This window comes from Ochotona curzoniae, unplaced genomic scaffold, assembly GCF_017591425.1.
Source record: "Ochotona curzoniae isolate NIBS_2020 unplaced genomic scaffold, NIBS_Ocur_1.0 scaffold_4937, whole genome shotgun sequence".
Lineage (NCBI taxonomy): Eukaryota > Metazoa > Chordata > Mammalia > Lagomorpha > Ochotonidae > Ochotona > Ochotona curzoniae.
This window is the reverse complement of record NW_024467126.1, coordinates 4,890,584-5,028,165: the sequence shown is the minus strand read 5'-3', so window position 1 is coordinate 5,028,165 and position 137,582 is coordinate 4,890,584. Positions and strand designations below refer to the sequence as shown.

The 137,582-nt window shown below is 60.7% G+C and overlaps 3 protein-coding genes across 10 annotated transcripts; 2 read left to right on the top strand and 1 right to left on the bottom strand.

Moving 5' to 3' along the window:
* The first annotated feature begins 55,170 nt into the window (after positions 1-55,170).
* On the top strand, positions 55,171-60,058 carry DUSP8 (dual specificity phosphatase 8). Of its 2 annotated transcripts, none has more exons than XM_040971103.1 (6): positions 55,171-55,528; positions 56,737-56,875; positions 57,971-58,137; positions 58,492-58,651; positions 58,732-58,855; positions 59,848-60,058. In XM_040971103.1, the coding sequence occupies exons 1-6, from the start codon at positions 55,298-55,300 to the stop codon at positions 60,056-60,058; spliced, it is 1,032 nt and encodes a 343-aa protein (XP_040827037.1). In that variant the 5' UTR covers positions 55,171-55,297. The 2 variants fall into 2 exon arrangements, with proteins under 2 accessions (XP_040827037.1, XP_040827035.1); XM_040971101.1 differs by having other exon boundaries at positions 58,990-60,058.
* Positions 60,059-69,619: 9,561 nt separating this feature from the next.
* Positions 69,620-96,685, top strand: MOB2 (MOB kinase activator 2). Of its 2 annotated transcripts, none has more exons than XM_040971109.1 (5): positions 69,620-69,692; positions 91,361-91,521; positions 91,662-91,755; positions 95,544-95,668; positions 95,840-96,685. In XM_040971109.1, the coding sequence occupies exons 1-5, from the start codon at positions 69,676-69,678 to the stop codon at positions 96,121-96,123; spliced, it is 681 nt and encodes a 226-aa protein (XP_040827043.1). In that variant the 5' UTR covers positions 69,620-69,675; the 3' UTR covers positions 96,124-96,685. The 2 variants fall into 2 exon arrangements, with proteins under 2 accessions (XP_040827043.1, XP_040827042.1); XM_040971108.1 differs by lacking the exon at positions 69,620-69,692 and adding an exon at positions 87,450-87,574.
* A 3,583-nt stretch (positions 96,686-100,268) lies between these two features.
* On the bottom strand, positions 100,269-136,296 carry BRSK2 (BR serine/threonine kinase 2). Of its 6 annotated transcripts, none has more exons than XM_040971099.1 (20): positions 135,892-136,296; positions 117,570-117,664; positions 117,233-117,318; positions 115,684-115,824; positions 115,304-115,420; positions 115,177-115,210; positions 115,020-115,088; positions 113,479-113,625; positions 112,857-112,888; positions 112,474-112,638; positions 112,258-112,355; positions 112,033-112,183; positions 108,549-108,609; positions 107,765-107,972; positions 107,591-107,639; positions 106,145-106,268; positions 105,598-105,778; positions 104,773-104,862; positions 101,212-101,259; positions 100,269-100,295 (listed from the first exon to the last, which is right to left on the bottom strand). In XM_040971099.1, the coding sequence occupies exons 1-20, from the start codon at positions 135,983-135,985 to the stop codon at positions 100,276-100,278; spliced, it is 2,010 nt and encodes a 669-aa protein (XP_040827033.1). In that variant the 5' UTR covers positions 135,986-136,296; the 3' UTR covers positions 100,269-100,275. The 6 variants fall into 6 exon arrangements, with proteins under 6 accessions (XP_040827033.1, XP_040827032.1, XP_040827034.1 ...); XM_040971098.1 differs by lacking the exon at positions 101,212-101,259 and adding an exon at positions 110,768-110,833 and having other exon boundaries at positions 100,276-100,295; positions 135,892-135,985; XM_040971095.1 differs by lacking the exon at positions 100,269-100,295 and adding an exon at positions 100,436-100,584.
* Positions 136,297-137,582: the final 1,286 nt, after the last annotated feature.

Below are 137,582 nucleotides of genomic sequence, written 5' to 3'. Positions count from 1 at the left end.
ATTCCCAGATGTCGGCAGATGCTGCAGCAGCCTAGCACAGCCTGACCCATCCTTAGCGCTCATGTGAACTGCTGGGTGTTGCGGTCCCACCTGGCCCAGCCTGCTGCCCTTCCTGGCTGTTGCTCACGCCCATGTGCTGTAGACAGATTTCATGTTTTGCTGGGTGCTGCAGCCCAGTCTGACATAGTCCACTTGTACACCAACATTCAAGGGTGGGTACTGTGGCTGAACCCAGGCTGGTAGGCTCCCAGTATCATCGTTTTTGTGTGCAGGTGGATGGTGGGTGGGGCTATCTAGCACAGCCCAGGTGTCCCATGTGGGACCCAGATAGGCCCACGATTCTAAACCAACCTGTCTCAGCTCCCTCACCTATCTGCAAGTACAGTGACCTGATCCATGGGAGCCCCAAGAAGCCATTCCTTCCCCTCAAACATGTCCCCGGTCACTCACACTCCAAGATGTCCCCCAGCCCAAGGAACGGTCAAGGAATCAGGTCCATGCCTACGGTTCCCAGCCACCTCTAAATGTCTCACCTAAAAACCTGAGCAAGTGTGCTGGCCGACTGCGGCATTACCCATGCTGAGGTCGCGCGCCAGCTGCGAGTCCTTTGTCTCCCGGCACTGTGACGCCTGCCTAGGTACAGGAAAATCTAGGAAGCTGCCCACAGACAGGAAGTGCTCATTGATTTGGGCTGCTTTTACGGTGGAAACCTGAATTGGTGTGTTAGAGTTGGCGTTTTCTGTTTGAGCTTTGTGCCCAGTGCCTGCCTGGGCATCAGAGGTCCCAAGGTCAAGGTGATCACGGACTTAGCTATTTGGCTTGTTATGCCAAGAATTGTCAAGATGGGAAATTATGCTAAACTTTAACTAGGCTCATGTAGAAATGCTATTGCTATAACTGTCCTAGAGATGAGAGAAACGATTGAGAACTTGATGATTCAGTGAGCTATCATCTGTCATAATGTTTATCCTGCTGAAAGAAAATCCTGGCCTGGTCCTTGGACTCGCCCTCAAGCAATGGGCCAGGCATGCAGAGTGGAACCACTTTTGGCCAATGAGCGAAGGGCACGACCCGTCCCGACTGCTTAAAAAGCAGCCAGCAGAATCTTAACTCGGGCAGTCAGTGCACCCATTGGGCACCAGGATTTACCCACTGACTGCCCGCCAATGAGCTCTGGGGACTTGGGGTGATAAATTATTGCCTAGGGACATCCATGGATAAACACACCATATGTGTAAGTGAGGAATGAATCCTGAGGGACTCCTAACAACAGGGCCACTGTACTGGCTGGCAAGTGAGGGGACTGAGCCCACACGGGAGCCCCGAGATGGGCTTGTTAGCACAGAACATCACTGACCACCACATGCCATACCACATGAAAGCTATGGCTGGGGGCCTGTCGAACAGACCTAGATCCCAGTTCCTGACTGTTGGAACAGGGGACAGGTCACATTAGGCAGGGCCATGTCACTAACCAGGTCCGGGGGTAGATTCTGTGGAAGTCCCACTGGTTAGCTCAAGAGTTGGGGCGGTGAGTGGCTGAACTAGGTGTGCGCATGGAACCGGCCAACACTCACGGGTACTGGGGCTGAGAACAGGCTGGGCAGGTCCAGGCTGCAGCACCTGCATGGACATCCTAAAACAAGGTGTAGTGCGGGCCGACCCGCAACATCCACCAGCTCATACAAAGGCCAAGATGGAGGGGCAGGCTATGCTGGGCAAGGGCCTAGCACCTGCTGGAGCCTGTGAGATCTGATCTGGTAGCGGGCTGAGTGGGGGAAGCTGAGAAACTCCACTACGGGGCCATAGCTCCCACTGGTGAGCATGTGTTCCAGACGTAGGGGTCAGGCAAGCTGGGCAAGGTAGCCCCACCCATTGGCAAGTGTGTAGGTTGGTTTTGGAAGGGGGCAGAGTCGAGCAGATCCCAGCCCACTGGCGAGTGCAGAAACCAGGTTGGAGTGCAGGTCATGCTGGGCTAGCGTATCACACCTACTGGTTCACATGAGCCGGGGATGGGAGCAGACTGACTGAGCAGGGCCAGGTTGCAGCACCTGCCAGCGAGAGCTGAGACTGGGGGCTGGCTAGGTCAGGTCAGGCTACAGCATCCAAAGGCAAAGGCTAAGACAGATGAGGGGCTATGCCAGGCTGGTACAGAGGAGCCACTGGTATGTGTGAGATCTGTAGATGGGAACAGGCCTGGCTGGGGAGCAGAGGTGACGCCCTGGCCGGGCTGTGATCCCCACTGGAGAGTGCAAGGGCCAGGGTGAAGGCTGCAGTCTGGTCTGGATATAGCTGCAGAATCCCTTGGCGTATGTGTGGGCTTGGTCTGCGATGCTCCAGACTGGGCTAGAATTCAGCACCCACTGGTACTTGTGAGAACCAGGGTCGGTATAGGATGGGCTAGGCCAGGTCTCTGCCCCCGCTGAGCCATGCGGAGCTGTGTTTGAGTGTGGACCAGGTTTGGCCTGGCGCCCAACAATAAGAGCCGGAATGGTGAGGAATGGCCACTGTTCTGTGGGACAGGAGGTGGACTGAGTAGGACTGGCCCATGGACCCACCAGTGTTTGTAAGATCTGGCACTGGGAGAGATCCAGATGGAGGAGCCTGGGGAACTCCTCTGTGGGAACACACTGCAGGTGAGCACAAGGACCAAGATGGGAAGCAGCCCAGACCAGGCCAAAATACGGTACCTACCGGCATACCTTTGGGGCAGGTCGGGGCAGGCCAGGCTGGGTCAGTCCATATTGCCCACTGGTGAATCTGAGTGCCAGGATGGAGTGTGGGTTGGGCCGGTTCAGGGCACAATACCAGCCAGTCCACATTAGGGCCGGGACTGGGGGCTGGCAGGGCTGGGCTACGTTGTAGCCCCCCACCGGCGTGAATTGGAATTGGGAGTCCACTGGACTGGGCCAGGATACAGCACCCACTGGCAAATGCCAAGGTGAGGCAGGCTGTGCCAGATTGGGCCGCAGCACCTAACCAGCACATGTGAAACATGGGGGCAGGACCAGACCCAGTGGGGGGGGGGACCGAATTGGATGTGGGACAGACTGGACCAGTCTGCTGTACATACTGGCAAGCACAGGAACCAGGGCATGAGGTGGGCCTGGTGAGCGTTTTTGCGAGTCTTACTGACTAGGCCGCAGATCCATTGGGTTGTGTTAAGTTTGAGTACGTGGAGGACAGGATCAGGCTGGGCTCCAACATCCTGGGTTTGCATAAAGCACGGGGCTGGAGACAGAAATTACTCAGCAATTGCAACTACCAGTGTCTGCGTAGGCTGATTTGGATGACGGACTGTGCCAGACCCTGCATTGGCAAACACACACAAGAATCAGGTCTGAAATGGCCTCAGAGGAGGTTTCATTGGCAGTTCCCTACCAACTGAACCACTGGACTTAGAACCCTAACCATGGGGAGAATCGCAGGTTCCATGGACTGAACGTGGAGTGCGTGTGTCAGAGCTGGGGCTCCTCAGTGGCTGAGACGGAGCAGAGGACTGCATCTCCGGGTGCACATGGAGGATGCGGCAGTACACTGGAGCCCGCAGAGGACACCTGGTACCATGGCAGAGGACGGAGGACAGAACAAATTGGTCAACTGCCCCAGCCAATCGTTGGCAGCGAAGAGCTGGGCATATAGAGAATCTTCAGTGGACCATGTCACCAGTGGCTTCCGGAGGGATTTCGTCATGTTTGGAGTGGCAGGATGGCCAGCAACACAGCACTGTTGAACTGTCACAACCTAGTCAGAACTTCATGGGGTTGCGAATTTTTGTTTTCCTTTCTGTTGTGGATTTTGTATCGTGGCTACTCAATTAAGAGAATGAGTGGTAACTGTGTAATTGAGGCTCTCATGTCCGATGTGAGAATGGAGTACAGTGTGCATCTCTACTTCCAGATTAAAGATGGATTAGTAATGAGACTATCAGCTTAATCTTGACAAAAGGATGACAGACTCTGCCATAGTCACGTTAATGCCGAACGGGTGACTGCTTGTGAGGAGCTATGCTATAATAATAATATAGGGGAATTCAGTGGCAGGGGAAGGAGAATTGGGAAGAGGGCAAAAGATATAATAGGGCCTATGAAACTGAATCATTTAAAAACGAAATAATTTTAAAAGAAGTAAAAATAAATGAAAAAAAAAAAAACCCCTTTCTTCCTTAATAAACTGAGTGGAGCAGTGGACTCAGGCCCAGTTGTAGAAGGAGAAGATGGCAGCTCATTTGGGGCTGTAGCAGAGCAGAACTATCTGGAAAACTACCTCAAACAAATGATGACAACAAAACATCTCGGTGCATGGAGCCAAAGGACACGGGGAGGGTGACATCACCCTCGGATCAGTGGATCTGACAGCATTTCAGAACAATCCAAGCCACGTGGACAGGACCCTCGGAACATGTACACATGGAGAGAGACGGGGTTATGTGAGGTGGCGGCTCTCATACCTGGGGACGGGGACGTGTGGAAAGTCTGAGTGCGTTCCCCCTTTGTCTCTGCCTTTCCCCAGGAACAACAAGAAAAAATCGCAAATTTGGAAGCAATGGGTACATCCAACGTCGCCTACACCTCGATCCTTCCCACGCTGATCCACCATATAACCAGTAGAAAAGCTGACATAACCACAAGAGGAGAAAATGAAAAGAAATGAGAAAGCGAAGGCCCTGATGGCCCAGGGGCAATCCTCCAGGTAAAACCCTTCGAGAGCTATCTTTTCCCTTTTCTTTTCTCAAACAGATCTAGGCATGTTGACGTGAAAGGCAGATTTACAAAGAGCAGGAAATGCAGAAAGATGGCCCAAGGGCTGGCTTACTCCCAAGTGGTCTCAAGGGCCTGAACTGGAACCAGGACCTTCCTCCTGCTCTCCCACACCGGCTCAGAGACTCAAGGCTTTAGGGGAACCTCCCTCCTCTGCTTTCCCAGGCCACAAGCAGGCAGATGGACCAGCTGCGGGTGCCTGGACTCCAGCATCCACAGCTTTGCAGGAACTGAAAATGTTTCTCCTGATTATTGAAACGGCTACTGCTTCTATCCAAGAAAAGATGGCGGGTGCTGAATCCACATGTTTTCAAAACTCTGGAAAACCATTTCCTGCGATTTCTGTGGTTCCCAGATTTGGGATATTTTGCGCATGGATCAAAGTGTATTGCAATGTCACGTCTGAATGCCCTAAAGGGCACAGCAGCTTCTCTGAGGGTGTTTGGGTTCTCTTGAGCAATGTGACTGCTCACATGAGTTCAACTAGAACCTGCCTTTGTCATAGCAGGCTGGAGTCGGGAATATTGGCATAGTGTAACTCATGCCCACAAGGCCTGGCTTCAGGGCTCGTGGGCATGCAACAAGTGAATGAAGATGGCCCGCACCCCAGGACCACGTGAGCAGCCTGCAGCTGTGCCTGAGCAAGGAAGTGCCTTCGGGAGGGCAGCTGGGACTGTCCCAGATGGGACGTCAGAGTCCCACCCACGTTGGGAAGACCAGGTCGTGGTGGTGTGGGAAGTCACTGGCTGAGTGCTCGGGGCCTAACCTGTCCCACCCACACCACAACCTTAGAAGGAAGCACACACATACATCTATGTTTTTCTGTATTATTTATTTCTTAGATAGTGTAAGGAAGAGGGGAGAAGAGACCAAACAAAGAGAGAGAGAGAGAGAGAGAGAGAGAGAGAGAGAGAGATGATCTCGCATGTGCTGGTCCCACTCGAGATGCCTGCAATGTCCAGGGCTATGCTACAACAAAGCCAGGAGACAGGCACTTTGTGTGGGATGCCCACATGGTGACATGTGAAGGTGCCGATGTACCTGGGACATCCTCTGCTGCTTTTGCAGGCCATTCTCAGGGAGCTGGGTGGGGGGTGGAGCAGCAGGAACTAGAAGGGAGGCCCACACGGGATGCGAGGAGCACTGCCAGTGGCATCCTCACCGCCTACACCACAGCGTTGGAGAGGATGTCTGCATGTTTGATTCCAGTGCATGGCCACAGGACACCCCTTAGGTGAGGGTGGCTGTGCTGGCCTGAGCAAAGGTCATTGACACAGTGGGCTCTGAGTAGGTGGTGGGCATGAGACTGCAAGTGTGGGTGGAAAGCTCAGAGCTTGCACTGGCAGCAGATGGGCTCACAGCAGCTGCACGAGGAACAACACGGCTTGCAACAGCTGCACTGTGAACAGCAGGGCTTGCAGCAAGATGACTGGCAGCAACAGGGCTTGCAGCAAGATGACTGGCAGCAACAAGGCTTGCAACAAGACGACTGGCAGCAGCAGGGCTTGCAGCAGCTTGACTGGCAGCAACAGGGCTTGCAGCAGCTCGACTGGCAGCAACAGGGCTTGCAGCAGCTCGACTGGCAGCAACAGGGCTTGCAGCAGCTTGACTGGCAGCACCCACTGGAGCCACATCCACCCTTACATGACCCACAGGAGCCGCAGGAGCCACACCCACCCTTGCACGACCCACAGGAGCTACAGGAGCCACATCCACCCTTGCACGAACCACAGGAGCCGCAGGAGCCACATCCACCCTTACACGACCCACAGGAGCCACATCCACCCTTACACGACCCACAGGACCCACAGGAGCCACATCCACCCTTGCACGACCCACAGGAGCCACATCCTCCCTTGCTGCCCCCACAGGAGCTGGAGCAGGAACAAGCAGGCACACAGCAGCACACAGGCTTGCAGCAGCACACGGGCACACAGCAGCTGGAGCCACAGCCCCCACAGCTGGAGCCACAGCTTCCAGAGCAGCCACAACAGCCCATGGTTCTCAAGGTGGAGGTGGAGCTGGAGGTTGGAGAAGCAGGTGAGGAGGGAAGTGTTGGTGTGGAGCCTCTTAGGCCAGGCCCTTTATATACCTGCCCGGGTCAGTGGTGCACTGACCACGTGGCCCCTTCCTTCCTGGCCATTTCCTTCAGGTCATGTTTTTATTAGCTGTGCTCTGTCCACTGACACTTACTACGTTGCTATATGTGACCTCTTCCTTGTCCACACTGGACTGCGGGCTGTGTCCCTAGGAGTTCCTGGTGTCCCTGGCAGTCGCCTGCTTCCTGTGCTGCACACACTGGAGCTGGGAGCAGGAGCACATGTCTGCTTTCTCTCGGCGTTCCTGTCATTGGGACTTTGTGTTCCGGGTGTGTTTTGTTGCCCTTTGTGTTTTGGTTTCCCTTGTCATGTGACTCATGGCTCTGACGGTGATCACACTCCACTCTGCACCCTGGAGCAGGACTGTTATTAGCAAAAGGCTTGTGGTCGACCTGCTTCAACAGGGCGATGAGCTGGCTGGGCCTCAGCTGTGAACCTGTGGGCGAGGGTGGCAGAGGGCACCTTGGCACACACAGAGGCCTGCTCGTGCTGCACGATTGCAGAAGAGCCAGATTGCTCCAGAGGTGAGGAAGCAAGTGTCTGAGCCCACCCAGCCACGGCGCCAGACACAGTGGCAGAGACATTAGCTCGGGGCTCCTGTGGCAGCTGAATGTCTTCTGCACCTGGAGTCTCTGGGGGGCCAGAAGATGGATGGGCTGCGATCAGGAAAGCTGCAAGACACCCACAAGGGCTGGGTGGCTGGGTGGCTGGGTTTGTGCTGTCTCTCCTGGAAACTGTCCTTTCCTCAGGTGACCTTCCTGGATGGGTCACCTGTGGGCACCGAATGTCCTCTGCAGGACAACCATGTGAGAGGGAGGCTGGATGCACTGGGGACGGGAAGAGGGGTGCCACAGGTGTTGGTGACCTGAGCAGGGCTGGATGGAAGGTGGGAAGGAGAAATGAGGGTCATTGCCTGTTGGTTCTGGGCCAGTGGCTGTGTCCAGGGTGTGGGGTTTCAAGAGCTGAGAGGACAGTGTGAGTACTGGTGGGCAGCAGGGCTGTGCAGATCAGACGCAGGTGGTGTAGGAGGACGGACTGAGGAGACCTCAGAGTGCTGGTGGGCCAAAGAATCTACTGCTTGCTGTGTTGAAAACAAAAGGACCAAACAAACAACCAACTCTTGAATTTTGCACATAACCTGATATTCCCCAGAAAGAGGTTTCCTTGAAAATCATCCTTTGTTTCTAATTTGACCTTACACCAACACTTCAAGGTCCACCCTACATCTCGAATGCCCCTGGTGGCGTGACAAACGCAAGCCGCTGTGGGTATTAGTGAAGGATATGGTGAACACCTGTCGTAGGAATCATGGCCAAGTTCCTTGTTCTTCACCCTAGTCACAGGTGTCCTTGTCTGCGGACATGAAGGATGAAGAGCATAAACATCTTGTTATAAAGCATCTTAACTACCATGAGAAGCACATGCGGCAACTGAAGCAGTTGAAGGACTATGTCACACTGGAAATAGCAGTACTGAATCGATTTCATAATAAAGGATTAGAAACAAGGGACTAAATGGTGCAAATTCAAAGATCAGTGGAGAGAGGGTCAAGATGGCGGAGTAGGGTAAGGACTTGTTTAAAAACCTGGGGTAATATTAGCCTGTGTGTACCAGAGAGGGCACATTCCAGGAAATGAGAGAGGACAGAACAACAGCAGAGGGGCACCTGGAGACTGAGACACACAGGAAAGCAGCGGGCACAAGGTTGTCGTGTTGCAGTCACTGATACCCCAGCAGTGTTCAGTGAGTGAGGATCCACCTTGCACAGGCAGCTGGAACTACACCAACCATCACGTGGGAAGATACTTTCACTGGGAGTTCAGATGGTGAACCCAGACAAAGAACGGCCCATCCTGCTGGTCTGTGCCATTTGACCAGGAGCAGAGAGAGAGCAGCAGATCCCAGATGAGCAGTGTGGGAACAGAGTAGATTTCACAACTCAGTCCACTCTTTAGAGCCATACCGGGTGCCACTTTGTTGAAGGAGGCCAGGGCAAGGGACAGTGCTGCACATGCACTGAGCTGGGAGAGAACTCATTTCTGGCTCAGCAAACTGCAACCATGTGGCATCCTACAGGTTGCATCCAAGATAGAACCGGATAGCCCTCAGATCTGAAGGCCAACAGGTCAAGAGCTCTAGTAGTGGCACATCAGGTGCCATTTCGTGTAGTGTGGCAAAGAACGTAAGACTGCAAGGGACAACAGTGAGCTGTGCAGGTGCTGAGCTCGGTCGGGAGAACTCACTCAGCTCAGTGCATTGTGCTGGTCCCACGGGAAAATACTACCGACTATGGCATCATACTGGTCAAAACAGGTCAGTGCGGCTCTCAGCCCTAACAGCCAACAGGTTCTGGCAAGATTCCCACCAACGACAACCTAACTGTATAGGACACCTGGTGTCGCCCTCATCCTGGGGCCTGGTCCTACTGGAAGGGGGAGAAAGGTACAGACAATGGTGCAGCCTCAGCATGGTATCATAGGAGGTGGGGAGTGGTGAGGCAGGAGCTGGGGCTCCTGAGACCATGCTGGAAATCTAACATAAGAACCCAGACCTGAAACTCGCTGGAGAGACTGGCACAAGTGACTGCAAACAAAGAGCTGTGTGCCAATTGCAGTAATTACAAACGAGCCGTAGTGCCATGGGTGACAGAGCTTAGAAACCTGCCCCAAGCAGAAGACTCTGCTAACCAGAGCTACCATGACCAAGAGCAAAAGAAGAGACAGCGGCACAATGAATATTACTGAAGACTCCCCTGCAAAGGAGCACAGCCTTTGTCAACCTCAGACTTCACTGAGGAAGTCATCGAGAAGATGGAGGATACAGAATTCAAAACCCTTGCTATAAAGCTCATATCAATAACGACAAGCACGTAAAGCAGGCATTCAAGGAATGTAAGGAATATGTCACACTGGGAATGAATCCAATGAAAGCTGATACATTACAAATGAAGAATACAGTGGAGCAAACCAAAAGTCCAGTGGAGAGTCTCCAAAACAGAACGAAGAATGAAGAAGGCAGATTTCCCCCTGTCACCTGGGGGAAACAAACAGAAAGCTGGAAGCAGAGCTGGATCTGGCTAAAAAAAGAGTGTTCAAGAATGGAAAGAGACTATTCAAAGGGCAAATAGAAGAGTTATGGGAGTCCCAGAAGGTGCAGAAAGAGAAGTTGGATTCTAGCTGCATTCAATGTAATCATAAGGGAAATTTTCTCTATCTAGAGAAAGACAGGGGAAACAACATCCAGGAGGGGCACAGAACTCCCAAGAGGCTTGACCAAAAGAGATCTTCACCACGACACATGATCACCAAGCTCTCTTCAATCGAGCATAAGCAAAAGATCCTTCAGTGTGCATGTGAAAACAGTCAACTGACATGTGAAGAAATGTCAATTAAACTCACAGGAGACCTCTGACAGGAAACTGTGCAGGCCAGAAGAGAAAGGAGAGTCATATTCCAGATTCTAAATGCAAACAATTGTCAGCGCTGGATAACATACCCAGCAAAACTTTCTTTTGCCTTTGAAAATGACATAAAATTCTTGCACAGTCCAGAAAAGTTAAAAGAATATGCCTCTTCCAAACCTGCCCTACAAATGGTACTTCACAATGTTCTCTTGACAGAGAACAGGAATAGTGCCCACCAAAACCATAGGCAAATGCAAACAACTTGCCAGCAAAATGAAAACAGAAGACTAAATCAAAGAGCAACCTATTGCGAAAATGACAGGGCCCAATGAACACCCATTCATATTAACCCTGAATGTCAATGGCTTAAACTCATCAATCAAACATCACAGATTAGTAGAGTGGATGAAAAAACCAAACCCATCTATTTGTTGCCTACGGGAGACACATTTCACCAATAAAGATCAGAGGAAATTGTATCCCAGGGATTTTGATTTGTGTGTGTTAGTTTCACCTCTTCAGAACACTTTCTTCTCATTCAATTCTTCAATGACTCCTAGATCATCCAGTAGCATCACTTTCTTCAAGAAGATGCTTGATTTCCCTCTATATTTCTCCAGTGACACATTAGTCATTCAGTAGCATGCTATTTAAGTTCATGGTGTTGTTATTTTCTTTTGATTCTTCCTGTTGTTGGTTTTGTTTTGTGGCTTTTCATTGAAGGGGATGTATAGTAACTGTGTCATGGAGACTATCCTATCCAGATGTGAGGATACAATGCAGTATGCATCTCTACTTCCAGACCAAGATGGACTCCCAACGAAACAGTTTACTATACCTTGGGAATAGGATGCTGAACTCTGCCACTGTCCATGCCCGCAATGATGGACGTACGAGTGTGCATGAAGAACTATACTATAATAAGGATAAAGGGGAACTCAGTGAGAAGAGAGGGCATTGCAGAGGGGATAAGGGCAATCCCAGGGAGTTGGGAACTCTATCATAAAATGATTAACAATAAAACGAGGTGAAACGAAGAAAGAGAGAGAGAAAGAAGGAAAGAAGAAGGAAAGAAAGAAAGAGAGAAAGAAAGAGAGAAAGAAAGAAAGAAAGAAAGAAAGAAAGAAAGAAAGAAAGAAAGAAAGAAAGAAAGAAAAGAAAGAAGGAAGGAAAGAAGGAAGAAGGAAAAGTTAAGCGGAATGCTTCAGCAACAGAAAAAATGAGGCAAAAGACAGAATTCCAATATTGGAAGACATGTCCTTCCAGAATGGGGAACATCAAACAGCTGGAAAAGAAACTGAGTCAAGCTAGGAAAAACATTCCAAAATTAAGGGACGCTATCAAAGGTGGCTTACAAGAGTAACACGATGTGCACATGGCACAGCAAGAGAAGCTGAGCAGAAAAATGAAACAGTTAAGGACAACTCCCCCAAATTGGAGATAGAATTGGGAAGCAAAATACAGGAGGACCACACAACTGCCCATTGGGTTGAACAAAACCCATCTTTGTCACATGTCATCACCAGGCTCTCTTCAGCTGAACACAAGGAAAAGATCCTTAAATATGCACGTGAAAACATCCCTTCACATACAGAGGAACTGCAAGCAGACTCACTGCTGACCTCTCAGAGGAAACTCAACAGGCCAGAGGAGAAGGCAGTGACATATTCCACATTCTAAAAGGAACTTAGCCACAAAGCTTTCCTTGGTCTTTGGGAAGGAGAGAACATTCTCCCAAGAAAAGGAAAGCTCAAAGAATTTGTCTCTTCCAGCCCTCCCTACAAATGATATACAAAGATGTTCTATTCGCAGATGAAAGGAATAGCACCAACCCAAACCAAAGGTAAATGTGGAGAACGTCCCCACAAAACAACAAAACAAGACTCAACCAAACAACGAACAACCCGTTGCTAAAAGGACAGGACCAGATTACCACCTACCGATATTCACCCTGATGTAAACATGTAAATGGCTCAAACTCACCAATCCGATGCAGACTGATCCACACACTGGATCCAAAACCAAGACCCATCCATCTGTTGCCCACAGGAGACGTAGTGCTCCAATATGTGGAAACTGAAAGTGGAAGGATGAAAAATGGCATTCCAGGGTAAGGAAAGGAGAAACAAGCTTGAGTAGAGAGCCTTGTATCAGAGAGCACAGGCTTTGACAGGAAAATGAGTGACAGGAAGGATCCACATAAGGGTCAAAGGATGCGTTGAGCAAGAAGACATCCCCTCGCTAGTTTCTTAGGGTGTGTTCTTTTGATCTCTAATTTTACGTGGATTTTCTCTCTTGCTTTCCTGTGTTAGTCTACCTAGAAGTTTGTTTGCTCACTTGTTACCAATGCCTCTTTCGTGTTGCCACTTGTAGCTTTTAGTGTCAATGCCATTTATTTTTATTTATTTATTTTTTTATTAATTGCATTGCATTATGTGACACTGTGTTATAGGCACTGGGACTTATCAAGTATTTATCAAGCATAAAGTCCAGCATCTTATTATCCTAGTGAGTTCAAAGATTTCTTGGTGAGACCATCTCTGGTCTGAAGGCAAAGCCGGCAAAGTATCATCCCAATCAATTCAAAGCCCCAAACATAACATCAGCAACAATTTACAACATTATGGCATTAATTGACATGGTATTGATTAGCCAATATGTTAGTAGGTAAATGCAGGTTCCTAACTACATCCTGTGACTTCTTCATAGACATTTCAATTTTGGTTTATATTCCACCGGGTTCTATACACCTCAAAATGGCTATAGATTACTATTCAGCTGTCTCATGTCTATTTTCATTTCAGTATTTAGCTGTTTATCGTGTTGAGGCATGATTTTGCTGAACTTGGTTGCTTTTCAGATGGTCTGAACGGGCTTATAACTCTAGCAAGACAAGTGTCATCAGTTTAGGTACAGAACATTTTTTTTTTTTTGTAAGAGGGGTGTGCAGAGAAATCCCCAACACCCCAGTGAGGCGTAACTAATCTTTGTGTGCCACCTAGTGAGGTATGAGTGAATCCACGCTGACCATTTCCTGTCTGATTCTAAGCTTTCCTTGTTGTTGTCTGTCTATTCTAGGTTTTCTGTTTGTTTGTATGTTTGTTCGTTTGTTTTGAGGGGTTTCTGGAGTGATCCCAATGGTCATCGCAAGAGAGGGTGGGGACCCAGAGGCGGAGCTAGGCAAGGACCAGAGAAAGCTCGCCTCCCTAGTCCCGAAAGAAGTTTATTATTCTTCTGTTTCTGCGGACCTCTCAGGGCTCCTGGTTGTCGTTCCGATGGTGCTGGTTCCTGCATGGCAGACTTTGGACTTCTTCCATCCCTTGTGGAAGCTCCAGATGGGGGTGGGTGACCTCAGAGTTCTCGGCCTCCGAAGGCACTCCTATTCCCCGTGGTCTCCTTGGCAGTTGGGATGTAGTCCTTGGTGTCTGTCCTGATAGTCCTTGGTGAGGATCTGGGGGTCTTCAGGGTTGGGATACGAGCCTCCTCCTGTCCACCTGCTCCATACACACGACCTCCTGTTAAGAGGCTGTCAGGATAGCTCCCAATTCTCCCTTATGCCTGTGTGGCTTTACTGTTGTCTAGTGCTGACTCGAGTGTGTTGTCTATGAGTTACCAGATTTGATCCTGATAGGCTATATCTCACTTCTTCCTCACACTTTTTAGGGAGATGGAAGATTTCTCTGCATTCCCTCCCCATTACGGAATAACATAGGGCATTAAGAGTGTTTTAGGTTTTACAGTTCTTTGATATAGATCATCAGCAGTCTGACTCACATTAATTGTTGATTTAGAGATTACAACAGGTGATCTTACTGCATTGGATACAGGCTGTCAGAGACTGCAATAATATTACAATATACGGGTACTATTTTCCAGATTGACATCTTTTCATCTCAGATTAAGGCAAACATGTGATATTTAACCTATTGGGGTTGGTTCATTTCTCTTAGCATAATGGATCCCAGTGGGGCCCATTTGTCCACAAAAAACTGCATTTCATTTTATTTAAGAGCTGAGTAGTATTCCATGGAGTAGATGAACCATAACTTTCTTATCCATTCTGCTGTTGATGGGCATTTCTGTTGCTTCCAAGTCTTTGCAATTATTGATTGTGCTGCTATAAACATAGGGGTGCATGTTGGTTTCTCATGAAACATGTGTTTTGGATACATTCCTAGGAGTGCTAATGCTGGGTCGTATGGTATGCTGATTTTCAGTTGTTTGAGTATCCTCCATACTGATTTCCACAGAGGCTGTACAAGCTTGCGGTCCCGCCGGCAGTGGAGTAGGGTTCCCTTTTCCCCACATCCTCGCCAGCAAGTGTTGGTGGTGGTTTTTTGTATGAGTGCCATCCTTGCTGGTACTAGGTGGTACCTCATTGTTGTCTTCATTTGGATTTCCCTTATTGAGCATATTTTCATATGTTTGTTTGCCATTTGGGTTTGTTCTTTTGTGAAACGTCTGCCCATTTCCTGTGCCCACTTCTTGAGTAGTTTGTTTGTTTTGGTGTGGTTCCCAGATTTGGGATATTTTTGTGCACGGATCAAAGTGTATTGCAATGTCACGTCTGAATGCCCTAAAGGGCACAGCAGCTTCTCTGAGGGTGTTTGGGTTCTCTTGAGCAATGTGACTGCTCACATGAGTTCAACTAATACCTGCCTTTGTCATAGCAGGCTGGAGTCGGGAATATTGGCATAGTGTAACTCATGCCCACAAGGCCTGGCTTCAGGGCTCGTGGGCATGCAATAAGTGAATGAAGATGGCCCGCACCCCAGGACCACGTGAGCAGCCTGCAGCTGTGCCTGAGCAAGGAAGTGCCTTTGGGAGGGCAGCTGGGACTGTCCCAGATGGGACGTCAGAGTCCCACCCACATTGGGAAGACCAGGTCGTGGTGGTGTGGGAAGTCATTGGCTGAGTGCTCGGGGCCTAACCTGTCCCACCCACACCACAACCTTAGAAGGAAGCACACACATACATCTATGCTTTTCTGTATTATTTATTTATTTCTTAGATAGTGTAAGGAAGAGGGGAGAAGAGACCAAACAAAGAGAGAGAGAGAGAGAGAGAGAGAGAGAGAGAGATGATCTCGCATGTGCTGGTCCCACTCGAGATGCCTGCAATGTCCAGGGCTATGCTACAACAAAGCCAGGAGACAGGCACTTTGTGTGGGATGCCCACGTGGTGACATGTGAAGGTGCCGATGTACTTGGGACATCCTCTGCTGCTTTTGCAGGCCATTCTCAGGGAGCTGGGCGGGGAGTGGAGCAGTGGGGACTAGAAGGGAGGCCCACACGGGATGCGAGGAGCACTGCCAGTGGCATCCTCACCGCCTACACCACAGCGTTGGAGAGGATGTCTGCATGTTTGATTCCAGTGCATGGCCACAGGACACCCCTTAGGTGAGGGTGGCTGTGCTGGCCTGAGCAAAGGTCATTGACACAGTGGGCTCTGAGTAGGTGGTGGGCATGAGACTGCAAGTGTGGGTGGAAAGCTCAGAGCTTGCACTGGCAGCAGATGGGCTCACAGCAGCTGCATGAGGAACAACACGGCTTGCAACAGCTGCACTGTGAGCAGCAACAGGGCTTGCAGCAAGATGACTGGCAGCAACAGGGCTTGCAGCAGCTCGACTGGCAGCAACAGGGCTTGCAGCAGCTCGACTGGCAGCAACAGGGCTTGCAGCAGCTCGACTGGCAGCAACAGGGCTTGCAGCAGCTCGACTGGCAGCACCCACAGGAGCCACATCCACCCTTACAGGACCCACAGGAGCCACATCCACCCTTACATGACCCACAGGAGCCACAGGAGCCACATCCACCCTTACATGACCCACAGGAGCTACAGGAGCCACATCCACCCTTACAGGACCCACTGGAGCCACATCCACCCTTGCAAGACCCACAGGAGCCACAGGAGCCACATCCACCCTTACACGACCCACAGGAGCTACATCCACCCTTACAGGACCCACAGGAGCCACATCCACCCTTACACGACCCACAGGACCCACAGGAGCCACATCCACCCTTGCACGACCCACAGGAGCCACAGGAGCCACATCCTCCCTTGCTGCCCCCACAGGAGCTGGAGCAGGAACAAGCAGGCACACAGCAGCACACAGGCTTGCAGCAGCACACGGGCACACAGCAGCTGGAGCCACAGCCCCCACAGCTGGAGCCACAGCCCCCACAGCTGGAGCCACAGCTTCCAGAGCAGCCACAACAGCCCATGGTTCTCAAGGTGGAGGTGGAGCTGGAGGTTGGAGAAGCAGGTGAGGAGGGAAGTGTTGGTGTGGAGCCTCTTAGGCCAGGCCCTTTATATACCTGCCCGGGTCAGTGGTGCACTGACCACGTGGCCCCTTCCTTCCTGGCCATTTCCTTCAGGTCATGTTTTTATTAGCTGTGCTCTGTCCACTGACACTTACTACGTTGCTATATGTGACCTCTTCCTTGTCCACACTGGACTGCGGGCTGTGTCCCTAGGAGTTCCTGGTGTCCCCGGCAGTCGCCTGCTTCCTGTGCTGCACACACTGGAGCTGGGAGCAGGAGCACATGTCTGCTTTCTCTCGGCGTTCCTGTCATTGGGACTTTGTGTTCCGGGTGTGTTTTGTTGCCCTTTGTATTTTGGTTTCCCTTGTCATGTGACTCATGGCTCTGAGAACAATATCCCTGTGGCTCTAATGTTCCTCTTTGCTGCTTCGGTAGCATTCTATGCCGTTCTCACTGGGCTCTCCCTCACAGCCTTCCTCCTATGTCAGCCATCATCCCTCAGGAATGTATCAGCTTTCATTGGATTCATTCCCAGTGTGACATATTCCTTACATTCCTTGAATGCCTGCTTTACGTGCTTGTCGTTATTGATATGAGCTTTATAGCAAGGGTTTTGAATTCTGTATCCTCCATCTTCTCGATGACTTCCTCAGTGAAGTCTGAGGTTGGCAAAGGCTGTGCTCCTTTGCAGGGGAGTCTTCAGTAATATTCATTGTGCCGCTGTCTCTTCTTTTGCTCTTGGTCATGGTAGTTCTGGTTAGCAGAGTCTTCTGCTTGGGGCAGGTTTCTAAGCTCTGTCACCCATGGCACTACGGCTCGTTTTTAGTTAGTTCAGTTGGTACACAGCTCTTTGTTTGCAGTCACTTGTGCCAGTCCCTCCAGCGAGTTTCAGGTCTGGGTTCTTATGTTAGTTTTCCAGCATGGTCTCAGGAGCCCCAGCTCCTGCCTCACCACTCCCCACCTCCTATGATACCATGCTGAGGCTGCACCATTGTCTGTACCTTTCTCCCCCTTCCAGTAGGACCAGGCCCCAGGATGAGGGCGACACCAGGTGTCCTATACAGTTAGGTTGTCGTTGGTGGGAATCTTGCCAGAACCTGTTGGCTGTTAGGGCTGAGAGCCGCGCTGACCTGTTTTGACCAGTATGATGCCATAGTCGGTAGTATTTTCCTGTGGGACCAGCACAATGCACTGAGCTGAGTGAGTTCTCCCGACCAAGCTCAGCACCTGCACAGCTCACTGTTGTCCCTTGCAGTCTTACGTTCTTTGCCACACTACACGAAATGGCACCTGATGTGCCACTACTAGAGCTCTTGACCTGTTGGCCTTCAGGTCTGAGGGCTATCCGGTTCTATCTTGGATGCAACCTGTAGGATGCCACATGGTTGCAGTTTGCTGAGCCAGAAATGAGTTCTCTCCCAGCTCAGTGCATGTGCAGCACTGTCCCTTGCCCTGGCCTCCTTCAACAAAGTGGCACCCGATATGGCTCTAAAGAGTGGACTGAGTTGTGAAATCTACTCTGTTCCCACACTGCTCCTCTGGGATCTGCTCTCTCTCTGCTCCTGGTCAAGTGGCACAGACCAGCAGGATGGGCCGTTCTTTGTCTGGGCTCACCAGCCGAACTCCCAGTGAAAGGCCCTTCCCACGTGGTGGTTGGTGTAGTTCCAGCTGCCCGTGCAAGGTGGATCCTCACTCACTGAACACTGCTGGGGTATCAGTGACTGCAACACGACAACCTTGTGCCCGCTGCTTTCCTGTGTGTCTCAGTCTCCAGGTGCCCCTCTGCTGTTGTTCTGTCCTCTCTCATTTCCTGGAATGTGCCCTCTCTGGTACACACAGGCTAATATTACCCCAGGTTTTTAAACAAGTCCTTACCCTACTCCGCCATCTTGACTCTCTCTCCACTGATCTTTGAATTTGCACCATTTAGTTCCTTGTTTCTAATCCTTTATTATGAAATCGATTCAGTACTGCTATTTCCAGCGTGACATAGTCCTTCAACTGCTTCAGTTGCCGCATGTGCTTCTCATTGTTGTTAAGATGCTTTATAACAAGATGTTTATGTTCTTCATCCTTCATGTCCGCAGACAAGGACACCTGTGACTAGGGTGAAGAACAAGGAACTTGGCCATGATTCCTACGACAGGTGTTCACCATATCCTTCACTAATACCCACAGCAGCTTGCGTTTGTCACGCCACCAGGGGCATTCAAGATGTAGGGTGGACCTTGAAGTGTTGGTGTAAGGTCAAATTAGAAACAAAGGATGATTTTCAAGGAAACCTCTTTCTGGGGAATATCAGGTTATGTGCAAAATTCAAGAGTTGGTTGTTTGTTTGGTCTTTTTGTTTTCAACACAGCAAGCAGTAGATTCTTTGGCCCACCAGCACTCTGAGGTCTCCTCAGTCCGTCCTCCTACACCACCTGCATCTGATCTCCACAGCCCTGCTGCCCACCAGTACTCACACTGTCCTCTCAGCTCTTGAAACCCCACACCCTGGACACAGCCACTGGCCCAGAATCCACAGGCAATGACCCTCATTTCTCCTTCCCACCTTCCATCCAGCCCTGCTCAGGTCACCAACACCTGTGGCACCCCTCTTCCCGTCCCCAGTTCATCCAGCCTCCCTCTCACATGGTTGTCCTGCAGAGGACATTCGGTGCCCACAGGTGACCCATCCAGGAAGGTCACCTGAGGAGAGGACAGTTTCCAGGAGAGACAGCACAAACCCAGCCACCCAGCCACCCAGCCCTTGTGGGTGTCTTGCAGCTTTCCTGATCGCAGCCCATCCATCTTCTGGCCCCCCAGAGACTCCAGGTGCAGAAGACATTCAGCTGCCACAGGAGCCCCGAGCTAATGTCTCTGCCACTGTGTCTGGCGACGTGGCTGGGTGGGCTCAAACACTTGCTTCCTCACCTCTGGAGCAATCTGGCTCTTCTGCAATCGTGCAGCACGAGCAGGCCTCTGTGTGTGCCAAGGTGCCCTCTGCCACCCTCGCCCACAGGTTCACAGCTGAGGCCCAGCCAGCTCATCGCCCTGTTGAAGCAGGTCGACCACAAGCCTTTTGCTAATAACAGTCCTGCTCCAGGGTGCAGAGTGGAGTGTGATCACCGTCAGAGCCATGAGTCACATGACAAGGGAAACCAAAACACAAAGGGCAACAAAACACACCTGGAACACAAAGTCCCCATGACAGGAACTCCGAGAGAAAGCAGACATGTGCTCCTGCTCCCAGCTCCAGTGTGTGCAGCACAGGAAGCAGGCGACTGCCAGGGACACCAGGAACTCCTAGGGACACAGCCCGCAGTCCAGTGTGGACAAGGAAGAGGTCACATATAGCAACGTAGTAAGTGTCAGTGGACAGAGCACAGCTAATAAAAACATGACCTGAAGGAAATGGCCAGGAAGGAAGGGGCCACGTGGTCAGTGCACCACTGACCCGGGCAGGTATATAAAGGGCCTGGCCTAAGAGGCTCCACACCAACACTTCCCTCCTCACCTGCTTCTCCAACCTCCAGCTCCACCTCCACCTTGAGAACCATGGGCTGTTGTGGCTGCTCTGGAAGCTGTGGCTCCAGCTGTGGGGGCTGTGGCTCCAGCTGTGGGGGCTGTGGCTCCAGCTGCTGTGTGCCCGTGTGCTGCTGCAAGCCTGTGTGCTGCTGTGTGCCTGCTTGTTCCTGCTCTAGCTCCTGTGGGGGCAGCAAGGGAGGATGTGGCTCCTGTGGGTCGTACAAGGGTGGCTGTGGCTCCTGTGGCTCCTGTGGGTCGTGTAAGGGTGGATGTGGCTCCTGTGGCTCCTGTGGGTCGTGTAAGGGTGGATGTGGCTCCTGCGGCTCCTGTGGGTCTTGCAAGGGTGGATGTGGCTCCTGTGGCTCCTGTAAGGGTGGCTGTGGCTCCTGCGGCTCCTGTGGGTCGTGTAAGGGTGGATGTGGCTCCTGTGGGTCCTGTAAGGGTGGATGTGGCTCCTGTGGCTCCTGTGGGTCATGTAAGGGTGGATGTGGCTCCTGTGGGTGCTGCCAGTCGAGCTGCTGCAAGCCCTGTTGCTGCCAGTCGAGCTGCTGCAAGCCCTGCTGCTGCCAGTCGAGCTGCTGCAAGCCCTGTTGCTGCCAGTCGAGCTGCTGCAAGCCCTGTTGCTGCCAGTCGAGCTGCTGCAAGCCCTGTTGCTGCCAGTCGTCTTGTTGCAAGCCCTGTTGCTGCCAGTCATCTTGCTGCAAGCCCTGCTGCTCACAGTGCAGCTGTTGCAAGCCGTGCTGTTCCTCGTGCAGCTGCTGTGAGCCCATCTGCTGCCAGTGCAAGCTCTGAGCTTTCCACCCACACTTGCAGTCTCATGCCCACCACATACTCAGAGCCCACTGTGTCAATGACCTTTGCTCAGGCCAGCACAGCCACCCTCACCTAAGGGGTGTCCTGTGGCCATGCACTGGAATCAAACATGCAGACATCCTCTCCAACGTTGTGGTGTAGGCGGTGAGGATGCCACTGGCAGTGCTCCTCGCATCCCGTATGGGCCTCCCTTCTAGTTCCTGCTGCTCCACTCCCCACCCAGCTCCCTGAGAATGGCCTGCAAAAGCAGCAGAGGATGTCCCAGGTATTGGGCACCTTCACATGTCACCACGTGGGCATCCCACACAAAGTGCCTGTCTCCTGGCTTTGTTGTAGCATAGCCCTGGACATTGCAGGCATCTCGAGTGGGACCAGCACATGCGAGATCATCTCTCTCTCTCTCTCTCTCTCTCTCTCTTTGTTTGGTCTCTTCTCCCCTCTTCCTTACACTATCTAATAAATAAATAATACAGAAAAACATAGATGTATGTGTGTGCTTCCTTCTAAGGTTGTGGTGTGGGTGGGACAGGTTAGGCCCCGAGCACTCAGCCAATGACTTCCCACATCACCACGACCTGGTCTTCCCCACATGGGTGGGACTCTGACGTCCCATCTGGGACAGTCCCAGCTGCCCTCCCAAAGGCACTTCCTTGCTCAGGCACAGCTGCAGGCTGCTCACGTGGTCCTGGGGTGCGGGCCATCTTCATTCACTTATTGCATGCCCACGAGCCCTGAAGCCAGGCCTTGTGGGCATGAGTTACACTATGCCAATATTCCCGACTCCAGCCTGCTATGACAAAGGCAGGTTCTAATTGAATTCATGTGAGCAGTCACATTGCTCAAGAGAACCCAAACACCCTCAGAGAAGCTGCTGTGCCCTTTAGGGCATTCAGACGTGACAGTGCGATACACTTTGATCCGTGCACAAAATCCCAAATCTGGGAACCACACCAAAACAAACAAACTACTCAAGAAGTGGGCACAGGAAATGGGCAGACGTTTCACAAAAGAACAAACCCAAATGGCAAACAAACATATGAAAATATGCTCAATAAGGGAAATCCAAATGAAGACAACAATGAGGTACCACCTAGCACCAGCAAGGATGGCACTCATACAAAAAACCACCAACAACACTTGCTGGTGAGGATGTGGGGTAAAGGGAACCCTACTCCACTGCCGGTGGGACTGCAAACTTGTACAGCCTCTATGGAAATCAGTATGGAGGATACTCAAACAACTGAAAATCAGCATACCATACGACCCAGCATTAGCACTCCTAGGAATGTATCCAAAACACATGTTTCACGAGAAACCAACATGCACCCCTATGTTTATAGCAGCACAATAAATAATTGCAAAGACTTGGAAGCAACAGAAATGCCCATGAGCAGAAGACTGGATAAGAAAGCTATGGTTCATCTACTCCATGGAATACTACTCAGCTCTTAAGTAAAATGAAATGCAGTTTTTTGTGGCCAAATGGGCCCCACTGGGATCCATTATGCTAAGAGAAATGAACCAACCCCAATAGGTTAAATATCACGTGTTTGCCTTAATCTGAGATGAAAAGATGTCAATCTGGAAAATAGTACCCGTATATTGTAATATTATTGCAGTCTCTGACAGCCTGTATCCAATGCAATAAGATCACCTGTTGTAATCTCTAAATCAACAATTAATGTGAGTCAGCCTGCTGATGATCTACATCAAAGAACTGTAAAACCTGAAACACTCTTAATGCCCTATGTTATTCCATAATGGGGAGGGAATGCAGAGAAATCTTCCATCTCCCTAAAAAGTGTGAGGAAGAAGTGAGATATAGCCTATCAGGATCAAATCTGGTGACTCATAGAAACGCACTCGAGTCAGCACTAGGCAACAGTAAAGCTACACAGGCATAAGCGGGAATTGGGAGCTATCCTGACAGCCTCTTAACAGGAGGTCGTGCGTATGGAGCAGGGGGGAGACCCCACAGTGGAGCAGGTGGACAGGAGGAGGCTCATATCCCAACCCTGAAGACCCCCAGATCCTCACCAAGGACTATCAGGACAGACACCAAGGACTACATCCCAACTGCCAAGGAGACCACGGGGAATAGGAGTGCCTTCGGAGGCCGAGAACTCTGAGGTCACCCACCCCCATCTGGAGCTTCCACAAGGGATGGAAGAAGTCCAAAGTCTGCCGTGCAGGAACCAGCACCATCGGAACGACAACCAGGAGCCCTGAGAGGTCCGCAGAAACAGAAGAATAATAAACTTCTTTCGGGACTAGGGAGGCGAGCTTTCTCTGGTCCTTGCCTAGCTCCGCCTCTGGGTCCCCACCCTCTCTTGCGATGACCATTGGGATCACTCCAGAAACCCCTCAAAACAAACGAACAAACATACAAACAAACAGAAAACCTAGAACAGACAGACAACAACAAGGAAAGCTTAGAATCAGACAGGAAATGGTCAGCGTGGATTCATTCATACCTCACTAGGTGGCACACAAAGATTAGTTACGCCTCACTGGGGTATTGGGGATTTCTCTGCACACCCCTCCTACAAAAAAAAATGTTCTGTACCTAAACTGATGACACATGTCTTGCTAGAGTTATAAGCCATCTGAAAAGCAACCAAGTTCAGCAAAATCATGCCTTAACACGATAAACAGCTAAATACTGAAATGAAAATAGACATGAGACAGCTGAATAGTAATCTATAGCCATTTTGAGGTGTATAGAACCCGGTGGAATATAAACCAAAATTGAAATGTCTATGAAGAAGTCACAGGATGTAGTTAAGAACCTGCATTTACCTACTAACATATTGGTTAATCAATACCATGTCAATTAATGCCATAATGTTGTAAATTGTTGCTGATGTTATGTTTGGGGCTTTGAATTGATTGGGATGATACTTTGCCGGCTTTACCTTCAGACCAGAGATGGTCTCACCAAGAAATCGTAGGATAATAAGATGCTGGACTTTATGCTTGATAAATACTTGATAAGTCCCAGTGCCTATAACACAGTGTCACATAATGCAATGCAATTAATAAAAAATACTGTTGTTGGAGCACTACGTCTCCTGTGGGCAACAGATGGATGGGTCTTGGTTTTGGATCCAGTGTGTGGATCAGTCTGCATCGGATTGGTGAGTTTGAGCCATTTACATGTTTACATCAGGGTGAATATCGGTAGGTGGTAATCTGGTCCTGTCCTTTTAGCAACGGGTTGTTCGTTGTTTGGTTGAGTCTTGTTTTGTTGTTTTGTGGGGACGTTCTCCACATTTACCTTTGGTTTGGGTTGGTGCTATTCCTTTCATCTGCGAATAGAACATCTTTGTATATCATTTGTAGGGAGGGCTGGAAGAGACAAATTCTTTGAGCTTTCCTTTTCTTGGGAGAATGTTCTCTCCTTCCCAAAGACCAAGGAAAGCTTTGTGGCTAAGTTCCTTTTAGAATGTGGAATATGTCACTGCCTTCTCCTCTGGCCTGTTGAGTTTCCTCTGAGAGGTCAGCAGTGAGTCTGCTTGCAGTTCCTCTGTATGTGAAGGGATGTTTTCACGTGCATATTTAAGGATCTTTTCCTTGTGTTCAGCTGAAGAGAGCCTGGTGATGACATGTGACAAAGATGGGTTTTGTTCAACCCAATGGGCAGTTGTGTGGTCCTCCTGTATTTTGCTTCCCAATTCTATCTCCAATTTGGGGGAGTTGTCCTTAACTGTTTCATTTTTCTGCTCAGCTTCTCTTGCTGTGCCATGTGCACATCGTGTTACTCTTGTAAGCCACCTTTGATAGCGTCCCTTAATTTTGGAATGTTTTTCCTAGCTTGACTCAGTTTCTTTTCCAGCTGTTTGATGTTCCCCATTCTGGAAGGACATGTCTTCCAATGTTGGAATTCTGTCTTTCGCCTCATTTTTTCTGTTGCTGAAGCATTCCACTTAACTTTTCCTTCTTCCTTCCTTCTTCCTTTCTTCTTCCTTCCTTCCTTCCTTCCATCCTTCCTTCCTTCCTTTCTTTGTTTCTTTGTTTCTTTCTTTGTTTCTTTCTTTCTCTCTCTCTCTCTTTCTTTGTTTCACTTCGTTCTATTATTAATCATTTTATGATAGAGTTCCCAACTCCCTGGGATTGCCCTTATCCCCTCTGCAATGCCCTCTCTTCTCACTGAGTTCCCCTATATCCTTATTATAGTATAGTTCTTCATACACAATCATATGTCCATCATTGCGGGCATGGACAATGGCAGATTTCAGCATCCTATTCCCAAGGTATATTAAACTGTTCCGTTGGGAGTCCATCTTGGTCTGGAAGTAGAGACGCATACTGCATTGTATCCTCACATCTGGATAGGATCGTCTCCATGACACAGTTACTATACATTCCCTTAAATGAAAAGCCACAAAACAAAACCAACAACAGGAAGAATCAAAAGAAAATAACAACACCATGAACTTAAATAGCTTGCTACTGAATGACTAATGTGTCACTGAAGAAATATAGAAGGAAATCAAGCATCTTCAAGAAAGTGATGCTACTGGATGATCTAGGAGTCATTGAAGAATTGAATGAGAAGAAAGTGTTCTGAAGAGGTGAAACTAACACACACAAATCAAAATCCCTGGGATACAATTTCCTCTGATCTTTATTGGTGAAATGTGTCTCCCGTAGGCAACAAATAGATGGGTTTGGTTTTTTCATCCACTCTACTAATCTGTGATGTTTGATTGATGAGTTTAAGCCATTGACATTCAGGGTTAATATGAATGGGTGTTCATTGGGCCCTGTCATTTTCGCAATAGGTTGCTCTTTGATTTAGTCTTCTGTTTTCATTTTGCTGGCAAGTTGTTTGCATTTGCCTATGGTTTTGGTGGGCACTATTCCTGTTCTCTGTCAAGAGAACATTGTGAAGTACCATTTGTAGGGCAGGTTTGGAAGAGGCATATTCTTTTAACTTTTCTGGACTGTGCAAGAATTTTATGTCATTTTCAAAGGCAAAAGAAAGTTTTGCTGGGTATGTTATCCAGCGCTGACAATTGTTTGCATTTAGAATCTGGAATATGACTCTCCTTTCTCTTCTGGCCTGCACAGTTTCCTGTCAGAGGTCTCCTGTGAGTTTAATTGACATTTCTTCACATGTCAGTTGACTGTTTTCACATGCACACTGAAGGATCTTTTGCTTATGCTCGATTGAAGAGAGCTTGGTGATCATGTGTCGTGGTGAAGATCTCTTTTGGTCAAGCCTCGTGGGAGTTCTGTGCCCCTCCCGGATGTTGTTTCCCCTGTCTTTCTCCAGATAGAGAAATTTTCCCTTATGATTACATTGAATGCAGCTAGAATCCAACTTCTCCTTCTGCACCTTCTGGGACTCCCATAACTCTTCTAAATTTGCCCTTTGAATAGTCTCTTTCCGTTCTTGAACACTCTTTTTTTAGCCGGATCCAGCTCTGCTTCCAGCTTTCTGTTTCCCCCTGGTGACAGGGGGAAATCTGCCTTCTACATTCTTCGTTCTATTTTGGAGACTCTCCACTGGACTTTTGGTTTGCTCCACTGTATTCTTCATTTGTAATGTATCAGCTTTCATTGGATTCATTCCCAGTGTGACATATTCCTTACATTCCTTGAATGCCTGCTTTACGTGCTTGTCGTTATTGATATGAGCTTTATAGCAAGGGTTTTGAATTCTGTATCCTCCATCTTCTCGATGACTTCCTCAGTGAAGTCTGAGGTTGGCAAAGGCTGTGCTCCTTTGCAGGGGAGTCTTCAGTAATATTCATTGTGCCGCTGTCTCTTCTTTTGCTCTTGGTCATGGTAGTTCTGGTTAGCAGAGTCTTCTGCTTGGGGCAGGTTTCTAAGCTCTGTCACCCATGGCACTACGGCTCGTTTTTAGTTAGTTCAGTTGGTACACAGCTCTTTGTTTGCAGTCACTTGTGCCAGTCCCTCCAGCGAGTTTCAGGTCTGGGTTCTTATGTTAGTTTTCCAGCATGGTCTCAGGAGCCCCAGCTCCTGCCTCACCACTCCCCACCTCCTATGATACCATGCTGAGGCTGCACCATTGTCTGTACCTTTCTCCCCCTTCCAGTAGGACCAGGCCCCAGGATGAGGGCGACACCAGGTGTCCTATACAGTTAGGTTGTCGTTGGTGGGAATCTTGCCAGAACCTGTTGGCTGTTAGGGCTGAGAGCCGCGCTGACCTGTTTTGACCAGTATGATGCCATAGTCGGTAGTATTTTCCTGTGGGACCAGCACAATGCACTGAGCTGAGTGAGTTCTCCCGACCAAGCTCAGCACCTGCACAGCTCACTGTTGTCCCTTGCAGTCTTACGTTCTTTGCCACACTACACGAAATGGCACCTGATGTGCCACTACTAGAGCTCTTGACCTGTTGGCCTTCAGGTCTGAGTGCTATCCGGTTCTATCTTGGATGCAACCTGTAGGATGCCACATGGTTGCAGTTTGCTGAGCCAGAAATGAGTTCTCTCCCAGCTCAGTGCATGTGCAGCACTGTCCCTTGCCCTGGCCTCCTTCAACAAAGTGGCACCCGGTATGGCTCTAAAGAGTGGACTGAGTTGTGAAATCTACTCTGTTCCCACACTGCTCCTCTGGGATCTGCTCTCTCTCTGCTCCTGGTCAAGTGGCACAGACCAGCAGGATGGGCCGTTCTTTGTCTGGGCTCACCAGCCGAACTCCCAGTGAAAGGCCCTTCCCACGTGGTGGTTGGTGTAGTTCCAGCTGCCCGTGCAAGGTGGATCCTCACTCACTGAACACTGCTGGGGTATCAGTGACTGCAACACGACAACCTTGTGCCCGCTGCTTTCCTGTGTGTCTCAGTCTCCAGGTGCCCCTCTGCTGTTGTTCTGTCCTCTCTCATTTCCTGGAATGTGCCCTCTCTGGTACACACAGGCTAATATTACCCCAGGTTTTTAAACAAGTCCTTACCCTACTCCGCCATCTTGACTCTCTCTCCACTGATCTTTGAATTTGCACCATTTAGTTCCTTGTTTCTAATCCTTTATTATGAAATCGATTCAGTACTGCTATTTCCAGCGTGACATAGTCCTTCAACTGCTTCAGTTGCCGCATGTGCTTCTCATTGTTGTTAAGATGCTTTATAACAAGATGTTTATGTTCTTCATCCTTCATGTCCGCAGACAAGGACACCTGTGACTAGGGTGAAGAACAAGGAACTTGGCCATGATTCCTACGACAGGTGTTCACCATATCCTTCACTAATACCCACAGCAGCTTGCGTTTGTCACGCCACCAGGGGCATTCAAGATGTAGGGTGGACCTTGAAGTGTTGGTGTAAGGTCAAATTAGAAACAAAGGATGATTTTCAAGGAAACCTCTTTCTGGGGAATATCAGGTTATGTGCAAAATTCAAGAGTTGGTTGTTTGTTTGGTCTTTTTGTTTTCAACACAGCAAGCAGTAGATTCTTTGGCCCACCAGCACTCTGAGGTCTCCTCAGTCCGTCCTCCTACACCACCTGTGTCTGATCTGCACAGCCCTGCTGTGTCGCGCCCACGTTTCTTATCGTCCCGCAATAAGAGGCAGACGCGAGTGAAGTCTTCTGCGGTAATCTTTATTGCACGCACCAAGATGAGGAGGGAAAGGCTCCGACCCCGGCAGGCTGTCTGCTCTTATGTGCTGACTGGCCCCACCTCCGCTGATGATAGGTCGGCGTCATGATTACGCAGGGTCCTGGGCGACTGGATTCGTCAGTCCCAGTGTTCATGCGCCGGCCACGCCTCAGCTCACTGCACATGCGCTAGGCGCCTGCGCAGTACCGTGAAAGCTACGTCACCAGGAACCAAGGTGTGGCTTTTCCGGCCGGCGCCATTTTGGGTACGGCATGTGGCCAGTACATACAGATGCGGCTGGCAACATCTCCCCCTCTCTTATACAATAGAAAAAATAAGCTGGTATGGGCCTGTCTTAGGTTGTAGACTCAAGGCGCACGATCCGTCATAGGGAGGCTGCGTAGCTTGACGTAGTCCCTGTCTTAGACCGATAATTGTCTGGGTCTATCTTACCCGTCATGGGCTACAACCACGGCGGTTGTAAAGAGCAATGTCTCGACAAGCAGTTATATGAGCGACTACCCTCTCGCGTGCAATGGACAAGTCCTGCGAGGTGCAAGGGCTAGTCAGGTGCATCATGCTAGAACTCAGTGCAATGCCATAATGGCCTGAGGTGCAGGAGCCATGATGTCCATGCTCTTAACTAAGCCTGTTGAAGCATGCTCAACCATACCATGGGGGAGTCACCATTCTGCATGGCTAGTAGGGCTTGATGTATTGCCACACGATCTCGCTGAGCGCGGCGTCTCAGACGACACAGGCAAAAAAGGCATAAGGCACAGCCTGCACACAAGAGCAGAATCAGCACAACCACTCCCGCCCATTCCTTAATATGGGAAGTGATGTTCCAAATCCAAGTGGCCAGGGTTTCAGCAACAACAGGATCCACCCGTGTAGAGTTAATCTGGACAATGGCAATTCTCAAGTCAGACTGTAGAATATCAAATTCTCTCGTCCAATTTCCTAAAAGGTAAGAAGAAAGATGGCAGGAAAGATTAGCAGCCGTTGCCTCGTGCAAGCGTTCCAGCGGTTGCAGAAACGTCAGAAGGCGGTGATGGACAGGAACGAGTCAATCGAGCTGGAACCCAAACCAGAACTGGGGCGTCCTGTGGAAACACACAAATGGCTCCTCGAGCCTGCCTAATAACTGGGTCTGGGCCCTTCCATTTGGACTCCAGAACATCCTTGCACTTGACCAAAGATTGCTCTTGCGCCGTGTTAAGGGAATGACGATCTGCAGCACTGAGGCCTTGCTCATCCAGCTGTAAAAAATTGGTGGTGAAAAGAGCCAGGGCTAGAGTGGCCCGAGGGCTCTGACTGGCGAGGCCAAGCGATTCCCAGGTGGTTTTTTGTTTTTGCAACAATTCCTTAATAGAGCGATGAGCACGTTCGATTATTCCCTGACCTTGTGGATTATAAGGGATGCCAGTCACTAATTTGACGCCCATCTTCATGCAAAAATCACGAAATTTGGCTGAAGTATAGGCGGGGCCATTATCAGTCTTAATACACTCAGGTTTACCCCATGCGGCCCATGCTTCTAAGCAATGTTGGATTACATTGATGGCCTTCTCCCCGGTTAGAACTGATGCAAAGAGCACACCAGAAAAGGAGTCCACGGATACATGAACAAATTGGTTCTTCCCAAAGGATGGGATGTGTGTCACATCCATCTGCCACAATTGATTGGGTCTCAATCCCCTAGGATTGACCCCCTCATGTGAAGCAGGTCTAAATTCGCAGCAGGCAGGACAATCAAGAACTATCTGGCGCGCTTCCTTTCTAGTGATCCCAAATCGGAGTCTGAGGGTCTGGGCTGAAACATGAAATTGTGAATGAAACTGGCGGGCTTTCTCCCCTGAGGATCCTGTTGAATTTGTTTAAAGAGATCCGCCACTGGGCCGGACCCTGAAATAGAGCCAGCGGCCTCCAAAACATTCACTGCATTACCAGATGTCCCAAATGTAGCTGTTCCTGAACTAATTGTTGAGCAGCTTGGCATTTTTCAAGAGAAAGCGGCCATTGGGGAACCCAAACCGGCTCCGCTGTTTTCCAAGGTATGGGCAGCTGCATGCCAATGGCCACTACTAAAAACCCAGACCTTTACGGCCTGGATTTCCCCGGGGTTAAAGAACCTCTACTTGGGTCTGGACAGTCTTATCTGCACTAATTAAAGCTGGTAAAAATATGAGTTGGGCTATAGGATCACCTGGAGCAACAGCAAAAGCACCTCGTGTGACTGAGCACAGCACTGAAAAGGAGCTAGCTTCCGGATGTAAAATTCCAGGTGTTACAATAAAACCTTGAGAGCTCAAGGCTGCTCGGCCTATCACAAGCCCGACCGCACCAGGTGGTACCGTGTCTGTTAAGATGACCGGTACCGGCGTAATGCCGTCCTCTGGTTTTAAGAGGACTCCGGTGGCGGCACAGAGGTCCAGGCTTGCAGGGTGTCGCTCCTGGCGGGGTTCCCTTGTGCATGACGGAAGAGTGCCCGGTCGGTCGAGGGGACCTGGGCCTTAGGTCCCCATCTCCCGTTTTTTGACTCCTGGCTTAAGGGGTGTTTTGGCTCCTGACTCGAGAGAGGGCGTCCTTTTATATCCTTCACTGACTTGCATTCATTGGCCCAATGTCTACCTTTGCAGCACCGTGGGCACATCCCAGGAGGCTTATTGCTAGGCCCTGCACGGCATTCCCTTTTCATATGTCCTGGTTTACCACACTGAAAGCACACGGGTGATGCTCTCTCCCTATGATTAGAACTCAAAATGGCGGCTGCTAGTCCATGAGCTGTTAAAGGGCCTCCTGTATTTCTACAAACCTTTAGCCAATCTGAAATTCCCTTGGACTTACGATCCTTGAGTAGGGCTCTACATTCTGCATTACACTGCTCCCAAACTATCTGCTCTTCCATTTTAGTGTTCTGATCTCCCTCTCCAAAGGTCCTTTCCACGGCCTGCATTACGCGTGCCACAAAATCAGCAAAGGGCTCATCCGGCTCCTGCTTAACCTGTGTAATGCCCAGTTTCTCTTGCCCTTTAAGTGAAAGGGCCTTCCAAGCCTTTATAGCTGCAGTAGAAATTTGAGTATATACTGGCCATGGATATCTATTTTGATCATCAGAGTATTGGCCTTGTCCGGAAAGCATATTATAAGACCACGTCAAAGCTTCACTGCCGCGCTGTTGATTTGCGCGGGCGGTCTCAGCCAAAAGCTCCTGCCATAGGCCCTTCCAATTTAGATATGATCCCATATTAGGGAGAACAGCCTTCACCACAAATTGCCAATCAGAGGGAGTCATATTCATTCCCCCCATACGTTCTAACAGGGACAATGTATAATTGGCATGAAGACCATATTGCTTTACAGACATGGCCAATTCTCGCACTAATAATGCATCTACCTGTCTGTAAACTCTTTCCCTTTCTTCTTCTAAGACGGGGAACATATTTTGAAGTTCCCGGCATGTGGCTGGATCAATGAAGGAAGAGCCGGCACCATAACTCATGGGCGGGGCAGATGGCATCACAGGAGGAGGAGCCATTAGTGTAATGGCTCCAGAGCCCTGAGGCCATGGGCCGCGCGTGGCCGGCGCAGTAGCACCGCCATTCTCTTTCTTCTCCTTTTCTAATCCTCGTCTGTTTCCTGCAGGTTGTTTGCGTTCTAAGCGCCTATCCCACTTGTACCCTTCCTCAGCGTCGGACGTCTCCGAACTTGATGAGGAAGATCCCGCTTTCAGTTTCACCTTTATTTTTTGCTTCATACCGGTTCTCCTCTCCCGCTCTGTTTCTGAGAGACTATCCTGGGCAGACTGAAGGGCTTTGTCACTCTCTCTGACCGCTCCCTTAAGGAGGGCATAAACCATCTGCAAAAATTTCACCAGAGAGACCTGTGCGCCCATGTCTATAACCAGAAGCGGCGGCTCATATACCTCCGATTTATGCTCCCAGTCACCCGAAAGTTCTCCCTCTCAGAGCTCCTTACCTGTCTTTTGGCCGCAGTTCTGACTTCGTCCCGTTCGAAACGGGAAGCCCCCTCCAGGTCCCGGGTTCCCGGCACCAGTTGTCGCGCCCACGTTTCTTATCGTCCCGCAATAAGAGGCAGACGCGAGTGAAGTCTTCTGCGGTAATCTTTATTGCGCACCAAGATGAGGAGGGAAAGGGCTCCGACCCCGGCAGGCTGTCTGCTCTTATGTGCTGACTGGCCCCGCCTCCGCCGATGATAGGTCGGCGTCATAATTATGCAGGGTCCTGGGTTACTGGATTGGTCAGTCCCAGTGTTCATGCGCCAGCCACGCCTCAGCTCACTGCGCATGCGCTAGGCGCCTGCGCAGTACCGTGAAATCTACATCACCAGGAACCAAGGTGTGGCTTTTCCGGCCGGCGCCATTTTGGGTACGGCATGTGGCCAGTACATACAGATGCGGCTGGCAACACTGCTGCCCACCAGTACTCACACTGTCCTCTCAGCTCTTGAAACCCCACACCCTGGACACAGCCACTGGCCCAGAATCCACAGGCAATGACCCTCATTTCTCCTTCCCACCTTCCATCCAGCCCTGCTCAGGTCACCAACACCTGTGGCACCCCTCTTCCCGTCCCCAGTGCATCCAGCCTCCCTCTCACATGGTTGTCCTGCAGAGGACATTCGGTGCCCACAGGTGACCCATCCAGGAAGGTCACCTGAGGAAAGGACAGTTTCCAGGAGAGACAGCACAAACCCAGCCACCCAGCCACCCAGCCCTTGTGGGTGTCTTGCAGCTTTCCTGATCGCAGCCCATCCATCTTCTGGCCCCCCAGAGACTCCAGGTGCAGAAGACATTCAGCTGCCACAGGAGCCCCGAGCTAATGTCTCTGCCACTGTGTCTGGCGCCGTGGCTGGGTGGGCTCAGACACTTGCTTCCTCACCTCTGGAGCAATCTGGCTCTTCTGCAATCGTGCAGCACGAGCAGGCCTCTGTGTGTGCCAAGGTGCCCTCTGCCACCCTCGCCCACAGGTTCACAGCTGAGGCCCAGCCAGCTCATCGCCCTGTTGAAGCAGGTCGACCACAAGCCTTTTGCTAATAACAGTCCTGCTCCAGGGTGCAGAGTGGAGTGTGATCACCGTCAGAGCCATGAGTCACATGACAAGGGAAACCAAAACACAAAGGGCAACAAAACACACCCGGAACACAAAGTCCCCATGACAGGAACTCCGAGAGAAAGCAGACATGTGCTCCTGCTCCCAGCTCCAGTGTGTGCAGCACAGGAAGCAGGCGACTGCCGGGGACACCAGGAACTCCTAGGGACACAGCCCGCAGTCCAGTGTGGACAAGGAAGAGGTCACATATAGCAACGTAGTAAGTGTCAGTGGACAGAGCACAGCTAATAAAAACATGACCTGAAGGAAATGGCCAGGAAGGAAGGGGCCACGTGGTCAGTGCACCACTGACCCGGGCAGGTATATAAAGGGCCTGGCCTAAGAGGCTCCACACCAACACTTCCCTCCTCACCTGCTTCTCCAACCTCCAGCTCCACCTCCACCTTGAGAACCATGGGCTGTTGTGGCTGCTCTGGAAGCTGTGGCTCCAGCTGTGGGGGCTGTGGCTCCAGCTGTGGGGGCTGTGGCTCCAGCTGCTGTGTGCCCGTGTGCTGCTGCAAGCCTGTGTGCTGCTGTGTGCCTGCTTGTTCCTGCTCCAGCTCCTGTGGGGGCAGCAAGGGAGGATGTGGCTCCTGTGGGTCGTGCAAGGGTGGCTGTGGCTCCTGTGGCTCCTGTGGGTCGTGCAAGGGTGGATGTGGCTCCTGTGGCTCCTGTGGGTCGTGTAAGGGTGGATGTGGCTCCTGCGGCTCCTGTGGGTCGTGTAAGGGTGGATGTGGCTCCTGTGGCTCCTGTAAGGGTGGCTGTGGCTCCTGTGGCTCCTGTGGGTCGTGTAAGGGTGGATGTGGCTCCTGTGGCTCCTGTGGATCATGTAAGGGAGGATGTGGCTCCTGTGGGTCATGTAAGGGTGGATGTGGCTCCTGTGGGTGCTGCCAGTCGAGCTCCTGCAAGCCCTGTTGCTGCCAGTCGAGCTGCTGCAAGCCCTGCTGCTGCCAGTCGAGCTGCTGCAAGCCCTGTTGCTGCCAGTCGAGCTGCTGCAAGCCCTGCTGCTGCCAGTCGAGCTGCTGCAAGCCCTGTTGCTGCCAGTCGTCTTGTTGCAAGCCCTGTTGCTGCCAGTCATCTTGCTGCAAGCCCTGTTGCTCACAGTGCAGCTGCTGCAAGCCGTGCTGTTCCTCGTGCAGCTGCTGTGAGCCCATCTGCTGCCAGTGCAAGCTCTGAGCTTTCCACCCACACTTGCAGTCTCATGCCCACCACCTACTCAGAGCCCACTGTGTCAATGACCTTTGCTCAGGCCAGCACAGCCACCCTCACCTAAGGGGTGTCCTGTGGCCATGCACTGGAATCAAACATGCAGGCATCCTCTCCAACGCTGTGGTGTAGGCGGTGAGGATGCCACTGGCAGTGCTCCTCGCATCCCGTATGGGCCTCCCTTCTAGTTCCTGCTGCTCCACTCCCCACCCAGCTCCCTGAGAATGGCCTGCAAAAGCAGCAGAGGATGTCCCAGGTATTGGGCACCTTCACATGTCACCACGTGGGCATCCCACACAAAGTGCCTGTCTCCTGGCTTTGTTGTAGCATAGCCCTGGACATTGCAGGCATCTCGAGTGGGACCAGCACATGCGAGATCATCTCTCTCTCTCTCTCTCTCTCTCTCTCTCTCTCTTTGTTTGGTCTCTTCTCCCCTCTTCCTTACACTATCTAATAAATAAATAATACAGAAAAGCATAGATGTCTGTGTGTGCTTCCTTCTAAGGTTGTGGTGTGGGTGGGACAGGTTAGGCCCCGAGCACTCAGCCAATGACTTCCCACACCACCACGACCTGGTCTTCCCAACGTGGGTGGGACTCTGACGTCCCATCTGGGACAGTCCCAGCTGCCCTCCCAAAGGCACTTCCTTGTTCATGCTGTCCTGGCAACAGCCACGTGGGCTCATGTTGTTTGTGGGAACTTTCGATGCGGCTCAGGGAGGCGCACTGCCTGCAATGTCATAGAGTACCAGCACATTGGAGGCTTTTTCAAGGAATTGCTGTTGGGCGCCACGGCCCAGTCTGGCAAGACTTCACCTTGACTCTGCCAGCAGGTGCTGCAGCCTGGCCCAGCCCAGTCTATCCCCAGTGCCAGCCCATGCTGATGTATGCTGCTGCCCAATCCAGCCCAGTCCAACCAGCCCCAGTCTTCATAAGTCTCACAAGATTTGCTTAATTTACATATTGAAGTAATCTTTTAAAACTCTAAATTGAGACATTTTTAAATAAAAGAATATATTCAATTTTAATCTTACTTTCAGGTAGTCCTGAATTACTTTACATAAATACACACAATTTATGGAAGCATATTTGTAAACGCACAGAAATATAGAATATTTTTTCCAAATACATAATTTAAGAGGCTGAGCTGACATTTAGAAACACTTATCTTATTTAACCCAAGATCTTCAACTTTGCAAAATCCATCCTAGGAAGCGCAGAACGGTACAACTGACAGATGTTCAGAGGCACGCAGAGTCTGCTCGACCAACTTAGGAAACAAGTCTGGCACTTTACCACCCGTTGCTGTCTTTTTTTTTTTTTCTCCCTCAAGATAGTAATTTAAACGACCTAGCTCCTCCACCCACCTCCTACCTGGCTAAGGGCTAGAGTCCCCGAGAGAAGAAAAAAAAAAAAGTTTAAACTGCAGTTTCTGAATACTGCAGCCACAGGAGGAGGGAGCAACTTGCCTTGAGCTGCAAGGAGAAAGATGAGCAGGCAGCTCTCGGCCTGTGCGGCTGGAATGTTTGGACCCTTGTAGAGGGGAAGTGGTCACTGGCTTAACTTGGGGTCAGCGTCCCTGTGGGCGACAGCAGGGGACGATGAGGGGCCAGTGGGGCAGGCTGTCACACACTGTGCGTGCAGGAGGTTTCAAGACAAGCGCCCAAGAGTCCCCAAGCTTTCCTGACCACGGAGGGACCCTCGGAAAGAAGCGATGGCAAGCCAGCCCGCAAGGCTGGCGATTCTAATTCACAAACGCTGAGAGTTCCGGGACTCCACAGCCTGCGATAACTTTCTCCACAAGGTGGAGACTGACTCCGGCTCCCATTAAACTGAATGAGGGCTGAAAACAGGACCCTGCCTGCCACCACAATGACAAAAGACAACCAGACTTTTCCTAACCACACCCGCGCCCGCTGTCCCAAGGCCATGACGCTCAGGAGGAGGGGGGACTGTCCTGGTGCCTCCCAGGCCCCCACACCCAGCGACTGACCGGCCTTGCAGCCCGTTGATGGGTAAAGCAGTGTGCAGGGGCTCTCTGCTCGGTGGCTCTGGAAAGCGCTGCTGCGGCCAGTCCGGGCAGCGCCAGCAATGCCTGCAACGGTGAGGCCTCCAGATGGGCAGAGAAGCTCTGTGCACTGCTACGATCCCAAAGTCCTTTGTGGCTGGCTGCCGGAGTCCAGCCCCAGCCGAGTTCGGAGCTCGGGAAGGGTGCGTGGAGTCGGCGATAAAGAAAGACACAGACACTTGGTGCGTTCTCACACCAGCTCAGGAAAAAGCTGTTCTTTTTATTTACTCAAAACCCTCCTCAGGCTTCTGCACACGCAACTATTCTATTTTTTTTTTTCTTTTCAAAATTAAGGGGGCATGTACAGATATTTGGTCACTCCGTCTGCACTTCAAGGCTAGGCAGGTGCCCCTAAAGATAATTCTGCAAAATACTGTATTCATATTCTTCAAAGCAAGCCATTACTTATTTTTCAACAGCAGCCATGGAGCGACAGCCAGGACTCCAAGGCCAAGGCACATGCGATTACCTGCTAATCAGTAGTACTTTCCTACCACATTTCTATTTCTACAATTCACCCATCATTTAATGGGAAAATAGGTTACAAGGGAAAAACCTAAAATTTAAAACAGAAACTTCAAATGTTAAATCTCCCTATAACTATAGACCCCTACAACCCCATAAACAATAAGACAATAATCAAAAGCATTTTTTGTTAATAAAAGCATCCTTAATTCCTCTAGCTAAAAATTATAAAAGCAGCTAAAACAATTACATTTTCTATGCTCCAAAAAAATTGCAAAGACAGGCTAGCCTTTGAGATAACAATAACTATATTTATCGCCATAGCAGTTTCAGCTCTCACTCCCATCACTTGCATTCATATTTAGGATATTTATCAAGCCCCTTCCCAGAAGGTGTGCTGTATGTCTGGGCCAGATTCTAAGACAATGGTTAAGTACCCAATAACATGTCCGAAAATGGCACAGGCTTAATTGTGTTCCTGTGTGTAAATTGTCAAAGCCCCACCCACCAAGACATTATCAGTGACATTAACTCTCAAGCTCACATTGGTTGCAAAAACCATCTCACAGGGGCAACAATGCCTCAATGGATTACAGAATTCTTAGTGGGGTGCTTGAGTGTCCATGCGAACAGGGGGTGAGACTGCGTCAAGGTGGTCAGAGAGAAATCCGCCGGGCCCTGCCAAACAGCTGGAAGCTCCCCCAGGCCCTGCCAAGCAGCTGGAAGCTCCCCGGGCCCTGCCAAGCAGCTGGAAGCTCCCCGGGCCCTGCCAAGCAGCTGGAAGCTCCCCGGGCCCTGCCAAGCAGCTGGAAGCTCCCCGGGCCCTGCCAAGCAGGGGAGCTGTTCTCTTCACACCTTCATGCCATCCACACCTGCACGGACCCCAGCAGCTGGCAATGCAGAGGGGGTTCGTGCCCCCCAATGACCTCTCAACCCCCAACTACAGAACCACAAGCTGGGAGGGCTTCGGGTCGGCAGTCCTAATGCGGGACCACCTTGAGGATAAAGCAGTTACTAACTCGCAAGCCTTTTCGGCCGAGTCAGGTGACAGCCTAGCCAAGGGTTCAGGCGTCTTGCCACGCGGGACGTGGTTTTCTCGGCCAGGTTGCAGGCTCACAGGTCGGGGGAGCCCAGCTCCACACACAGCCCCTCGGTCGGGCCTGCGACTTCACCATGTCCTGCCGGCTGCGTGGGTAGGGGTCTCCTCCACGGAGGGACGCTGTTACGGGTGGGTGACTGCCTCACGTGCCAGCTATACTGTTCATCTGCTGAGGACCCTGCGTGTGGCTGTGAACTTACACACCAGCACGAGACGGGCGCTTCCGGGACCGGCTGCACAGGTGGAGGTCACAGGGTCGCCTAGCGGTGGGAACGGCCAGCCTGTGTGAGCATGCTCCGAGCACCGTCCCACGCTGCCCTGCGCTGCCCTGTGAACACGGTGAGATGTGTATCACAGTTCAGTTTACCGACCTGGAGCACAAAGCAGAGCTGAAGCAAGGGCACTGTGCCAGTCCAGGCATGACGAGCCTGGCACCAGCGTCCCACCCACACAAGAAGATGGTTGCGGTCTCAGGCAGCTAGTTCAGGGTCATAAGCATTGTGGTCCTAACTGCCCGCCTGCGATGTGTCACCTGGACATGAGAGGGAGTGGCATTGCCTGCTTGTGTCACCCCTCCCCACACCCCTACGACGGCCCATGATAGGGAGGGGCTCTCTCCTGGTCATGTGCTTCTGTGGCTCTGGGCCCCCCAGGACCCGTTTGCTCTCTGGCTTTCCAGACTCACTCCTAGGACAGGCAGCCTGAACATGGCCCTGTGTGCCTGAATCCCTCACCCTCTGTTCACTGCGTCGGTGGGTCAGTGAAGATACAAACACTAAGACACTTCCTATTTCTAATTTGTGTACTTTCTTTATTAATTACATTACATGACACAGTTTCATAGGCTCTGGGATTCCCCCAACCCCTCCCCGTGCCCTCCCCCCATCGTGGATTCCTCCACCTTGCTGCAGTATCACAGTTCAAATCCAGTCAAGATTCTTTCACTGCAAGCATATACCAAGCAGAGTCCAGCATCTTATTGTCCAGATAAATTCAACGGTTTCTTGGGGAGACCATCTCTGGTCTAAAGGTAGAGCTGGCAGAATATCATCCTGATCAATTAAAGGCCCCAACACAACATCAACAACAATTTACAACATTATGGAATTAATTGACATGGTATTGAGTAACCATTATGTTAAAAAAAATGCAAGTTCTTAACCACATCCTGTGAGTACTTCATTGACATTTCAATTTTAGTTTATGTACTACCAGCTTCTATCCACCTTAAAGTGGCTATCGGGTACTATTCAGCTGTCTCCTGTCTGTTTTCATTTTAGTATTTAGCAGTTTATAGTGTTGAAGCATAATTCTGCTGAACTTGGCAGATTTTAGGATAGTCTAAACTGGCTCGTAACTCTAGCAAGGCATATGTCAACAGTGGAGGTGCAGACCAGTTTTAGGAGGGGTGTGCAGAGAAATCTTCAATACCCCAGTGAAGAGTAACTAATCTTTGTGTCCTACCTAGCAAGGTATATGTGAATCCACGCTGTTTGCTGTCTGGTTCTAAGCTTTCTTTGTTGTTCTCTGTCTATCTATTCTAGTTTTTTGTTTGTTTGTTTGTTTTTGTTTGTTTGTGGGAATTCCGGGGCGACCCTGATGGTCATTGCAAGAGGGGGTGTAGATCCAAAGTTGGAACCAAGCGAGGACCAGAGAAAGCTCCTCTCCTAGTCCCGAAGGAAGTTTGCTCTTCCTCCGTTTCTGCGGACCGCTCAGGGCTCCTGGCTGTTGCTCCGACGCCCCTGGATCCTGTGAGGAAGGGTTTGGGCTTGTTCCATCCCATGTGGCGTTCCAGGAGAGGTGAGGCCTGGCAGTAATGGAATATGAGCAGGGAAGCCAGGGAAAGATGAATGTTTGCAGCTGGATGTCTAGGCTGTTTGCTGCATGTCTCACAGGATAAATTCTGTAGCCTGGGACGCTGGGACAGGCTTCAGGCTCATGGACAGGTTCCACCGTGATGGGTTTCGATCCAGGCTGGCTCGCCCGTGGGCCTGTCATGTGTTGATTTCGACTGGGCCCTGCCATCGCCAAGCTTGGTCAATGCAGACTCCTCAATGCATCCTGGACTTGTCTGGCGTGATCGCTCTCGAAGTCCGCAATGAGCTGACCAGCAGGCACGCTGGGACCCGACGGTCTCCTGGGCCTATTGCTGAACAGACGGGGGCACACGCAGAAGCCTCGAGCTGTGGCTGACAGTGTGGGGCACAGCACGGCGTGGGTGAGCTGGGAATGAGACAGGGGACCGAGCTGTGGGGTGAGACTCCTACCCTCCACGAGTCCTACGGCCAGAGGACAAGCCAGGTTCTCACGGTGGGTTCAGAGTGTCGCTCCCGACACCAGAGGGATACCAGCGAAATCCATGACCACCGCATCGCGCCCAGCGTCGTCCCCACACACACAGAACGACAAGGCGACTGAGGGGCAGACTGTGGACCAGACACAGACATGAGAGGCACGTAGGACACGTCACGCCGCGGATAATCACAAGCACGCTGTGCCCAGGTACCGAGGCCAAGCGCAGACAACCAGGCCAGATGCAGGGATGCCAAGCAGGAGGAGCGAAGAAGGCCTGTGGCCGGCTCCTAGGAGGGCCGGGCACGGCTGAGACAGAACCCGAGCCCAAGGGGAAGGATGGAACAGACAATCCCGGAAGCGTGGGCTGACAGCAGGTAGGCCTGGCAGGTGCGGCTCACCCACGCAGGTTCCTGGGGCGTTTGGGATGGAGGACATGGCTGAAGCACTTTAATTCTCTGCAGGCGGCTGACAGAACTCGTGCCACGGGGCCCTTGATCTTTACGCTTCAAGACGCGCAGAGAAGTCAGGGGCGGCAAGCTCTCACGGTGTCTCTCTCTCAGTGTTGCTGTCGGTTTCGCACCAACATCAACGCGCTGACTCCACTGTGGTGCATGTGACCCTGTCCTGTGAGCGAGAACTCTAAGAGAGTGCTGTGTTCCTTCGCAGCTCCGCCTGCTAAGGCTCTCTTTTTAAAATGTTTTCTTCTTGGGCCCGGCGCGGTGGCGCAGTGGTTAAAGGTCCTCACCTTGCACGCCCGGGATCCCACGTGGGTGCCGGTTCTACCCCTGCAGCCCTGCTTCCCTTCCAGCTCCCTGCCTGTGGCCCGGGAAAGCAGTTGAGGACGGCCCAAAGCTTTGGGACCCTGCACCCGCATGGGAGACCCGCAAGAGGCTCCTGGCTTCGGATCGGCATAGCATCAGCCGTTGCGCTCACTTGGGGAGTGAATCATCGGACGGAAGATCTTCCTCTCTGTCTCTCCTCTCTGTATATCCGCCTTTCCAATAAAATAATAATAATAATAAATCTTTAAAATGTTTTCCTTATGGTTCTTTACATCGGCAGGACCGGGTGGGCAGGAAGGTGAGCGAGGCACACGCTTTGGTTGTTCTATTTTTTTTCTTCTGTGTCCACAGGAGGGGGAGGGTAGCGGCTGCCCCTTGCTGTAAAACTACATCAGCACCCAGGCATGCGAGGGGGGCGGGGGTGTTTGAGGATGCCTTGGAGACCCCAACGTGCAGGAGAAAGTTCTGAGGTATTGCTGGAGAAGTTTTAAAAGCTCTGAGATATTGTCACCTAGTTGAAACAAATCTTTGCAAGGTCTGTTGGCTGACGAAGTCCACCTTCGAGCAGCCCCTCCACTTGCTGCAAAGCTTGGGCAGAACTGTCCAACCCATTGTGCTTTCCATCCCCTGCCTACTCGACGTCCCCTGCTGGCCGAGAGGAGCTGGCTGTCATGTCCCCCGGGTGCATCTGTGCTGGCCACAGCACGGGCACTAGCGCTCCAGGAGGCCCAGTCTCAACACGTGCACTCTAAGACTGGACCACATATTCCATGATTTTCCCTGTGGGGAGCTCCCTAAGAAACCTCGCCTGGAATGACCTCAAACTTGACTCTTGCGTGTCTCCTTTGGTCCGTCAACTGCACCAGCCAACCCACATACTGGTGGATGCAGCTGCCTGGTCAGTTCCCCCCAGTCCCATTTCTCATGTGAACCAAGAGGTGTTGTGGAGGAGACGCACACCAGAGGGCGCTACAGCCTAGGTGGGACAACCCAGGCAGGCCGTCCAGCCCGTTTTTTGCACACGCTAGCACATGCTGTGGCCTAGCTCAGCCAAACCAGCCCCCAGACCCAGCCCCCACACAGGCCATGGGTGCTACAGGCCTGGCCAGCCTGACCTGCCCCAGTCCCAGCTATTAAACTCACCAGTGGAAGCAGTGGCATAGGGAAGTCCCTGACGTTCCGTTACTAGGCCTGCTCCCAGCTCCAGTTCAGGTGCGTGCTGGAGGGTGCTACAGATCCAGCAGACACACCGATGGGTACAGCAGCCTGGCCCAGCCTGGTGCACCCCCAGCTCCATTCATGCATTCCAGTGGGAGCTGCAGCCTAGCAGGCTCCCCTGAGGTCCCCCGCCAGGCTTGCTCCCAGCTCTAGATCTCACCTACAACGGTGGGTGCTGCACCCACAGTACAGCACAGCCCCCGCCCTATTTTGGCTCTCATGCATGCCAATGGGTGCTAAAGCCTCACCCAGCCCACCTTGCCTCAGGACCTGGCCCACACACACGTGCCAACAAGCCCTGGGACCTTACCTAGCCTGGCCCGCCTCCAGCCAGACTCTTGCTTCCCAGTGGCAGCTGTGTCCCAGCAGCAGAATTCCCAAAGTCCTGCTCCCAGCATGTGCCATGGCCCTGCCTGGCAAGACCCGCCCCCAGTGCCAGGAGGCGCTACAGCCCAGCCTTCTCCCAGGTCCTGTCAGGGTTGGTGCAGCCTGGCTTGGCGCCTCACCCAGCGGGGTGCCGCGGATGGGAACCCACAAATCTACAGAACTGCCCCCAAATCCAGGTCTAGCTTGTTCCGGTGTGTGCCGCAGTCTCACCCCGACACTTGCTAGCCATGTCCTCCAACCCCAGCTTCACACGGGCCGGCTACCTAGCCCAGCCCCAGGAATCCATGTGGGCGAGTGCCTTGTCCTAACCCAGTCACGCCCTCCGATTTCCTTCCTCTAAACCCATCTCAGCTCCTCACCTACCTGCATGTGGCAGACCCCAGAAGGCGCTCCTCGCCCGTCAAACCTGCTCTCTGCGGCCCCTGCTCCAATCTGTACCTAGATGCGCTTCCCCGTCCCCAGTCCTGTGCAGCGCCTGCCACGCAGCGGTGCGTGGCGTGTTCCCCACCCCCAGCGCACGGTGGTCCGGCATGTCTTTTAAAAAAATTAGAATAGGCAACTCTGCTGAACCAATGCTATCCTTAACACAGACTTGGCATCAACCAGGCCCTGAGTGCCCACCAGCCATTAGCTGTATTTCTCCCAGCAGTGTAACACTCGCCGAGCTATGGGACAAGCCAGGGAGTTGCCTGGGGGGACTGGTAAGACTTCCAAGTTGCCATGCTGTGGTTCCTGGTCATATGGGTGAAGCCCCCCCCACACACACACACACATAAACCCACCAAGGCCCAGGATGTACAGCACTCCTGGGGGAGAGCCCTGTGCCAGGCCCCCAGCACCACCGAGGAGCCTCCCGCTAAGATGAACAGCCAATGCACCTTGCCTCGGGGTCCCTCTGGTGCACCGTCTGCGCGAGGCACTCGGCACCTGCAGGGTCAGGATGCAGGACAGCTGATGCCCGGGGGTGCTGGGACCCTGCTGCTCTCTGCCCTACACAAGGAAAACACCGCCCACCCAGTCGGAGGAAAGAAGAGCCGCAGGGGCAAGGAAGTCGCTGGATGAGGGTCGCTGGGCCCTGGGTAAGGGCCCAGACGGCAGCCAGAAGTGGCCTGCGCCCAGCCCCACCCCGGACCTGCGATGTACAAAGAGCCTTGGGCTAGGCAGCTGCACACCTCCACCTCCAGCACCGGGGCTGCTCTGGGTGCAGTTCCAGCTGTGGGGGCTGCTCTGGGGCTGTGGCTCCTGCGGCTCCTGCGGCTCCTGTGCTGTCAGCACACGCTCCATTTTGAGGCTTGCAGCATCCTTACCAGGTCAGAGCCAGCCCTGGCCAGGCAGCATGGTCTGAGGCTGGCCTCTCTGCCTTTTCCCAGCACTCTGCGAGCCAGACCCTGCTCACTCAGCCCTCCCTATCACCGAGGTGAATGCTTCTGCCTTATCTCCTGCCAACAGACACCCAGGATTATGTTGTTTGGCCGTCCCTCTCAGCCCCTCTCCAGAGCAAGGGTCCTGTATGGCCGTGCCTTGTCAGCGTCCACCCCAGCCTGCCTAGGCCCTTATCCACTGTGGAGCAGGAATGTGGGCGACCACTGCCAGAGACAGCAAATCCCCTCCTGCCCCCCAACACACACACACTGTGCCCCAGAACAGGCCCTGCTGTGCCCCCACCCATTCACCCCTTCACTCACCCATTTTTGCTCACAAGGAGCCCACACTCACATCCTTTGCACACACAGGAAGACACTCATCCAGCGCCCCCTGGTGGCTTTAATCTCTCCTTTGTGTGCGTCCATCCTTCCACCTGGCCCAGACCAAGGGTGCACAGTCCCCACACTCTCTGATAGGGCATCTGATAGGGATGGGGACAGAGGACTTGCCATCATGGGGCCGGGGCCATCCCTGGAGACACCCTGGTATTGCTGACCACAGCATCTTAGTCTGCTGGCCGGGGGGCTGGGCATCTAGGACCAAAGCTGGCAACTTCAGGGTCTGCTAAGAAGCCAGAGAGCCCCTGGGCAGCTGCTGTCCTTGGGGTCACTGCCAAGGTCCTGTTTCCTAATGAACCCCTAAGCACCAGAGACCAGGGTGCAGCTCCAAGCCCTCTCGTTCTGGTGTCCTCAGACTCCAGGGCGGGGGCACAGCAGGGCCTGTTCCGAGGCACGGTGTGGGTGTGTTGGGGGACAGGGGAGGGGATCTGCTGTCTCTGGCCACTGGTCATCCACATTCCCGCTCCACAGGCTCTGCGGGCAGCTCAGCGCCCCTTCCCCACAGTGCTGGGTGGCAGGTGCCCGGGTCCCCCATGCCATCATCCCCCATGACCCTGGGCCACCACTTTGCCCAAGTTGGCAGCTGCATGGCCTGGGGCGGCCCCTCCTCCCCACAGCAGCCAGCAGGAAGGGGGCCATTGCCAGACTCGCCTGCATCTTCAGCGACGGGGCCTGGAAGGGACCACAGGCTGTAGGAGGGAAATTCAGGCTCCGGGACACCTGGGAGGGTTGCAAAATTAGGAACCCTCTTGTTCAGACATACACTCTCCTCCTCCGCCCATCCACCTACCAAGCCACGCCCCTCACGTCCTCTGCCCTGGCCACTCACCACGCCCCTCTCATTAAACTGCCATCCGCCTGTCCTGCCACACCAGCAGATGGAAGGAGTGCGCCTGGGTGTGTGTGTGAGGGACAAAGAGAGACCCTTCACCCTGCCACCCATGTGGGAGACCCAGATGAAATCCTCGGCTCCTGGCTGCTTCTTCCTTTTTAAGATTTATTTATTTGAAAGCCAGAGCTACAGAGAGAGGGAGAGATGGAGGGAAAGAGACCTTCCATCCTCCGATTCACCCTGCACATGGCTGCAAGGGCTCGCACCGGGCTGGGCGGAAGCCAGGAGCTTCTTCCAGCTCTCTCACATGGGAGCAGGGGCCCAGGGACTTGGACCATCCTCTGCTGCTCTCCCAGGAGCATCCGCAGGAATCTGGATTGGAAGTGGAGCAGCCTGGACTCGAACTGAGATGTGGGTGTTGCAAGCTGCACCAAAATGTCACCTGCAATAAATACTTTCAAAAACAGAGGAAGAGAGGCTAAGGCCACTCGATGGCCCAAGACTGACCTGCGTCGAACGGTACAGGAAACAAGAAAACCACCATGAGAACAAGTCTGGCTCCGTGCTGCGGCAAAGGCAGCCTTCCCAGGAGGACGGTGCCTCCCAAAAAAACCCCGGGCCACAGCTCACGCTGACACTGAGCTGACGCTGGCACTCCCCTCACTTGGAAAGCAACTGGGCAGCCTCAGGAGACAGAGACCCTCCACATGGCAAGAGCTGCCTGGGGAGCAGGGAGGGAGGACGGGACCACGCCTCCCTGGGGTCACCGTGGAAAAAACGCTGTGGCTGCTGGTTGCCACAGCCCAGCAAACAGTGAACCCTGCCCCAGCGCGGGCCCCAGAGACTTCTGAAAGACGGCCTCTAAGGCTGCCCCACTCGTCCTTCCCGCAAACCAGTCACATCCCCGAAGCTCTGATGCCCACGCACACCCCAGATCCAGCAACCAGCACCACTGACTTCCACCAGGCTTGCCCACTTAACAGGCCTCCTGGACTCGCTGCAGGGATGGGGGAGGCGGCGGGACCAGCACTCCACCTAGGACAGGTGCACTGGAGGCCAACGCAGTGGGTCTCACAAGGACCTCCACACAGCACACAGGACAGGTAAGACGCCAGAGGGGCCACCAGAGGAGGCTTCCAGGTCTCGAACGTGGGTCTCGCCCGGCAGGCAGAGGGGGAGCACCCAGGCTGACGGCCATGTGTCTGCACCACGCAGACGTGGATCTCCCAGGGTGAGATCCCTTCTCCAACAGTGAGCAGAAGCAGTCCTCTGGGGCCGCAGCGAAGAGGCTGTCCCCAGCACAGGGAACCCTGCCACCCACGGGGCCCATACAGTCACCAGAATCTCAGCCAGCATAAAGGGTTAAGCCACTGCCTGTGCTGCTGGTTCAAGTCCCAGCTGCTCCACTTCCAATCCAGCTCCCTGCTAACACACCTGGGAAAGCAGCAGAGGATGGTCCAGGTGTGTGGGACCCAGAGGAAGCTCCTGGCCTCAGAATGCCCCCGCTGCGGCCATTGACGCCATCCGGGGACTGAACCAGCCGATGCAGAATCTAATTCTCAGTGACTCTTTCAAATAAAAATAAATAAATCTTTAAAAACAACCAAACGGGAGTGTGGGGTATTACGGTACTGATAGGCAAGGCTCCACCTGTGCTCCCAGCATCCCACCTGGTCACCAGTTTCTGCTGCTGCACTCCCAGTCCCTGGAGCCGGGGGAGCAGCCAAGGACGGCCCAAGGCCCAAGGATGGAGGGTCTCTCTGACTTTCAAAGAAGAACAAATAAATTCTTAAAGGTTTTGTTTGTTCGTATTGGAACGTCAGACTTACAGACAGCAGAGGCAAAAAGATCTTCCATCCGCAGGGCCTCTCCGTAAGTGGCCCCAAGGCCAGAGCTGAGGCAATCTGAAGCCAGGAGGCAGGAGCCTTTTCAGGGTCTCCCACGTGGGTGCAGGGTCCCAAGGATTTGGGCCGTCCTCGACTGCCTTCCCAGACCACAGGCAGGGAGCTGGAAGGGAAGTGGAGCAGCCCAGATGGGATCCCAACACATGCAAGGTGAGAACTTTAGCCTCTAGGCTGCCTTGCTGGATCCAAAACAAATAAAATTTTTAAATTTTAAGTAAGAGTAAAATAAAGCAAGGCCCGCTGGAGGCAGGCGCTGGATATCCTCATTTCATGCCAGTGGTCTGGGTTTGCTTCCCAGCGAGCCCCAGCTTCCCGCTGGGAGGGTTCAAATGCCTGGGCCTCTGCTGCTCACCTGGAGCATCGGGACGGAGCCCCCGCTGCTTCGGGGCAACACGGAGGGAAGCGCAGCAGGCCAGGTGGGGCCGTGCGCCCCTCGGACGGGCGCCTGCTGGAAGCCCTGACAGCTGGGTGCAGACCGGCCAAGGCCAGCAGGGCCGAGAGCCGCGGCCGGCAGCAGAGGGCGCGCGCAGGCCGCCGGCCCGGCTCCTCCGACCCACCAGTGTCCGGCTGGAGGACCCGGGACCCCGCGCTGCGGGCTTGGGTCGGCCGGGTCCAGGGGACGCTCTGACCCTCTGCCCCGGCCCGCGGCAGCCCAGGCAGGAGTGGCGGCGCTCACGTGTGCTCGCCTGTGGACAGCGCCTGGACAGCTGCAAACCCTGTCCTGGCACTGAGTCCCCACCCGCCATCGCACCTGCCTGGGGCAGACGCTGACGCCGTCGCAGCGCGCAGCTGACCCCAAACAGGGCCCGAGCCCCCCACAGCACCCACCAGGCCAGCCACCCAGGCCACTCCGAAGGAGGGAGCGAAGGAGAGGAAAGGCAGAACCGGCTGTGACCACCCAGGGCTGTCTGATCGGTGGCAGAAGTCACGGTTTCAGTGCCTTTTGGAAAAGGACCTCCAGGTTTCTAGAAGAATCCTGGTGGGAAAGCACCCCAGCCCCAGGAACAGCCCAGAGAAGCCAAAGTTCACCCCCAATCACCACCCCGCCCCAGTTCCCAGGGATACCTTCCACCTGCTGGGCCAAGGGCTGACCACAGCAGGGCCAGGCAAAGGCTGGGGGCAGGGAGGAACTCCTCGAACTCTGCCACCCTTCCCCCACCCTGAACTCAACCCGGATGCCTGGGATAGGAGGGGGTCCCCAGATCAGACTTTTCCCGATGACAGCTCCTTCCAGCCCACCCAGCAGGCTACATCCCCCACACCCACCTGCGGCCACTGCCCCCTCCTTCAGGCCCAGCCTGGATGAAGCAGGAAGAGACACACCCGAACCCAGCCGTAGGCCTAGCAGCCCTTTCTGGGGCAGCTTTGGGCCCCAGAATCGCTCCCTGGGTTGGCTAGCGGAGTCAGGAGCACCTACTGTGTGCACGGCTCTGTTCGGGCCCTGGCCAGCTCCAGCCTGTGACCCCCCCCACACCTTCTTCTCCCAGCCCAGACAGGGAATATGATGGGCCGGCACACCCTGGAGCCCTCTCAGCCAAAGGGCCACCCCTCCTCTGGGTGGGAACTCCAGAACTTTGCAACGGCAAGTGGGGAGATGCGGCAGTCAGGACCCAGGAAGGAAGGCTCCCAAGGGCTCCCGGGCTCCCTGGGGCATCCCTCAGGGGTGTGGCCCAGCCTAGGGTCTGGCCCAGTGAGTGCACAGTCAATATTTAACCAATCAATGGGGGAGTGACCCTGGCCACATTGGACGCACCTGGCATTTCTCCAAGCAGAGGGAGCCAGACTCCCTACAGCCTGCAGCACACACACATCCCCAACCTCTGGGTCACCTCCCACAGTGGCCTGAGGCCACCCCAGGCTGCAGCCCCTGTATCTCCGTGCCCGGACGCCAGGGGTCCTCAGCCACGTTTTTGTTCCCGCTGGACCTGCCTCCCACCGCGTCGGGCTCCCGTGCGCCCTCGACAGCTTACACACTCGCGCATGTCAGGGTGGGCGCACGGGGCGCTGGAAAGTCACCAGTGGGTCTGTGAGACCAGCGTGGCGCTAGCGGACGCTCCTCGCCCCAGCACTCAGGGGGTGCACCCGGAGACAACCCTCTCTGCGCTCCCAGGTCCTCCTGGGGGGGACAGGAGATCCGGGCTCGCCTTTCGGGGGACGCGGGAGAGAAGCAAGGGAAGCCTCGCCAGCGGGCGGCCGCGCACGAACAAAGGCGAGGTCCCCAGAGGGAAGCCGGCGTCGGCGCCGCCACCGACGCGCGCGGAGAGGACCCCCGCGCACCGACGCGCGTGGAGAGGACCCCCGCGCGCGGACTCGGACGGCAGGACGGTGGCGGGCCTGCTCACGGAGAGGTGGAAGGGCGACCCCCGACCGACGCGGGGCCCTGTGGCCAGGAAGACTTCCTGGAGGTGGGGTCCCGGCGCGCGGTCTGGCAGTCGCGTGGCGCCTTTAAGAGCCCGTGCGGGGCCTGACGCGGGGCGCAGGGCAGCCAGCCCCGGCACCCTCACCCCCCAACCCCCCACACCCGGCCGCGCCTCTGATCCTCCCCAAAGCCGGGCTCCGGTTGACGTCACCTGCCTCCGAGCCCCGCACGCTGATTGGCTACAGGTGACGTCAGGGGCTTTTTTCGCTCGGCATGACTTCATCCCCGCCGGCTGCCCCGCCCTCCGCCCCGGGCCTGTCACTCGCGGCCGCGCCGGCTCCGCGGCCCCCGCCCCGCCGGACGCCGGACGCCGGACGCCGGACGCCGGGCCCGAGCCGAGCCCGAGCCGGAGCAGCCCGGCCGCGCCCGCCGAGCGCGGGGCTGGGATGCGCGCCGCGAGCGCGCGTGCCCGCCCGCAGTGCGCGCACCCCGGTCCGAGCGAGCGCTCCCCGCGGCGGTGGCGGCGGCGGCGGCGGCGGCGACGCGGCCCGCGCGCTCCCCCGGCCCTTGCCCCGGCTGCGCGGGCCCCCGCCGGGCCCATGGGCGGCGCGGCCGAGCGAGCGCCCTGAACGCGGCGCGGGTCCCCGGTGCGCCCCGAGGCGGGCGGGAGCGAGGTGAGCCGGGCGCCGGCCCTGATGGGGGCCGAGGGAGACGTTGGGGAGGGGAGGGGAGGGGATGCGGGGGCCAGAGAGCCCGGGAGGGACCCCGCGCTGGGTGGTGGTGGGGCGCTGGGGGCTGCGCCCGGAGGGCGCCCGGGAGGAGGCGGCCCGGCTTCCCGCTTGCGGAGCTGCGGTGGACCCAGAAACCCTTCCCACGCCCGCCGCAGCGTGCCGCGGACCCGGGCCCGGTCATCTCTCCGCCTGGGGCCAGCAGTCCTCCTCCCGGTGTCTGAGGGGTGGGGGGTGGGGGCCTAAACCCAAGTCCAAGAAGCCATTTGCGTTCCGGTGCAGACTGGTCTGCGCTGCGCGATCCCCAAGGGCAGCCCCGTTGGGACCCGGAGCGGAGCAGGTCAGGAAAATGCTAGGTCTTGGCCCTGCGTTGCGGGGGTACCCAGGAAAAGGCTCCTTGCAACCGAGGGTTGGGGGGACTGCAGATCCAGGCCACCCCCCCCCCATGCGCGCGCTCCTCCACTTCTGCGGAATAAAGACCCGCGTCTGCAGCATGCTGGGGGAGGGGCTGGCACTGCCAGGCTGCCCGTGGCCGCCTCCTGGCCCAGGTCGGGGGTACCCAGAGATCCAGCATGCAAGGATCAAGAGGTACAGCCCCCCCAGCCACCCGCAGTTCCCCGCTTGCAGCCCCCTGCGTTGCAGTGGTGCCATGGCTTCCGCAGGAGCCTCTGGTGCTGCAGTGGAGGGGGAGGGAGGGTTGCGGGCTCTGTGCAGTGGAGGAGGGGCAGCAGGATGGCTGTGCGGCTGGGTGCGGTGCAGCAGGCCCCGGGGGTCCCAAGGGCCCGGGTCTGTGTCTTCTGTCAAGGCTGCAGGACGCTGCTGGGCCTGGCACCTGCAGGAGGACAGAGTCCTTGGTGCTGTCCCCCTGGCTGATAACCCCCACCCCCACTGACAGATCACGTGCCCCGGGCTAGTTCTTCCTGTAGTCTGGCCTAAGTACCTGCCTCCACCCTGCTCTCAACCCCTAGGGAGTGCTCTGGGCAACAGGTCCGTGCCCCACCCTCTGCTTGGTGCCTCTGGGAGCCATCCATACAGGCTGGAGAGACAAGTGGCTGGGCTGTGTACCAGGGCAGTACTGGCTGGACCACTCGGGCTGGCAGTGCCCCGTGGAGGCCCTGGACTGACTCAGATGCACAGTGTAGGAGCCAGGGCCCAAGCAGCCCTCCGCTCCTTTGCACAGGTCAGGTTGTTGGGAAGGAAGCAGGTGCCAGGAGGTTCCCAGCCTCTGCTTGCCAAGTCCTCTCACCCCAGGATGCTCAGGGACCTGCCATCCCCTACCGACCTCCATGGGTCAGGGGGCCGCCCACGGTGCTCACACCTGGGAACAGTGGGGCATCCGGTGAGAGTGGGCATCATTGGCACTGCCAGGCAGTGGTTTCTGCCCCAGGCGACAGAGTCCCATGAGCCCACCTAGGTAGGAGCTGTAGCCTGAGACACAGCTGTGAGTGCCAGCCACGGCCCTGCAGCCCCTGACGGTAGTCAGTAAAGGGTGTGAGGTCCCTGTTGCTGGGCCAAGCCGAAGGCAGCTGGAGAGACTGGCCATGGCTCAGGTGCAGGTTGTGGCTGCTCGTGTGTGCTCGGGGACAGGCGTGTGGAAGCTGAGTGGTCACACGTGTGCCTGGGGACAGGCGTGTAGGAGCCAGGTAGTCATGTGTGTGCTCAGGGACAGGCATGTAGGAGCCAGGTGGTCACGTGTGTGCCTGGGGACAGGCACATAGGAGCCAGGTGGTCATGTGTGTGCTCAGGAACAGGCATGTAGGAGCCAGGTGGTCATGTGTGTGCCTGGGGACAGGCATGTAGGAGCCAGGTGGTCATACATGTGCTCAGAGGCAGGCATGTAGGAGCCAGGTGGTCACGCGTGTGCTCAGGGACAGGCATGTAGGAGCCAGGTGGTCACGTGTGTGCCTGGGGACAGGCATGTAGGAGCCAGGTGGTCACGTGTGTGCTCAGGAACAGGCACATAGGAGCCAGGTAGCCATGTGTGTGCTCAGGGGCAGGCATGTAGGAGCCAGGTGGTCATGCGTGTGCTCAGGGGCAGGCGTGTAGGAGCCAGGTGGTCATGCGTGTGCTCAGGGGCAGGTGTGTAGGAGCCAGGTGGTCACGTGTGTGCTCAGGAACAGGCGTGTAGGAGCCAGGTGGTCATGTGTGTGCTCAGGGACAGGCATGTGGAAGCCAAGTGGTCATACATGTGCTCAGGGACATGCATGTGTGTGCTCAGGGACAGGCACATAGGAGCCAGGTGGTCATACATGTGCTCAGGGACAGGCGTGTAGGAGCCAGTTGGTCACACATGTGCTCAGGGACAGGCGCGTAGGAGCCAGTTGGTCATGTGTGTGCTCAGGGACAGGCATGTAGGAGCCAGGTGGTCATGCGTGTGCTCAGGAGCACACATGTGGTAGGGGCTCTGCCCCTGGGGACAGGTGGACACGTATGTTGCGCATGTGTGTGGCCAGACTCTGCATTGCAGTGGCATGTGTGTCTACATGTAAAGGGCTGTTTTCATACACAGGAGCCAGGCCATGCAGGTGGGCCTGTCCCGAGCCAGCCTAGGAGGAGAGGGTCCACAGGACGGCCTTGAGTACCCATCCCACCCGCCTTGGTCCCCAAGAATGAGGTCTGGCCAAATCGAGGCCAGAGCGGAACACCTGCTTTTGGACATGAAGCCCCTGGCCCAATAGAAGCCACCACTCGCACCACTGTCCCGGCCTGCTGTGCACCCCTGAGGGGCTGGGGGCTGTCTGAGGGCCTCCCCTCCCCCACACCAACCTCCTATGGAGGGACCAGCCCCAGGCGGTACAGAAACTGCAGCAAGAAAATTGTGGGTGCACCTGGGATCAGCGCCAGGTGGGGTCCAGTGCAGGGCAGCTGGGGCTCATCAAGGGGGCTGCCAACCTGTCCACTCGCGGAGGGGGGAGCCTACCAAGGTTGGCGGCTGCAGCCCCGGGAGCCGACAAGGTTGCCTGGTGCCTCTGCTGTTGCCATGGCGACCGTGGAGGTGCTGCCTTGGCTAATGAGTCCCCCTTGGCTGCAAACAACAATGCTTGGGTGGTGGACGGGGCCCAGTTCTGGCGCCAGGGTTCCTGGGACAGCAGGACCAGGTACCTGCAGCCCCTGCCCACAGCTCTGTGACTGCTGGCCTGACCCTGACGCTGCCTCATCTCAGGCCCCCCTCCTCCTGGCCTGAGCCTGCCTCACTGCCTCTGACCTCCATGCCTTTCTGTGGAGTCAGCATCCTCTGCTTCTCTGGATGGTGGGCAGCCAGCCACCTGAGGGATCCCCCACCTACCCATTTCACAGATGAACACACTTTGCGTTCTCCTGGGTCTCTCTGAGCTGAGCTCTACGTCTCATTGTCCAGGGCAGAGGCTCAGCCAGGGTGGAAGTGGCTGCTTCCCTCAACCCATGGGACAAGGAGCCATGGCCTGTCACCACCTTCAAAAACTAAAGCAGGGACTCCCGCCTCCCCCGACACCCACCATCATGACCAAGGACCCACCTTCTCAGGGCAGCGATGACCTGGGCAGGCAGGGGTCGCCTCCTCCGTGGACTGGGAGCCCCTCGGCAGGGCAGGCCGTTATGCTGCCAGATGTAGTGGGTGTGGCTTAGCAGCTGCAGCCCCCAGCAGAGCAAGGACACTGCAGGCCTGGAGAGCAGACCCACCCGCCTTTTCGCAGCATCAGCTTCAGCAGCCCTGTCTTGTCTCGGTAGCCCTGTGGAAGCAGTGAGAGGTATACCAGGCTGCAGGGGGTGATGGCAGGGACTGGGCACAGGTAGGGCTGGGAGCTGCCTGCCCCCAGCAAGGGAGTACAGAACCCCCCCGTGGCTGCCTCTGTTGTCCTTAGCACCTGCCGACATGGGAACCTTGTGTGGAATATATTCCTGCTCTGAGCCCCACATTCCTCATCTTTATGTCAAACTGTGTGCCTCCTGGGTGGACCTGGATAGTTCTGGCAAATGGCAGGCAGCTCAAGCTTTACAGGGGTGGGAGCGTAGCATCCAGGCTTCCCAAGCTATCCAGCTGTTCCCGTGCACCCCTCAGCTGAGGGCTCTGCAGGCAGATGGAGGCTGCAGCAGCCCACGGGTCCCAGGCACGCTGACCTGAGTGCTCTAGCTGCCCTGGCTCCTCTGCAGCGCAGGCACCAGCACGCAGCAAGTGGCAAGAGCCAAGGGGCCAGCCCCCAGGACCCTGGCCAGCCCTTCTACCTGCCTCACCCTGAGCCCACTGTGGGTGGGACTGTGAGCATCAGCTTAGAGAGCAGCAACCCCCCCACACACACACTGGGTTCAGCAGTGCCGGGGGAGGGAAGAGCAGGTCAGAGGGCACGGGGCACACGCTCTGCTTTGTTGGGGGTCCGTTGTTGGGATGTGGGTCAGGGGACCCCAGGGCCCAGGGGAAGCACCCCTTGGTCTGACCCGAGACCCACCCTGCACCACGGTGTCCTGCTGTCCGAGATGACCTGGTCTCCCGCAGGCCTTCCCACCCCCCACGTTGAGAGGAAGGTGCCCTGGGCTCCCGGTGCGGCTGGCCGGGGCTGCCCTTGGGCAGGCTGGAGCTGCTGACAGCTCACCCTCTCCCCTGCAGGCCTGCCGTCATGTGCTAGGGCACTTGGGACGCGCGATCACACCCTCCCCACTCCGGGGGTCGCCCTGTGCACTGCCCCACCATGGCCGGGGACCGACTCCCCAGGAAGGTGATGGACGCCAAGAAGCTGGCCAGCCTTCTGCGGGGCGGGCCCAGGGGGCCCCTGGTCATCGACAGCCGCTCCTTCGTGGAGTACAACAGCTGGCACGTGCTGAGCTCCGTCAACATCTGCTGCTCCAAGCTGGTGAAGCGGCGGCTGCAGCAGGGCAAGGTGACCATCGCCGAGCTCATCCAGCCAGCCGCGCGCAGCCAGGTACCCGGGCGCCGACCCTTCCTCGCACCCACCGGGAGCTGGCTGCCTCTGCCCGCGCTCGCCCAGGACCCCTCCACAGTCCACAGCCCTAGGGCCATGCCTTCTACCACCACCAGGTGCCCCCACCATGGGGTCCCCCCTGCTACGTGTTCCCTGGTTCCCTGAGCCTGCTGACCCCAGCTCCCACCCAGAGCCCTGCACGCCCTGCACTGGCCTCCAGTGTCTCCAGGGCCCAGACAGGCTCAAGAACAGAGGGAGGGGGGAGCAAGCTGGTACAGTCTAGGTGTGGGGGATGTACAGGACAGCTTGGGGGAGCATTTGGTGTTCCCAGGCCCCTAGCTCCAGTAGCCTCCGAGGGCACGCTTGCCAGCTCCATCTTTCCCAGGCCCATCCACTTGAGGATGTGGGGAACTGGACCAGTGAGCTGTGCAGTTGGCCCCTCTCTCTGACACCCCCCACCCCTCCAGGCCTTGTGATTGGGGTTGGGGGCTTTGGGGAGGGGTCACAGTCGTCACCGTGTAAGCTCAAGACCCAGGTGGGATGGAGCTTTTGGCCGTGCCTTGCCCCCACCTTCCCCCCTCCCCCACTCCACTCTGCAGCCACAGCAGGCTCCCTGTGGCTCCCGTGGCGGGGGGAGGGGGAATCCAGTGACGCATCACCCCCAGCGAGGGCTCCAGGCCAGAGTGGGAGGTGATTGGCTGCCGGTGACATCATGCAGCCCGGAGGTTGGCGGCTCAGCTGGCTTAAGGGCTGAGTGTGCCCAGGGGGTGTTGGGGGTGCCCACTGCCATCTGAGCAAAAGCCGCTTAACATCTGGGCCCCAAGGCCCTGCCCAGCCCCCCTGCCTGTGTCTGCTCAGTGACAGCCTGGCCTCAGTGAACACCCGTCCATGCCTTCCGTGTGTGTGTGTGTGTGTGTGTGTGTGCACACGTGTGTGCACACGTGCGCGCGCACAAGCCCTCTCACTCCCCCGCCCCACGGCTGCTGCTGTGGCCCTGAACACTGACACCTGTCCAGGTGTCCCCTGGCAGGTAGACAGTGTAGGGATGTGGGCAGGACACCTTATCGGCCCACCTCCCCGCCCCCCCCCCCAGGCAGAAGCGTGGCAGTGGCCCCTCCCTCCATCCCCTTGCCTTCCTTCACACAGCAGCAAGTATGTGGGGTCCCAGTGACAGGCGTACCAGTGTCAGCCTGACCTCTGCCCTCCAGGTGGAGGCCACGGAGCCGCAGGACGTCGTGGTGTATGACCAGAGCACGCGGGACGCCAGCGTGCTGGCCGCCGACAGCTTCCTCTCCATCCTGCTCAGCAAGTTGGACGGCTGCTTTGACAGCGTGGCCATCCTCACAGGTGAGCCCGGGGAGCCAACCCCCCGCTTGGGTGTGCATGCCACTTCCTTCACGCCTCCTGGGGGAACTTTTACCCAGAGGCCATGCAAGTGCATACCCCCCCCCCGTCCACCTCAATGGGGGGGCTTGGGGCATCCTCCCTTTCTGGCCATGAATGGCAACCACAGGATCCTGTGGGAGTTGGAGAAGGGGGCCCTAGAGTGGCACCCCCAGCCCGCAACCCTGCAGAGGCTTTAGTGTCTGCAGGCGGCTTCCTGGCTATGGGGGATAGGGGTTCCAATGGGATTCCCCCAAGCCCCTCACTTTGCCTGGAACATGGACAGATCCACAGACACCCATGGTAGGCCACCTCAGCGGGCACCCTACTCAGCCCCTGGCGACCTGGCACCTGGGCCATCGTTACTGACCCATTCACAATTTCTGGTTCACACTGGGCAGACCCTCCCCCAACCTGGAGCTGTAGCAGCAGGGCACGCTGGCTGTGTGCTGCCATGGGCGCCCGCTCCAGCCCCACGTGCACCTGCTACCTCCTGCTGGACAGAGTACAGCCCTGACCTTACCACAGATGGCCCTTGCCCACTGAGCCAGTCCGCAGGGTGATGTCACATCCCTGGCAGAAGCCCTTGCCTCCTCCCAGCCCTGGCACCCGAGCCCCGGCCTAGGGCTGTACGCCAGCTGAAGGCAGGGAGGCGTGGTTCCTCTAGCCTGGCTGGGGGCCTTGGCCCCGCCGCCTGTCCCCACAGGAGACCCCCACAGCCTCAGGGTCAGGCAGGCACTGTCCTTACCCACCTCCAGCCGTGTTTATGGGCATCAAGGCAGCGTCCTCGCGGGGCCAGCCCCTAATTAGCGTGGGGAGGAATGTGGGCGTCGGTGCGGACTGTAAATGCTGCAGGAGGCGCCGCCCGGCCGGCCAGAGCCGCCTCCAGCACAGAGGCCACAGGGACTACACTAGTCTGCTCACGCGCTTGCTCGGGCCGGGCTCCAGCTGGGTCCCCCCGGGGCGTGGGTGAGCCCTGAGCTGATGGGCAACTGCCTGGGGTTCCCGCCTGGTGCCCCTGCTGGCCCTGGCCTCAGGTCCCCCTCCTCTCCTCCGCAGGGGGTTTTGCCACCTTCTCCTCCTGCTTCCCCAGCCTCTGTGAGGGCAAGCCTGCCGCCCTGCTCCCCATGAGCCTCTCACAGCCCTGCCTGCCCGTGCCCAGTGTGGGCCTCACCCGTATCCTGCCTCACCTCTACTTGGGCTCTCAGAAGGATGTCCTGAATAAGGTATGGCGAGAGAGGGCTTTGCTAGGGGTGCGGGAGGGCCAGGGGCTGGCCAGGCGCAGGGAGAAGCAGGAAGCTGCCCGCCCGCCCAGGGCCCTGCACCCAACGAGGCTTGCCAGGCTTCTGATGTCACTGGGCCCCTGGCCAGCTCTGAAAGGCTCCCGTGTTGAGGGAAGCGGGCAAAGCCGCTGCCCAGCCGCCCAGGCCAGCCGCAAAATGCCAAGGAGCCTGCAGTGGGCGGGGCTTGGCCAGGTCCAGGGGCGCAGAGTGGGCAGCAGGGAGAGGCTCCTTCCTCAGCCTTCAGACCATGGGGACCTGCTGAACCCCAAGCATTCTTCCCGCTCCTCCTGACAACAGGATCTGATGACCCAGAACGGAATAAGCTACGTCCTCAATGCCAGCAACTCCTGCCCCAAGCCCGACTTCATCTGTGAGAGCCGCTTCCTTCGCATCCCCATCAACGACAACTACTGTGAGAGGCTGCTGCCCTGGCTGGACACGTCCATTGAGTTCATTGGTGAGGTCACGGGCTGCAGGAGGTCGCGAGGGGGGAAGCCCACCTGGGGACGCAGGTCTCACCCACCTACCCGCCCCCAGATAAAGCCAAGCTGTCCAGCTGCCAAGTCATCGTGCACTGTCTAGCTGGCATCTCCCGCTCTGCCACCATCGCCATCGCCTACATCATGAAGACAATGGGCATGTCCTCGGACGACGCCTACAGGTAGGCACTGGGCAGGGGAAGCGGACCCTCCCTGAGCCTCTCCACCTGGCGCCACCATGGGAGACCCGGGGTGGCCCCAGGACAGAGCCCCACACACCCACCCACGGAGCTACCCGCCCGCTCTCCCACCGCAGGTTCGTCAAGGACCGGCGTCCCTCCATCTCGCCCAACTTCAACTTCCTGGGCCAGCTGCTGGAGTACGAGAGAAGCCTGAAGCTGCTGGCCGCGCTGCAGGGGGACGCGGCTTCCTGCCCGGGGACTCCGGAGCCCCTCCCTGGCCCAGCCCCGCTGCCCGGACTGCCCCCACCTACCTCAGAGAGCGCGGCCACCGGCGCTGCCGGGAGCGTGGTGGCTGCCGGCGGCAGCGCGGCCACAGAGGGCAGCGGTGCCAGCGGCGGCTGTTGCGGGGAGCCACCCGCCCCCGCCGCCGCCCCGGCTACCAGCGCGCTGCAGCGGGGCCTGCGGGGCCTCCACCTGTCCTCCGACCGCCTCCAGGACACCAACCGCCTCAAGCGCTCCTTCTCGCTGGACATCAAGTCTGCCTACGCACCCAGCCGGCTGCCCGACGGACCCGGGCCTCCGGACCCGGGCGAGGCACCCAAACTCTGCAAGCTGGACAGCCCTTCTGGGGGCGCGCTGGGCCTGCCCTCACCCGGTGCCGACAGCCCGGATGCGGTGGCGCCCGAGACGCGCCCGCGGCCCCGCCGGCGGCCCCGCGCCCCCGCTGGCTCCCCGGCGCGCTCCCCGGCGCACGGCCTTGGCCTGAACTTTGGCGACTCGGCGCGGCAGACTCCGCGGCACGGCCTCTCCGCCCTGTCGGTGCCTGGGCTGCCTGGGCCCAGCCAGCCCGCTGGCCCTGGGGCCTGGGTGCCGCCGCTGGACTCTCCCGGCACACCGTCGCCCGATGCGCCCTGGTGCTTCAGCCCCGAGGGCGCGCAGGGAGCGGGCGGCCCGCGCCTGGCGCCCTTTGGCAGCAGCGGCGGTGGCGACCTGCGACGGCGGGAGACGGCGCGGGCTGAGCCCCGGGATGCGCGGACCGGCTGGCCCGACGAGCCGGCGCCCGACTCGCAGTTCAAACGGCGCAGCTGCCAGATGGAGTCCGAGGACACCAGAGCCGAGGGCCGCACGCGGGGCGAGGAGCTCGTGGCGCTGGGCAAGCAGGCCAGCTTCTCGGGCAGCGTGGAGGTCATCCGGGTGTCCTGACCGCCGCGGGCCAGGGGAGAAGCTGTCACTGCGGGTTTTTATCCAGAAGCGGATGTTTCCATTTTTATTTATTTAAGCTGTTCTCTCTCTCTGTCATCCGTGACTTGGCCACGGCGCTGGCGGGCCTCGGCGCTCTTTTTACTGTCCGGGATTTAAACTGAAACTCAAGTTTCTAAGCAATAGGAGGAGCAGGCCACCTGCAGTGGCGAGCTGAGGTGCCCTCTCCCCGCGCCCCCTCTCCCCGCGCCCCTCTCTCCCCATCCCACCCCGGGAGACACTTGCTGCCCAGGAAGAGGCTGCCCAGCTTTCGTGCACTTTTTTACATAAGAAAAAAAAGGGGGGGGAGGAAAACAAAAAAAACTTCTTTGCCACAAACTGAGCCGCAGACCCTACCCCCCTCCTCCTTCCTCCACGCCTCCTTTTCCTGGGGTGCTGCTGTCCGCCTCTGCTCCCAAGAAGTAGGTGGGGCTGGCGGTCCCCGCTAATGCCAGCACAAAGTGCCAGGGAGGGCAGGGCCTGGCTGGCTCTCCGAGGCCGTCCTCAGCAGCAGAGAGAGGTGAGCCCAGGAGTCAGGGCTGAGTGCTGGATAAGGAAGACCCTGGCTGGGTTGGGGGTGGAGCTGCCCCCTTCCCAACATGGGCCAGTTGCACTGGCTGACTGCCAGAGGTCTCTCCCACTCCACCATCCAGGGCCACCTGCTGTTGGGGAAGCGCTGCCCAGGGGGCAGGAGCACCAGGGCCAGCCAGTGCTGACCCTGCTGGTCAGAGGGGCAGCTGCACCAGGAATGCACAGGTCTTGCTCGGTCACTCCTCCAGGCTGGGCCCAGGCCTGACTTTAATCCAGTGGGTTCACCTGCAGCTGCTGGGAGGGGCTCCCCAAGCAGGTGCCTTGCACCTTGCACCCGCCAAGACTTCTGCTATGGAAAGATGCAGTGCTTGGCTCTGGGACAGCAGAGGGAGACCCCTGGGGGGTGTCCCTCCACTGGCCTCTGCTCCTGGTGGCTTCAAGGTGACTTGGCAGTCCTTCCAGCCGCCCTCCTCACGCCCTCTTGGGCCACTGGGCCCAGGCTCCGGGGGCAGTGGCCACCTCGGGAGGGCTGCCCTCCCACCGCCACTGCCCCGGCTGTGTCCTCTCTGTTCTCTTCTTTGGACCCCTTGCCTCATGTCCCTGTCCGCCCACAGTGCTGCTGTGCCCCTCCATGTCCCTAGCCCCCGACCCCCAGGCGATAAGCTAACATTGTTGTATCTGCAATCTCTTAGAGGTTTTTGAGTATTTATTACTATGGGTTAATTATTATGATTATGTCTGTCGTGTTGGGTTTCCCAGGTGACCCTGGGTGTGGAGGAACGCACTGGCTCCCCCCTCCTCACCCTGCCCCCACCCCATGCTGTCCAGGCCACTGGTTGGGCCCTGGAACCTGGAGGGAGCTTCCTGAGCCCTCACCCCTCCCCTCCCGCACCCTCCCCGGGGCATGGCTCTGTGCTGGGTATAGGGAACCCAGCTGGCTCAGCTCTCACTGCCGAGGGCCTGGGCGCCATCTCAGCCACTGCCTCCTCCCCACGGCCACTTCGGGGTCAGGAGGGGGCGCTGCCCAGTCTTCTCAAAGCTCCCTGTGCCCCCACCTGGCTCAGCTGCTGCCAGGCACGGGGACTGCCCCACAATGGACCAGGCCCCTCCTATTACTTGCTGGAACGTCCAGCGGAGGAACGGTGGCAGGTTCCTCCCTACAAGGCTCCCAGTCTCTGTGGACTGGGCTGCCAGCCCCCCAACTCCTATGATCCCCTCCCCCATGAACCCCACCTTCCCATCCCCTTTTGTATTTGGGAATACTGTGTTGTAATAAATCCTGCGACCGAGGTTTTCCTGGCGCCTCCTCTGCCTCTTTCCTTTGCGCTGGAGTAGGGGGAGATTAGGAGGGGGCTTCCGAGTCCAGGAGGAGGGCCCCTGTGCCTCTGCTACACCCCCAACACCTAAAGCGCTGGCTTTGCTGCCATTGGCTCATGAATCATAACTCAAAACTTGACAAATACACCCTACATCCTCTTGCCACCTCCAACGCTCCCTAGAGGCCCACCCAGCCCACTCAACCTTAACCTTCCCCCCCACCAAAGTGGGTCACTCCTGAGTGAGGTGGCCCCAGGCATGCGGCAGCCTAAACTGCCGGGGCCAGTGGGGCATCCAGACGCAGAACCTGCCAGGTTACCAGCCACACATGGGCACCAGTGCCAGCCAGGATGCCAGCCAGGGCGGGGGGTCATCACTGCGGCCCTGGTTAACGCTGCCTGTCCAAAGCATCCTCCTCCTGTGACATCATGGGAGGAAGAGGAGTAAGGAGGGGAAGGGCCTGGTGGGCGGGCAGTCTTGGCTCAGGCTGTTAGCATCCCTGCGTCTTGAAGAGGCAGAGCTAGCAGCATTCTCTGACTCCAACAATGCTATTTTTAGCTCAAGAACATCTATTTATAACTCTGGCAGCCCCTAGCAGTCAATAAAAGCTGAGGCCGCTTCCATAATACCAAGGTGCCCGACCCTCCCCCCACACACCCCAGCAGTGAACGTGAGCACCCAATACTGCAGGAGGTGGGGCCATAGCCCCTCCTCAGCTGGCATGCCTGGAACCAGACCAGGAGCTGCACAAAGCAGTTGGCCAAGCAAGACCGAGACCCTGGCAGTGTGTCCTGCCCCCAGCGGCTCTTGGCAACTGCATCTGCTGGACAGCGCCCTCTGCAGGCTGTGCCCTCCTTCCACCTGTGTCTAGCCCTCCAACCAAAAGTGCTGAGCTGAGAGGATGGGAGCTCTGCGCTTGCCTTGCCCCTCCCACCGGGCTGCAGGCCAGCTCCTGGTCCTCCTACATGGAAGACCAGTGTCCAGGGAGTGTCCACAACTGTCTGGGAGCTGGACCTGGCCCCCCGATCTCCCAGACAGGCCCCACTGCTTGTGTCTGCACCAACTCCAAGCTTGAAAGGGGCCGCGACAAAGGCAGCCAGGGCAAGATGACAGGGCTAACCCCTCCCTACCCAGACAAGGCAGGGACAACCCCACTCCGACTTGTGCCCCAGGGCCAGGTGCACCTGCAGGCTGCAACACCCACCCAGTACACCTGGAGCTGCAGCCTTCCAGGAAGGGGGAAAGGCCCTGGCTGTGACGCAACGGGGTGAGAAACATCTCAACAGATAAGGAGATCCTGGAATAGGAAATGGGCAGACAGAGGCTCCCCCAGAGAGCCAGGGTCAGTCCGAGGGGCCCCACAGATGCAGGGGGGCTGGGACCTCTCCCTGTGTCTCCAGGACAGGCCAGACATGGGGTTCCTGTGTTGCTCCTTGATCTGTCCCCTCCTCAGTAGGGCCCCTGCCACCCCCCAGCACACACACATGCCCACAGGGAGATGTGGGCATGGGCACCGGACCTGCCCCGGGCCTGGCTAGACAAGGCTCTTTCTGGGGAGCCGCCAGCAGGAACCCTGACAGCTAAATGGAGCTCAGGGGACCCTCACTGCAGGCCATGCTGAAACTCCACCGGCTTCCTGGATCGCCCCCACGTGGCGCTCCCACCCTCTCTGTTATACCTGGTGGTGGTCATGCCTTGACTGGGCTCCAGGCAGGGCCAGATCGAGGAAGGCCAGCAGGGCGGGCCGACGCCGCTGGGTGTGGTGAGTCAGTCCCAACAGGAAGCTCTGGGCGGGGCAGGATGTAGGGCAGTAGGGCGGGTCGGGGGAGGGCACTGGGGCCCTCAGGGCTCCAGCAGGTGCAGCTTGGGCTCGGACCCCTCCCAGGGGAAGGAGCACCCGTGCTCCCGCCAAAGCGGAGTGGACAAGGACCGGACGGACACCACTCCAGGGGCTGGGCAGCGTTGTCCACCCGACGCAGCATCTGCCCCAGGGCCTGGATGGCTGGTGCGGGAGGAGCCGGCATCCACCCCCACTCCCACCCCTAGGCAACCGCCCTGTCCCTGGGAGCCCAGATGGTGTCCACCCCTGCGCGCGCAGCCGGGCTTCCTGGGGGCCGAGGGCTGGACGCAGCTCGCACTGACTTCACGGCCAGTCCTCCCTCTTTGGCTCCCGCCCGTCTGGCCCCTCTCAAAACCCTCCCCAACGACCAGGTTCGAGGCTCAGCGAGAGCCGAGGAGCAGGCCACCGTGCACCTGCTGTACACGGGAGCTCGCGGGTAGGGCGGCTCCGGTTGTGGGTCCAATGGGTCGGCACCAGTCCTGCGAGGTCGGGAGAGGGGCAGGCACTCCTGCCCAGTACCCGCCTCTTCAGGACGTCCTGGGCACCCCCACCCCGGGTCCTTTGCTCGCCGGACACTCCCAGTCCGCGCTACGGCTCATCTGCGCCACCTGCCGCCCGCCCCCGAGAACGCTGGAGGCAGTTCGAGGGCTGGGGGTCGTGGGCTGCCCGGTTCCAGCTGCCCACTCCTGGGGGTTCGCGTCCTCCAGTCCTGCCGTGGCTCGCTTCCAGCTCCGTGCGCCTGCACCTGCTCCTGCACCTTCTGGGGCCGCCCCATCCTAGAGCCGTCAGCCATATCCATGGGGTGCTTACCCTTGCCCCAGCTGGGGCTGCTGCCAGATTCTGTCCTTGAGCTCGAGGCACCCAGGCACCCACTCCTTCACCTCTCCCTTCACGAAGTGCTCTGTTTAGCAGAGGCAGAGGGGTGGAAGGAGTGCCTGTCTCTGGCTCCCTCCCCTGAAGGCCTCAACAACCCGGGCTGGCCCAGGGCCCAAGGCAGGAGCTGGGTCCTCAGTCCAGGTCCCCAACATGTGTGGCAGCTTGAGCCTGCCTCTGAGTGCTTGCTGGGACCAGGCCCCTCGCTGCCTCTCAGCCTCTCACCTGACTGCCTTTCACCCGCCTGTTCCCAGAGGCACCTCCAGCTACAGGGGGCAGTCCAGGACCTCCCGCGCTTTCCTCCCACTGCCCTCTGTGTGTGGAGACCACGGCTCTGAGCGCCTGCATTGCGCTGAACCAGTCTGAACCAGGGCGGAAGGAGGTGGCCTTGGGGACGCAGCAGCATCATGCTCACAGATCTGTGGGCTGGAGTTCAGGGCTGTAGGTCACCTAGCAGGGGTCCCATGAGAGCCCTGGGGGTCATTTGCTCTACCTAGGAAGGGGCTAGGTCCCTCTAAGGCCTGCCGGTCCTGGCCAGGTCAGGCTGCAGCCCCTTCTCACCCAGGCCGCCCGTGCCTCTCCCAACACTGGCTGCTTGCCATGGCACGAAGCACCCAGCAGGGCAGCCGCTGCAACGGTCCTGCCTCCTGGTTTCCTGGGAGGCAAGGGGAGTGGCCAGCATAGCTCCCCGCGCCTCACACCCTGGCCAACAGGGCAGTGCCCAACCCCCTGGCCCACAGGTTTCAGTGTTAGCATCTGGGGAGGGGACACGAGCAGTCCCGATGGCCACTTCCTGCTGACAGGGAATCCGAAGCGTGTGTCCAGCCAGGGCTCTGCTGGTCCCTCCCAGCAGAGTGGGTGCGGGGGGAGAATGCACGTCGCTGGCTGCCCCTCTGGTGCTAGGGGACACTCATGAGATAGAGCCTTCTCCCCACAGTCCCCAGGGGCCACCGGAGCAATGTGTCCTGTCTGTCCAGGTCCTGCAGGGCTTCGCCCCAGCTTCACCTGCCACTCATAAGGTGTGCCAAGGTGTCCTGGGCAGATGAGTAGCCATGGAGGGCCCCGGGGAGGGCTGCCCTCTGCAGGCCTGTTGTGGGCATTTGGGATGTAAGCCAACAGACAGGAGTTGGGGGGCCAACGGCTGTGTCTTTGTCTTTCTACCACTCAGATTTCCAACCCCAACTCCGTGGTCCACTTTGCAGCTCACACTGTGGGTGCCAACTGGAGCCCAGGCCACAGCCGGCAGTCGGCAGCTGGACCCACCAGGAAACAAGACAGAATCGTCCGTGTGCTTGTTGGGCTGATCTGGTGACCTTGGGCCAGGGACAAGAGGCAGGAGACCACCTTGACCTCACTGCCGGTTGCCAGCCATCCATGCCAGCCCTACCCTAAGCCTGAGCCTTCCCAGGCTCCTTGAACTTGGTAGGAATTTCCCTCCAGGAAGTTGTTTCCTGCCCTGGTGGGGGTGAAGGGAATAGGAGGGGCCAGCGATGGGGTGGACTTGGGCCTGCCCCCTCCTGTGTGCTGGGAAATTTCAATGGGCGGGGGCCTGTAAATGTGACCTTCCCTGGGGATGGGGTCTTTGTGGTGTCCCCAAATTGGGGTGAAGCCGTGCTGGATCGGGTGGGCCCCAGCTGTTGACACAGGGAGCAGGGTAGAGTGCTTGGCACAGGAAGGCGGAAGTCTAGCCTGCAAGCTCTGTGTGCCCCTGCCCAGGACCCTCCAGCCCTCACAGAGACTCACCCAGGGGGACAGACACAGGACCTTAGCAGGGGACAACACCTGGGGTGCCCAGAGTCCCTCCCAAGTGCAGCTTAAAGGGCTACCCTAGGAGACCCAGCTAATAATAGGGATTGGCACATCCAGGAGAGCTGGGCACCCTGCTAACTGCTAAACTGGCAGCCAAGTCACCCATGGGACCCCTGCTTGGACAGGAAGGACTATTCTCCAGCTGGGGGGGGCAGTGCTGCCTTGATCCTGGGGTCTGAGCCCCTGCAGTGGGGGCACATATCCACACTCTCCACCTGCCAGCTGAGCAACTGGGGAGTCTCCACGTGGATGGCGAGAGGACAGAGGAGTGAGACGGGCCAGGGGCTACTGGGAACAAAGGGGGTATCCCTTCCCTCACCTGAGCACCTGCCTCCAGATCCTGCTACTCATGCCATCCAGCTCCCTGCTGATGACCCTGAGGAAGCAGCAGAGGATGGCTCAAGGACCTGGCCCCTCGAGTCCACGTGGGAAACCTGGAAGAAGCTCCCAGCCCCTACCATTGTGGCCACTGGACAATCAACCTGTGGATGCGACACCTCTCTCTCACAACTCTGCCTTTCAAATGAATAAAAAGAACCAAGTTCCTGGGGGATGGGGAAGGAGACGCTGACCACCAGCTGCCCCTGGGGTGTGACTTCCCCAGCCCTCCATAGTCCCTGTGGGGACTGAGGCTGTGGCCAGTCCTGGTGGCCAGCGCTGGTGACCATTGCCACCCAGGCCTCATTAGGCACCATCCTGAGCACAGGCAGCGGCTCACAGGTTGAGGGGGCCATTGTCCCCAGCTCCCACGTGTAGGAGAGTGGCTGCCAGCAGCCAGGGCAGAAAGTTAGGGGTGAGGACTGTGTCCGGACAGGCAGAGAGCTCCTGGTAGGAGCCTGCAATGGACACGGTCAGTGTCCTTTCTTTCCCTGGAATGACTCTCGGGCTGCATGGAGCCCAGGTGCCCCCAACCTCCAAGCACAGTAGCAGGAGGGAGTCTGGCTCCTGCCCAGGGGCCACCCCCTGAGCAGCTGGCAGGAATCTGTGGTCCGACCCCAGGTGTCAACAGAGCCGGGTGTGGAAGCCCCTGCCCCGCACTGGCCAGCGGATGCATCCTCACCCTGTCCCCCAACCCCAACCCTGCAGGACCTGGAGGCTGCTTCCCCAAGGGCAACAGACCCCCTCTAGCCTCTTATTGACTGTATTCTCCGGTAAACAAGAAGTACCTCCTTTAGGGCTTTGTTCATCTCTCGGGAAGGCGGTGACCAAGAGGGGCAGTGAGGATTTCCATCTGCAGCAGCCGAGTCTGGGCCTGTAGCTAGGGGCTCCACCCAGGTCTCCCACACAGGAGGCACCCACGGGTGCTGTGTCATGTGGCCGGGCGGGACTTGGCCATAAGAGATGTCACACCCTCTCCTCGACTCCCTGCACCATCTGTCCTTTGTCCTCATGGCTGAGACACATGAAGGGCTACATGGGGGACCCACTCTCCAGGCAGACAGCAGTCACCCTCCCAGACCCAAGGGACACCGGGGTAGAGCGGGGGACAGGCAGCAGCTCATCAGACACAAAGTGCTGGTGACAAGCAGTGGCTGTCCTTGGCGAGGGAAGTAACCGCTTGCAGCTGCTCTGGTCCCCGTGCGGTCCTAACGGATCCGCTGGCCAGCTCACCCACCACCACCCACACTCCCACCTGGCTCAAGAGTTGCGGCCCATGAAGCTGGAGGGACAAGTGCCCAGGGTGACATTGTGGGGGGCCTCCCGGCAACCTGGCAAGGTGGAGGTGAACTGCTACCCCCTAATTGGGTAGGTGGCTGTCTAACGTCTGGCAGCAGGCAAGAACCACAATTTCAATGGCTTCTGATTACAACAGGTAGAGTTCCAGCCACTCCAGTTCCCACCCAGCTCCCTGGTAATCGGTGGGGAAAGCAGCCGAGGACGGCCCAAGTGTTGGGGCTCCTGCACTCTGTGGGAGACCAGCCCAGCCTTGGCCACTGTGGCCATTGGGGGGGTGAGCCAACAGGTGAAGATTCTCCTCTCTGCAGCTCTTGCTCTTTCCAATAAAAAAGCAGGCTTACAAAGGCAGTGGTAACTTATCAGTTTTCCACTTGTAGGGGAATAAAATGGCTAAAAGAGATGGTCTGGCCATGGGCCAGCAGGGTCCAGGGACAGCCCATTGCAGCAGCGCGCAGTCCAGGCTGCTGTCATCACTCACAGATGGGTGCGGCCACCCTCGCAGGGACCATAGCAGGCTTCACGGACAAGAGGGTCACCTTCTGGGATGGGGGGACGGTGGCTTCCCCATGACCGAGGACAAGGCCACGCCGGCTGGGTCGGCTTCCCCACCGCAGCCATCTGCACGTGGAAATGCAACAAGTCATCCTCTCCAGGATGCACTACGAGCCAGGGCGTGGGGGTCAGTCCCGGCTCAGGCACCAGGAGGGGACGCGGGGGTCAGTCCCAGCTCAGGCACCAGGAGGGACGCGGGGGTCAGTCCTGGCTCAGGCACCAGGAGGGGCGCGGGGGTCAGTCCCAAGTCAGGCACCAGGAGGGGCGCGCGGGTCAGTCCTGGCTCAGGCACCAGGAGGGACGCGGGGGTCAGTCCTGGCTCAAGGGGGTGCGGGGGGTCAGTACCAGGTCAGGCACCAGGAGGGGCGCGGGGGTCAGTCCTGGCTCGGAGGGGGGTGTGGGGGTCAGTCCCAAGTCAGGCACCAGGAGGGGCGCGCGGGTCAGTCCTGGCTCAAGGGGGTGCGGGGGTCAGTCCTGGCTCAAGGGGGGCGCGAGGGTCAGTCCTGGCTCGGAGGGGGGTGTGGGGGTCAGTCCCAAGTCAGGCACCAGGAGGGACGCGGGGGTCAGTCCTGGCTCAAGGGGGTGCGGGGGTCAGTACCAGGTCAGGCACCAGGAGGGGCGCGGGGGTCAGTCCTGGCTCGGAGGGGAGGTACGGGGTCAGTCCAGGCTCAGGAGAGGCGCGATGCTGCTGGGAGCCCGCAGGTCGTGCACACGCCTGCACCCCGCGACCCCCGCGACCCCCGCGACCCCCGCGACCCCCGCGACCCCCGCGACCCCCGCAACCCCCGCAACCCCCGCGACCCCGTCCAGCTCAGGGCGGCCACTCCGGGCCGGGCGAGGCCGCGGAGCCTGCCGGGACCGAGGAGCGCGGCGTCACTTCCGGCGGCGCGTGGGAGCGGGCGGGCGGCGCGTGTTTACTTCCGGCCGCCGCCGGGCTGAGGCCGAGGGAGTCGGGAGCGGCGGCGGCGCGGTCCGCGCAGCCATGGACTGGCTCATGGGGTGAGCGGGGCGGCCGGGCGCGGAGAGGGGCGGCCGGGCGCGGAGGAGGGGCCGGCGGCGGCCCCGTGGGCGCCTGCGTGCCCGCGTCTGCCGCCCGGGGTGGGAAGCGTGGGGCGGACAGCTGCCCGGGAGGGTCTGGTGCAGGCGCAGGACCCTGCGGGGGCGTGCAGGCTCTGTCCGGCTGCTGCAGGGGACGGCGGTGCCCACGCCGGACCCCGGGCTGCTGCCTGGGTCACCTTACTGGACCGGCCTGTTCACGGTGAGCTGTCAGCTGCCCATCGTGTAACCTGTAGGGCGGAGCCGCGTGCAGGTGGCCAGCATGAAGGGTGGGTGAGCGTCCGCCTGTAGCCCTGGGTGGCTGAGTGTCTGCCTGTAGCCCTATGTGGCTGAGTGTCCGCCTGTAGCCCTGTGTGGCTGAGTGTCTGCCTGTAGCCCTATGTGGCTGAGTGTCCGCCTGTAGCCCTGTGTGGCTGAGTGTCTGCCTGTAGCCCTGTGTGGCTGAGTGTCCGCCTGTAGCCCTGTGTGGCTGAGTGTCCGCCTGTAGCCCTGTGTGGCTGAGTGTCCGCCTGTAGCCCTGGGTGGGTGAGCGGCCGCCTGTAGCCCTGGGTGGCTGAGTGTCTGCCTGTAGCCCTGGGTGGCTGAGGGTCCGCCTGTAGCCCTGGGTGGCTGAGTGTCCCTCTGTATCCTTGGGTGGGTGAGTGTTTGCCTGTATCCTTGGGTGGGTGAGCATCTCCTGAGCCTTGGGTGTGTAAGTGTCTGTCTGCAGCCTTGGGTGGGTGATGGTGCCCACCTGTAGCCTGGGGTACAGGGCGGAAGGGCATCCGTGGTTCCTGGAAGGACCGGGTGCTGTCCTGGCGAGATCCTGGCTGGTCAGATGCAGCGGATCTCTGAGGGCGCCACCAGCGTGTGCCTGCCTCTTTCCTGCTTGTGTCTGAAAAGGAAGCCGGCCAGCAGGCGGTCAGCTTGAGCCGACCGGGGCCTGTGCTCTGTTGTGGGCTCGGCACAAACCACAGGACAGCTCAAGGGGCGCTAGCTCTGGGGCAGAGGAAGCCTGGGGCCACCGTGGGTTGTGAGCTGTGCACTGGCACTTTCTGTGTGGACCCCAGGCAGCTTTTGCCTGATAGCCTGTCTGGGATGTGGAGCCCACCGGTCTGGGTGCCCCGTCTCCTTGCCCTTGACCTGCTTCGAGCCACGTGGCCCCCCAGATCCACTGTCCCCCCAGTTGGTCCCTGGTGGCAGAAGTGGGAATGAATGAGGGGAGTGGCAGGCCCGGGGCTTGGTGTGTGTGCTAGCAGTGTCTGGAAGGCTGGGGCGGGGGCCAGGTGTCGCTGCTGAGGGCCCTCGGTGGCTGTTACTGCAGGTCATAAGCGGCTCCACCGTTGTGTTGTTTGTGTTTAGATTTACTCACTTTTCCTTGAAAGACTTAGATGAAGGGAGACGGATCGTCCTTCTGACGTGTGCAGTGGCTTGAGCTGAGCTGATCCAAAACTGGGAGTCTGGGTCTTCCCTGAGTCTCCCACGTGGGTGCAGGGACCCAAGGACTTGGGTGCCACCCTTCTGCCCCCGCTGCTTAGCAGGGAGCTGGAGGGGAAGCAGGGCAGCCAGTCGGGACGCCAGCTGCACGGAGGGAGGACCAGCTGTGCCCCACTGTGGCGACCCAGAGGTGTCTGTCCTAAGGGCTGCATCCCTGTGATGCAAGGACTGCACACCTGCAGGTGGAAAGCCCCGTGGTGGTGGGGCTGGCCTGGCTTGGGAGGCGGGAGGAGCTGTGCACGTTGGGACTTGGTGGCCCTGCTGCTGAGGGTGTGGTTCTGGGCTGTGCCCTCCTCGTCGCCTGTGTGGGTTTGCAAGGAGTGAAATGAACTTACTTTCTGCCTTTGTCTTACCAAGAATAGTCTGTAACTTGACAAAGGCTGTGACCACTTCTTGCACAGGCCACCTCTGTCCATTCCAGACTGCAGATCACACGGACACATGGAGGGTAGCCTTGTGCCCGGTGCTGAAGGGGCCGTGGCAGGCTGAGGTCCCAGGCCGCTCGTGGCAGCCAAGAACTCCGCAGGGAAGCTCCCTGCCTCCGAGTCCAGCCTTGGGCTCAGGATGGGGCCTGCAGGCCAGGCTGCGGGCCCAGGCCCGCTCTCCCTGCCGCATCTCCGGCAGCTGGCCCGGCGCGCTGGGGGCTGAGTGCTGAAAGCAGCCTGTGGCTGGAGGCCGACTGAGTCGCTCAGCTCAGCAGGGCCAGCTGGCTCAGGGCTTCCCCAGTCTGCACCGGTGTCTGAGCTGGTCTGAGGAGGGCCTCAGTGGGAGGCCCAGACAAGGCCTCCCTGCGGTTCCCCGGCTCTGGGTGTGTGGTTGAGTGATTCTTAGTGAAATCTCAGGGCTGGGCAGCAGCCACGGCAGCTCAAGTGCTGCAGCCTGCTGCCATCCACTCCGCCTGGCGCTGGGCGAGCGAGGACCACAGTTTGCAGGAAGGCTGCCCACTGCTTGCACCCTCACCTGGACTGTCTGGTTGCCAGGTGAGAGTGCACTGCAGGGGCTGTGCGTGACTCTGGCCTGTCCACTGGCTGATGTGCGTCTGGCTGGTATCCACGTTTGGCATCCTGGTGGTGTTGCTGTACACCTGCCTGTTTCCAGTGGTGAGCCACAGGGGGCAGGCTTCCTCTCCCACCTTCCTTGTCAACTCTCACTGCCCTGAGCCCACCCGGGGCCAAGGGTGAAGGGCTTCCCAAGGTGGGCATGGTGCAGGGCAGTGGACCAGCCATCAGCAGGAGCTGCAGTGTCGTGGGGAAGGGCGTGGGCTGTGGCCCGGGAGCTGAGCTCCTGGGGACACTCAAGAGGGGCCAGTTTGCAGGGAGCTCCATCTGCTGACCCTCCAGGGCCTGGAATAGTGTCACATTGAGATTCCCTGCCCTCTGGACAGCGGTCATGGCTGTGGGCCGCTGACAACCCTGGCACCATGTCCTCGAAGCCAGCAGGAAATGGGCAGGTGAGCGCCCACTGGAGGTGCCTGGAGTGGCCCTGCTGGGTAGGGGCTTGTCCTGTGTTTCTTGGGGAGGTGCCTTGGAGACGCCCCCTCAGCAGCCGTAGCGGGGGGGGGGCGTGGGGGTGGCAGCTCCTTGTTAGGGCGGGAGCGTCCCTGTCCTTGCTGCCACCTGGCTTCCTCCTGGGTCCTGGGAATGCCAGGCACCTGCTGGTGGGCTCCAGACGGATGGGGTGCCTGCCTGCTCACCCGGGGGAGGGGAGGTCCCAGCTCCCCTGATCCCAGCGGTGTCTGCCCCACCCTGGCAGGGGCCAGCCTGTGAGCGGCACGATGGCAGTGCGTTGGGGACCCCGTCAGCCTGGCAGCAGGGACGTCAGCTCCGTCAGCCCCTCCCTTGCTGCCTTGTTTTGACTTGAGGCCAGGGGTGGGGGCAGGTGATGCTGGGGTCTGTGAGAGGGGCCCTCAGCCGCGCCAGTGCAGGAGGGGGTGCTGTTCTCAGCCCCCTGGGCGGGGGGGGGGCCTCCTATTCTTTGCCTGGTGCCTTTTTTTTGTCTCTGCACAGGATATCTCCTGGCTGGGGCACACCCACTGGTGCTCCACGCAGCACCTCAGGCCAATGCCGGGAACCCGGAAGTAGAAACAATCGAGATAAAAATACCCACCCCACCCCCCCAGCAGGGCGGATGGGGCTGTTTGGAAGGAAAGGGACAAGGTGCTTGGCAGGGCGCCCAGGCCCCGGGCCCTCAGTGGGCTGACCACCTGTGGACCCGCCGTGGCCAGGGCGCCCAGGCCCCAGGCCCTCAGTGGGCTGACCGCCTGTGGACCCGCCGTGGCCGGCAGCGCCATTGCCTGGGCTGTGAGGTTGCTTCTGTTTCTCCCGGTCGCTGCAGGTGTCACTGGAGGATGGTGACACCCTGAAGGGCCTCAGAAAGGCTGGCCTCTGTGGGAGGGTTGGGGGCTTGCCCAGGGGTCGCTTCTCTCCCGGGAGTGGGGACGCTGGGGACTGGAAAGCTGCAGAGCGGCCCAGCTCGGCCCTGTGCTGCCCTTCTCGGGTCAGGAACCTCCTCTTTTAGCCGTTGCTTGGTGGCATGTCTCCATTCGGTCTTGGTGTCTGGGCTGCCTGAGCCAGTTCCTGCAGAGTCTGTTGCGGCAGAGCTCGGCATGGCGTCTGTGTCTCTGTTGGGGCTCCCAGCCCTGGTGTTTGGGAGGGCTGGGGGGCCGGAGCCTGAGCAGGCCTGGGAGGGAGCCAGGAGGTAAGGCGAGTTTTGGCGTGGGTTGTGGTTTTCTGCCACAGGGACAGCGTGTGTGTGTTGGCCTAGCCTGTTGCAAGCACTGGACTCAGGAGGGAGGACTCAGGTGAGGAGGGAGGACTCAAGAGGAAGGAGGACTCAGGTGAGGAGGGAGGACTCAAGAGGAAGGAGGACTCAGGTGAGGAGGGAGGACTCAAGAGGAAGGAGGACTCAGGTGAGGAGGGAGGACACAGATGAGGAGGGAGGACTCAGGTGAGGAGGGAGGACTCAGGTGAGGAGGGAGGACTCAAGAGGAAGGAGGACTCAGGTGAGGAGGGAGGACTCAAGAGGAAGGAGGACTCAGGTGAGGAGGGAGGACTCGAGAGGAAGGAGGACTCAAGAGAGGAAGGAGGACTCAGGTGCAGAGCTTCTGGCAGGCCTGGAGCCAGAGCTCACAGTCCCACTGGGGGCTCTGGTGTTCTCCTTCTGTCCTCTGGCCATCCTGTCCCTCCCTCCTGCAGGTGCCTCACTTGGCGTCTGGGTCCTCCGTCCGGAGCCGCGCAGGTTGGACTGGCACTGTTGGCCAGTGTGCAGACCCTGCAGGTTGTCTCACATGGCTCCCCCGTGCTCCCCTCGGGCGCACTGTCCTCAGAGCAAGCCTGTGAGCGCTCGCAGGGGCCTGGTGGCAGCCTGACGGGCAGCGGGGCTCCGTGCTGAGCAGCGCAGTGCTGTGGCTTCTGTAGACTTCTCTGCCCGCTGTGCCACAAGTCCCTCAGCACACGTACCATGAGGGCAGGGCAGCCTGCTCCCAGTGCTTGGACTGTGTCAGCCCTGTGGCTGAGCCGGCTCCTCCAGCCAGGACAGCAGACAGCCCAGCCCCTGCTGCGGGTGCTCCCGCAGCCCTGGGTCTTCCCACGCACTGCTGCACCTTCCACCTTCTGGCACGCAGAATGGCACACGGCCTGGGGCAACATCTGCTTGTGGGTGTGGCAGAGGATCTGTCTGGAGCCCCCATGGCCATGGTACCTTCTGTTGGCATGCTCTTGCAGCTCCGCCTGGGGTGGGTTCAGGCTGGCTGTGCTCCTGGCTGGCCCCTTGGCATCCAGAGTGCTGGGAGCCTGCCCTCAGCCCCTGCTGCTCTGTGGTCTGCAGGAAGCTCCCAGTGCCCACCCCCTGGGTTCTGTAGGGAGAGCCACCTGCCCTACACCACTGGGCTGAGCCCAGAGGCCCGGGTCTCCCACTGCAGGGAAGCGGCAGCTTCGAGGCTCCTCCGTGGCATTCTGGTCAGAGGTGCGCAGGGCTAAAGGCCCGTTTCCTTGTGGGGAAGGCCACACATGGGTGTGGGGCGGCAGGGCCTGGGTGAGGCTGTCTCGCCCCTTGGAGTGCCCTACCCTGCCTGCTTTCTCACACACACTGGGCTTCCATGTCAGCACGTGTGCTGTGCTGGCTCCTGAGGGCCCAGTGTCGCCAGCAGGGTGTCTGCCACCTTCTGGCACGGTCCCATGGACCAGCTCTGCCGTGTCCTCCCTATGCAGTCCCAGCATGCCCCGAGGCGTCTGCACATGGGGCTGGCTACCTGGCCTGCAGACACGAGCTGGCCGATGCTGGTGCCCACACTGCCAGTGGCAGGAGAGTGCAGAGTGTCGTCTTTGGCACTCAGCAGCCAGAGGCTGGCGTTTGGCTGCGATATCGACACTGTTCCAAAGTGTTTACACAGTTGGTGTGTGCTCAGCTGATGTGTCCCTGCCTGCACTGGAGGCGGTGGTGCAGGGACATTGTGCTGCAGCAAGCTCACCTCCCGGGTGCCTGCATTGGAGGTGATGGGGAGGAGGGTGTTGTGGAGCAGCGAGCTCACCTCCCGGGTGCCTGCATTGGAAGTGATGGGGGGGAGGGTGTTGAGCAGCGAGCTCACCTCCCGGGTGCCTGCATTGGAGGTGATGGGGGGGAGGGTGTTGAGCAGCGAGCTCACCTCCCGGGTGCCTGCATTGGAGGTGATGGGGGAGGGTGTTGAGCAGCGAGCTCACCTCCCGGGTGCCTGCATTGGAAGTGATGGGGGAGGGTGTTGAGCAGCGAGCTCACCTCCCGGGTGCCTGCATTGGAGGTGATGGGGGAGGGTGTTGTGGTGCAGCAAGCTCACCTCCCGGGTGCCTGCATTGGAGGTGATGGGGGAGGGTGTTGTGGTGCAGCAAGCTCACCTCCCGGGTGCCTGCATTGGAGGTGATGGGGGAGGGTGTTGTGGTGCAGCAAGCTCACCTCCCGGGTGCCTGCATTGGAGGTGATGGGGGAGGGTGTTGTGGTGCAGCAAGCTCACCTCCCGGGCGCCTGCATTGGAGGTGATGGGGGAGGGTGTTGTGGTGCAGCAAGCTCACCTCCCGGGTGCCTGCATTGGAGGTGATGTGGAGGGGAGGGTGTTGTGATGCAGTGAGCTCACCTCCCAGGCGCCTGCATTGGAGGTGATGTGGAGGGGAGGGTGTTATGGTGCAGCAAGCTCACCTCCCGGGTGCCTGCATTGGAGGTGATGGGGGAGGGTGTTGTGGTGCAGCAAGCTCACCTCCCGGGCGCCTGCATTGGAGGTGATGGGGGAGGGTGTTGTGATGCAGCGAGCTCACCTCCTGGGTGCCTGCATTGGAAGTGATGGGGGAGGGTGTTGAGCAGCGAGCTCACCTCCCGGGTGCCTGCATTGGAGATGATGGGGGAGGGTGTTGAGCAGCGAGCTCACCTCCCGGGTGCCTGCATTGGAGGTGATGGGGGAGGGTGTTGTGGTGCAGCAAGCTCACCTCCCGGGTGCCTGCATTGGAGGTGATGGGGGAGGGTGTTGAGCAGCGAGCTCACCTCCCGGGTGCCTGCATTGGAGGTGATGGGGGAGGGTGTTGAGCAGCGAGCTCACCTCCTGGGTGCCTGCATTGGAGGTGATGGGGGAGGGTGTTGAGCAGCGAGCTCACCTCCTGGGTGCCTGCATTGGAGGTGATGGGGGAGGGTGTTGAGCAGCGAGCTCACCTCCTGGGTGCCTGCATTGGAGGTGATGGGGGAGGGTGTTGAGCAGCGAGCTCACCTCCTGGGTGCCTGCATTGGAGGTGATCGGGGGGAGGGTGTTGAGCAGCGAGCTCACCTCCCGGGTGCCTGCTTCCTACCAGGGAACAGAAAATACTGGGAAATGGCAGGTCTAGGCTCGGGCGCTGTGACCCCTCCCGGCCACGGGTTCCTGGGAAGAAAGTAGTGCCCGGCTTGTAGCTTGGGCTGAGCCCGCTGCTGACGGTTGTGAATCTTTGGGGTGTGAACCAGCAGATGGAGGATCTGTCCCCACCTCTCTGTCACCGTGCTTTTTAAGTAGATAAAAATAAACCTTGAGGTTAAGGGCTGGTGCCATGGCACAGTAGGTTAAGGCTCTGCCTGAAGTGCCGGCATGCCCTGTGGGCTCTGGTTGCGCACACAGGTGAGGATCTTCGAGGTCCCTGGGTGTTGGAAGCCTTGCTGTGTGTCCCCACTCTGGCCTCTGCCCTGAACCCTGGGTCAGCCGCACATGCTGACTGACTCAGGGCCCTCCCTCCCCTCAGCAGACTGAGAGCGTGGCCCGGTGGCTGCCTCCTGCACGCTCCCACACGCAGGGTTGGGGCTGGGGGCTTCAAGGCAGCCTCAGGCAGTGGGATTCGTGGTGTGTTGGTGTCCGTCAGCGCCCTGGCAGCTGGCCTCCCAGCCTGCACTGCCCTCGCGGGGGGTCTGCCACGGCACTGGGTTCCTTTCCCAGGTCTCCTGTGGCTTCCTGCCGCCTCCGGCTTTGCTGGACTTGCGGGCAGGCTCGGAGCGAGGCCAGCTTTCTCCCGCAGACCTTTGTGGTGCCACACACTGACTTAGCCATGCCCCGGGGGCCTGGCGCCCAGCTCCTAGCCCCCAGCCCCTGGCACTGAGCTGTTTTTCAGTAAAGTGGGTTTTCCTGGCGTTTAGAGCCAGCAGGGTCTGGAATCACTTGCTGGCTGCCTCTGCCAGCTGCACCAGGCAACAAATGGGCTGCGTCCTGACCCTGAGTCCAGCCCTCGTGGGACCTTGCGAGCGTCTGCCACAGAGGCCCCAGTCCCACCTGCGCTGGCCCTTGTTTGCGTGGCCCTGTGATGAAGGCGTGGCCACCCCAGGGAGTCAGGCCTGCACTGCTCCTTGCTGTCGGCTCGGCCAGGGCAGCACGCTCCTCTGCGGGCGCTGAGTGGGCAGCGCGACGCTGGCTGACCCTGGAGCACTGAGGCTTCTTGGGGTGGAGCTGAGCCAGAGGGCAGGGTGCTTGCACAGGCCCTCGCCTGGCGCCTTTGTCTCTCTGGTGTTGGCCGCGGGGTCAGTGCTCTGCACTTTGCTGCTGCCTTAGGGGGTGCTGGCCAGTGGTCATGCTGCTAATGGCCTTGTGCAGTTCCTGTCTGTCACTTGGCTGTCCCCCTCACCTCTGGGCACTCCCTCACCGCTGTCTCACTCCTGTCCGTGGCTGAGCAGAGCGTGGAGCACAGTGGCCTAGGCGGTTGTTCTGCCTTTGTTGCCCGTGACCTCTGTCATGTTGTGTCAGGGAGCTGTCCTTGTGTGCCTGCAGGGCTGGGAGTCAGCTAGGGGTCTCGGCGTTGCTGCCTGTGGTGTCGGCGGGGAGTCAGCTAGGGGTCTCGGCGTTGCTGCCTGTGGTGTCAGGGATAAGGTGGGTGCAGGGTTCCCCTTAGTGCACAAGGATCTCCACCTTAGCTTCCTCACTGTAATCTGAGCCAAGGAAGTCGGGGTGGGGGCAGAACTCGTGGTGGCAGGCAAAGGTCCCTGCAGGCCAGGCAGAGGGCACCTTGGCTGGAGGTTCAGTGGCTTCAGAAGGAGCCCTGTGTGACCAGATCGCTGTGGTCCCAGCCTCTCCAAGCACTGCATGGAGAGAGGCCAGGGCCAGCCGTGGAGTCCTGCCGCCCTCAGAAGTGACTCACGATACTGCTTTATAAGTGACAAATGTGTGGAAAGGTGGAAAGGTGGCTGCTCTTGGGTACAGCCACAACTGTGCAGCAGAGGACCAGGGGTGAGCAGGGGCATGCTGGGTGCACGGTGAGAGCTGTGTGCTGCAGGGGTGAGGAGAGGCGTGCTGAGAGCATGGTGAGAGCTGTGTGCTGCAGGGGTGAGCAGGGGCGTGTTGAGAGCATGGTGAGAGCTGTGTGCTGCAGGGGTGAGCAGGGGCGTGTTGAGAGCATGGTGAGAGCTGTGTGCTGCAGGGGTGAGCAGGGGCATGCTGAGAGCATGGTGAGAGCTGTGTGTGCTGCAGGGGTGAGGAGAGGCGTGCTGAGAGCATGGTGAGAGCTGTGTGCTGCGGGGGGAGCAGGGGCGTGTTGAGAGCATGGTGAGAGCTGTGTGCTGCAGGGGTGAGGAGAAGCGTGCTGAGAGCATGGTGAGAACTGTGTGCTGCAGGGGTGAGGAGAAGCGTGCTGAGAGCATGGTGAGAGCTGTGTGCTGCAGGGGTGAGCAGGGGTGTGCTGAGAGCATGGTGAGAGCTGTGTGCTGCAGGGGTGAGCAGGGGCGTGCTGAGAGCATGGTGAGAGCTGTGTGCTGCAGGGGTGAGGAGAGGCATGCTGAGAGCATGGTGAGAGCTGTGTGCTGCAGGGGTGAGGAGAGGCATGCTGAGAGCATGGTGAGAGCTGTGTGCTGCAGGGGTGAGAAGGGGCGTGCTGAGAGCATGGTGAGAGCTGTGTGTGCTGCAGGGGTGCGGAGAGGCGTGCTGAGAGCACACTTAGACCTGGGTGTTGCTGGCCATGCAAGAACAAGAAGAGCAGGTGCCCGTTGGTGAATCTCGACCAGCATGCAGAGCTGCCAGCTGCAGTGCTGGCATGGCATATTGTGAGTTTGTTTCTCAGCTGCTTCAGATCAGCCCCTTGCTGGTGGCTTGGGAGCGGCAGTTGAGATGGCCCTTGGGTTTGTCATCCTTTTCCTGCATGGGGGACCCAAAGGAAGCTGCTTGTGTTGGTGTGTCTCAGTCTTTGACGTTGTGGCCATCAAGGGAGTGTGGCCCAGCGGATGGAAGCTCGCCCTGTCTCCGTAGCTTTTGTTTTCAGGTAGGTAAATCTTACAGGAGTGGACATTGTGGCATCTCTGTGGGCACCAGTTCAGGACCCAACTGTTCTGCTTCTAACCCGGCTGTCTCCGTATGCACGAGAGAAGTGGCCCAGGACGGCCCAGGTCCTCGGGCGCCTGCACCCGTGGGTGACACCTGCAGGACGGCCCAGGTCCTCGGGCGCCTGCACCCGTGGTGACACCTGCAGGACGGCCCAGGTCCTCGGGCGCCTGCACCCGTGGTGACACCTGCAGGACGGCCCAGGTCCTCGGGCGCCTGCACCCGTGGTGACACCTGCAGGACGGCCCAGGTCCTCGGGCGCCTGCACCCGTGGTGACACCTGCAGGACGGCCCAGGTCCTCGGGCGCCTGCACCCGTGGTGACACCTGCAGGACGGCCCAGGTCCTCGGGCGCCTGCACCCGTGGTGACACCTGCAGGACACTCTTGGCTCGGGCAGAGTGACCCCGCCGTTGTGGCCCTTTAGGGGACTGAAGCAGTGTGGAGGCTCTCTCTGCCTCTTCTCTCTGCATCTCTGGCTTTCAGTTGAGTAGAGATCTTCAAAGAGCAGGTGTGAGGCAGAGGCGTGTGTGGTGGTGAGGCTGTGGGCACGAGGCAACAGGTGTACATCTTTGGGCTGAAGGCAGGTGAGGAGGGGAGCCAGGCCAGTGCCTGGCAGCAGTGAGAGAGGTGCGGAACAGGCTTCTGCACTCGCTGTTCGGCGAGAGACTGGTGGTGAAATAGCCCGCGTCGCCCTCCAGCAGTGAGGCCACGAGGCTGAGTCCTCGCCTCAGAAGTGAGTCGGCCTGGGCTGCCGGGAGGTGCAGAGGGAGTCGGGCCAGGAGAGGCCTGCTGGCAACCAGTGCTGCCACTCCCAGTTGAGCCTGTCACAGGGCCGGTGCCCCTGTCGCCAGAGACTCCAGGAGCTGCTGCCCTGCGGAGTCCTCCTCTCCTGCGGTGCCCCTGCAGATCTCCGTCAATGCCCCAGGCAGCCGGGAGCAGCCAAGGTTCAGGGTGGGGTCCTGGAGGAGGAGTTTGTGGTCCGTGTTCCCATGGAGGGCACAGGTGGGAGGCCAGGGAGGAGAGGTCACAGGCTGGGCCCTGGCTGCCTGCCCTGCCCTGGAGCCCACCCTGCCCAAGGTGCCTTGCCTGGGAAGCAGTCCACTGCCTCCCATCCAGGACAATGCTCAGAAGTGGGCTGAGGAGGGAGGGCGTGGGCCTAGGGACCAGGGAGAGGGGCAAAGACAGGCCAGTTCTGGGGCTGCTTCTTTGCTAAGGGCATGCATGCCCACTTGGGTGGGCAGCCCATTTGGTGAGGCTCCATCACCCCGTGGCTTGATGGAATGAGTACTCCAGAAGGTTCTGTGCTGGAAGCACCCGGACCACCTGGCCGAGCATCGGGGCTGGTGCCATGGTCCCGTGTGCTGACCTGAAGTGAGGGAAGCCCTGAGTTGGTCTTCACTAAGGGGCCAGTTTGGCCTGGTGCTTCATGCCCATCAGGACGATGGCCCCTGGGACACGCCCCTGCCTGACCCTCCAGGGCACTCGGGCAGCAGACACGCCCCTTTCTGAGTGACACGTGGGATGTCTTTGTTCTTCCCACACTTGACCTGGAGTGGAGTCTTAGCATTCCTGTTTGAGTCGTGCCCATGCCACTTTCGAAGCCTGGCTCTGGGCTGCCCAGGAGGCACAGGGCTGTGTCAGCTCCCCAGTTCCAGCCCCTCAGGACAGTGCACCCCAACACTGCTGTACCCGCACGTGCCGTGTCCTGCCCCACATGCTGGGCCCTGCCCCGTGTGTCGGGCCCTGTGCCGTGTGCCAGGTCCTGCCCCACATGCCGGGCCCTATGCTGTGTGCCCTGTGCCGTGTCCTGCCCCACATGCTGTGTCCTGCCCTGTGGACTCTGAGCCAGCTAGTATCAGATCTGAGTTCTCAGGAGGGCTCTGGGAAAACAACTGGGTGTTTTTGGTTTTTGTTTTAAAATTATTTGAGAGGTATACAGAGATCTGCCACCTTGGTTCATTCCCAAACGGCTGCTGGACAAGGCCCAAGTCAGGAGCCCAGAGCTCACCCTGATCTCCGTCGTGGGGAGGGGTCCTCCCGGTGTCCTCCGTCGGGGAGGGGTCCTCCCCATGTCCTCCGTCGCGGGGTGGGGTCCTTCCCATGTCCTCCGTCGCGGGGTGGGGTCCTCCCCATGTCCTCCGTCGCAGGGAGGGGTCCTCCCGGTGTCCTCCATCATGGGCAGGGGTCCTCCCGGTGTCCTCTGTTGCTGGGAGGGGTCCTCCCAGTGTCCTCCGTCGTGGGGAGGGGTCCTCCCGGTGTCCTCCATCACGGGGAGAGGTCCTCCCCGTGTCCTCCGTCGCGGGGAGGGGTCCTCCCGGTGTCCTCTGTTGCAGGGAGGGATCCACATACTTGGGCAGTCCCCTGCTGTCTCTCGGGGCATCACCAGGAAGCTGGGTTAAAAGTGGAGCAACTGGGGCCTAGCACGATGGCCTAATGGCTAATTCTTCTGCTTGCAACTGCTGAGATCCCATGTAGTCACCAGTTCGTGTCCCACCTGCTCCACTTCCCATCCAACTCCCTGAAAAGCAGTCAAGGACGGCCCAAAGCCTTGGGACCCTGTACCCACATGGGAGACCCTGAGGAAGCTCCTGGCTTCTGACTTCAGATCAGCTCATCTCTGGCCATTATGGCTACTTGGAGAGTGAACCAGTGGACGGAAGATCTTTCTCTGTGTGAACCATCTTATTTTTTCTGTAAATCTGCCTTTCCCACCCCTGAGAATGGCGCCGAGTGAATGGGGTGGCCCTCCAGGCCTCAAGGCAGCGCGAGGCAGCTGCATGGAGGCCCGGGAAGGGTGTACCGGGAAGGGTCTGGCGGGCCTTCGGGTGCAGTGCTAATTCCCGGGTTCGCCTCGGGAACTTGCTGAGAATTGAATTTTTGGGTTTGGCTGATGGGAGCAATTTCTAAATAAAGGTTAATCTAAAGCATAAAAAAAAAAATCTGCCTTTCCAATTAAAGTGGAGCAGCCAGGGCTGGGCTAAGCTCCCGTGTGGGGTGCCGGGACAGCCTCCCGTGCGGGATGCCGGGACAGGCTCCCGTGCGGGGTGCCGGGCCAGGCTCCGGTGCGGGGTGCCGGGCCAGGCTCCCGTGCGGGGTGCCGGGACAGCCTCCCGTGTGGGGTGCCGGGACAGGCTCCCGTGTGGGGTGCTGGGACAGCCTCCCGTGCGGGGTGCCGGGACAGGCTCCCGTGTGGGGTGCTGGTATCTCATGTGCTGGCTTAGCTCGCTGAACCAGCACACCCACCTGAAAGACTGCCCTGTTGAAATCTTAGCTTAACTGTGGGCTGTGGCCCTGGACAGGGCAGGGTGGAGTTTATTGGTCTTCAGGGTCAGGTTGCCTGTGATGTTTTAGTGTTGGGAACAGCCGTGGGTGGGCTAAAGGGCAGGACTTTCGACTTAGGCCTCTGTGCTGCCTGGAGGTAGGGATGGAGTTGGGGGTGCTGAGACTCCATGGCATCAAGCTGCAGTGGCAGGCGTGTGCCTGGGTTTGCTGGGGCCAAGTCGGGGTGCTGGCCTTGGTGTGTCACGTTGGGGTCCTGTGTGGGGACCCTCTGTTCCCATATACCCCTGCTCTGGCTTCGCTGCTCACTTGACTGCCTTGCTGTACCCACACCTGCCATCTTCCCACCATCCTCTGACAAGACAGAACTGCTCGGCCATGCCTGCCCCCGTTCTGCCCCGTCCTGCCCCGTCCTCCCCCATCCTCCCCGTCCTCCCCGTCCTCCCCATCCTCCCCGTCCTCCCCGTCCTCCCTCGTCCTGCCTCGTCCTGCCTCGTCCTGCCTGGGTTGCCTTCCTCAGCCCCACTGCAGCCAGCCTCCCTTCTGCCTTCATGCCCGCTCAGGGCCGGGCAGGCTCCTGGCTCAGAGTCAGCTGGAATGGCCTTGGCATTTTGGGTCACTGTGATGGCAGAGCCCAGGCCCAGTATTTCCTGTGCCCACTAGGTAGGGTGCTGTGGTGGCACCTGCAGGCTCCCGGGTCTGCTGCTCCTGGCATTTCAGTAATGGGTAGGAGTTTCTTGGTGTGTTACAGCTTTGCTGATTTCCACCTGCTGTGATGGAGTCAGCCAGGGCCCTGCCGTGTGTGGTGTCCCTGGCCAGAAGCACGGCAGGCGGGCGGGCCTGCAGCCTTGTACAGGTCTGGCCTGTGTGGGGCCGCCACCACTTCCTGTGCTACTGAGCCTGGGCTAAATTTTGCAGCTGAGGTTTTTATACCAACAGGGGAGGTGGGGCAGCTTGGCAGGGGCCCACGTCACCCTTTCCCAGGGCCCCGCCCGTCCCTGCTGTGAGAAGTCTGGCTATTCATAGCCAGGCCTCCTGGGAGCTGGCCAGTACCGTTGGCTCAGCTGCCAGGTCTGCTCTGCGCAGGTGCATGAGGCTGCCCGTGCCCTGCCTCTGCCAGCGCACGAGTGGCCCTCAGCCGTGGGGCAAGCTCCCACCACCCTCTGGGAGCCCCTTGCTTGACCCCTGTGGCTGGGGCCAGGAGGATGACTAGGCACGTGGCGGCAGCCATTTGAGGCCTGCACACATTGGCTGGACTTGAGCTTGGCATGGCGTAGTTCTGTGGGGTGCTGCGGCCTGCCTGCCCGTTGGCCGTGGGAGCCCAGCCCCGCTTCCTGTCCTGCTGTGCTTTGTGCTTCCCGATTGCATCCGGGGGTATTCCACCTGAGGTCCACGTTCAGCCCCGGGCCCTTGGGCAGAGGCCTGGGCTGCAGTGCCGTCTCCCCGTCCACCCTCCCCCTCATTGCCCCAACCCTGGCTTCTCCATTCAGCCACCCTGGACATCTAACTTGGTCTAGGGAGAAGGGCTTCCTCTGGGTGATGAGGAAGGGACTACAGAGGCCTGTAACCCAGGGTGCTGGGGGTGCAGGCTCCTCCCCCTAACCCAGGGTGCTGGGGGTGCAGGCTCCTCCCCCTAACCCAGGGTGCTGGGGTGCAGGCTCCTCCCCCTAACCCAGGGTGCTGGGGTGCAGGCTCCTCCCTCTGCCACCTCCCAGGGTGGTGGACGACGGAAGGGATGGAGGTACTGCCCCCTTGCAGGGCAGCTGAGCGCTGGCCAAGCAAGTACATGCCAGCTCCCTGCCTCACAGCCCGATGTGAGTTCTAGGGTGGGTGATACTCCACGCGAGCCTTCTGCAGGGGCTGACCCTGCACAGTGCCTAGCCACCCTGGCCAGGGCAGCCCATGAGGGGTGTCCTGCATGTGCATGTGGGACTACGGCCTTTGCTTTGGTTTCCCTTTTATTTTATTATTTTGGGTAGGAAACTGGGCAAGAAGCTGGGGAGAGTAGAGCTGGCAGATGCTCCCGCAGTGTGTGCAGCCCATACTGTGGCTGCATTCTCTGCATGTCCGTTATGCCACATTCCTGGCGTGCACCTGCCTCCAGGCCTGAGGAGACGTGGGGACACGTGGAGCACAGCAGACAGCCGCCACCACCACACTCCATCCTGCATGTTTACTAGGGCGCCCATCCCATGCAGCGACCATTGGGTGTGTGTGACTGGGGTTCTGGTGAGATTCTGCCCAGCCTGGCAGAGCTTGCAGTTGGTGGAATCCTCCGACGTGCCGCAGTGTGGCTGTCAAGGTGTGGGGCCATGGTGTCCCCTGCCCCACACCCCGGCACCCTCGGCATGCTTCCTGGTGTGATGGTTTTGTTCCTATGGAGCTCTGTGCGGGTGAGAGTGCAGACCGCGCGGTGCTGCCAGGCCCTCGGTGTCGCGTGCTCCTGTGAAGGCTGTGCTGGAGCGGGCCTATTGGGGCTCCTGGAGGGGTGGTACCCACCTGCTGGCGGCTGCACCAGGTCCCTCCCCCTGCCCCCCGTGCCCGCCACTGCAGAGCACTGCCCTGTGGGGTAAGTCCTGTGGGTGTTTCTGCACCCTTGTGTCTGGGCTCATTTCTGTCATGTGCCATGTGTCCAGGGCTGGGCCAGGCCAGGGCCCAGCGCAGGCTCTTCCCCCGGGTCTGAAGGACTGGGGCCGCACTCTGGTACCGTCCCAGGTCCCTGGCAGGGATGTGGATGGGAAGCGGAGCACAGCCTGGGGGTGCAGGCTTCTCCTTCCTGTTCTGCAGCCTTGCCCATGCCCGTAGTTTATGCACAAGCCTTGAAAGTGTCGCTCTTCTGCCTTCAAGGGCACCACACCTTCTCCCTGCTCAGTTTTTTTTTGGGGGGGGGTGTTATTTATTTATTTATTTATTTATTTATTTATTTATTTATTTATTTGAAATCCGGTCGTGAGAGAAAACATCTCCCATGTGCTGAATCGCTGTCCAAAGGGCCACAGTGGCTGCAGCTAGCCCGAGCTGGACCCGGGCCAGAGCACCCCGCTGGGCCTGGGGACTTGGTCCATCTGCCCTCCTTCCCTGCCATTAGCAAGGCCATCAGCCAGGACTCAAACTGTTGTCTGTTGGACTGTAGCCATTGCCTGTGGCAGCATGACACGCTGTACCGTGCTAGCTCACCGTTAACTGAGGGGTCAGGAGAACCTTCCTCTGTTTTCACAGAGTGATGACTGCTCTCGGATCTCCTCGCGTTGGAGCTGTGGTGGCAGTGGGCTTGCAGGGCGCACCGCTGCTTAGGTTGTGCAGTTGGGCAGGGTGGAACGCGCAGATGGGGATGCTTGGGACACACTTCCTCACAGCACCAGTGCCCAACCTGAGATCGCAGCCTCTGGCAGGCTGCAGCTATGGACCCAAGCTGCGAGGAGCAGCTGGGCCCGGGACTCGGCTCTTGGGGTTCAGGCCAGGCCAGGGAACTGCTGTGACCAGTGTGGTGCGGACACCCACAGCCACACAGCAGTGCCTGGGCAAATGAGGCGGGGCTCCTGTGGGTGTCCCCCTCGCTGGGGGCTGTGCACACAGCCCCTTTCTGCACTTGTGGGAGCCATCCTTGGCTGTGTGCTGGGTAGGCAGAGGCTGCTGTGTGCAGGGCGTTGTGTGTGTGTGTGTGTGTGCACTCGCACATGTAGACATCCACTGGAGCAGAGCTTGTGAGGGGCTTACATGTGTGTGCACAGCTCGTGGGAGGCTGGATGGCTGTGTCTGTGCAGCTCGTGGGGTGCACACCAACACGTCTTGCCATTCGCCGTTGCCTCCTTGACGGTGTCGACACTGGGGGTCTGGGCAGCCCGATGCCCCCCCTTCTTGTACCTGTGCACAGCCCACACTGACAGGGTAGAGCCCCACCCCCAGCAGGCCCTGGTGGTCCCCTGTGTACACACCAGCCACCAGGGAGGCTTTGGCAAGCCCCATGCCCTCAGGCCCCCAGGGACCAGGGAAGAGCGGGCAAGGGCCTCTTGCAGGTGCATGGCGAGCTGCCCTTCCTGCAGTGTTCCCGCCCTGGGCCTTGCCTGGCCACGCCCCCCTCTGCCGCTCTCTTATTTAAGCAGCCAGGCTGCCTCTCAGCCGGGTGCCTGCAGCGAGCCTCAGGCCAGCCCATCCCGCACCGCACTGCCGCCCACACAGCATGCTAGGGGACCGCAGTGCTGCCCCCACAGATCGAGCTCTGCTTGGCCAGCCCCCCAAAACTGGACTCCACTGCAAGATGGTGCTGCAGGCAGTCAGCAGAGTGCTCAGGTAACCTGGCCTGGAGCCAGCCTGTGCCCGCCCGCCTGCCCAGGTGAGGTCGTGGCCGCTGTGGGCTGGTAGCCAGGCAGGCGTCTCCGGAGCACAGGCCAGCAGGTGGGGTACAGGGAGGTGTCTGCCCTGCCGGGGGCGAAGAGTTCCACTGCTTCTCACCTCTTCCTTTCCGGGCTGTGAGCTCTGAGGCAGTGGCTGGCCTGCACGCGTGAGCGGGGTACTGGTACCCCTCACCACCGCTGCCCCTGGCAGGGGGCGTGCAAACCTGAGGGGGCAGATCCCACTCCTTCCCCGTGGTCTCTCCTGTTTCCTGTGCCATTCCGCCTGCCAAGTGGGCAAGTGGCTGCTAAGTCCTGGACCTCCTGCACACCTGTGTGCAGGTGGGAGGTGGGCACCAGAGAGCTGAGTGGCAGACCCGCTGGGGCGGCTGTGTGGGACTGGGGGCCCTGTGGGCTCAGGGCAGAGAAGGGGCAGGATTGGCACGCCAGAGCCCAGGCTGCAGGAGACGGAGGCCAGGCTGGTTCCTGGGGCCCCGAGCCACCTCCATCCCAGCAGGCCTTGCAGGTGAGCCAGGCCACACAGCCGGGGGGTTTGGTGGGTGAGGTGCTGGTTTGTGGGCCCCGGCTCTCAGGGCCCGTCTGCACGGCCAGGCAGCTCCTCAGTGCGGGCTTGGCGCCTGGAGAGAATGCACTTTGTCTGGACCTGCCTGTGCAGGAGGGGTCAGTCCCCTGGCCTTCGCTGCCGCCTTGGCAGCCAGGCAGCGTAGGTGACGCAGTTTGGACCTGCTCAGAGTGCGGTATCAGAAGTGCAGGGCTCAGGCCTTGGTCAAGACTCCAACCCCACGTGAGAACTGGACTGGGGTCGGGGGCGCAGTCCCAGCTATGAGCTTGGCCCGGGCAGCAGGTGCCAGGGGAGAAGGCAGCCACGGCTCCTGGGCCTGGAGCTCAGGGTGGCCTGCCCCATGCTGTGAGGGTCAGCAGGGCTGCAGAGGCCCATGCCGCTGGGGACCCGGTGGCTGTTGGTGTTGGACACGGGCCCGGGCTGAGGAGGGCTGAGGCTGGTGGTCGTGCCCGTGTTCCTGCCAACACAGCCCCGTGTGTGCTGCAGGCCTGCCCCTCGTACGTAGGGCCCTTTCTGGTGAGGGTGCCTGGGGAAGGGGACTGTCGGGCCAGGAGAAGCTGCTGTGCTGGTCTTACTGGGATGCGTTGTCCAGGGCCCCAGCTAAGATGACGGGGGGTCAGGAGATGGTTGGTGCGTGAGGCTGAGTGGGCTTGGGCAAGATGGAGCCCTCCAAGCAGAGGCTAGCTGCCCAGCAGACAGCGGCCCCTGGGACTTTATCAGAGGACTCCATTCCCGGGAAGTGGGGGCTGCCTGGGCAGGGCCGAGGCTGGTGTCAGCGCCCCGGTCCCTTCAGGGTACTTTGTCCTGTCCAGACAAGCCCCGACTGTTAGCCACCTCCCGGCCAGAGACTTGGCTGGACCTTGGGGAGTGGGAAGGGAGCCACAGGGGCTCCGTCAGCAGGGTGGCCTGGGCGCCGCTCTGGGTCCATGGAGCCTGCAGGCCTCAGTGGGGTGCAGAGATCTGCTCTGTTGGGGGGCCAGTCCTCTGGAGGCACAGGCAGTCCCCGTGGACCGGCTCAGGGGGGCAGCACACGGTGGCTGGACATACCCCTTTGCTGGGAAGTTGAGGACGTGGTCATCAAGACCCCCTTACCACCCATGGCGCCTCTGCTGCCTGCACCCCCACCCCTCCGAAGACACAGAGCCCTGGGGGCCCAGACAGGTCCTAGGGTGGGAGGTGCTGCTGCAGGAGGCGAGGCACCTAGGCCGGAGCCCCAAGACACATAGGTAACCAGGAACCAGAAACGCTCCTGGCCTGGGGCGGGGGGTGCAGGCAGCTCACTGCTGGCCTAGGGTGGCCTTCCCAGCGGGCCCAAGCGCAGGACCACGGTCCCAGCACAGTGCCGAGTGGAGCCACCATCCTCGCTTGAGCAGGCCAGGCTCTTAAACCCCAGAACACGTGCACTGGGCCTGCTGCACACTCTGTGCGACCATGGGATCGTGGCTCCTGAAGTCAGTCAGTCTATGCCTGCTGGCCCAGTGGGTCTGCAGCAGCCCACAGGGTGAGATCAGCCAGCGGCACTGAGGCCCAGACTCACTGGTGGGCAAACCTGGGCACGACCCAGCAAAGGCCAGCACAGGGCTTGGGTGTCTCCCACACAGGTCCTGCGGACATGGGTCCTGTGGGTGTGGGGCCCTCGGCTGCTTCGGCCTTCCCCACAGGGGACCCCTGAGCAGCAGCCATCCAAAGCCCTGGGTCTGCGGAAGGCTGAGGGCCGGGACGGCTGGGGTCCCTCCAAGCCCCTCTCGGCTCTGGCCCCAGGGAAGGCCAGGCTCCACCGTGTGCCAGGCAGGGGCGTGGGCCACATGGCAGCGCAGCCCTTGTGCCCAGCACTGCTCCCAGGGGGTTGTCAGTGTGTGTGGCACTGCTGCCTCAGTCTGGGACAGGCGTGGCTTGTCCCCTGGCTGGCTCCGGCCACTCTGGACCCTGCCCTGGAGGCTGGACACACGTCGCCTTTTAAGGCGAAGATCGGCTGTGAGACGCAGAAAGGAGAGCATTCCCCTGGCACCCAAGGAGCATTTTTCCTTCCTCTCTTGCTTAAATAAACCACCAGCAGCCTTTCCAAACAGAAGAAAGCCAGAATGGGCTCAGGGTGATGTGAAGACCCCCGGGGCAGGCGTAGGGAGGGCTGCTGCGCCACTGTGTCCTGGTAGCTGGGTCCAGCACGGGCCTGCCTGCTCCCCTGCGCTGGGACGGGGTCAGTGGTGCCGCACCCCCGGCCGTGGGGCTGGGCCTGCCTGGCACTCCTCTTGCCTGCTGGGAGTCGGGCGAAGCATGTGTCTTCTTGGTTGCTCTCCAGCGACCTCGTGTGGTCAGGAAGATAGTTGCCTTCCAGTGCCTCCTTAGGGGCCCAGCCTGCAGGGTCAGGAGACTGCAGGGGTGTCACCAGCTGGGGCCCCTGGAGTGAAGCTGGCCAGCCCTGCAGGAGCTCCCTGGGGTGCCTCGGTCAGGAAGCCTCCTGGCTGCCGTAGCTCCTCCCAGTGCCAGGTGGTGTAGCGAGGATGCTCCCAGCCAGCTTTCTGCAGGTGTTCCCAGGCCCACAGGACACTCGGTGGCTTCCTCCTGAAGGGGCTGCCGTCTGAGTCCACTGAGGAGTGAATGTGCAGGTGGGACAGCCGGCCTGCAGCAGCTTTCCGGGGGTGTTTACCCTGTCAACAGTGACAGACATATTTCCCAGTGTCCCTCACGGGACAGCCGTTCATTCTGTCAGCCTCCCGTGTGGGAGGGACTGCTCCGCCAGGGAGGCAGTGCCCAGGGCCCCTGCCTTCAGCTCGGGCACTGGCAGCGAGTTGGAGGCCTCTGAGGGCCGAGGTCCTGGTGTGCAGGCGGAGCTGTCACCATGGGCTCTGTCTCAGAGGAGCAGGCTGATGCTGTGCTGGACCAGCACTTGGGGGTACCCTGAGGTCTCCCGAGGTGCGCCCCCTCTGGCCCGCTGAGTCTCCTGAGGGGCTGGGTGCCCACGCCCTGGCAGGCCCCATCAGCCTGCCCCTCCTTGGGAACACAGCCCCCAGCAGGGCCGGCTCGGCAGTCCCACTGGAGCAGGCCTGAGGGCCCTGAACACGGCCGGTGCTGGCTGGGGAGTGAGCGGGAGAGAGGGTGTGCCCAGGGTGTCCCCGGGATCTGGGCCCCACCTGCTGACCACGCCTCCCCTCTGTCCAACAGGAAGTCCAAAGCAAAGCCCAACGGGAAGAAGCCAGGCGCCGAGGAGAAGAAGGCCTACCTGGAGCCTGAGCACGCCGCGTCTCGCATCGTCGACTTGGCCTTCAAGGAGCTGGTGGTGCTGCCCCGGGAAATCGACCTCAATGAGTGGCTGGCCAGCAACAGTGCGTGGGCGGTGGGAGGACCCCCGAGCTGGCGCCCCCGGGGGGTGGGCCTGTGTCCAGGCTGAGCTCCCTGGGACAGCCGGCAGCAGCGGTGCCAGGGTGACGGGGCCACGCCCTCACTCCGGCTCCTTCTCTTGTAGCAACGACCTTCTTCCATCACATCAACCTGCAGTACAGCACAGTCTCGGAGTTCTGTACGGGGGAGACGTGCCAGACCATGGCCGTGTGCAACACGTGAGTCACCCCAGCCCCGGCTCACGGCCCCCGCAGGTCCCCGTGGAGATGGAGCGCGAGGAGCAGGCGGAGCCCTGGGCCACACTGGGCAGCGCCAGCTCCCTCAGCTCCCGCCGGCGTGGTGGCAGTGTGTTGGAAGAGAGAATGGCATTCATGTTGGCATAGATGCCTCTGGCCCTTGGGGTGACCAGACAGCTGAGAGACTTACCTCCCTGTATCCTGCTGGAGGGAGGAGCCTCCCGGGACAGAGCCGCTTGCTGACCACACGCCGTCCAGGGGCCTAGGAGGTGGGAGGCAGGACCCCGTCCCAGCTGGAGGTGTTCCACAGGGACACCGGTACTGAAGGAAGCTCAGCATGGCAACTGGAGGACAGTGGCATGACACTCTTGCAGCCCAGGGAGCCTGGGGGCTGGCAGAGGGGGCGCTGGAAGGGCCACTTCTGGGTTCCCAAGGCAATGCCAGACACGTAGGAGCAGACGTCAGCTTCTGGTGAGGGTGGAAGGGGGTAGGGTCATGGCACAGCTAGTCTGCCGGCCCCGTCAGCTTGGTCTGTGGCAGCCAGAAGGCCCAAGGCACAGCGCCGGAGTCCCCCAGCTGCTCAGATGGGTTCTCGCCATGGCACCTCATGACCTCAGCACCTCCATGGTCATGGGCAGGACAGTGAGCGTTCAGGGTCGCCCCATGTTCAGGCTGTGATCTCAGCAGATAAGAAGGAAGCCAAAAAGCCAGGGAAAGAGATGACGGGGCTGCAGGGAACCCAGAAGGCACTGGTGGAGCACTGGCTGCCTGTGGGTCCCCACGCCACAGGTGGGACATGAGACCCAAGGCGTGGCCCTGTCCCTGCAGGTGCGAGGCACAGACAGGAGTCCACAGTGTAGATCACGCGGGGCAGTTGTGGACTGAGATGGAACCGGAAAGACCACCGGGCACCTGCATGCGCCAGCGTGACCAGGCAGGCAGCAGGGACGCGCGTCCTGGCCCACTCGGCCCTGAGGGCTTATTGCCAAGTCAAGCCCGAGTTTCCATCTCAGTCGTCTAGAAAAAGCAAAATAAACTTGGATGAAGCAGAAGAAAGGCTGTGACAACAGCAGAACGGCTTCGCTGGGCGTAGCAGCGCTGAGCTGGGGGCAGGCGCCCTGCCCAGCCGTGGGGACAGCCCCGAGGCAGCAGGGAGCTCACTTCGCCCCTGCCACCCGCTGGGACAGCCTGGCAGGCCCAGCCCTGGCTGCTGCGGGCTTCTGGGGAGTGAGCCAGCAGGGGCGACCTGTGCCTGTAGGTCTTGGCTGTCACTCTGCCTTTCAAATAACAACAGCTGGGGCACCAGCATCCCAAGTGAGTGTTGGTTCGAGTCCTGGCTTCTCCACTTCGATTCAGCTCCCTGCTAATGTGTCTGGGAGGGCAGCGGGGGATGGCCCCAAGTCCTGCATGGAGCTCTTGGCTGCTGACTCCAGCCTGGCCGCCTGTAAGCTGCTGTGGCCAAGAAGGTGGAAGGCTCGCTCTCACCACATCTCCCCTTTTAACCACCCCCCACCACAGTTGCTGAGCCTCTTAAGTAAATAGTTTCAAGAAGGTAGAACTTGACAGCATAAGGGATGAGGCAGGGCTGTCCAGGGGACACCGTACTTACACAGACGTCCTGTAGCTTGGAGGAGAGGGACCAGCACTTTGCTTGGTCTGAGACGTTTGATTTGTTTGTTTGAAAGGCCGAGTTGGCGTGCAAGAGATGAGCTGCTCCATCTCTGGTACACTCTGCAAGGGGTGCACCGGGCAGGGTCGACGGCCCAAGCCCGAGAACAGGAGCACCAGCAGGGAGCCGCGGGGCCTCAAGACTGGCCGGTGGCAGCTTAGCCCACTGTGTCGTGCCTGGAGGACACAAGCCTGAGGTCTGAGAAAAGGGGAAGGAGGAAAGGCCCCGGATGCGAGCCCTGCGGAGGGTCCTGAGCCCGGTAGGCCCAGTTGCTCAGTACACTGACCAGCAGGGGGAGCGGGTGACCCAGAATGCCCAGATGCACGCGGGGGGGGGGGTATGATGGGCAGCTCCTCCAGGCCAGTAGAGGATGCTGAGCGCCTCGTCGGAACGCAGAGCAGCGCAGGTTGGACCGGCCTCGTGGCCAAGTTTTACAGCGTCTGGGCCTGTGGTGCACTAAGGTGGACTTGCTCGGCCGCTAGACCTTGGAAAGCTGTTCTCAGCTCTGAGGCAGTGAAGCCGAGGACGTCTCAGGCCCTTCCAAGCCGACCCCCTCGGGCCTCTCCCCACTGCGGGGTCTCTGAGGCGGTGAAGCCCAGGACATCTCGGGCCCTTCCAAGCCGACCCCCTCGGGCCTCTCCCCACTGCGGGGTCTCTGAGATGTCTCCCAGTGACTCCTTCAGCTCTGGGGAAACATGTTCCATTCACCTTCGTCAACCCTCAGCCTTCCCCACCTTAATCAGAGACGCATGTGTAACATCCTTCCCAAAAAACAATAATAATAGTCCATGTCCTGACCCCAGCAACTGCAAATCGTGGGGCACCATTGATGGCAGCTACAGAAAGAGGTACTGGACATAAGGGTGGGCTGGGGGCTTCCCCAAAGGCCAGCCCAACCACTCTGCTGACACATGCCACCCAGTTAGGGAGCCCCTGTGACCATAGCAGGCATCCCAGCATCACATGGGTCCCCTAGTCCGGAGGTTTGGGCTGTGAGATGGTGTAACTGAAGCAGCGCCCTGCAGTTACCCCGTGGGCGCATGTGCATATGGGCCAGGCACAGGTGCACATGCGTGCAATTCTGGATGGTCATCTGACTGGACACTAAGGAGCCCACGATGAGAAGGAGCTGACAGGCTGAGCTCCGTCATCCAACACATAGAACTCTGCAGGTCCACGCCGAGGGCAGGGGCAGGACGGCCAGCACCCAGAGATGGGCTGCAGGTCCACGCCGAGGGCAGGGGGCAGGACGGCCAGCACCCAGTGTACATCACAGACTTGCCCACCCCTCACTCACAACAGCAGGGTCCTTAGCTTTCCGATCAGAGGGTACTTTTGAGGGTAGCCAGTGCACCTGTGCCTGTACCTACCGCCACACAGCACAGGGATCTGCTGTTTGGGGGACCCATACGGGCAGCCCTCGTCGACCGTGGTTTCCTAATTTCTTGTGAGTTTGGGCCCTCAGTGACCCTCGTGCTCCTGGGAGAGCTGTCTGCTTGCCTGCCTGCGGAAAGTTGTCAGTCTTTGGCCCCAGCAGGCCTCTCACTGGCAGTGCCTGGGGCTTCGGGGTAGGCTACCCGAGGGTGCCCCAAGCTGTCCACGTCTGCACTGTGGCCATTGGTCTCTCCAAAGCCAGGGTACAGCCGTGACATCAGGGCCACCTGCTTGGACAGGAGGGGCAGGGGTGCGGTGGGGATGACTGAGCGTCAGGAGGGCCCGCTCCCTGGCCAGCAGGGTCTCCAGGGGTGCTGAGTGAGCCCTGACACCAGGAGTGGTAGGGACCAGGGCCAGTGAGAGGAGGGGCGCTGCAAGGAGACGACTCTGCCTGGCCCCAGGAGGGTGAAGGGAGCCAGTGCCCATGTAACTCTCCAGCCAGAGGCCCACAGTGGTGTGGGTGGGTATCCCTGGTGTCAACGCTCAGGCCAGCAGGGCTCCCAGGGTGATGGCCCTGTCCTTGTTGTGAGGGGAAGGCGGGCCCTCCTGGCCCCAGCAGCATCTCCGGTCCACCCTTGCTTGCGGCCTGCCCTCCCTAGCCCCTCTCCTGGGATGGAGGCGTCCCCCTGCTGCTGGGGCAGCCCTGACCACATCTCTGTCCCCACAGACAGTACTACTGGTATGATGAGCGGGGCAAGAAGGTCAAGTGCACTGCCCCGCAGTACGTGGACTTCGTCATGAGTTCCGTGCAGAAACTGGTGACGGACGAGGACGTCTTCCCCACCAAGTATGGTACGTGGCTCTGGGCCTCGGTGCCAGGCCGTGGGCCCGCCCTGTGCTGCCAGGCTTGGCTCGGGTCGACACAGGCACACGGGGACGTGCCTCAGTCCCGGCCGGCGGGGACGGTCCCGGGGGGCGGCAGGAGGTGAGGGGCGAGCTCAGGGCTCCCTCCGTCTCCTGCAGGCAGGGAGTTCCCCAGCTCCTTCGAGTCGCTGGTGAAGAAGATCTGTAGACTCCTGTTCCACGTGCTGGGCCACATCTACTGGGCCCACTTCAAGGAGACGCTGGCCCTCGAGCTGCACGCACACTTGAACACACTGTACGCACACTTCATGCTCTTCGCCAGGGAGTTCAACCTGCTGGACCCCAAAGAGACCGCGGTCATGGACGACCTCACGGAGGTGCTGTGCGGCAGCCCCGGCGGGGGCGGGGGCCCGGGGGCACAGAACCACGTGAAGGAGAGATGAGCGGGCCGGACCGAGGCACACAGGTGCAGGGGGCAGGCCGCGTGGCCGTGTGCAGGTGCCGTGCGCGCTACCCAGAGAGGCCCTGGGGCCCGGGCCGTGCCGAGCGGAGGGGAGCCTGACACTGAGGGCCGGCCGTGCTCTTGGCTGCCCCGTTGGGCGGATGAGTGCCGTGTGCTGGGACGAGCGTGGACCCGTTCATTCATTCGACACTGCCAGACTGGCGGCTTGCGGCTTGTCCCTCTGCAGAGCTTCCCTTTGGTCTCCCCGCAGACCCCACCCCTGCCCAGGGCTCTGTGGGTCAGTGGACTGCCTGGTGGGAGGGGCTCCGCTCTGTTTGAAGGGTGGGGTTGCTTTCCCAGAGGCCCCCAACCCACACCCGCTCCCTGCCTGGCCTGGGCCTGCCTGTTGGTGGGGCTCTGTGGCCTGGGGGGTGCACACTGCTGCTTGCTCCTGGCACCCAAGGAGGGGTCCTGGTATGCGGGCCCCAGGAAGACACCGGGCCAACAGAGGCGGAGCTGGGCCTGGGTGTGTCCGGTCAGTCACAATAAAGAGGATCCTCTCAGGTCAGGGCCTGGTGTGCGTGCTCAGCATCTCGGGGGCCTGTTCTGAGGGTGTGGGGATCTCCCACGGCTGCCCCATGGTGGCTGCTGCCCTTCCCTGCTGTGCCCAGATGGGGAGGGGAGAAGTGCTTGTTCCTTTCCTGTGAAGGGTGCCCCAGCCCTGCCCTTCCACCATGGCCATACCCGGGTAACTGTGCCACATCCTGAGCCCCTTCCAGAACCCAGCGAAGGCATCTGAGCTGAGACCTGCAGCTAGTCCATGGTCCAGGTGGGTGAGGGAGGAAGAGGCCAGCGCACAGCTGCCCTACCCACTGTACCTGCCGATGAGGCGTGGTTCTCCCAGTACTGACCCCGGGGTGTTCAGCCCTGCCCCAGCCAGGCCCACGTACGGTGCTGCCATCCCAGCACCGCGCGGCTGGCCCAGCAGGCCACCAGCCTCATCCTGAACACAGTGTCGTCTCACCGCACCCCTCAGCCTGGGCAGTGCAGTGCGGCCCAGCTCCGACGGCTGGTCCTGCTGCTGGCCCACGAGAGCCCCTCACTGCACAGTGGGCCCACGAGGCCATCCCCAGCCCTCCAGGGTGTTCGCCCGCTCAGCCGTGGAGTTGCCGTACCCTCTCGGGATGGAACCCTCAGTTTCCCCCCAATGAGGCCTGTCCTGAATTCTAGCACAGTGTGCTAACAGGAATGTGTGTGGGGCTCTGAGTCCATGGGGTCAGTACTGGTGAGAAGTGGATGGACCCCGTCCCAGCAGGGGGCAGTGTTGGAGCTGGGAAGTGGGCTTTGCCACCTTCTGCAGGAGGTGACCCCAGCTTAACTCGGACAGCACCCGAGAATCTTCAACACAGAGGTGGCTGGGCCCTGCAGGGGAGCGTCATCTGACCCTGGTGACCCTAATCTCGCCCTTGGCCACGGGACAGCTGAGTGGGCATCACCCTCTGCAGCCTGGGTGGGAAGTAGGCCTTGGGTGCGCTCAGCACGGGCGTGGAGGCGCGGCCTGGTGGCGTGGAGGCGCGGCCTGGTGGCGTGGAGGCGCGGCCTGGTGGCGTGGAGGCATGGCCTGGCTCCTGATGCACTTGAGGGGGAAAGAGCTGCCACATGCCGGGGGGCTGGCATGCGGATCGGGACTTGGGGCCACCTGGGCTGCAGCAGACACTGCATGGCGCCTGTGGCTCCCTCACCTCAGCTGGGGCAACAGCAGGTGAGAGGGGGCTTAGGGAAAGTCCACACAGAAAGCCGGGGCCCCAGCATCACCCCAGGTGGGGATGGCTTGGCTGCAGCAGAGGCCTGTCGGTGAACGCCGGCAGGCAGGACACGGCTGGGCCTGGGTATCGTGGGAGCCTGGCAGAGCAGCGCCATCCCCCACCATCCACTGGTGTGCTGCTGGTTTGCTCCCCACACACCTGAGCTGAGGCAGTGCGGGGGTTGGTGAATGGAGCTGTGGGGCCTCCGGGTAGGCTGCCCGGCCCCTTCCTAGTGTGGCCATGTTGGGGGAAGGTTGCTGCAATGCTGGGAGCGCTGAGGGCTGCCCAGGGTGGCAGAGTGGCTAAGGGCCAGGCCCGACTCTGCTCCTGGCTCCTCAGAGGGGCCCAGGAGAGCTGCTGGCAGCCACACATCGGGGGCACCGGTCTGGTTCTGCCAGATGAACCTCTACTTGAAGATGCTGCATCGGCGCTGGCTAGGAACTGTGGCGAGAGGTGGTCGGGCCGGTACCAAGCCTGCCAGCAGCCACCCCTCCCAGCACCGGCCCTCCTTTGGCTGGCTGCCGACTGTGGTAGGCACTCCGGCAGGTGGTGGAGCGTGGGCCAGAGGCCTGGAGCAAGGGCCGAGGGGTTGCATATAGCAGGAAGACTGGACGTGCTGGGCTGAGCTCCCCGAGGGGGCCCATGCCGACAACCCCGTACCTGTCTCCACAGCCCTGCTGCTGCACCTCCCAGCTGCATGGAGCACAGCCCCTTCTCCAGGCATCCCCTCCCACCTGCAGATGGTGGCTCAGGCCAGCTGCCAGCTGCAGGGGAGGGACCTCAGCCTGGTGCCTTGCTCTGAGGGACAAGGTTTTCCTCTCCATCAGGCTAAGATACACCATGGCACGATTCCACCCAAGAGCCTGATGCCGGGGACTCTGCGGTGGCCCAGCCCATGTGCCCTCTGGTGTTCTGGAGGCAGCCACACGAGGTGTGCCAAGCCCTGCCCTGGAACTTGAGCTGCGGGGGCCCAGATGCCACAGCCCCTGTAGGGCCAGGTCTGACACCCTATGAAGACTTGCCAAGGAAGCAGGAATAAACTTCCTGAGGAAGGTGGGCGTGACGCCGTGCCCACCAAGCTGCCAGGGGTGGGGACAACACACTTGGACCCTGCCGCCCCTGCCCCTGACTGCTCAACCTGCGGTGGTCCCAGAGCCCACCCCACCTGACCCTGGATGGAAAGTGCAGCCGGAGTGTTTACTGAAGGAATTTATTGTTCCGGAATTGAAGTTGCTCACAGTCGTGTGACAGGGTACACTGGGTGGGGCCCGTCACGGCCATGATGCCCGCGGGAGCCCGCGGGACCAGAGGGCAGGCGAGCGAGAGGTATTGCTTTCGGCGTCTGTCTCCGTGAGGGGCCCCGGCCCGCTAGGACTGCCTGGCTTTGCCGTGCAGGTGTCTGCTTTGTGACTAGAAATTGCAGCCTGTGGTGGAGGTCGAAGGTGACAGAGCATTAAAACCTACACCCGGAGGCGGGCCGCGCCCGGAGCGGGAGGGCGCCCCGGCGGAGGCATGCACGGCCCTGGGCCCCCGCCGCGGCACAGGCCCGGGCGGGCTGGGTGGAAGCTGGAGATCGCGAGAAGCAGGGAGGCGAGCTGGCGGTGGCGACGGTGGGCTTGCCGCTCGGCCTCGCGTGGCCAGGGACCCCTGCAGGCGGACGCCGCGCGCCGCCAACTCTGCAGTCCACATGGTGGTCGTCTGTGTGTTTTTTTCTTCTTCTTTTTTTAATCTTTTGTCATTTTAGTAAAAAAAAAAAAAAAACAAGAGAGCAAGCCCTAGTGCCCTTGCCTTCGTGTGGGGGTCCCCTGCCCCGCCCTCACTCTTGGGGTTGAGCCCCAGAATGGGGGAGCCATGTTCTGTAAATATAGACCTGTGTCTGTCGTAGAAACTGCCAGGGCGGGCACCCTGCCTGGCACCCCACCCCAGCCCCTTTCCAAAAACAACCGAGAAAAAAAAGTTTATAAAAATATCTTGCAGGAATTCTTTAAAGTGTACAGTGGCTCGCCCCCCTCCCGCCCCGCGAGCCCTCGCCCCCCTCGGCGGCTCCGGACCCCCCTGCCCGGGACACACACACACGCACACAGACCGACAGACGGCAGGCGGGCACCGCCGCCGCCCCTTCCCTGAACAGAGAAGTCGAGAAGCTCAATAAATTAAAATAGCAAATAAATAATACTGGTGTCCGCCGGCCCTGGGCACGGCGGGCCGGCGCCGAGGAGAGGCTGCGGGCCGGGCTGTTGCTTCCGAGGGTCGGGAGCCGGGGCGGCGCGGGCGGCTGGGTCGTGGCGCTGCCTTCGGTCCGCCAGCGTCCACGCGCGGCGCGGGGGTGGCCTCGCGGAGGTGACATGTTAACTTTTCGGGAGAATTCCTGGTATCAGAGCGGAAACAAGCGACGTCATGAGTGACGGGCAGGGGCGGGGGCGCGCGCGAGAGGAGTGGGCCAGGCCCCCGGCCGCTCCTTCCTCCCGGGCTCCGGCCGGTCCTGGGGGCGGCGTGGGGGGCTAGTGGCTAAGGCTGCTGGCGGCGGGCCGCGTCCTCGCCCGTCGGGTGCTCGGCGTGCCCTCCAGGGCCGGGGGCCGCGGGGTCCCCAAGGGGGCCGGGGGCACTCCGCTTGGCGGGCGTGCTGGGGGCCTGGGCCGCCTGCCCATTCTTCTCGTCTGAAAAAAGTTGTTTAATTACGTCAAAGAAGTTACTCAATGGGCTGCCTGGGTATACAGAACAGAAGACAAAAAGAGAAAAGAAACGAAAATGGGGGAGAGGGAGGGAGGGGGGAAGGAGAGAGAGAACAAACAAACAGATGAACGAAGGGGCCTGCAGAGAGAGAACCCCGGGGCAGGGCGCGGGGCGCAGCGGCAAGCGGGGCGGGGGTGCCCAGCCCCCCGCCCTCCCGGGGCAGGGTGCCCTGCTCAGGAGGCCTGATGGGCGCCCTCAGCCAGCACACGCAGCAGCGGACACACAGATGACGGATGGTGGGGTGCTGGAGGGCAGGCCCCCGCACGGACGCCCCTCTAAACCCGCCCTGGCCCCCTGAGCCCACAGGCCCTGGCCCCCAGTCACCGCCCGTGCTCAGCACTCCCTAACTGCGAGGAGCAGGGGCCCGACCAAGCACTGCCAGGATAGCTGAGTGAGGCTGCTCCTAGCAGACTGGGCAGGGCCAGCAGGCCAGGGGGTGGCTGTGCACACACAGGGCCCCAGGGCGCACGGGGGCAGGCAGCACTGGCCAGGCGGGCTTTGGGTGGGGGTAGGTGGCAGGCCACGGTGCCAGGTGGGTGAGGGGTTCTTACCACATTTGGAAAGCCGCCCCGTCATCATTTCCATACAGTTAGTGGTGTCTGCAGTGCAGAATGGAGAGAGGAGGGAGGCAGACAGTGAAAACGGGGCAGCTGTGCTGGGGCCTCCCCGGCCCTGGGGAGAGCTGGGCCCCAAAGAGGACAGGGCCTGTGTGCGTGTGTCCTGAGGAGGGCCTGTGTGCATGTCTCCCAGGGAGGGCCTGTGTGAGTGTGTCCTGAGGAGGGCCTGTGTGCGTGTCCTGAGGAGGGCTCTGTGTGTGTGTCCCAGGGAGGGCCTATGTGAGTGTGTCCCAGGGAGGGCCTGTGTGCGTGTGTCCCAGGGAGGGGCCTGTGTGCGTGTGTCCCAGGGAGGGACTGTGTGTGTGTCCCAGGGAGGGACTGTGTGTGTGTCCCAGGGAGGGCCTGTGTGCGTGTGTCCCAGGGAGGGCCTGTGTGTGTGTCCCAGGGAGAGCCTGTGTGTGTGTCCCAGGGAGGGCCTGTGTGTGTGTCCCAGGGAGGGCCTGTGTGTGTGTCCCAGGGAGGGCCTGTGTGTGTGTGTCCCAGGGAGGGCCTGTGTGCGTGTCTCCCAGGGAGGGCCTGTGTGTGTCCCAGGGAGGGCCTGTGTGTGTGTCCTGAGGAGGGCCTGTGTGAGTGTGTCCCAGGGAGGGCCTGTGTGTGTGTGTCCCAGGGAGGGCCTGTGTGTGTGTCCTGAGGAGGGCCTGTGTGTGTGTCCTGAGGAGGGCCTGTGTGTGTGTGTCCTGAGGAGGGCCTGTGTGAGTGTGTCCCAGGGAGGGCCTGTGTGTGTGTGTCCTGAGGAGGGCCTGTGTGAGTGTGTCCCAGGGAGGGCCTGTGTGTGTGTGTCCTGAGGAGGGCCTGTGTGAGTGTGTCCCAGGGAGGGCCTGTGTGAGTGTGTCCCAGGGAGGGCCTGTGTGAGTGTGCCCTGGGGAGGGCCTGTGTGTCCCAGGGAGGGCCTGTGTGTGTGTCTCCTGGGGAGGGCCTGTGTGCGTGTGTCCCAGGGAGGGCCTGTGTGTGTGTCCTGAGGAGGGCCTGTGTGAGTGTGTCCCAGGGAGGGCCTGTGTGTGTGTGTCCCAGGGAGGGCCTGTGTGTGTGTCCTGAGGAGGGCCTGTGTGTGTGTCCTGAGGAGGGCCTGTGTGAGTGTGTCCCAGGGAGGGCCTGTGTGAGTGTGTCCCAGGGAGGGCCTGTGTGAGTGTGCCCTGGGGAGGGCCTGTGTGTCCCAGGGAGGGCCTGTGTGTGTGTCTCCTGGGGAGGGCCTGTGTGCGTGTGTCCCAGGGATGGGCTGTGTGAATGTGTCTCAGGGAGGGGCTGTGTGTGTGTGTCCTGAGGAGGGCCTGTGTGTGTGTCCTGAGGAGGGCCTGTGTGTGTGTCCTGAGGAGGGGCTGTGTGCATGTGTCCCAGGGAGGGGCTGTGTGTGTCTCAGGGAGGGCCTGTGTGCGTGTGTGTCCTGAGGAGGGCTGTGTGTGTGTCCCAGGGAGGGGCTGTGTGTGTCCCAGGGAGGGGCTGTGTGTGTGTGTCCTGAGGAGGGCCTTTGTGCGTGTGTCCTGAGGCGGGCGTGTGTCCTGAGGAGGGCCTGTGAGTGTGTCCTGAGGAAGGGCTGTGTGGGTGTATCCCAATGAGGAGCTGTGTGTGTGTCCTGAGGGAGGGGCTGTGTGTGTCCTGAGGAGGGGATGTGTGTGTGTGTCCTGAGGAGGGAGTGTGTGTGTCCTTTGGGAGGATTTGTGTGGGTGTGTCCCAGGGCGGGGCTGAGCACTTGTGTCCTGAGGGAGGAGACAGGAATGGGGCAGGCTGAGAGGGGGCAGAGGACAAAGCTAGCCATGCAGGGTTGGAGCTTGGAATTGGGGAGGTGCTAGGAGTGCGGCAGGGTCAGGTGGGGTCTTAGGGTGGAGTGAGGGAAGGCCTTAAACAGGTTGTGGAGAGAAGGCAGGCATGGAGGGCTGTGCCTTTGTATATATGGGAAGGCTGGGGGGCGGGGGAAAGCAGGAGGTAGGGACCTACACTGTACAGGAGGGGTGGGGGGTCTCAGGAGTGAAGGGCCTATGTGTGTACAGGGGTCTCAGGAGGGGCCTATGTGTATACAGGGGTCTCAGGAGGGGCCTACGTATGTATAGGGGTCTCAGGAGTGAAGGGCCTACGTGTGTATAGGGGTCTCAGGAGGGGCCTACGTGTGTGAGGTTTTCAGAGGTTAGGGCTTAAGTGAAGACACACAGCAGGGGCCAGGCCTGAGGGGCCTGGGAGGCAGAGGGCCTTGGAGGGTCCTGGGGTCTCCCGTTGGGCTGGTCTGTGGTTCCCCTCCATACCTTCACCTATACCCTCAGCTTCTCTTTGCGCCTCCCGCCCTCTGGGGCCCTGCCATGTGGGGGCCGGGCTGGGACGCAGCGGGCCTGCAGAGCGCTGCCCTCTCACGGTTTGGCCATGTCCTGTCATGGCTCCTCACAGAGCTGGTGCACAGGAGCACACTGCAAGCCCCACAGAGGAGCAAGGAGGGGACAGGTGGGGCCCACGGCAGGCATGTCCTGGGACAGGGCTCAAGTGGGGCTCACGGCATGGGCAGGGATCATGGCATGGTGGCATCTCAGAACAGGGCTTGGGCAGTAGCAGATGGAGGGGCCACCTGTGTGGTGGCTCAGAGAACGGCAACCCCCTCGGAGGCACAGGGGGCCCCACACAGCCCTGGCTAGCCCTGCCTGGGTGCTGCTGGCATGCTCTAAGTCAGGACCATGTGGGCTCAGGAAGCTGCTGGCATGGCCCCCCAGGTCACGTCCACGGGTGCCTCCCTGCCCCTACCCTCCAAACAGGCTTGGCTCCTGGGCCAGGAGACTGGGGGCCGTGCCTCACCCCCAGAGCTGGGGAGGGCTGGGACCCAAGGGGCCATAGTGATGGGATGACGATGCAATGGCCCTGGACCCCACACGGCACAGCTATAGGGCGGCAGGCCCAGAGAGGGTCTAGCCAGCTGCGGGGGACATGGGAGGCCAAGCTGGGCCTCATCCCCCCATTTCCAGCCCCACTGCTCGGCTGCGTCCCCGTGCATAGGCCCGACACCCCTGGCATAGGCATGTGGGCCTTCTGCGGCCCCCAGCCCCTCCCACGGGGCCCGACACCCCACAAGGCTCCCACCTCGCCGGCCCCAGGCCTGGACAGTCTTCCTTGAGCACCACCCCTTGCCTGCTCTGGCAGGGACCTCAGGGCCCTGTGTCCTGCTTCAGGCAGACACTGGGTGCTATGGACTCGGGGCCTGCCCTGGCTGCCGCTGGCAGCCCCTGGATGCTGGGGGTTGGGTGCCCCAGCTGCAGGCCATGCCCATGGCCCTCCCTCCCCGGCAGCAGGCCGGACACCTTACCTGCCAGCGTCAGAGGCTACTCTCGTAGCTGGTGGCCACCTTCTGGCCTTTAAGCCCAGCGCCCCAGCTTAGTCCTGGCGCTGGCGGGGGGGGCTCTACAGTGGACAAGAGGCGCCCTCAGTGTGCTGCAGCCGGCCTGGTCCCTGGGGCGCGGGGGCGGGGGCCCCGCTCCCTGGGGGTGCAGCACAGGGGGCCAGGATGCCTCACCACCTGCTCACCTGGCAAGTGCGGGGCGCAGGGCTGCTCGTGGGCACTCAGCAGCTGGGCCTGGATGGTCTCCACCACTCTCTTGAAGCGGCGGCTCGGGCCTGGGGGGGTCCGGGACAGGCAGGTGAGGGTGAGGCTTGGGGAGGGGCAGCAGGGTGGGGCTTGGGGCGGGGCCGGCAGGCGAGGGTGGGGCTTGGGGCGGGGCCGACAGGCGAGGGTGGGGCTTGGGGCGGGGCCAGCAGGCGAGGGTGGGGCTTGGGGAGGGGCAGCAGGGTGGGGCTTGGGGCGGGGCAGCAGAGTGGGGCTTGGGCGGGGCCGGCAGGCGAGGGTGGGGCTTGGGGCGGGGCCGGCAGGTGAGGGTGGGGCTTGGGCGGGGCCGGCAGGTGAGGGTGGGGCTTGGGCAGAGCCGGCAGGCGAGGGTGGGGCTTGGGGAGGGGCAGCAGGGTGGGGCTTGGGGCGGGGCCGGCAGGCGAGGGTGTGGCTTGGGGCGGGGCCGGCGGGCGGGGCAGCAGAGTGGGGCTTGGGCGGGGCCGGCAGGCGAGGGTGGGGCTTGGGCGGGGCCGGCGGGCGAGGGTGGGGCTTGGGGCGGGGCCAGCAGGCGAGGGTGGGGCTTGGGGAGGGGCAGCAGGGTGGGGCTTGGGGCGGGGCAGCAGGGTGGGACTTGGGCGGGGCCGGCGGGTGAGGGTGGGGCTTGGGCGGGGCCGGCAGGCGAGGGTGGGGCTTGGGGCGGGGCCGGCAGGCGAGGGTGGGGCTTGGGGCGGGGCCAGCGGGCGAGGGTGTGGCTTGGGCGGGGCCGGCGGGCGAGGGTGGGGCTTGGGCGGGGCCGGCGCAGGCACCTGAGAGCAGAGTGAAGGTGACAGAGTAGATGCCATTCTCTTTGTGGGCCTCCCCGCCCTCCGTGTAGGTGATGTCCACCTGGAACTTGACTGGCTTCTGGAACACGGCCGGGCCCCCGGTCGCCTTGTACTCGGCCCGGAAGCTTGTCTGGGAGATGACACTGTGGCCGAGGCTGGGAATCTGCGGGTGGCACAGGGGGCAGGCTGAGAGGATGTGGCCTCTGGTTCCCCAACCCTCATGTTGTGCGAAATGGGCAGGCGATGGGGCCAACCCAGCCTGGCTGTCCAGGGGGACCGGGGCAGTGTGGCCAGTACGGGAGGCCTTCCCTGGGCTGGGGCCCCGGAGGGCTGTGTGCCCGGCTGGCTGGTGCAGAGCCCAGTGGGCTCAGACCAGGCAGATGGGGGCAGAACCCTCTGAGGCAGGCCCCAGGGCAAGCAGGGCTCCTGGCAGGGCCTCTGAAAGCCCTTCCTACTCCTGGGAGTCCCCTCAGGTCCCTCTCCATGCCACAGCGAGGCCAGGCGGGTGTGGGCACGGGGGCAGCCTCACCGACAGGAAGGCGTGCACCACGTCGGCCTTGATGGAGCTCAGCGGCTTGTCCCTGATCACCACGAAGATCTGCTCCTCCTTCTCCAGGCTGATGAAGTTCCCGAACCAGGACTTCTTGGCCAGCCTGGGGAGGGGGGCGCTGTGAGTGGACGCCCCAGCGAAGGAAGGGGCCTCGGCCCTGCGTGCAGGCTGGCTCCGGGGCCACACGTAGCTACAGGTGCCGGGGGAGCGGGAGCCACGGGCGGGGATGATACACAACGCAGCACAGCACACACAGCACGCGCACACTCAGGATGCCACGGGGCACCCCGGCCTCGCCGCCTCCACTTGGCCTGCTGCCCAGGGCAGTCCCTCAGCAGCCCCCTCCCCCCAGGCCTCCGGCCTGCTCCCGTGGGAAGGAAGCCAGGGCCGCCTCCCTCCAAGGAGGATCCTCACGACAACCCCCAGCAGCCACAAGCCCCAAGGGGTGGGTGAAGGCAGGTGCCAGTGCATCCAGTGTGAGGGTGCGGGGAGTCACGGGGCCCCGGGGACCTGGGGGTACACAGGTACACAAGGTGGCCCTGAGCCAGTCTGTGGCCCCACTACCCTCCGTGCTTCTATCGCAGGGCTCAGCCCACACCAGGCTCTGTGCACACCCGTTCCCGAGAGCCCTGGCTCGGGGAGGGCGGCTTAACGTGGGGGTCAGCAAACATGGGGGTCCCCTTGTAACCCGTGACTGCCCTTTGCCAAGCACCCCAGACCCCCGAGGCTTGCCGCAGCAGGAAGTGGCGTCTGGAGACCCCTCAAGGATTCCCACAGCAGGAAGTGGCGCCCTCAGACCCCTAAGGCTTCCCACAGCTGGAAGTGGCACCCCCAGATCCCCAAGGCTTCCCACAGCAGGAAGTGGCGCCCCCAGACCCTCAGGGAACTCTGGCCTGTCCTAGCACCCCCAGCAGAGGGAGATCACCTGCCATGTGCCCCTTCAGGAGGCAGAGCTCCAAGGAGACCTGGGGCCCCTGAGTTGGGACTCCTGACCCTCGGGCCAGCTTGAGTGAACACGGGCCCCAGCTGGACACGAGCCGTCTGCTCAGGCGGAACCAGTCAGGGCAGTGATACCCACAGCATAAGCAAGCAGGTGGAGCACAGCACAGCCCTTCCCCGAACCTGGGCCCTACCCAGCTCCGCATCCCACCCGGCCATCTTCAGTTCTCCCCATGTCTCCCTGGGCGCCGTGCCTATCACCAACAAGCTGACCAGCTACAGAGGCCACCGAGGAGGGCCCCCAGGCCTGCGCTCAGGCCTGTGGGGGACTCAGAGCCCACAGCACAATGCGGCTTTGCCTCAGTGGTGTCTGCAGCGCCTGGCCACCCGATCCCCACCAGGCTCCCCCAGTCCCCAGGCCACCCAGCCTGCTCTCCCTACACAGCTGGACTTGGCTACAGAGGACCTCAGCCAGGGGACACTCACTCTGGGGACGACTCCGGGGTCAGGTTAGACATCTCCTCCGGGGTGGGAACTGCAGACACAGGGGTGGGCAGGACAAGGACTTGGCAACTGCCCTGCCCAGGGCTGGGCTGCCCATCCACCCACAAGGCTCTCGGTCCAAGGTAGCAGGAGCTGTCTGGTGCCCCGCAGGCTTACCCTGCAGTTTCCGGCGGTGGAAGCGGGGCGAGCCGAGGAAACTGTTCTTGATGGAATTGAGCCGTGTCCTCCAGGGCACACCCCCAACGCTGGGGCTGGACGGCGGTGTGGGGTTAGGCGTGCCAGCTGGACTCTCCTTGGGCGTGTGCACGGGCGTGCCCTTGGGAGTGGGGAGGGGGCTGCCCCGCGGTGAAGGGTGGGGGGTGACCTGTATGGTGGGGACAGACGCGGCATTGGCTTCTGTCCTGGCGGTGGGGCGCGGGACGGGGCCCGGCCGGAAGGGCAGCCTGGGGCCGCCGGCCTGGAGCGGGTCTGACTTGGCACCCTGCAGTGGCTTGCCGGTCAGCTTGGCCCCGCACGGCAAGGTTTGGGTCTTGGGGTCGGGCAGTGTGGCAGCTGGTGGAGGAAGCAGGTGTCCAGGCCGTGGGGTGCTACGGCTGGCTTCGGGCTCCAGGAAGGTGACCAGAGTGCAGGCAGCACAGGGTGGGTCAGGGGGCAGGACCAGCTTCCGAACCGGCTACCGGGAGTGCAGGGAGCAGGCGCACATGCGACCCCACATCCCCCATGCACACCACACAGAAAGCGGGAGCGGGGGTGGGGTAAGCAGGCAGGCAGGCAGGGGCAGGGCAGCCACCAAAGACAGACAAACACGAAACAACAACAAAAAATAAAACATGCAGTTAGCAAGAGCAGCAGCCACGCAACAGCCCAGGACCGGCGCAGGGTGAGCCTCAGGAGGGACACGCTGGCTCTCCCCTCCCCTCCACGCAGCAGGGGCACTCACCCGGGGGCTGCTGAGGGGGCTCGTGGAGAGTCCAGAGGAGGCGCCGCTGATGGACCGCGACCTGGAAGGGATGGGGACACAGACAGAACGGGGCTCAGTGGGCGAGGACAGCCCAGGCCAGCGGCCCCACAGCCCCAACACCGGCAGCACCGGGCCTTCCTGCGGATCACCTCCTGCCAGCGGCCCCAGGCAGACACAGGAGCAGACGGACCAGGACGGACCAGGACGTGAGGGGGAGCCCAGTCCTGCCACTGGAGGTCCACAGCCCTCCCCAACTAACACCACCAGAGTCTGGGGTCAGGGCCAGGCTGAGGGCAACAAAACAGCTGGCCTTGCGGCAGTGCCCCGCACTGTGCTGGGGACAGCACCCTGGTGGGTGCGCCAAGCATAGCTTTGGGAAGTGGCGGCCTGCAGGGCAGGCTAACACTGCACCCCAGGGGCAGCACCTGCCCAACTTGGGCCTTACGAGCGGGTAGGGGCTGGGACAGGACAGGAGCCAGCAACGACTGCCCACAGTGCCCTCAGCCAGCCAGCCAGCCCACACCACAACCCGCAACCCAGCGCCTGGGTCTCTCATACCAATATCCTCCAACTCCCCAAACCTGACACAGCCGAGGGGTTTGCAAGGCAGAGGACTGGGGTGAGTGAGGGAGGGGTTGGGGGCTGAGGGTGGGGCTGGGTGAGTGAGGGTGGGGCTGGTGTGAATGAGGGCTGGGCTGAGGTGAGTGAGGGCTGGGCTGAGGTGAGTGAGGGTGGGGCTGGGTAAGTGAGGGTGGGGCTGGTGTGAATGAGGGCTGGGCTGAGGTGAGTGAGGGCCGGGCTGGGTGAGTGAGGGCAGGGCTGGGGTGAGTGAGGGCTGGGCTGAGGTGAGTGAGGGCCGGGCTGGGTGAGTGAGGGCTGGGCTGAGGTGAGTGAGGGCTGGGCTGAGGTGAGTGAGGGCTGGGCTGGGTGAGTGAGGGCTGGGCTAGGGTGAGTGAGGGCTGGGCTGAGGTGAGTGAGGGTGGGGCTGGGTGAGTGAGGGCAGGGCTAGGGTGAGTGAGGGCTTGGCTGAGATGAGTGAGGGTGGGGCTGGGTGAGTGAGGGTGGTGCTGGTTTGAATGAGTGCTGGGCTGAGGTGAGTGAGGGCTGGGCTGAGGTGAGTGAGGGCAGGGCTAGGGTGAGTGAGGGCTGGGCTGAGGTGAGTGAGGGCTGGGCTGAGGTGAGTGAGGGCAGGGCTAGGGTGAGTGAGGGCTGGGCTGAGGTGAGTGAGGGCCGGGCTGGGTGAGTGAGGGCTGGGCTGAGGTGAGTGAGGGCTGGGCTGAGGTGAGTGAGGGCTGGGCTGGGTGAGTGAGGGCAGGGCGAGGGTGAGTGAGGGCTGGGCTGAGGTGAGTGAGGGCAGGGCTGAGGTGAGTGAGGGCTGGGCTGGGTGAGTGAGGGCTGGGCTGAGGTGAATGAGGGCAGGGCTGGGGTGAGTGAGGGCAGGGCTAAGGTGAGTGAGGGTGGTGCTGGTGTGAATGAGGGCTGGGCTGAGGTGAGTGAGGGCAGGGCTGAGGTGAGTGAGGGCTGGGCTGGGGTGAGTGAGGGCTGGGCTGAGGTGAGTGAAGGCTGGGGCTGAGGTGAGTGAGGGCTGGGCTGAGGTGAGTGAGGGCAGGGCTGGGTGAGTGAGGGCTGGGCTGGGTGGATGAGAGCAGGGCTGGGGTGAGTGAGGGCTGGGCTGAGGTGAGTGAAGGCTGGGCTGGGTGAGGGCAGGGCTGAGGTGAGTGAGGGCAGGGCTGGGTGAGTGAGGGCAGGCCCAGGAGCAGGGGCAGCCAGCAGCTGGGCCATGTGTCCAGAACACTCACCAAGCCAGGCAGGAGCTTACTACACAAGGTAACTAGAGGGCGAGGGCGGGCAGCTTTGTCCACCACCTCCTATCTGGTCTGCCAGCAGCCTGGGCAGGGGAGGCCACAGACTGCTGGCCTGGCCAGCCGGAGCCCAGAGAGACCCTCTGACCGCTTGCCAACTCCTCAGGTGCCCTTAGGTGGGCACAGGAAGCGCCATGTCGACCTGGCCAGCCGTGTGGGCAGGTAGCCGTCCCAGCCCGCTGGACGGGCCACACAGGCCCCAGGACTAGGAGGGCAGTCCAGGGTCTCCCAGCCCTGGGGCTGCCCCCCAGGCTGGCCCACCCCGCCTCCTTGGCCCTCGTGTGGCTGACTGGCAGGGGGCGCTGGGGCTGGAGGCGGGGCGGGCAGGGTGGGTACCTGTCGTCTTTGCTGAATTGGGGTTGGGCTTCAGCGATATCCAGGCTTTTACTGAACACTGCCTTACTACAGCAGGAACAAAGCAAGAGAAGACGGTTACTGCTGGGCCCTGCTGCGACTCCAGGCCGGCTCAGCAAGCCAGGGAGTCGGGCAACGGCCTGGCTGACCTGCCAGCCCCACTGCCAGCCCCCAGCACCCTTCCAGCCGCAGCCAGGGGCAGCGCCCAGTGGCCAAGCCGAGAGTGGAAGTGACTGGGTAAGCCAGGACAAATGGCCTTCTAGGGACACCAGGGCAGTTCCTGTCCTCGGGGTAGCTAGGCCTGGCCACCGTGGTGGGAGCCAAGGACTCCTGTCATGGGGCTCAGGCCAGGAGGGGCTCAGAGAGTGCCTGGCCAGGCCTGCAGAGACAGGCGCCTGGGCCACGAGCAGGGCACTACAGAGCGGTAAGCATGAGACAGTGTGGCGGCCAGCAGGGTGTCTCGGCGCCAGCGGGAGAGAGACCCCATGTTAGAGGCAGAAGCAGCCCTGAGCCCCCCCGGGGTGGGAGGGCTAGACGTGGCAGGTGGGTCAAGGCGTGGAGGTTCACCCCAGAGGGCTTACATGGCTGTGACATGGAGACATTCCGCTAGCCCCAGGAGACTGAAGCTCCCTCTAGACAAAGTCAGGGCTCGCTCCGGCAAAGCCCAGGTGGACCCCAAGGATTTGCCAAGGACCTCGCCCTGCCCTGCCCAATCCCCCACCTGTCCCCAGGCTCTGCTCTCAGCCTCGGAGCCCACAATGCCATGTCCACCCAGACACCAATCCGCTCCAGGGTGGGAGTAGGGTAGAAAGAGAAGCTAGCTGACCAGAAGCCCAGAAAACACTTTCAGCAATCAGAGCCTGGTGCGGCCCAGCTCAGCCTAGCCCAGCTCAGCCCAGTCCAGCTTGGCTCGACCTTGCCCAGCCCAGCTCAGCTCAGCCCAGCTTAGCCCAACCTTGCCCAGCCCAGCCCAGCCCAGCTCAGCTCAGTCCAGCTCAGCCCAGCCCAGCCCAGCTCAGGCCAGTCCTGCCAGGCTCAGGCCACACTCCAGCCCAGCTCAGCTCACCTTAGCCAAGCTCAGTCCAACACAGCCCAGCCTAGCCCAGCGCAGCCCAGCCAGCCCAGTTCAGCTCAGCCCTGTTTCCTCAGCACCATTGAGCAGACAGGAGTCAGACAGCTCAGGCCAACCCAGGGAGCTCGCCTGGGGCAGGGGGTGGGCAGGGGAGGGCGCCCAGGCCAGCACCTACCTCTGGCCATGCTGAGCCATCTCAATGGCTCGCCGCGCAGGCACTGGGGAGCCGCCGTCTGTCCCGCTGAGCACCTCCATGGATTTGCGCTCGGGCCGCCGCTTGCCATGTCGGTTCAGCATTGGGGAGTCTACCCGCTTCCGGGGAGGGTCTGCGGACAGACGGGTGGGCGTCAGCGCCAGGAGGGGCTGGGGAGGGCAGGGGCCCAGGGCTGGGACTTCCTACCTATCTCGTTCCTGGGGGGCAGGTCCTCATCCTCGTGGCTGGGGTACCGCTCCTTCCGGTCCAGAAGCAGAAAGTAGATCATCTTCTCCTGGTTCTCCCTGCGGGAGGAGAGAGACCCCCGTGTGGGCACCAGCTGCTGGGGCCGGGCTGCCCTGTGGGGAGAGGGACCCCCGTGAGGGCACCGGCTGCCTCAGGGGCCCGCCTGCCCGCACGCACTCCTCCGACAGCAGGTCCTGCAGCAGCTTGTTGCGGTCGCGGAAGCAGCCCAGCGAGTGCATGCTGTCCAGCACGTCGGGGTCAATGTCCTCCAGGCTGGGCAGGGAGCGGATCTGCACCTTGCGGGGGATGGGCTGCTCCGGCTCCGGCTCGTTCTTGCCCCCTCTGTGGGCGACAGGGGCCGCGGATCACTCAGCTCCTGCCAGCTGCGGCTCTGCCAGCCCTCCCACACGGCGGCAGGGGCTTGGGAGCTGCCAGGCCTGCCTCTCCCCTGCTCCTGTCCCCGCGTCCAGCCCTGCAGGCCTCCTGAGCCCTGCTCACACCCAGGGAGCCCTCCGCCCGTCCTCCCGGCTTTTCCTCCTGCAGACGCAAAAGCTACTTACATGTACCACGTGTGCTTCTGAATGTGTTCTAGCTGTAAGGGAAGAGAGCCAGGGAGTCAGTATGCAGGAGGAACCCCACATTAGGTGGGCACCTGTGCGGGGGGGGGGGGGGTGTGTGTGGAAGACAGGGAGTGGGGCCTTCAGGGGCGGCATACTCGGGGGAGGGGGAGAATCTGGGGGGAGGGGCTCCAGCAGGGGGAGGCAAGCAAGTGAGTGGGAGAGCAAGGGGGGAGTAGGCACCCTGAAGCCCTGCTGGGCACCTGTGCTGCCTGGACCAAGCCCTGTGTCACCCGTTGGAGCACACAGGCAGTGCAGGGGGCAGGAGGGCTGTGAGGGCGGGGACCCACGTGGACGTCAGCTGTCCTGCACCTTCCCTTCCTGGCCCTGAGGCTGACGGCGGGAAGCCCTGCACTGCCCTGAGTGTCCAAGGCAGGACAGCGGCCAAGGGGACGCCCTGCGGCACACACCCGCGCACCCGCGCCCCTGGGCACAGCGCGGCCCCCCAGGACATTTCTCAGGGGCAGGGCGGGCACTGCTGCTCAGGGCAGGTGCACACAGCCCCGTGGGGAAGCGGGCACCGCCTGGCGAAGGGGCAGCGCAGAGCACAGCGGCCGAGACGCACCGTGAGGCGCCGTGTGGCGTCCACCTCGATCATGCCGCGCAGCAGGCTCTGGCAGTCGGGCGGGATGAAGTGGGGCATGTGGAACACGCCTCGCTTGACCTTCTCCAGCAGCTGCCGCAGGTTGTCGTCGTCGAAGGGCAGCGCCCCCTGCGGGCGGGCGGCTGTCAGCGCGGGCCAAGGGTGGGGGTGGGGTGAGGGTGAGTGAGGTGAGGGTGAGGCTTAGGGTGAGTGTGAGGGTGAGGTGAGGGTGAGGCTTAAGGTGAGTGTGAGGGTGAGGGTGAGGGTGAGTGTGAGGGTGAGGGTGAGGGTAAGTGTGAGGGTGAGGGTGAAGGTGAGGGTGAGGGTGAAGGTGAGGGTGTGAGGGTGAAGGTGAGTGTGAGGTGAGGGTGAGGGTGAAGGTGAGGGTGAGGGTGAGTGTGAGGGTGAGTGTGAGGTGAGGGTGAGGCTTAAGGTGAGTGTGAGGGTGAGGGTGAGGGTGAGTGTGAGGGTGAATGTGAGGTGAGGGTGAGGGTGAAGGTGAGTGTGAGGTGAGTGTGAGGGTGAAGGTGAGTGTGAGGGTGAGGGTGAGGGTGAAGGTGAGGGTGAGTGTGAGGTGAGGGTGAGGTGAAGGTGAGGGTGAGGGTGAGTGTGAGGTGAAGGTGAGGGTGAGGGTGAGTGTGAGGTGAGGGTGAGGGTGAAGGTGAGGGTGAGGGTGAAGGTGAGGGTGAGTGTGAGGTGAGGGTGAGGGTGAAGGTGAAGGTGAGGGTGAGGGTGAGGGTGAGGGTGAAGGTGAGTGTGAGGTGAAGGTGAGGGTGAGTGTGAGGTGAAGGTGAAGGTGAGGGTGAGTGTGAGGTGAGGGTGAGGGTGAAGGTGAGGGTGAGTGTGAGGTGAGGGTGAGGGTGAAGGTGAGGGTGAGTGTGAGGTGAGGGTGAGGCTAAGGGTGAGTGTGAGGGTGAGGGTGAGGGTGAAGGTGAGGGTGAGTGTGAGGGTGAAGGTGAGGGTGAGTGTGAGGTGAGGGTGAGTGTGAGGTGAGGGTGAGTGTGAGGTGAGGGTGAGGGTGAGGGTGAGTGTGAGGGTGAAGGTGAGGTGAGGGTGAAGGTGAAGGTGAGTGTGAGGTGAGGGTGAGGGTGAAGGTGAGGGTGAGGCTTAGGGTGAGGGTGAGGGTGAGGGTGAGTGTGAGGTGAGGGTGAGGGTGAGTGTGAGGGTGAAGGTGAGGGTGAGGGTGAAGGTGAGGGTAAGGGTGAGTGTGAGGTGAGGGTGAAGGTGAGGGTGAGTGTGAGGGTGAGGTGAGGGTGAGGCTTAAGGTGAGTGTGAGGGTGAGTGTGAAGGTGAAGGTGAGGGTGAGTGTGAGGTGAGGCTTAGGGTGAGGTGAGGCTTAGGGTAAGTGTGAGGGTGAAGGTGAGGGTGAGTGTGAGGTGAGGGTCAGAGTGGGGTGAGAGTGAGGTTTAGGGTGAAGGTGAAGGTGAGAGTCGGGTAAGGTGAGGGTTAGGCCCCGGGGACAGGGTGGGTCCACTGTGGGAGCCAAGTGGACAGCACTGGGAGCTTGGCTGGCTGGGGCTCACCACCAGTAGGGCGAAGAGGATGACTCCGCAGCTCCACACGTCGGCCTTGCGGCCATCATACTTCTCACCCTGCGGAAAGGGTCGGGTTAGGCGCGGTTGGCTGAGGCCAGGCAGCGGCGTGGCTGGAGGTCCCCTTCCCCTCGGGGAGCAAACTTACCCGGATCACCTCCGGGCAGGCATAGTGCGGCGACCTAAGGTCAGACAGAGCGGTCAGCGGGCAAGGGCCCCGGGGCTGGGGCCGTGGCCAAGCCCCCCCGCCCCCCACGGCGCGCTGGGCCACCCACCCGCAGCTGGTCTCCAACAGGCTGTCCCCCACCTGCAGGGAGGCCATGCCGAAGTCGGCGATCCGAATGTTGTTCTTCTCGTCCAAGAGAAGGTTTTCCGGTTTCAAGTCCCTGTGGCTGGGGGGTGGGGGGGAGCACCGGGCTGACCTGGGGGCCCCCGGCCCTGCCAACGGCAGCCCGGCCGATCAGAGGTCACCTCTGGGGAGTGCGGGGGTCAGGCCCTGCCCTGGCCCTGTCTAGGTGCCCCCACCTGCCTCCCCTCTCCCGGCACCCGACCTGTTACAGACCTCAGCCAGCCTGGGGCCCAGGTACCGGAGGTGCAAGCCAAGGGGGCCTCCCACGCACCCACCCACCGGGGTGCCCCCGGGACCAGCACACACCATATGGAGTGGCTGTGGCAGAAGTCCAGGGCCGAGATGATCTGCCGGAAGAATTTGCGAGCCTCCTTGGGGGTCAGCCGCCCCTTCTTCACCAGGTAGTCGAAGAGCTCCCCTCCGGACACGTGTTCTAGCACCAGGTATCTTGGGGGGCACAAGTGGGCATCAGCGCCCCCCCCACCCAACGCAGCATGATGCCAGGGCCTCCCACGCCGCCTCCCCCAGTCCCACATGCAGGCAAAGGAACCCCCGGGACTGGGCTGGGCCAGGGTCAGCGGAGGTCCCTGGGTGAGAGGGCAGATGGTGAGGGCTGTCTCGGCCCTCCAGCTCCGCGCGCCCCCTGCCGGCCGGGCTCCCGGGCAGGCCTGACAGCAGGCAGAGCTCACAGCGTGCGCTGCTCCAGCTCAAGTGGAGGAGTGGCAGCAGCCTGGTGGCTGCAGGCACCCTGGGCTCTGAGAGGGGCTGGCCGGGGCTGAGGGTCAGCTAAGCCCATGGCCCTGTGGGCTACAGGAGGGAGCAGAGGTGTGGCACTGGGTGCCATCCAGGCTTGGGCCAGGGTGACTGCATTGGTGCTTCCTCCCACCGGGACTGTGCCCCTGGGTAGGGGGCGGGCAGGAGCAGTGGGGGCCAGTGTGGGGTGAGGGGCTAAAGTCGCTGGGGTCAGGCTGTGTGTGTACGCACGTGCCTGAGAGAAGGGGATGCTGATGGGGCCCGGCAGGAAGGGTCAGGCAGTGTTGGCTGAATGTGGCACCCCCTCTGGGTTCCAACATTACATCAGAGACCACCCAGACTGTCCCATGCCTCCACACACCTGCTGCCACCTGTGCCCCTCCCCAGAGCCACTGGCTGTCCACGGGGGCCAGTCCCCACACTGTGTGAGCCAAGAACCACAACATCAGCTCAGCCCTAGGGACAGCTCCAGCTGGCGCAGCCCTGGGCTAATGGGGATGCAGGGAGAATAAGGCCCAGGTGTCCCTCAGCCGTGCCACGGTGCCAGGGTCAGGGCCGACCACCCCGGCCTGCTCGGCTGACCCCTGCCCCTTGTCTCCCTTCCCACACACCTCTGTGCCCCTGCAGGACCCGATGTGGGCGAGGGGGGCTTCAGAGTGGGTATGTCTAAGTCCCCTTGTGCAGCAGCCTTGTGGGGACAACACTGGACTGTGAGCCCCGGGGACATGTCCCCGGGTACAGGCAGAGTCCCCTGAGGGGCCCACGATGTCTAGCTCCCTCAATGGCACAGGGAGCCAGGGTCCCGGGAAGCCCACCGGGCCGCCCAGGGTCAGCACAGGCGCTGGGTCTGGGAGCGGAGCTGAGAGCACCCGCAGAGGCCCCATCAGGCTTGGCAGTTGGGGTGAAGGGGGGTACAGGTGCTTCCACCATGAGCCCAGGCCCCTTCCCCGGGGGTGTCCCCTAAGTACAGTGGTGGCCCTGCGGGTCTCCCGCCCGCAGCCCATGGGTCCGGTCAGGGGCAGCGGCGACCCTCCCGGGGGACGCGTGCGTCGCCGCCCCGCGGCCCCGGCCAGCCCAGCCCTCCGGGCCCAGCAATACCTACAAATATTTTTTGTTCTCGTAGACGTCGTGGAGCTTGAGCACGTGGGGGTGCTCGATGAGCTTCAGGATGGCGATCTCTCGTTCCACCTGCACAGACAGAGCAGCTCGCGCCCGTCCTGCCCTGCAGCCCCCACGGGAGCCCCTCCACTTCGCAAGACGCTCCGGGGGGGACGCCCCACCCCAGTCCTGCCCCCAGTGGAGGAAGAAGTCAGGGTGGCTGAGAGTCCGAATGGGAGACTCCTCTCTAACCACAGAGGCCCCGCCCACCCAGGCTCGGTGACCCCCGCCGGGCGCCCCGCCCACCCAGGCTCGGGGACCCCCAGGCCCTGACACCTCACCTTCATAAGCACGGACTCGCTGAGCTTCTCTCGGTTGACAATCTTGACAGCCACCTTCTGGCAGGTGACACAGTGGATGCCCAGCTTCACAAGGCCTATGGGGGGGGAGGAGGCCACGCTCAGCCCAGCACCCACCCCAGCGGCCCTTGGGCGAGGTGGGCAGGCCCCCTGCCCTTGGCCTGCCGCCCAGGTGGACACGGTGGCAGCAGGCCCACGCTTCTGGCACACTAGTGTGTGTTTCTGTCTTGGTTTGTGGGCGCCTGCAGGTCTGAGCGGAGAGCTGATGCCCTGTCTATCATGACCCTGACAACATGGTGCCTCCACTAACCTCCTCCACCAACCCGCCGTATCCCCCTGAGCGTGGCTGCACCTGCACCAGGCTCAGAGCCACTTGAGCCAGGTGTCCAGGCCCTGTGCAGTCCCCAGCCGAAAGCCCCTGCTGAACCCTGGAGTGGGGAAGCTGGGCTCCCGCAGGCTGGGCCTCACCCCCACGGGCTGCGCTCCCTCAGGGCTCCCAGGGCCTCTCACTAGCTGCCTATGATCCTCACTGGGGGTGGTCAGAGCCCTCTCTGGACGCTGCCCAGCCTGCACCTGCCGCCAGGGGCCTGGGACAACAGCTGACACTCAGGCAGCAGCACAGGTCGCGCAGGGGTCCCCAGGTGAGACGGCCACGGAGGGGTGGAGGGAGGGCCACCCATGACCCCTCTGCCGCACTCCCTGAGCGGGGCAGCCAGGACAGTGGAAGGCAGCGGGCGCAGGAGCCAGGCCAGGGCGTCACAAGCAGTCTGCCTCCCCCAGGCAGGGCCCCCAGCCCAGCACTATCAGCACTGCACCTCACGAGAGAAACGGAGAAAGACATGGCGCCCTCAGAGAAGGGAGCTGGGGTATTGTAGCTGCTGTCCCGGCACAGACCGGCTGGCCACAGAGGACGGGGACAGAAGCTCCAGGCAACACAGCGCTGCCTCCAGACCTGGGAAGGAAGGAGGTGCCATGGCCAGCCCCATCCCACTGCAGCTGGAGCCCAGCTGCCTACTCACAGCTGCCAGGGAGGCATCCGGCACACGTGTCCCTGCCACCCCCGGGGGTGGCCTGACTGGAGCTCCTGGCTGCAGGCTTCTGCCTGGCCCGTCCTGCTTGGCCATGTGAGGAATGATCAGACATGGAGACCTCTCTCCATCTCGGGCTTTCCCATCCAGAAGCAGGTGTGAGCCTCACGGCCACCCCGGGCCCAGCTTCCTGAGATGGATCTGGAACGGTGCCGCCACCAGCACCACCGTGACAACCTGCCCTCCCCGCAGCAGAGCGTACACCTGGCACACTCTCCCCACTCGTGCCCTGTTCTACATGTGGGGGCACTCAGGTTAGCATCCCTGCACCCAGAAAGCCAGCCCCCCAGCAAGGGAGGCAGGCCCCAGCCACATGCCGGCACCCTCAGCAGCTCTCCCAGCTCCCAGGCAAGGGAGGCAGGCCCCAGCCACATGCCGGCGCCCTCAGCAGCTCTCCCAGCCCCCTGGCAAGGCAGGCCCCAGCCACATTCTGGCACCCTCAGCAGCTCTCCCAGCTCCCCGGCAAGGGAGGCAGGCCCCAGCCACATGCCGGCACCCTCAGCAGCTCTCCCAACCCCCTGGCAAGGGAGGCAGGCCCCAGCCTCATGCCAGCACCCTCAGCAGCTCTCCCAGCCCCCTGGCAAGGCAGGCCCCAGCCACATTCTGGCACCCTCAGCAGCTCTCCCAGCTCCCCGGCAAGGGAGGCAGGCCCCAGCCACATGCCGGCACCCTCAGCAGCTCTCCCAGCTCCCAGGCAAGGGAGGCAGGCCCCAGCCACATGCCGGCACCCTCAGCAGCTCTCCCAGCTCCCAGGCAAGGGAGGCAGGCCCCAGCCACATGCCGGCGCCCTCAGCAGCTCTCCCAGCCCCCTGGCAAGGCAGGCCCCAGCCACATGCCGGCACCCTCAGCAGCTCTCCCAACCCCCTGGCAAGGGAGGCAGGCCCCAGCCTCATGCCAGCACCCTCAGCAGCTCTCCCAGCTCCCTCGGGGGGCAGGAGACCCCACGTGCGCGTGCCCCTAATCATCAGCCAGCCTCCAGAGGCACGGGGCCTATTTTCTAATTGTGACTTCCTCTCTAATTACCATCTCTGTATACACACAGCACACGCAGGGGAAGCAGACACCGCCGCTGTCACCCTTAATTGCAGGGGCCAGGCAGGAACTTGGGCGGGCTTTGCAGGGCGGCGGGGGTGGTGGTGGGGTGGGTGTCCGAGGGTGCTGTGGGGGAATTAGAAATGAGCCCGTGGGGAGGGGGGCACACAGCTGAGCCCGTGTGTGTGGGGGCAGGTGTGAGAGAGAGAGACAGTGTGCATGGGGCACAGTACCTGGGAGAAGGCATGAAAAAGCCTAGGATAAGATCCTGCCAAGTCTTGTCCACACTCCAATCCCCTCATTTCCCGAGTAAATGCTCCCTTGGGAATCCCCTCGTGTCACTGGGGGACACAGCCTGAGGGGTGCGGTCACCCACTGTCCGGGAAGGGGAGAGGGGAAGGACAGGACCCGCTCTCCTGGATGCCTTGGTCTAAGTGCTGACTGCCAGCTCTGCCCCCAACCCTGGGACCTCCACCCTCCAGGATAGCCCCCCACCCCAGTGAGCTCCGCCCACAGAGGCCAGGCGGGGACCGGGACAGGATAAGGCAGGGGTGCTGTCCTTGGTGCTGAATATGGCCACGGGGCTGGCCCAGGGAGAGCCTTGCCCACGGCACCACTGCCGCCTCCCTGGGGGTCGGGCATGAGACACACCGCGCTGCCCACCTGCAGTCAGCTGGCACCCCCGCACTGCTCTCGGGTCCCTGGCTACCAGGACCACAGCCCATGGTGACCCTCTGGGCTGCAGGCACTGTGCTCGGCATTGCTGTCCCCTGCTACCCAGGCACCTGTCTCCCTGGCAACAGAAGGGAGTCACTTGCCAGAGAATCCAAGGAGAGAGAACACACAGAACCTCTGGAAAAGGGGGCTGGCATAGCTGGATGCCACCTACTAGAGGGGTGGTCAGAGATGACCAAAGTCGGGGTCCCCGAGAAGGACATGGGCGTCTACCTAGGGACAGTCAGGTCCCCACCTGTGCAGCCTCTGCCTGGAGGCTGCTAGGCCAATGGCAGTAGGCGCAGGGTGGGGAGTTCGGGGCAGGGGCCCCTCACCGGCATAGCCATGGGCTGGATCCACGAGTAGAGTGTCCTCTGGGGCCACCCTGGCCATGCCCTTTAGGTCCCTAGGATTCGATCCATCCTGCCTGACCAGCAGCAGGCACCTCGACACAGGCTGTACTAGTACAGGGAGGGGGTTCCCCCACTTGCCCCAGCTGGCAGTGCAGTCTCTGCAGCCAGGAAACTTCCCAGCTCGGGCCCCAAAACACAGCAAGGAGCCCGCAGGTGGAGCTCAGGGGCAGGAGGGGGGACTGTGGTCAGGGGTTCAGGGCCCACCCACTCTGAGGATGCCCTGCCCTCCGCTTTGCCCAGGGCAATACACATTTGCTTTCTGATAAGGCAGGGAGGGGCAGGCTCCAGGCTGCAGCAGACACAGCCTTGCCCAGACCCATGGGCGCCCCATCCCGTGTCCCCTCACTGCAGGCCAGGGACCTGTGCCCACCCCAGAGCAGGGGTGGGTGGGGGTGTCTCTGGGAGAGGAGGACCCAGCACCAAAGGGTCCCAGGAGTGGCTCCTCTGCTCCTGCCCGGGGGCTGCTGCACCCTCTGCAGGGGTCCACAGGGCGTGGGGACCCTAAAGTGGAAACCCCTGACCCACCGCGGGCAACCTGAGTGCCAAGGTCCCTTCCAACTGCCAGCTGTTCCCCCGTTACTTCCTGAGGAGAATGGGGCCTCCACACACCCACAACCCTGGCTTCAGCTGTACCAGGGATCCCCAAAGTGGGCCCAGGAGCCCTCATCACTACAGGGCCCCCAAAGCCCAGATCTGTTTGTACCCAGTTAGGTGCTGCCTGTCAGGCCTGGGGGTGGACAGACCCTCCCCATACCTCCAGTTCCCAGGCTCCTGGGAAGCCAGAGAGGCCAACTACAGGTGTCACAGGCTGGCATGACTCAGCTCAGCTTAGGACGGGAGCCTGGACACTGGGCACCAAGCAGGTGAAGGTGGAGGGAGGGGTATTGGACCAGAACCTCAAGGCCCAGCGGCCGGAGGACTGGCAGAGTGGGCAGGCTTGTGGAGACATCCTCCAGGGCCCTGGGCCGAGGGTGAGGGCCGGGGGCCTGGCACAGCGGCTGATGGTGAGCCAATGATGCTAACGGGAAATTCTAAAGCATCCCAGAAACCTGGAGAAAGGGGACAGCGGGGGCAGGGCTGGTCCTGTGGTCTCTGGGGACCCAGGGGTGCAGGTAGAGAGCCCCTAGGACAGCAAGGACAGCCAGGAGGCACACCTGGGCCGGGCCTGATGCCCAACACACATATCTATACCACATGCACACAGCAGAAACAAACAGGCTCCCACCTCCTAGGTCAGGGCACCCCAGCGGGCAGGCAGAGGTCCACCAAGAGGAGCCCAGCAGCCTGGGACAGCAGGAACCTACCCTCGGCAAGCAGACGGACAGCAATCCCTCCCAGCTCAGCCATCAGCTCCCTTGGGGAGCAGTGAGCCGCTATGCCTGTCCAGCAGGAAGTGAGAAAGCACACCGGGGTATTCAAGGGACGTGGCGAGGCAGCGAGCCCCAACCTCGGCATAACGGGAGCGTGACATGGGCAGGACTGGGCACACTGCCCTGGCAGCGCTGGGCTCCTCAGGGGCAAAGCCCCACCCTCACGCAAGGGCCCTGTCCAGGGGACGCTTGCAGCTGCCCGCCAGGCGCAGGCCACGCAGGTGAGCCCACTTGCTCATTCATCCAGCAGAGGTACAGAGGCAGGCAGGGGGCAGAGGACGCACCCTGGCTGCATCGGGCAGCTGGCTGGAGCTGCCTGGGCCCTGGATGAGGGTCCCTCTCCGGGAACTGGCCCAGAGCCAGCTTTCCAGCCCCAGAGCCCAGGTCTGATGGCGGTAGGTCCAGCAGAGGTCTTAAGGGAATACCCTAACAGCAGTTAGCAACTGGGAGGAGACCAAGGGGACAGGGACCCACCACAACGTGCAGGCCTCAGAAGGGAGAGGCGCTGGTCGGAGCCACAGTGAGCACAGTCAATGGGAATCCACGGCACCCGCGGGCGGGCCGGGAGGCTGTGTCACACGCAGCCCCTGTAACCTGTCCGTGTGTGGAGGCAGGCAGCCGGGTGACAGCCTATGCCACACACCGCTCAGGCCAACAGCCTGCCCTCACAGACCGATCCATTTAGAAAGGCAGAGTGAGAGAGGAAGATCCTTCTGCTGGCTCACGCCCTAAATGACCACAACAACCAGAGCTGGTCTGAAGCGGGGAGCCAGGAGCTCCTTGAGTCTCCCACGCGGGTGCAGGAGCCCAAAGCACTTGGGCCATCCCCTGCTGCCTTCCCAGGTGCGTTGCCAAGGAGCTGGATCAGAAGTGGGGCAGTCAGGACTCAAACCAGCACCCACATGGGATGCCAGCTAACCTGCTCTGCCATGGCGCCAGCCCCATGCAGCTGGGAAAGCCACGCAGGGTTGACACTGAATCCATGCTGTTTAAAAACCAGCCTAGCCTTGACCTAGGCACAAGCTCAGGAGAGTCAGGGTCTGCGTCCACTGGTTCACCTGCTGCCCAGAGGCCCAGGGATGGGCTTGGGGTCAAAGCCAGGTCCAGAACTCAGCCCCAGAAGGGACCCAGTTCCTCCCACCATAACCGCCATGACCACTGCCTCCTCAGCCTGCACAGGCGAGCAGGACATGCCCGCACCCGCCTCAAGGACCCACTTGTCCAAGGGATCTGGGAAGGCACGTGGGCGGGAGCTGCCAGAGCATGGAGGCAGCATGGAGGCTTTCCCACAGCTCCCCAGGCCCTGCCACACACACAGCAGGTGCACAACCAGCTCCCCACATAGGGCTGTCCAGGAAGGCAGGGAGAGGGGGCCTCTCCCAGCCAGGACACCCCCAGGTGCTGGCCACTACACTCCCTACCCCAGGGGCTAATTCAGAACCCAGTCCCCCGTACCCGATCCAGGCCCCAGCTCTGCCATGGAGAGTGCCAGCTGCCCAACCGGCCCACCACCATTCCAAGCGAGTAAGACTACAGGACTGGGGGACCCGGGATGCATACAGCCAGGGCCATGAGGCCATGGATGGCACCTGCCGTGGGCATGGATGTGGCTCCGTGGTGCTCACAGGTGGCCAGAGGACGTGTTGCTGCTGCTCTTGCCACGGGGGCGGGGTAGGGGTGGGGGAGCAGATCAGGGTCTCCAGGGCTGAGAGGGGGCTGTGTGATTGTGACGGCTGAGTCACATGGCAACCTCACTCAGCACTGTTTTGTTTAAAAGATTTATTTTTATTGGAAAGGCAGATAGAGGAGAGACAGAAAGATCTTTCATCTTCTGGTTCACTCCCCAAGTGGCCGCAACAGCTGGAGCTGAGCCGATCCAAAGCCAGGAGTTTCTTTCAGGTCTCCCGTGTGGGTACAGGATCCTGGTGCTTGCAAAGTGAGGATTTAGCCACTGAGCCATCACGCTGGGCCCCCTATTGAACAGCCCGAACCAGCTCATTGGTGCCGGCATCGTGGTGCAGTGAATGAAGCTGGCACCCGGTACCGGGGCGCCAGGTGGAGCCCTAGCTTCCACTCCAGCTCCCAGGTGATGGCTCCAGTGTGGGGGTCTCTGCCACCCAGGTGGGAGACCCAGACGGAGCTCCTGGCCTCAGCCATATGGTGAGTGAGCCAGTGACAGGTCTGTGTGTCTGCAAACACTGCCTCTCGGAGTTCGGCATGCAGAGGAAGCTATTCCGTCCGTTCAGCCTCATGGGCAGGGCGCACGCTCTGCCAGCTGCGAAGGGCAAGGCTGCTCATGGCCCCATACGGCCGACCAGGGTCCTCTAAGAAACACTGCTCAGCCCAGCTAGGCTCGCCTAGGCTCGACCCCAGGGGTGGAGGGGGCTACAGGCAGGTGTTAGAAACCCCACTTTCAGCACGACCTTCGTCCGCCTTGCCCGGCCAGCACCTGTGCACACGGCCTGGGTCACTGGGACAGCTCCCCACCCCCAGGACACGGGGAGGTATGGCTGTAGAGGCTGGTCCCGCGCACTTCTGGCTTTGAGTCGGGGAGGGACTGCAGAGAAAGGCAGCCTGGGAGGGTGTGCTCACGGCAGCTCGCCATGGCGCTCTGGGCCAAGCATCCTGCCCCACCTAGGCAAGGGCCCCTAGTGGGAGCCATTACGTGCCAGCCTGGACCCAAACTCAGGGCATCCACTCTGACAGGCAGGCAGAGCCCCGTTCAGGCAGGGGGCTCCTGCTCCCTTCTCAGGGGCACTCAGACCCACATCCCCAAGCAGACCTTGCCAACCTCACCGTTGGGGTGGGCGGCACTGGGGGCAGGATGAACGGAGGTCCTGGACACCAGCTGGGTGCAAGTGGCCCGTGACCACAGCAGGAGGTGTTGTACCCCCTCCTGGGGCAGGGGTGGGACTGCTGCCCAGGCCTCCCACAAGGCCACATCCTCACCCGGGAACTCACCACACAGCATGGGGCAAGTGTGGCCCAAGGCCAGCTGGGGGCATGACCAGGTGAGCACCTGGCACTCACACACCGGGTGCTGCCCCAGGCAGAGCTGTGGCTCAGCCTGGGCTCCCTCCAGGGGAAAGGAAGGGGCGGGGGCCAGGGCCTGCCAGGAGCATCGTGGCAGTGGATGATCAGACAGGGGAGGGCCGGTGCCCCGTGGGGCCTGTTCCCCAGCTGGAGGCAGGAATGCGGCCACACTACTGCCCAGGGCCTCTTGCATCATGGGTGACCCAGCTCAGGGGCTGTGGCAGGGCCTGGCCAGGGCCTGGCTGTAACGGTCCACAGCTGTGGCCTCCTGGAAGGTCAGCCAAAGCCCCAGGCCACAGAGCCCAACCCTCCCCAAAGGCTCCCCAGTGGCTCCCCAAGCCCAGCAGCCTGACACAAAGCCCTCTTCCCTCCTCTCGCCTGCCAAACCGCCCTGTTACCATGGTGATAGCAGCATATGGGCAGGCAGCATCCCACCGGCCCCACCCCCACCCCAGCCATTGGCCCGGAGGTCTGAGACAGGCAGACACCTCCCTCCGCCCACCGTGGCAGCTGGCACCTCCACTCCCCTCCAGCCACGTGGGCCTGGCTGCTCCTGCAGAGTTCCTCTCCCACCAGCCCGAGGAGGGCCTTGCCAGGAGGGGCAGCAGGCCCAGCAAAGTGACCCCTGCAGGGGGCAGCCAGTCCTTGGGAGATGTGCCTAGCTCCCCCAGCACCGGCCACCCTCAGTGAGCTTTGCAGGGGCAGCTGTCCCCGTGTGTCCGAGGCCCAGGGGCTCCAAGTCAGACCAGCACCCCAACACCAGGGCCTCGGGGCCCTAAGGAAGGCCCCTGCCAGCAGCTTCCCCTTCTTTCTGGCTGCTGAAAAACCTGGGGTGTGCCCTCTCATGCAGTGGTCCATGGAGCTGTCCCCAGCCAGGAGCAGCTGTGTGCCCGGAATGCTCTCCTCCTGCAGGGGGAGCGGAAGTGGAGCCTGCCCTGATAAGATACCAGACCTGGGTTAACCGCACGCACAGGGCATCCACCTACAAACAGCCCTGATCACTCTGTGAAAAACTCCCCCTGGCTTCTCAATGGGTCATCCCTTAATAAAAGCTGTACAAAGCCCCACCCCCACCCCACCAACAGAGACTCAGAAGCCCTCCCCAGCTGCCAGTGTCAGCTGCCATGGCCTCCAAATGAGAGACCAGTGGGAAACTGAGGGCAACAGAATCGGGAGGGCTCAGCCCTTACACCAAGCTGTAACCTAGTAATATGGCACCCTGGACCTCCCCAGGGAGTGGCATGGACATGCAAAAGGGCTCTGGAGCAGAGGTGGGCCGGCCTCCAGCTGCGGGAGAGGCAGGGAGGTCTTGAGGCTGTGGAGATGGTAAGGGGCCGAGCCATGGTGGACCTGAACCTGCTCCCACTGTGGGGGCTCCCACTGGGGAAGGGGGTGCCCCTGGGGAAGGGCCCTCTTCCCTCCTTGGTAGGCAGTGGCTGCCATGGAGACCAGCCACGGGGGTTGGGGGGCAGTGCTGGCCTGAAGGATCCCACCCAGGGGCAGGGCAGTCCCTGGGCTTCTCGCGTGCTGTGAAGTCGTGGCATCAGGGTCACTCTGGGCAGACTGGGGACGGTGGCCTCCCTGTCCCTCCCCAGCTGGCCCACCTGAGAACCACTTTCCTGGAGGGAGGGGTTCAGCTCCAGCCATCACTTGCATTAGCTGGTTCTGGCAATCAGGGCTTTGGGCCTGGCCCCGCCAGAGCAGTGTCCAGCAGGCATCCTGGATCAGCTGTTGAAGCCAACTGCAGGGAGCCTGGAATCGAGGGGGCTTCACAGGGCAGGCAGCAGTGTAAGGGGCGAGAAGGGCGACCCCCTTGAGACTCCACAGGGAGCCAGGCCCACACTGTGGACCCCACAGTAACAGGAGACAGAGCCATTCGCTGCCTGTGTCCCGGGGGTGGACAGGGTGGGAGCTGCCCCAGGGAGGGTCCAGCTGGTACCCGCTCAGCTGGCCTGCAGCGGCACTCCCTGCCTCTCTGTGGCCCCAGGGAGCTCCCGCCTGTCCCCCCCGATACTGGCAGCCACAGCCTGAGCACACACACAGACACATGAACACACAGATGCACACACACCCCCACACTCCTCTCTGAGCCACCTCTTCCTCCTAGGGCACCCCAGGCCCGTCGCACCACCCGGCTCTTCCCAGCTGGTCACCATGCCCAGACCCAGGCAGCACTCGAGGTCCTGCCTGGCAGGGAACAGTCCTGGACAGGACTCTGGTGGGGCTGCCTGCCACAGGTGGCCTCGGGGCTCCCGACAGCCAGCGCAGCCAGCACCCTCTGCTGACCCAGAGGGCCAGGTCCACGGCTGCTGTGCCATGCATCTGACGCCCCTCTGGTCAGCTCAGGACAGAGCCTGTGAGGAGGGCCAGCAGGAAGTGCGGAGCAGGTGGGCAGGGCAGGAGCTCCAGAGGCCACTGTACTCCCATAGGCTCAGCACCTCAATCACCTGTCCCCGGGGCAGCCAGGCCAGCACTGCCCTCGCAGGGGGCAGGACCAGGACACCCCTGGCCACTCGCTCCTGGCAAATCCCTCTGCAGACACAGCTGTGCACGCTCTGCGGCCAGCACGGGGTAGAGGAAGGGCCAGGGCCCAGCCGCAGCTGGAATCCCTGGGTGCCCTTCCTCCCCGCTGTTAGGAGTTGTGATGGAACCCACACTCGGGGTGGCACCCGCACCCCGAGTCAAGAACAGTGCTAGGGCCCGACACGATGGTGCAGTGGTCAAGGTCCTCGCCTTGCACGCCCGGGATCCCATATGGGCGCCGGTTCTAATTCCGACGGCCCCACTTCCCATCCAGCTCCCTGCCTGTGGCCCAGGAAAGCAGTCGAGGATGGCCCAAAGCCTTGGGACCCTGCACCTGTGCGGGAGACCCGGAAGAGGCTCCTGGCTTTGGATCGGCATAGCATCAGCTGTTGCGCACACTTGGGGAAGGAATCATCGCACGGAAGATCTTCCTCTCTGTCTCTCCTCTCTGTATATCTGCCTTTCCAATAAAAATAAAATAAATCTTAAAAAAAAAAAAAGAACAGTGCTAACACCATGGCCTTCAGACCCCTAGGGGGCTGGCCACGGCTACTCTACCCTGGCCCCCCAAGTCCCTGCAGGAATAGTGACTCCTCAGGGACCCAGGCCCCTCTGGGAGAGGCACACAGACACCCTGCCTGCAAGGGCAGTGGACGCTGTGGCTAGGGGGACACCAGGAGGGCCTGCTGTGGACAGGAGCCAGATAATCCATGTCATTGCGGGTAATAATAGAACCTGCTTAGCGAGCAGAAGGCAGGTCAGAGAGAGGCAGAGGCCGCTGGCCCTGGTCTCATGGCCAGGGGCTAGGGCCACCTCACCCAACACCTCCCATTGTTGGGGCTGGATGGTGAGATTGCTAGCAACGAGGCCACACGTCCATCTCAGAGCCATGCCAGAGCCCTTCCCGTCCCTGCTCCCCAAGGAAAACAAGAGGGCCCCCAGAGATGGGAGGGGGTGCTGAGCCGGAAGCCTGTGGGTAGGAGCCAGCTTGCAGTGCCCTGGGCCCCACATGCAGGCCTGGAGATCCGGTCTGATGCAGGATGGGGCAGGGCCCATGGCCGGCTGCCCACTGGACTCACCCCCAGGACCTGGCTGGAGATGCTGGGACCCTGGGGCACTCCTGTGCAGCAGGGAAGGGGCCAGCCCACAGTCCTTTGGCCTGGACTTGAAGCTGTGGGAAGAATGAGGGGACCTCTCTCTAGATACGCCAGGGCTGTGTACCAAGGCCCACCCCTCCTCCGCGGGGGGTAGTCCATAGCCAAGGGCTCTGGGGGCCACGTGGACCCCGGGTTCTCTTTGGCAGGTGAAGGGGGGCTGAGCCCTCCTCATCCACCCCTGGGGTCCCACAGACCCTCACCTGCTGTACCCAGCCCAGCTCCAGCTCCGGAACAGGGTTGCCTAGGTCAGACAGGTTCCCAAGGGCAGGGCTGGCCACTTGCAGAGCTGCCACAGTGTCCTCATCCTGCACCCCTGGGTCTGGGGACCACAGGGCTCCAAGAGCCCCTTCCGCCAACAAAGCCAGCCAGACCCCGGGGTTGGGGGGCATTGCACTGGGAAGGGCCCTGGCCCCACAGAGCAGGCCCCCTGCAAGACCCTGGGGTCACCATCTATATTCTATGCCTCGTGCACCTGCTGCCAGGCTGGGGAACCTTCCATCTGTGCGCCGGGGGTGAGCTGCAAATCCCTAGGATTTGGGGTTTAGTGTCCGCCAACCTTGCATCTGACAGAAGCCCTCCCCCTGCAGGGATGACCCGGCAGCTGGGCCTGGCCTGCCGCCCATCAGCAGCCTCCCGGGCCGCCTTTGGAGCAGCCAAGCCTCTGCAGCCTCCAGCTGTCCTGTCCCAGGAGGCCGCCTGCTCCATCCTCTGGTGGGATATTAGCCTAGTGGGGGAGAGTTCTGGAGGAGGGCTCTGTCATCACTGACCAGCTCCAGGCTCTCTGCTCTCAGCACAAGCTCCATCTGCCCACGGCCACCTCTCGACCACCCCTGGACCACAGCCCCAACTCCTGCAATCCTCTGGCAGCGAGCGTGCCGGAGTGGGCCAGGGACTCCTCCACCACCTGTCTGCCCCGCCTCAGGGAGCCCTGGACCCACAGGTGGGCAGCAGCACCTCTCCTCGGGAAAGAGGGCTGTGGGGACCAGGCACGTCAGCCCCACATGGGGCCCAGGGACTGCCACAGGCCCAGACGACACCAGCCCCAGGGCTCCACTCCCCAGCAGCAGGCCACAGCAGGCTCGCTCCAGGCAGTGGGGCAGGGGAGAGGGGACAAACTCAGCGAGGGGGGGCGGCGTGAGGCCAACTGACCTTCCCTCAGCCGCCCCTCCCTGGGGCAGAAGCTGCACGCTCCAGCGGGGCTGGACAGCTCCCAAGCCGGCAGCCTCCTGGCTCGGGGAGGACCAGTGGGGGTGGGTGGCTTTGCCTGCAGATGGGGCGAGGCTCTCCAGGGAACGCAGGAGCCCTGAGCCCACCGCCCACCCCAGCTCACTCAGTCACTCGGCCCCTGCCGTACAAACCCACCACCAGGTGCATGACAGTGCCCGACATGTTAGCGGCTAACACAGGTGAACAAACACAAATGCAATGCAAGCATGCATGAAGTGAACCACAAGTGTACCAAACACATGTGTATGCATGAGTCAGGTAAACAGACTCACTCCCTGTGCCCAACGTGCCTTTACACCTCATGGGCCTGGCACCCAGTGCCCGGGGCCAGCTGGGCTGCAGCATGCTAGGGCCTGACCCATGAGTCCCACCTGGCTGGGTCAGGGTGGCCCGGCCAGTTCTCTCCTAGCAAGAAGCACGATGGGCCACAGGAGGGATGGCCAGGCCATGCCTGCAGCCCCGACAAAGCCAAAAGCTGCAGGCCACCTGGATGGGTGCCGTCCCCAATGGCACAGGTAAGGCCAAGGACGGCTGGAGGGGTGCAGGCCCCGATGGCATGGGTAAGGCCATGGACGGCTGGAGAAGTGACCACCCCAGATGCCACGGGTAAGGTCAAGGATAGCCGGAAGGGTGTAGGCCCTGCTCACGGCCATGGCCTGTCCCAGACAGAGGAAGGGGACTCTGCCTAGCAGTTCAGAAGGCAGAGCTGACCGCCACCACACCCTGAGCTGGGGGGGAGGGGGCTGTGTCTCCATGACCAAGTAAGGGGCCAGTGCTGGGGTAAAATGGGGCAAAGGCATCCCAGATGGGCAGTAGTTCAAGTTCTGGCTGTTCCACTTCCCACCTAGCTCCCTGCTTATGGTCTGGGAAGGCAATAGAGGATGGGCCAAGTACTTAGGCCCCTGTACCCAGGTGGGAGACCTGGAAGAAACTCCTGGCTTCAGCCTGGGTCAGCCCTGGATATTGTGGCCATTCAGAGTGAACCAGCAGAGCGAAGGTCTCCATCTCTCTTTAAGTCTGCCTTTCAAACAACTCTTAAGGTATAAATAAATAAAAGGAATCCAGGGCCCGGCACAATGGCCTATGGCTAAATCCTTGCCTTGCATGCCCAGGATCCCATGTGAGAGCCGGTTCTAATCCCGGCTGCTCCATTTTCCATGCAGCTCCCTGCTTGGGACCTAGAAAAGCAGTCGAGGTTGGCCCAGCCTTGGGCCCCTGCAACTGTGTGGGATACCTGGAAGAAGCTGCTGGCTCCTGGTTTCAGATCAACTCAGTTCCAACCATTGCAGCCACTTGGGGAGTGAACCAGCAGACAGAAGAACTTTCTTATCTCGCTCTCTCTGTATATCTGCCTTTCCAATAAAAATAAGTAAATCTAAAAGTAATAATAATAAAAACGAATCTAGTTCTGGGCTGGCATTGTTGCCAACACCTCCAGCTAGCACGATGCCCAGGGCACAGTGCCATATCCCCTCCTGCGTGGCCAGGGCACAGGAAACAGTGAGCCAAGGGCCCAGGGAGCCCCCACAGCCCCCAGCCACCTGGCTTTACTCTCAGCTCATCCCAGACCTGGCCAGCCTGAGCCAGGGTGGTGGTTGATGCCCTCGGCCTGCCCAGCTGCCAGCAGCCAAGGATGCCCTGCCCCCACCCAGTCCCACCCCTAAAGGCCCAGGATCGTCACCTGCCACTGACTGGGCCCGTAGGGAGCCCAGGATAGACAAGGCGAGCCTTAGCCCAAGCACACTACACCCAGCTCCACTGGCCACTGACCCACACAGGCCCAGCCTGCAGCCCAGGACGGCTGGCATGAGGCAGGCTCAGGCTCTGCCTGGGCCTCCCTGAGCCCCAGATGAGATGGGGAGCCTCCTGCTGATGGCCAGGCCTCCAGGAACACTGTGCCGTGGGCAGGGCCAGCCCAGAACACTGGCCCTCAGCGGCGGCAGGACAAGCCCTCCATCGGGCAGGCTGAACACAATATCAGCTTTGTCCCTGCAGCCCGGCCCCAGCCCAGCCTCCGTCTGGCCCTGAGATCAGGGCCGACCAACCGGGCTGGCATCCACAGAGCACCGGGGCACCACCACCAGGGCACCACCACAGAGCACGGCAGGGTTTGTCTGGGGCCGGGCACACTTAGCTTCCCATGGGACCCTTGGAGGGCCAACAGCTGCCCGTGCCGCCCAAAGCCCATGAAAGCTCCCCTGATCCCACAGCAGGTCCAGGGGCTCCGTTTCCTGCTGCTCTGGAGGTGCAGGGTTGCCCGGTTAAGTCCAAGTGGCCCAGGAGCAGCGGGTCCAGGCCTGGCTGGGCGCTGGAGTCCTACAGGACAAGTGGCCAAGTCAGACAGCTTGGCCTCGCCGAGGGCTATGCAGACACCTTCCTCACCGCTCACTGCAGTCCCCAACAAGGGGGCATCCTGCGGACCGGGCCTTCCTCAGTGTCTGGCACCTGCCCTGCCTGTTGGCCTGCCCATTACAAAAACACTGGAGCAGAGCTCGGGCCCTGTGGTCACACCAAGACCACAGGGCACAGGCTCGCTGAGGCCCATGCCTGGGGAAAGGCCCGGGCCAGCACTGGTCACTGTTGCTGTGGGCAGCAGGCACCACCCGGCAGCCCTGAGGAGAGCTGCCCAGGGCCAGGAGCGCACACACAGCTAACTGCCACGTGCCCAGGGCAATGGCTGTGACCCCCGGCCACCAGGAGGGCCAGGGAAGAGTCTCAGAGCCCGGGGTCTGGGCACGTGGCACAGCCCACAGCACCCCAGCAGTGCAGACCACTCGGGGGGCTTGCAGCCCGTGGGACACTGAACTCTGGACGACACGACACGCACAAGACACCACGAGCAGCCTGCACAGCCTCATCTGCTAAGGGCCTCGAGGAGACACACGTGAGCCTCAGCCCCGGCAAGCCGGCATCGGGATGGCCAATGACCGGCTGGCCAGTGTGTGCGTGCCCTCGGCCCAGCAGACGCTCCCGGCATGGACGGCCCCCAGCCTCGGCACAGCCTTCACTATGGGCCATCAATGAGGCAGCGAGACCCCCATCCACAGGATAGCCCCCTGCCCCAAGGCCAGCTCTCAGCCCAGGAGGAGGACCCCAGGTACATCCTGAAGCCCCTCTCCAGACTCAGCCACCGGTGGGCACAGGCAGCCCCTGTCCCAGGTCCTGCACACCCAGGGTTGTCTGTGGGCTTCGCAAACCAGCCTAGGAGGAAAGCCGACAGGAAGCGGACCGCCGCCCACCTGGAGTACTCCCAGCGGGGCGGGCACTAGTACACCGCAAGCACCTGCACTGAGCGGACTGCCGCCCACCTGGGGTACACCAGCACACCGCAAGCACCTGCACTGAGCGGACCGCCGCCCACCTGGAGTACTCCCAGCGGGGCGGGCACCAGTACACCGCAAGCACCTGCACTGAGCAGACTGCTGCCCACCTGGGGTACTCCCAGTACACCGCAAGCACCTGCACTGAGCGGACTGCCGCCCACCTGGGGTACACCAGCACACCGCAAGCACCTGCACTGAACAGACTGCTGCCCACCTGGGGTACACCAGCACACCGCAAGCACCTGCACTGAGCAGACTGCTGCCCACCTGGGGTACTCCCAGTACACCGCAAGCACCTGCACTGAGCGGACTGTCGCCCACCTGGGGTACACCAGCACACCGCAAGCACCTGCACTGAGCCGACTCCGCCTCTGCCCTGCCCCTCCGACAACACACTGCACTCCCCTTCCCTCCACATCCCACGCCTCATGTCTCCGCTCACCTGTCCCACCCTCCCTCCCCCGGCTTTCACCTTCCCTGGCTCATCACCCTGGCCTGCTCAGTCGCCTGCTGGCCACAAGCTCCATTAAGGTCACTGGAGAATACAGAGGGCAGCCCTGGCCCCTCCCACACTGACCTGCTGCCTGAGGCCCAGCCAGGCCAGTTGGTGGGCATCCCTCAGCCCCAGGCCCACCCTGCCCACCTCCTCTCTTGCCCAGGAACCAGGGCCTCCCATACTGGACCAGACCTCCATCTGCCCAGGCAGCGGGGTCGACTGAACCCCTTGGTGCGAATCAAGCCCTGGTCTGGGTCCCAGGCCATGTTCTTCGCTCCCTCCAGCTCTGAGGGTGTCCCTGCCATGGGGAACATCTGTGAGGGGCCAAGTGCAGCTCACTCCACAGCGGCACCTGCCCCTAACAGAATCTACTGAGCCAGAGGCCACCACGGCCAGCAAGGACGCACCCTGGGGCTGACCATTTTGGCTCTGCTTGGCACTGGGTTTAGCGCCTCCAGTCCGCAGAAGGCCACACCTGCCCTGGTACCACCGCAAGTGACAGGAGCCTCTACAGCCCGCAGGCTTACAGCAGGCCAGACAGGACAGAGGGCGGGCTGGGGAGTAAGCCCAAGTGGGACAGAGGCCAGGCAGCCGCACCGGACTCCGGAATCCATCGGCAGGGCCTCTGCTGGGAGGACAGGGCCCAGGGCCCGCAGGCACACACGCTGCAGCTCCTGTCCACCAGCCCCAGGCGCCCTGGCCAGCAGGGAGTGCACGCGCACAGGTCTTTTGTACCCGCCACCACCGCGGCGACGGAGCCTCCTGCAGTTAGCGCAGAGCTGCGGCAGCCCGGGCCAGGCGCCCGGGGCCCCTGCCCACGGCCGCCGCGCGCCCTGCCTAATTCACTGCTGTCATCACTTACACGCCGGCGCTTCCTTCTAATAACATTTTATGGGAACCGTAATTAGGTTACCCGCTGCCTCCTGCCTGCTGCTGCCCGCGGCCTTGCCTTCGCCCAGCACGGCTGCATCTCCCCGGGACACGGGACGCAGCTGCCCCGCGCTCCCACCCCCACAGCAGCTGGAGAGCCCAGCCTCGGCTGCACCACAGCCCCTGCCCGCCCCAGGCCCTGGGGTCTGGCTCCCAGCTCTGCCTCCCATGGGCAAGGAGCTGACCAGGCCTCGGGTCCCCCACCCAGCAGCACCCCTTCCTCCTCTGCTCGGCTTCCCTGCCTGCCTCGGGTCTACGCGAGTTCCCCGAGAGGGAGAAGCCGGTCAGCGGCCGGCGGAGAAGAAAGAAAATGGCTGAGTGCACAGCCTCCGACAAAGGCGACTCTGAGCGAGCCCGGCTGACCAGATGACGGGTCTGGCCAGGCCCCAGCAGGCTGGGCAAGGCGGCTCCAATACAAGGGTGGCCGGGGCTCACGGACCCCTCGCCTGTGCCCCCCGGAAGACGGCCAGATCCCGCCGCACGTGCCCTCCTCCCCGGCAGGCTCGGGTCTGTCCCAGCGCCAGCACCCTCGCCGTCCCCGGGGGCCCGGCGTCGCAAGCGCCCCGGCCAGAGGCTGCAAGGCGCGCCGGGCGCTGTCCAGCCTCTGCGGCCCCGCGCGCTCGCACCCGGCGCGGGAGCTCGGCCGGGGCCCCACGCGCGAGCGGGGGCGGGGGTCGCCGAGGCCGGGGCGCAGCTGCGCGGGCGGCCGCGACAGACGGCAGATGGGCGGCCGGCAGGCCCCCTCCTCCGCGGCACAATGGGCACGGCGCGGCCGGCGCGCACCTGCAGCGGGGGCCCGGCCCGGCCCGGCCCGTGCGCCCCCGCACACCGCGTCCTTGGGGCCGCGCCCGGCGACCGCAGCCGCGGCGGCCGGGGCCCCCGGGAGCGCACGGGCCGCCCATTGTTCGCGCGGCCGGGCCGGGCGGGCCGGGCCCGCACAGCTCTCCACGCCGGCCGCCCCCCGGCGCCCGCCCGCCCGCCCGCGCGCGCGCACGCACCTGTCTGCCCCTTGCCCAGCGTCTTCTCCAGCCGGTAGGGCCCCACATACTGCGCGTGCTGCGCCCCGCCGCCGTCCTTCCCCGTCGATGACATCGCTCCCGGGCCGGCGCCGGCCAGTGGGCGCCCGGGCGCGCGGGCAGGGAGGGGCCGGCCGGCCGCGCGTCCGCTCCGCCGTCCGCGCCCAGCGGCCCGCGGCGCCCCCCCGGCGGCCCGCACCCCCACGCTCCACCCGCGCCGCGCCCGACGCGGCCCCGTGCGAGGCCCGGCCCGCGGCGTCGCCTCCGCCTGGTCGAGAGGACAGGGCGGGCGGGGGCACCAGGCTTCCGCCGCCGCCGCCGCCGCCGAGGCCCGCGCCCCGCGCCCCCCGCGCACGCCCGTCCGCGGCCGCGCAACCGAGCCGAGCCGAGGCGAGCCGAGCGGCTCCACCGAGCGGCCGAGCCGAGCGGAGCCGAGCGGAGCCGAAGGGAGCCGAGGGACGCCGAGCGGCCGAGCCGAGCGGAGCCGAGCGGAGCCGAGCGGACAGCGCCGAGCCGAACGCAGCCGAGCGGTCGAGCCGAGCGGAGCCGAGCGGAGCCGAGCCGACAGAGCCGAGCCCGAGCGGTCGAGCCGAGTCGAGCCGAGCCGACAGAGCCGAGCCGAGCCCGAGCGACCCGCAGCTGGCTGGCTGCAGCGGCGGGCGCCGGAGATGCCGCGTACCGGCCTGTCAGAGACGCTCGCCCGTCGGCGCCGCCCGCCCCGGCCGCCCCTCGCGGCCTCCCCCGGGCCCGGCCGGCCACGCGGGTGCTGAGGAGAGCTCAGCTGTGAGAGGAGGGCCGGCCGAGGCCCTTGAAGCGCACCCCGGGGCGCAGAGCGCGTGGGCGGCCGCCTCAGGTTCTGAGGGTTGGAAGGAGGCGCTCGCCGCCCCCGTGAGGAGGGTGACTGGGGCCCGCGGGGGCGGCGTGGGGACCAGCCCTCTGCGGACGTGCCCGGTGGCCAGCCCGACCCGGGCCTTGGCTGGGAGGCCCTGCTCTGGGGCCTGCGCCCTGGCTTGGCGGTGCCCGCGGGGCCGGGCCTGGAGGGGCCGCGCTCTGTCCAAGGTGCTGGGAGAGGCCGTGCGGGCCGGGCGGGGACCTGCACCGCTTCGACCCCGGGGGTCTGTAGGCAGATTGCACCTGCGGCCCCCCTGCTCCTCCCACTTGCGTGCCGGCCTGAGTAGGGACACTGAAGGCTTTGCCACTGAATTTATTTCTTTGCAAGGCAAAGTGTACAGAGATCTTTCGCCGACCGGTTCATTCCCCAAATGGCCACGGCAGCCAGGGCTGGGGGCAGCCAAAGCCAGGGGTGCTCTTCTGGTCTCCCACGTGGGCTTAGCGCCCCCAAGCACTTGGGGGGCCAGCCTGGAAGCAACACGTGCTGCCCCCTACCCCACCCCCACTTCCACTGAGTTTACAGAGTCTGGGACGTCGGACTTGGGGCATTATGAAGCACGGAGGGAAGATCTGGCCCAGGTGTGCACAGAAGAGGCTTACGTGCAGACCAGAAGTGTAGCCAGCTACCAGGGAGGGAGGTTGGGCACCTGCGCTTGCTGGACAGGCCCGGGACTGTTCCCAGCTGCAGACACTCGTCCTTCTGGGGCCTGCTGGCAGGAAATGCACAGAGCCCAGAGCCAGGCCGGGGAAGGGGGCAGGGAGCTTCCGGCGTGGTGGGCAGC

Coding starts and splice junctions, on each gene's coding strand:
- DUSP8 (XM_040971101.1), top strand. CDS start 55,298: ATGGCCGGGGACCGACTCCCCAGGAAGGTGATGGACGCCAAGAAGCTG. Junction 55,529..56,736: donor AGCCAGCCGCGCGCAGCCAG/GTACCCGGGCGC, acceptor TCTGCCCTCCAG/GTGGAGGCCACGGAGCCGCA. Junction 58,856..58,989: donor TCCTCGGACGACGCCTACAG/GTAGGCACTGGG, acceptor CTCCCACCGCAG/GTTCGTCAAGGACCGGCGTC.
- MOB2 (XM_040971108.1), top strand. CDS start 87,465: ATGCTAGGGGACCGCAGTGCTGCCCCCACAGATCGAGCTCTGCTTGGC. Junction 91,522..91,661: donor TGAGTGGCTGGCCAGCAACA/GTGCGTGGGCGG, acceptor CTTCTCTTGTAG/CAACGACCTTCTTCCATCAC. Junction 95,669..95,839: donor CGTCTTCCCCACCAAGTATG/GTACGTGGCTCT, acceptor CGTCTCCTGCAG/GCAGGGAGTTCCCCAGCTCC.
- BRSK2 (XM_040971095.1), bottom strand. CDS start 135,985: ATGTCATCGACGGGGAAGGACGGCGGCGGGGCGCAGCACGCGCAGTAT. Junction 112,184..112,257: donor GCCCCCCAGGAACGAGATAG/GTAGGAAGTCCC, acceptor GTCTGTCCGCAG/ACCCTCCCCGGAAGCGGGTA. Junction 106,269..107,590: donor ACCCCGGAGTCGTCCCCAGA/GTGAGTGTCCCC, acceptor CCCCCTCCCCAG/GCTGGCCAAGAAGTCCTGGT.